Source organism: Oryzias latipes, chromosome 2 (assembly GCF_053564925.1).
Source record: "Oryzias latipes strain Hd-rR chromosome 2, Olatipes_Hd-rR_3.1".
Classification (NCBI taxonomy): domain Eukaryota; kingdom Metazoa; phylum Chordata; class Actinopteri; order Beloniformes; family Adrianichthyidae; genus Oryzias; species Oryzias latipes.
This window is the reverse complement of record NC_136238.1, coordinates 13,298,751-13,441,731: the sequence shown is the minus strand read 5'-3', so window position 1 is coordinate 13,441,731 and position 142,981 is coordinate 13,298,751. Positions and strand designations below refer to the sequence as shown.

Here is a 142,981-nt window from a genome sequence, read left to right as displayed (position 1 = left end):
CACCAGAGCTGTCACGACTACAGGAAATAATACATGATCTTTGAACTACCCTAACTTTATGACTGTTTACCCAATGACCGTCATTCCAAGGGTTCTGAATGCAGCACTTTACTATAATAAAGCTTGATGATGACCATGATATACAACACTTCACAGTGGTAGGTGTTGCATATCAGCGCAAAGCTGCTTTCTCAACCTGTGGGGATTACGTTAATTGTGGGAACGGTCAAAGAATTGCATTGACATTGGATATTAAACTCTGGCGTTAGAGGGTTTAGTCGAAACAAAAACATACCGGTAAATAGGATGGCATTTTGCAAATTTCTGGTGATTTCAGAAAACATTTTACAGATGGTTAAGATTCCTGCCAAACTAAATCCATAAAATTCCCCCCAGATTTGTTTTTTAACATTTGCCTTTTTCATCAAAAAAAATAAATAAAATCTTCAGCAACATAACTTTTAAAAAAGTAAGATTACTTATGAGCTGTTGAAGCCCATTAAAGAACAACCTTAAAGCTTAATTATGGATGCAAAGTTAATTTGGGTAAGAGGCCAGAATCTTGTTTTCGTTTGCAAAGTAGTGACTCAACAAAACTTTGGTATTGTACAGACTAATGATAAGAAAAAAAATGTTGGGATTTGCAAGAAAACAAACTGAAGCAAAACCAAAATCAGACATTTTTAGATTAAAGGGTTAAGGTGATTATCACCCCAATAAATTAAAAAAAAAAAATTAGACTTTAACATGATATAAAATTCTAAATTCATTAAAAACAAGCTAAAAAAGTGGTCCTTGTGTGTTTTTTCACACAAAGCTTTGACATTTTAATCCATATCAAATACGTTTATTCTTGTTTATCTGAGGCTTTTTACCCTATTTAAACCTGGTAAAAATCTTTGTGTGAGCCATTTATAATGAAGTTTTGTAATAAAATTTTAACTTTTTAACACGCGATAAAAGAAATGAGTTATTCTGCAGTAAAAGCATGACGGACTTCCAGTCTTCCTCTGCTGTGAGTCACATGTCATCCTGTACCAGTTTTATCCAAGAAATAAGCATGGGCTGGGAGCTGACTTTCTGATTGGTCATTTCGAGGCAGAGAAGTACGTCTGCATGCGCTGACCTCTGCCCGCTGATTCTTCATGCTCTGCTGTATAACAAGACCAGCTCACAGCTCTGATGGGAGACAGGTCTCAGCTGCTCGCGCTCTTATCAGAGCCGGCTTGGCGGAGTGAGACGCCTCCAGGAAGTATCAGTAAACAACGCTATAGGGTTCCAGTTGCTATACGCTCAAGCCCTCATGCAAAATTCAGCACTTTTGTATGTACACTGAGAGGCTGCCGAGGCAGGAGGCAGGGGTTATGTTTTAACTGGTAAGCCTTCAGAACTTCACAATTTCCTATCTAATCCTGATAGAAATGTTTGCAAACTTGACCTGAGAGTGTGAAACAGAAATATTAATTGCTGCACTTACACATGAAGACATCCAAGCAGCTGCTGCAGTTTTCTGAGCTCCAGCTCTAACCTGTTATCTCTCCCTTTTCTGTCTTCCTCCCGAGTCCTTTAATGGTGTGATCGCCCTTAACTCCACTGTAAATCTCTCCCCAATGGCTTATGGTTCAAATTAATGGTCCTGCCATAAGTGTTTGAATTTCATGAATTGTAATAATACTTACATCACAAGACACATGAAGTCATGTCTCCCTCTCTGCAGTGGAGATATGATACATTTCAGAGCGATGCACAAAGTGGTCCCCTGGTACCGTAGTGATGTATTCTAATAGACTGTGCTGGCCAACCTCCGGCTGCAGATATTCATGATTCATATTTGAAGGCTGCACAACGTTTAAATGGGACATTAAGTGGGGAAGAAGATTAAAACACCGTTGGCTTTGTGGAACAACTGGGACGTTCAGTTTTTCTCTCCCTTTATACGTCTGTCAAACTACATTTGAGTCACCCTAAAAACTGAGTTCTGCGTAAGGCGATATAAATTACTGTAATTCTATGGTGCTGGGGAAGGTTTTCTTCTGTTTCCTCAGTTGTCAACAAGCTGTCAGCTCACATGCCGAGGAAGTGAAGGATATCAGGTTGTATTGCATATAAATGTTGCTGTTAGGGTGTCAGATGTTGGTGACAGAGGTTGAGCTCATAATTTCAGAGGAGCCATCATAGTATCTAGTCTGAAACTGGCCAAAAGTAGAACTTGCCAACAGGTTTGTCAGGGTTGGTGTTCACTCTCCTTTTCTTGAAAGCTTGTGGCTATTAGGGAGCAAAATGTTGATATCTTGGTGACATGGTATTGCAAGAATGTCCAGTTGACTTCTGGAAAGTACACCTTCTGCATAATGCCAGATTATTTTTTTTCCCCTTTACTCCAAATTCTTAAATATTTGGACTCAAAAGTTAATCTGAGAAATATCTTGTAGGCACCTATGAAAAACTTTTACTACTTTGCGAGAAAACTTGAGACTCAGTGATAAAGTGGAAAAAGACAGTGAGGTATCTCTTGATTTCTGACTGTGACTAACTCGTTTATTAAGTATAGCCATATTGTTGAAATAATTTACTGTATTTTCTATACTTTAAGGCATACTCAAAAGCCTTAAAAGGCATACTTCAAAAACAACAGTGTGCCTCAAAATCTGGAGTGCTTAATATATGGATTGATTTTGGTTATGCTTATTGATATTGAAGTGATCTGGAGAGGTACATTGCACCCTGTCAAAATGTTTGGTTGGGTGTTTGTAAATAGTGTTAACTCGTAGAGGAGTGTTGGATTGTGTTTTATTTACGTCTCCCTATCAAGTCACATTAACGTGTTTTAGCTGCATTCATCTGGTTTTTTTTTTAACCTGTTGCAAACAAGGTTGGTAGTTACAGTTATTGTGAGTACGCTACTACGGCTAATGCTTCTAACGTGGCTAACACATTGCAACTTACTATCTAGTTCTTAAGTTACTGTGAACACAGTTAATAAAGTCTGACTAAGAGACTTGTATTTGAAATTTTTTGTCTCGCTTAATGCATCTTGTAGATTGGTGCGCCTTATTTGAATGGCATAAGTTCAAAAATAGACAATTCATTTATAGTGCGCCCTATAATCTGGTGCGCCCTGTAGTACAGAAAACACTCTTGGACTTTGTTCTAAAGCAACTATGGGTTTGATGGTTTAAATTAAACCAAGGTCATATTATCATCCTTTAATTGGGATCTCAAAAGGCAGTGAAAAAAAAGATGAGGGAAAAAGAGGGTAAGTCCCATTGATTTGTTTTGGGGTTAATTAAAGCAGGTTTACAGTTCCACATTGGTCATTTTAGCACAATTTTTGACATAATTTTTTTTTTCATTTGTATGTTAAAACAACGGTGAATTTAATTAAATACATATTATATGTACTTTGATACTAAAATTACCCAAAGAAGTAAAAAAAGGAATTAATACTATTTTTTTCAGTTTTGAAGTTGGGCTGTTTCACAACGAAGGGAACTGACTTGATTTATTAAGTGACAACCATGTTACATGTTACATGTTAAGTGACATTGGCTACACTTTCAGCTAAACACTATCTTGACCCTTTAACACCAGAGCTGTCAACAGAGACAGCAAAAGAAACCATTCTTTGAGCTACCGTAACTATTCGACTATTTAGGCAATTGACGTAACTCCAACGGATTCTGACACAAAGAAAAATGCTGCATAACGACGCAGAGGTGCTCTTCTCAATGACAGAATCAACTGGTTTATGTTAATTGCGTAAAGATTTCCCTATTGTACAGTGTTGCATAACACTGCAAAGCTGCTTTTCTCATCTTCAGAATCCATGGAATTATTTTAATTGCGTAAACGGTCAAACAGTTATGGTAGTTCAAAGAACATCAACACTGGAGCTAAAGCTCCGGTTCTAAAGGGCTAAGGAGTAAGTGTTGAGAAGTGTCTAAAACCAAAAGTTCAAACTAAAGCTCTGCTTCCGAATGCTTTAATAAAGCTTGTAATTCAATATCTGCATTTTTCTGTGAAGTTCTGTGAAGTTCTGTCTTTAGAAAAAAGAGAGATGAACGCTTGTCCATCACAATGAGCCCACGAGTGAATGTGGACATTATTATAGGTGCTTGTTGTGTGTTTATGCCAGCGAACGCATGAACACAGATGTGTATGTGTGTGATGGAGCGGGAGGACACACTTGATGATCCCCTGTCTCCTGGTGACTGTGTGGAGCCAGCCAGCCGTGGCGAGGCTGCCATAACTACTAGTTGAGCTCTGTCAGGGAGATGACCCACTCTCTTTTCAACAAGACCTGCCACGCTGACAGACAGACAGACTGCGAGACAGGCAGGCAGGCAGGCAGAGAGAGGCAAAAAGACAAAGCATGTGAATATTTTAACTGAATAAGAGAACTTGCCGTCTCGCTCAAAAGAGCTAAATACAGGAAAAAGCCGTAGGTGTAATTGGAGTGCTGCAGAACGGGTCAAGAGTCAATGGTCTTATTTGAGGGCTAACACCATTTAAGACTAATTTGAGACTATGTGTTATTGTGCCTTTGACTAAGTTTCTAACCTGATCTGTACAGAGGTTCATTGTGCTTTTAAAAGAGACCTGCTGCCCTGCAAAAGGCCATCTAATGGTTTTTCAAACCATCAGTATTACTTTAATGTACTGCGGATCAAAGGATAAAACATCCACTTCTGCAGATGAGCTTGAAAAAACGGAAGATTTTAGATGTTCTTTATGGGAAGTCCATTTGGGTTCCAGTTGTTAGGAATGATTACAGTCTCGCAAACTATTAAAAGGCACTTTAGCAAAAAGAAAAAAGAAAATCATTTGTGACATATCTTTGCTCTTACCGTTTCAATTAAAAACAAATTTAACAGAGAGAGAATTTTATTTTCATGCTTTTGGAAGTTAGCAGAGTATTCCAGTTTGGCAAAGGCCGTAATCAAATGCATGGGATGTACGGGGCAGTGACTTTATAAGCAATCAGCCGTGTGCAGTCATTGCTTCAGCATTTAGAGGCTGTGTGAGTTTGTCATTGGTGTTTGTGCGCGAGCACCAAGGTCAGGACCCGGGCTCCAGGCTTGTCCCCAGGGGAGCTCGCCTCCAGCGTGGCCGACTAACACTACAAACAATTAAAACCCGCGGCTGCCTTCCCCCCGGGGCGTTGGGCTTTATCCTGCTCAGGTCGGGGGGGAAACTGCTGCGTGTAAGACTCCAAACTGAAGCCGCGGTATCTGGTCTATAATGATGCTGGCCAGAGCAGAAGATGGAGAGGCAGAATCGATCCGGCTACAGCCTGTGGACCAGTGTGGAGACATGAGGGCTATTATTAGGGCGTCCTTTCTTTACCACCTGAGCCACTTACAGACTTAGGATAGTCACTCCCAGTGCAGACATTTCCTCAGTAAGGGGATGTAAGAGGCTCCATTCTGACCCAAAATCAACACTGTATCTCCTGTCTGTTGCTATGTATCCTCTCAAACGGCAAAGTTTAACCACAACATTAGTGCAGGGTCTTTCCTGACCTGGAATAGCAAGTGAAGTCTGCTTGAATTTGGATTTATAAGTGGTTAGTTTGTAACATAACCAGCCAGACAGTTATCTACCCGGACATATGCTTTGTCCACTGCTCCAGAGCCCCGCTGTCAAAGCCATTGTGAATCCTAATGATCACAGTGCATCTCGGCTCTGCAACGCTCGCACACACACACCCATGCACACAAACACACACTCCCCAGTCTTCGCTCCAGGGGTCCTGACAAAATAGGAGACGGCGGGGACTCGTCAGAAGACAGCACTGCCGGTGCGCTCCACCTGCTCACTGATTCTTACGCCTGGAGGAGCCTGAAGGCACTGCCATCACGCATCCTACCTGCTAGTGGCACGCACACACACACACACACGCACACACACACAAATCAATAGACATGCACAGATGCCCACACATTTCCTCAGACATCCACCTTGCTCACACCCCTCATCTCCAGCTTACCTCCCACCTCATTTCTTTCTAGAATTCTTTCCTTCCAGTTCAACCCTATCCTGATGTTTGTCCTCCCTCACGACCAAAAAACAACACACACACACACGCATCCTAACCTGTCAGGTGAGATCAGACAAAAGGAGAGCTGAGGAGACGTGACAGAGTGCTGAAGGAATCATGTGCCAGGAACACGGACCTCTCTCTGTGCTGTGCTGGAACACAACGAGCCTCTCACCTTTGCTAAGGATCAGACCTGTTTGCACAGAGCTGGAGAACCTCCAGCAGTCAGAGAGGGAAAGACACACTGAGCAGAGGAGGAATTAGAGGGAAAGTTGTTTAGAGGAAGTTCTGATAATCAATAGGCTCAGAGGGTGGGTCGCAGAGGAAGGAACAAAGGAAAAAAAGAAAAGTAGGATGTAGCGAGGGCCAAAACACGCTACCCAGAGGCCTTTTCACTATCCATCAAATTCAACAAGTTCGCCCAAAAGCTTGCAGCTGCCATGTGTGGTAAATCTTTTATGCCATGAAGTCCAACAAGTCTGCAACAGCCCCTGCAGACTGTTTGTGAGGTAAGGAAGTCCACGATAAAAAAAGGAAGAGATACATTTGTTCTTCACTGAGGTTATGTTATGTTCCTAGCAGCTGACATGAATTTCAAAGCAATCATAGAACAAACAAATTCTGAGTCTTTCCTGGATGTTTTTTTTTAACTTACAAAAGTTCAGTTCAAATATGTGACCAATTTTGAAACTTTTAAGATATGAATATAAAAAACTAGCAGCAACAAAGGTGTATCTGGTTTAATTCTATTTTTTGAGAGAAGCCTTTCGTGTTTTTCTTCAGTTTTCTTGAACAAATGGAGCTTTTAGTTTCGAAGCTGCTCAGATCAAATCTTTAAACCTTGTTGCTGTCTTAAAAAGGCAGACAAAAGTAATTTTCAAAAACAAAACGTTAAAACGACACAAAAAAGAAGCTGAAAAAAGGGGTTTTATGGGACATCACTGACAGGATGATGACAATTGTCCATCATTATAGTTATTTGACATAAAGCGCCTCAAACCAAAGACAATAGAGTTACAGCTGACCCAAACAAAGCTGCTACTGTCAAAGAATATTGTAGTTCAGGACATACCTGTGAAGACGTTTTGGATATACACTTTTTTTTTTACTTCAATTTCCGGTAAGTGAAGCAACTTAAAGTCCCACTCCAACTATATTTATCCATTTTTCAGCTTTCCCAGTTGTCTTTTAATTGCGATTATGCTTTTTTTCATCAAAATTTTCAAAACTGTGTCGTTTTCTTGGACATAATTTTTGCAGAGCGGCAGTAAGTCCCTCATGAAATGTTTGTTTACACTCTCTATCTATCTCTATGTAAGTTATGTTAGTACAACTGAAATACTAGAAATTGTAAGAAAATTTCAAAATAAAAGATCCAAAGATTGGAATGACATTGATATGTCTTTAATTAAAAACACAATTGAGTTCATTGTTGAACCACTAACTCATATATTTAACATGTCTTTTAGGGAGGGCATTTTTCCAAATAACATGAAAATAGCAAAAATTATTCCCATTTTTAAAAATGGAGATCGCCATATATTTACAAATTACAGACCAATTTCACTATTATCCCAATTCTCCAAGATATTAGAAAAACTTTTTGTTAAAAGAATGAATAATTTTATTGGAAAGTTTAATTTATTGCATGAGGATCACTATGGTTTTAGGGCTGGTAGATCTACTCCAATGGCGATAATGCAGCTGGTTGATCATATTTCTTCCTCGATAGAGAAGAAGAAATTTATGGTAGGCATTTTTGTTGATCTTCAAAAAGCGTTTCATACATTAAATCACACTATGTTACTTAGTAAGTTACAGAAATATGGTTTTAGAGGAAAAGCATATTCCTGGTTAGAAAGTTATCTTACTAACAGATGTCTGTTTATTTCAATAACGAAAAATCTGATATGTGTCCTGTAACATGTGGAGTACCTCATGGGTCCCTATTTGGTCCTATATTATTTATTTTATACATAAACGACCTTTGTAAAGTTTCTCATTTGTTAAATTGTGTTTTATATGCTGATGACACTACTTTGTATTTATGAGGAGATAATCTGGAAAAGCTTCTTGCAGACATAACAAAAGAATTATCCATAATCAAACAATGGTTCAATTCAAACAAACTGTCTTTAAATAAAAATAAAACCAAGTACATTATATTTGGCTATAGAAAACTGGAAAACATCTCTGAGTTAAAAATTGAGGATGTTGTTCTTGAAAGAGTAAATGAAATAAAATTTCTTGGAGTCATATTGAACCATACATTATCATGGAAACCACACATAACTTATGTTCTCTCTAAATTGTCCATATCATTAGCCATTCTACATAAAGTCAAGTATTTTTTAAACACAGATACATTGTCTATTCTATATTGTTCCCTCATAATTCCTTATTTGACCTATTGTTTAGAAATCTGGGGGCATAGTTACAAGTCAAATGCAAAACCTATTTTTATTCTGCAAAAAAAGCAATTAGAATTGTAAACCACTCTTCATACAATCAATCCACAAAACAAATATTTCCAAAATTAAGGGCAATGAAATTTTGGGATTTGGTTGATCTTAGAACTGGAATTTTTATGTTTAAAGTTAAAAAACAATGTGCACCTTCCAAAATACTGAGTTGATAATTATGATTTTTGGGGTAAAGATATGTTTAAAAAGAAAGTGGTCAGAACTAATGCATTAAGGAATTGTATTTTGTTCAGGGGGTCAACATGTGGAATTCATTATCCGACGATCTGAAATATGCAAACTCCATATTTTAGTTTAAGAAAATGTATAAATTTAAAATCTATCAAAAATACCTTCTGGACTGAGAGACTCTGGTGGTTGTGAGGTCATTTTGAGAAGTGTTTGTGTTTGTTCTGTTTTTTTTTCTCCTCTTCCCTTTTTCTTTTCTTATTTAAGGTTCTAACAATTTGTAGGTAGATGTGATGTTTGTATTCAGGGTTGGGGAAATAAGCTTTGGCTTCACCCAACACCTTTTTTGGTTAAGTTTGTTCGATGTTTATGTTTTTTTTTGTCAATGTTTATGTTGAAATTGTTCAGTGTCAATGCTTATGTTGATGTTGTTTTTTTTAAGTTTGTTTTTTTAACATAACCGAAATAAATATCTCTAAATAAGTTGATGCATCAGAATGAGGCTTTTGGTGCTAAAAACACCAAAAGCGTGAATTTCATTGGAGTGGGAGTTTAAATACCAGGTTTTTCATGTAATTAATCATAAATGGGAGAACTTTGTTGCAAAAAAAGGACTTTATGTTTACAAGTTTGTAAGTTAATCATTTTCAAGTCTGAATGCCAATATTGGCAGGGAATAAAAAGGAAAGTGACAATGGAAAAGTGCTGAGTTAAACGCAATGTGGTTGAGAAAGTGGATGTACCAAACCTTCGTGCTGGTGCAGAAAAAAGGTAGGTGCACCTGTCAATGTGCACCTATTTGATATCACCATTGTTGATATCAAATACTTTCACCCTGACAGAAAAAATATAATTGGATTATGTTACCCCAAAATGAGTGCGTTAATTACCATTTCCTCAGACATAAGTCTCTGAATCTTAAATCTTTATTCCTGATTTCTTTGACAGTTTAAACCTAAAACAAAAAATAATAACTTTTTCAAAGTGGAATGAATGACAGAGCTGATGGGTTGTAAATTATAAATTGTCCTTGTGGATTTAAGCCAGATGTAAGCGGAGCGTACGATGCTCACAGTTCATGGTGGAACGAAGCAACTGTGCAGACTTGTTAATAGTTATAAGGTCGATGGGTTCCTTCAATATTCTTCAATCAACTTATAATATATTACTGAATTAAATGAACTTTTGACCTCTTTGACAGATAGGAGACTTGTCAGGTGAAGAAACTCTGTTGGGTACTTAAGTCTTCAATTGTCCATAGTGACAGCTGTGAGTAGAACAAGAACCAAAAATCTCTTTTCTACATTGGGTTGTCTTTCCCCCTTTCTGAAGCTTTATGCTTTGAATTTGGACATCAGCACAAAAAAAAAATGCATGACTCAATGTATTCATGGATTGAAAATGAATTAGTTATGTGTCTGCGTGTGGTGGCCTTGGGAAATCCTCCCATCCTTATAATTAAGCTTGTGGAAGACGGAGGCAGGCTTTAATACAAACCTCTGGGTCTCCTCTTGATTTGCGAGAAGTGTTAAAAGCCATCGCCACTAATTGGTTCCCTTGCCTCTTGTTTGTCAAGATAACAACACTGCAATCAACAACCTCCATCAAATTCTCCAGAATTACACTAGAACAGGGTGGTTGAATAGAGACAGTCCCGGATCGACAGTTGGATCTTCTTAAAGCACAGCCTCTACAATTATGAACCCACAAATAGTCAGTGTTCATCAGTTGTTTCTGGAGATGTAGTGACTTTTCTCTCTTTGCATCAGCTTCCCTTGTTTGATGTTGCTTCAAACTTCCTTTCCCTATATAACTTGAGGGAGCACTTTAGCGTCTATATTGAAGGGAAAAAAAAAACCTCCGGGCAGAGTTGAGGGGCTATCTGCACATTGGAGAATGCCACTTAAAGAATTTCCACCCATCTCTAGTGTTAGTTATCCTCTAAATCCACAAGAGCCAATTCCACCGTTGGTGGGGGGTGGGGGTTGGGGGGATTTTGCTTCATCAAGACGAAGTGGATCTTCTAAAAACAGTCATTTTGTTTCTCACGTCTTCTCCCACCCACTTACACTTGAAGAGTCAGCGCAGGCTGATTTTCTCTGTGAAGTGGCACTCAGTGCTCTCCAAACTTACATCATGCTTTGTTTCACTGGCTGCCGCGTTTTACAGGCTCTCGGACCGTTGGGGTGCCAGGACGAGTGTGTGTAGGTTAGTGGGTGGGCAGCAGGAGTGGGTTCTCTGTGAAGGACAGCAAACGCTGGAATTCCTAATAGAAGGTAATTGAAAATTAGCACTTGGGAGCCGATGGGTGGTGTTTTTCCTCGTTTACGGTGAAAGGCTGCTGTGTTCCTTTCTTCTCGACCAAAGCTCATTAGCAAATCCCGTGTCAAACCAAACAAAATCTGTGTTCAAATAAAAAGCTTTATTTGAATTTTTGTCATTGATTCTCCTGAAACTTTTCCGTCGCTGCTAGTCAGAAAACGACATCCTTGAAAAGTTTGATTCGAATGTGACAAATTGTGATAGCTTCGCTGCTTGAAGCATTTTAAGTGGATGTTTCATGGAAAGAGGCTCCACTTCAGTGTTCCCACTCTTTCTTTTTGTCTGTATGCATCTCTTTTCTCTTGTCATACATGTCCTTGGGTCTTAAGACGAATCCTTACTTAAAGCTACTTTTGCCACAGAAAGACTCGAATAGTTGATTCAAGCTTTTAGAAAACATATACTTTTATTTATTGCAGTTGAAAAGGGCAAAACACAAGCAATTCTCAGAGAACGTCCAGCTTGAGCTTTAGTCACAACTACACAATATGATGGTCAGAGAGTTGGAGTCAGTGAGAGAACAAGGCTGCGACGTATGTATGAAAAAATAACCATGGAACGTTACCGTCCAGAAATCTGCACCTCTGACAAACAGAAGCTGGAGCAGTGCAGCTCAGCAAAAGGGTAACAGCCAGATTAAAAGCTTTGACTGGTGAGAGTTGAAGTAATGCCAGGTGATGGAAGCAATTTGCAATCAACAGTGGATAAAGAAGAGGAAAAGCACAGTTGGCCAGTGATGGCAACAGAAAGGGGTGGTTGGTGGGGGGTGGGGGGGCTGGATGGGTCCCAGAAAGCAGAAAGCAGCTGGTGATTCAACAGTTTCTATTGTTACATTCCATTACGTTGCTCCCACCCCCTTTTTGCCTTTGCCTGCCTGGTTTCTCCATCCCTTTATATCCTTCTTGTTTTTATCAAGTACTCTCGCTGACTTAAAAAACAAAAAAAAGGTCTACAAAAGACTGCAGAAGTTTGCCACTTGTTTTCAGGAAAGAAACACACCAACAAACACCAAAGCCAGTGCAGTAAAGAGAAGACAGAAACAGAGCGGAGAAAGGTTAAAAGAAAAAAAAACACCCTAGTGAGGAGAGACTAAAGTGATGTCTTTGTCAGTGAGTGGAAGACATAAGTGGGCCGGCGCGCTAATCATCGATCGGATGATTAAGGCAGATGAGGAGGGCTTTTTCCCCCAGTGAAAGATCTGATTGTCGGTCTCCTCCTGCCAGGTGTCCAGGGAGCACGCCGGCGGCAGCAGCTCCGGATCAATACGCTCAATCACTGCTGAGAGGGGCAGCGTCAGTCACGCTGTGCCAGACTATTAGAACCAAGCAGGCAGACAGTGAATAACTCCATGCTTCCTTGGTCCTACCTCACAGCACAGAGAGGGGAGTGATGAACTGGCTGGAATGAGTGTTTAGGGGATGCCACACATGCCTTTGTATAAAAAAAATGGTCAAATATTTTATCGATAAGTATTTTTGATAGCATTCATTGAGAGAATTGATTCTAGTCTTAAGCAATGAAACATATGCCATGTTCCAGTAAATGGTCAAAGCTAGGACTGAAAATCTCCTTGTTTTGCATTGGTTTGTACTGTCAGCTGTGTTGGGTTGACCATAATAGCTGCATCAGCTACTGAATAAGGACTAGATCAAGATTTCATCAATTTTCAAAAATTGTTTCCAAGTCTTGGCACTCCGGCAACTGCTTTTTTCATTTGAAATCTAGTTTAGCAGTAGTATGTTGGTCCAATCGAAGCCAAATTTGCTCCCTCAACGACCCACCCAGCTGCTAGCTAGTAATACTTGCTCATCTTCATGTTGTCTTTCTCCAAACCCCTAATACCCCATCCCCTTCTGAAACAAACAGGGTTAAATTGTTACACTGAACAAAAGGAAAACTGCCTAAACAAGACTTTCAGGAGTTAAAAAAGAACCAATCGCAGCAGTCAATAATTAAAGCGACACAAACAAAAGCGGACAAGTGTAAATGTCAGTGACATCGCAGGTCCTGACAGTAAGGGGTGATACAGAGACATAAATCAACTTCGGTTCATGCAGGCCTTTGTCTCTCTCAAATACGATTAATGCTTCTCTAAGCAAAGTGAAGTCTAGTGTTTGGCTCAGCAACTCTTAACATGACCAGGAATTGTTCTACTAACCTTCCAACTGGCTGCCAGTAACTTCAGAGCAAAGGCCTATTGATTACAGCAGATACAAGAGAAAATCTTCACAACCACAGCCTTACTTTCTGCCAAAAACACAATAAACATAATTATTAATAGATTTTTTTTTTTTTTTACTATTAAAGCACATAGGATTAATTATGTCAGCAAACTGTAGAGGCAGGCCCTAATCTTAAAAACAACCCATACTGACAGAAAAACCCTACTGTCCCTGTAACTTCATCATTTGTAGCAACTGAAAGAGTCGTTAGTGTCGTAAGAAAGGAGGAGAAGGGAGGACAACGCTTCTCAGACAGCTGTGTCCCTGACAGACAATGGATGGCCTGGGTCCATCTGGACGCAGCAGCCCTGGACCAGCATGATGTATACACCAGCCAACGGGTGCCATTAATCGCTCCCTCACCATGATGACCAGCAGTGACAGCTCACCGAGGGCCACAGCCTCTATCTATCTATTACTGGAAAAATAAAAACATAAATGCATTTCTGGATGTGAACAAACAAAAAAATGCGATTGAAAACAGTGTTGCTGTAAGCATATGTCCTTTTACATGTTTGACTTTTTATTAAAACAAGTATGAATGACATTTCCCTCAAACAGATCATGATTCAAATTTGTGGTAATAAACACAAAATTTAGAAAATAAAATTAAAACCCTGTGCAAAACAAATAATTAAGACAATATTATAACTACTTCGCCAAAAATGTTATCTCTAAGTACTTGAAAAGAGTGTTTTTGTCATCCAACTCTTATTCATAGTTTGGTGTGTTTAGTAACTCCTAAAATCGTAAAAAGAATAAAGAAAAGAACAAGCAGATATATTTGAATACAGTTGATCTAAAATCTTGGCTAACAGTGACATGTAGACAAATCAGATTATACTGCTAAAGTCTGACAAGACAATGTCAAACAATCTACACCTACCGGTTTGATCTGTTTGGTTAATAATTTTTTTCTCCAACATTTAAAAAGTATTTACCCAACATAAGTTAGTAAGTGAGAAACCAATGCTAGAATAATGCTGTAACTAGTAAGCCAATTATAACTCAGTAGCTAAATCTATAATTAAGCTACTTAACATACCCGCACCTATCCATCCATCCATCCATCCATCCATCCATCCATCCATCCATCCATCCATCCATCCATCCATCCATCCATCCATCCATCCATCTTCTAAACCCGCTTAATCCCTTCTCGGATCACAGGGTTGCTGGAGCCTAACCCAACCACTGCTGGGCGAAGGCAGAGGACACCTTGAAAGGTTCATCAGTCCAATGCAGGGCCCCACACACTCCCGAACTGACCAGCGATGCATATTTTTTGGACTGAGGGCGGGAGCCGGAATGCCTGGAGAAAACCCACGCACAAGGAAAACATGCAAACCCCAGGCAAAGTCTCAGCTGGAATTTAAACCAGGGCCTTCTGGCTGTGAGGAATAAGTGCTTACCACTACAGCGCCATGCAGCTACTAGTTACCTACACATCCATATACAATGCAATTAATCTAGAGATTGGTTGTTTTATTCTAAAATGGTATATTAATGATCTGCAGTCTGGAAAATTGCTTTTTTTTTACATTACTTCATCCAGTACTACTTAAGCTCGCTTTGTGATGAGGCTAACTTGGCTGTCATATGCTAACTATGTATCAAGATGCATAAATAATTGTTTGTGTAAAATTACTATTCTATTTTCAATCTTGTGTTATAAACGAAGAATGTTGGGGAGTGAAAATAATGATGACAACAATGAAGATACATTTCTGTAATTTTAGAGTAGGGGCCATGGTCTTTACATAGCTTAAGATCCACCAAGTCTAAATAGTAATATTGTTCAAAATTTTTATGCATGTTTTTGGTTAAGTGTTATCAAATTTGTTTTTTGTGTACTACAAAAAATTAAAAAGACAGACAACTGGTCACATGACCATGTGATTCTAAAACAGGAGTTATCGACTATTATCAATATTTCTTATCGCCATAGTGTTAACTGTAAGATCATCTTGTTTAAATTTAAGGCTTAAAATACACGCAATGCAGAATGCCAGAGTCCAGTTCCTGTTACAGTTCCGCCTAGAAGACATTAAGAATATTCTTCAATAGGAAAGGTGTACTCTCTACTTTCAACTGTGGTGTACAATTTAATTGGCGAACCATACTAACTCTGGCCTTGACCAATTGAAAGCATAACAGGCAAAATTTTACTCCAAATTGTGCAGTATTGCAGTATTGACTCCCAAACTTTTTACCAGGGGGTTCTATGTATAGATGTGTAAAAACACATTTTGTTTCTAAACACCCCATACTTTTCCACAAGATAACAGAAAAAGGGATTCATTTTACTTTATAGTGGAAAATAATACAACTAAAATCAATATATCTTAAAACTTAAATGTTACAGTTGGAACTTAATGCTATTGAATATTAACTGACGAGAATTGTAAAAATGTTACATTTTTTATGAATGCAAATTATTAAAAACAACACAGATTTTGCAGATGTAAATCAATTAAAGGTTCTTCATAAAAATAATGTTTTAATTGTACATAAAAAACAACCTTAAAAAAACACTCAAAGGGTCACTCCTTGAAAAGAATATGAAGTGTAATCACTGTGCTTTACAGTAGTGCTGAAGTTTTGAAGTGAAGTTAACATTCACACACTCTGTTTAGTTTTTGTCTCTGTCAACACATATTTAAAAATTGTGTGTGTATTTACCTTGATATTGTCTTTTTGCAGGACACCCCCTTTTCAGTTTAGTGCTTAAAGCATTCCTTTTCAATCTTCTTTGACAAAAAAAAAAAAAAAAAAGAAAAAATCATAGGCAACCTTGTCAGTCGAACAGCAGAGATGCAAAGAGGAATTGGTGGAACGGCCTTGCTTCAGCACCATTCTGAATATGTTAACAGCACCGCTTCCCTTGAACTGTCACAACTTGAAAATCCTCTGTGTTAAGAGCTTCACATCATGCAGCCGTGAATATCTGCCGGTTTCCATAGACTTAGCCTCAGAGGCTCTTAAAAAGCACTTGTTGTAATACATGACCAATTTCCCAGCAGTGGGTGCAGGGCCGTATTAACATCTCCTCTGGTTGGTTCGACTTTAATGTGATGGAGATGTTATTAGACCCATCACGGGCCCAAATGAATGGCCGGTGGAAGCGCCACAGCAGGAGAGAGAGGAGGGAAATCATCGACCTTCGCCTTGCCAAGGACAAGGACACTTGTTCTCATAAAAAGGGGTGGTCCAGTTGTTCACACCAGACATGGCTGCTGAACTGAGTCAGATTTAAACATCTGAATTAGATGGTCAGCTTAAATTTTTTTTTCAAGTTTAAGATGCTTCTGAAAAAGGGGCTAGTGTCTTTAAATTTTAATTCTATAAGACTGATATCTTGCGTTAACATCAAAACAAGTCAAAATTACGATATCTAAAATAATCTTTTTTTTTTCTAAAAACAAAAAGTTTACTTTCGGACCCTGCAAATACACGTTATGAAATATATTTATTTTAGTTGAAAGGTAAATATGTAATAAATCGCCTTTAATATCTCTGGCAAGTCTTGTGATTAATTTTGTTGTCCTGCATTGTTGTGGCAAGCAGTTCTTGCCACAAGAGGAGCCGCTCTCACCTTTGAACAGTCATCCTGCCTCGCTGCTCCTTTGAAGTATAATTATTTTACTTTAATTAGAAGCGAATCCTGCTTAGTAAACACAAAAACACGGTCTCTTCAGATTAATAAGCGTGGGTAATGCGTTGGGCACGGAGAGGAGCTTTGAATGGGGCTTTGGCTCCGCTCCAATATGGCCATGATTCTCATTGTGAAGGCAGCTTCCAACCTCAACGCCACCGGCCGGCGAGTGGCGGCAGCGGAAAAGGATGAGAGCCAGAGAGCAGCTCGGCCCGCGCTCAGCCCTGAATTCGGCTATTGTTTCAGCACAAAAACATGTTGTTCTTTGTTGTCTGCTATTAATAATACATTGCCAAAACCTGTAAGTCAGAAAAAAAAAAAAGCATGGGCAGGGACACTTTTCTTCCATCCAGTGAGACCTCCTAATTAAAATTTCCATCAGATTAAACCTGAGAATCGAGTCTTTTTTAACATTTATTTTTCATAGTTTTGCTGGCTCTGTAGTGTAAAGCTCCTGTTGCCAAATAAATCCATTAAACCCAATCAATGGTTTATTTCGTATCAAAGAATCGTTAGATTCATTTAGATTACAACAAGTTTAACAACCTTCCTGTAATGCTTTCAATTATAGTATCAAGCTGGAAAGATAAAATGCTCTTGTATTTACTTGCCAGATTCTGCTGGTATGGGTAGGGAGGGGAGAGGAAGGGTGAGAGTGGGGGGGGGGGGGGGGGGCATTCGCTCTCCCAGCAACTAATTACTTAAGCAGTTGTCAAAGGTTTGAAGCTCGCTCTTGAATTCCAATGAACACTGTCCATGGACGACGGTGGTTTTGCATATATTATGAATATTTCAGCTTCTCCCAGTAACCTTGGTGTCGTTTGGCAGATAGGGGCTGGCAGAGAGCCATTTAAGAGCTTCTCTGTTGCAGAAGGGAGGAGACAGGGTATTAAGCTTTATCTATACTTGACATTTCCAAGCATTTGTAATTAATTCATATAGAAAATCTTTCCCAGCTTTCTCTAAATGACTGGCCACGAACTGTCCATATCAGAAAGGAACTATTTGTTCTCTCTTTTCTATTGTTTCCCCCAAAAGGACACAAAGCTGGCAGGTTCAAAATCACAGCTGATAAGGCACAAATTATACAGATTTATGAACAACTTCACATGTTTCATTTGAGCTTTTAAAGACTTCTGCTTTTCACATGTTCAAAATTCCAAGCAAGAGCACATGCCAGTAGTCGGGTACTGAATTCAACTGAAGCAGTTCAAGATTCAGGATCAGAATAAAAATGCATGAGTAAAGTAATACGTGGGAGCACAGCCAGATGGACGAAACCGACGCGCCTCTGTACATCGCTGCCCGGCAGGGAGCCAAACAAGCAGGTGTGTGTTGGTGTTTCGTAGTACTTCTTATTTCATTAAAAGATGCTCCTTAATTTTACAAAAAAAATGACTGAAATTCTTCCAAAAGCATGGTCTCAAATATATATATATATTGTTTGTGTTTAGCTGTAAATTTGGAAGATAGTAGTTAGTATTATCTTATATTCTGCTCGCATCATGTAAAAAAAAAAAAAGAAAAGAAAATTGACCAGAAAATTGATCAGATGCCTTTTCTGTCTTTTCAACTAAAAGTCCACAAAGCCAAAATTTACCATTTAAAAAAATCTTAGAGACACCAAATCCTAAGCGGTAATTTACAAAATTGTTTAAAAAATGGATCCTCTTTAAAAGGCAAATTAATTTAACCCAAGGAGTTTTTTTTCATTTAGAGCAAAGAAAGTTGACCTACTGACTTTGGATAAATGATATAAAGTTTCTATCCTTCCTGAATGCATCCGGATAATGGTCTATGTACCACAACTCCTGAGTAAGCCCATATCAATATGCTTCCAGTGCCACATTTAATTTACAACTATAATTTAGGGTTTTTACCTTTACATCAAACAAGTAACAAATATCAAAACTGTTTTGTTGGTGAAAGATTTTAGTCGCATGAGGTAAGTCTTAGGGTGTAGAGGAAACCACAAGGGTTTCTGCTAGATAAATATAAAAGCTGGTCTTTTTTTGGTTAAAAACAATCCAGCTGAAGCAGATCGATCATGCTTGCAGCACTCTTCATTTTGCAACCAGTCTAACAGAAGACAATGGTTTTGTGGTTGTTTTTTTCTACTTGTTCTAGTCTACCATTTGGTAGAACCAGGGCTAAAGTCTGGTCAAAACAAATGTGACAATCAGCTCAAAGAAACATGAAAAAGCAAAGGTATGAAGAGAAACTCCAAGCTGCTGAAATATTTTAATCTGTTCACAACAACAGAGGTGGAGTTCAGTGATATTTAATCCACATGGTGTAGAAGCTTTTGACCTTACACCGCCTAGAATATTAAAGTGCACTAAATTCTTTTTTTTCTTTTCTTTTTTTTTAACCAGGATGTGTCAACACTGTTGTAATTTAAGAAGTACGAAGGTAAAAATCCTTATTTTTCTGTGGTTATGGATAATTACTTATGGCAATTATTAAACATGCAAGTTACTTTCAATGACACCGTAGGCAGGATGGTAGGTGGGTAAATTAATTACTAGACAATTAAGACGGAGATAAATTCATATAGATCCGACTGATTAAAACAAAAACCTTATTTTTCAGAATAAAAGTCACATGTTTTTTTCAGGTTGAGCTGGTATGCTATTTATATGAGATTTTTTTTTAAATGAATTGGCTCAAAGCTTTGCCATCTTCCCATTAACAACCGCTAAAGGGTGGCTATGTTACAATCTGTCAGTTTTCCTTTTAATTTTTTGTGTTGGTTGGCTCTAGGTGGCTCCTAGAAGACCCTGCCTCTCTCCTGTCTCCCTGTAATGGTCATAGCTGCTAGCATTTTAGTTAATATGGTTGTTCTTTTTAAGCTCACCTGTTTCTGTACTCTGTGTCGCAGTGTCGTTTTCTGTTCTCATGTTCTTGGTTTGGCTTGTTATGTTCTATGTGGAACCTGTGGATAAATTTGACCATTCACCTCCCTCCTCTCGCCTCGTCATTCCTGCAATTGGCTCATACAGATACCCCTGTAAAAGGGTATGTGTGTGTGTGTATTGGTATTTGCTACTGACAGCAAAAAGTGCCGCTCAGTCTAATCAGTGGGTGGAGTCAGAAGAAATGTTGAGGAGAATCTAGTCGTTCTTCTCCTGAACTTTATGATATTTTTCTTATTTGCATCGAGACAATGATAAAAAAAGATCCTCTGATTTTATGCTTATAATTTTTTTTCAGTCTTCGGACTGTTGCTAAACAGCAAGTCATCAAACTGGGTCACAGAAAGACGGAAGTACCGCTGAAAGCGCTGTCGTTCAAATGCAGCTCCTGCTGTAGATGGTGAACCTCACTGTACTGGGAGAATCTCTGAATGATCTCATGAACCCAGACATGAAGACATGATTGTCAATGCTTTGAAGAGTTCTTTAAAAATACAACCCTAATGTCTCAACATAATCCGTGTTTTCCATTCATTGTAAATGAGACATAAAGACATAAAAAGCTTCCATGTAGCATTGAAGCTAAACACTTTTGATGGTAGTTGCTCCCACAGGAACGTGTAGGAAAGTGAACCAATTTTTGGACAGAATCGGGCAGCAAGTTTGATGCGTGTTGACAGAGGGGCGGCGAACATAAAACTATGTAGTTTGTTGTTTCTCAATCGATGTAAGCATTTCACTATGCCGGACTTCGCAGAGTTGTTCAGAGTCGTTGCACTTTTCTCCCAAAAGTGCAACTTATATCGATGCAACTTATGTGATTTTATTTTTCTTCATTGTGCCTTTGTTTGGCTGATGTGATTATACTGCAGAGTGACCAATAGTGCGCAAAATATGGTATACTGGGTTGTGGTACACTGTAATGATGAAAATCCAAAAAACTGTCATTACAACTGATGACTGAATAATAAATGTTATTCTTTATTAATAAAGCGATCTTGCAAATGCAGGTCAATTTGGAAAAACCATTTAAGCCTCATTTACTGTGTTTTTGTCTGCTTATGTGCGTCTGTGTTTTATTTTTAAATGGAGTAGTTTTTTCTTGTAACTACATATTGTATGCAATTTTTTTGGTCAGAAACGACGCTCCCACTCCCCTCCCTCCATATTGTAAACCATCTACATGCTAAGCAAGGTGTGCTGACGTCACGTCACGGCTGCAACATCGGTCAACTTTAAACTATATGTGTGTATTTCTGTTGTATGTCTGATCTTGTTCGAGTTGTACTGGAACCTAAATTCCTCATTTTGGTATTAAAAAAGTATCATTCAAAACAGAGTCCAAAACATTCTTCAATTCTTTCAACAACATTTAAAAGCAAGGTAATTAAACCTTCCAAAGTCAATTGGCACTGACAGGTGTGCCCTCCAGGGGGCGCTTAATCAACTTCTGAAGTTTTATTTTTAAATTTTCATTCTAAATCTAGCATAAGGTAAAAGGAACTTCTTGAATAAAGAAGTTGGCATAAAGAGAGATTTCTCTTGTAACCCTTGTGCTATCCTGGGCACTTTAACATTGGGAGTTGGGTCATCTAGACCCACTAGACAGCTCTCATTCATTGAAATTGGTAAGACAATTCAAAAGGCTAAATAACTGCATAGACAGCACATTTTACCACATTTCATAGATAACTTGTCATTTTATGGGGAAGTTTATCTAAAGAATCTTTCAGTGGAAAATTGATTTAACGCTACTGGTTAAAATGTGTTTACTAGTACACTTTTGCCATTACTTCCTCGTGCTGGAATTTTCTTAAGGCTATTTCAAACATTAACCACAGTTCTGCCATTGACAGTTTGGTGGGAGATTCTGCTGCTACAGAAGTACCAACTAATTAGCACAGCAGGCCCCTAACTCTGCTAACAACCTGGAGACAGAATGGCAGTGTGCAGAAAACAACCCAAAATGAGGCAGAAATACTGAAGACATCCAAACAAAATGTGGTTCTTTTAACTGAAGAAACTTTGAAATATACAACAGGAGAATTTTTTATTAGCTCAAAGACGCTAACTGCCCGTTGACTGTTAGCTTGTGCGGTGTGATCAGAGCATCTGATTTCTTTGGAATGATAGTTTGACGCTGACACTGTATTAATAAAGGACTTTTGCCGTTTTTCTGGGGAGCTCAAAAATTTTTGCTGGCATTCTTTCAGGCTCTACTGTGAGCACAGATTTGAAATCCATAAAAAGTCAAATAAAAAGTCAAATATTTATATCTAATGCCAAAAACTTGGCATTAGATATAAATATTTGCAAAATGTATTAATTAGACTAAATGCTGGTGATGGTTAACAGAGACAGAAAGAAAGAAAAAGCTTTTTCTTCATGAAATGTGAGATAATACAATGTCTTTGAACCTCTTATCCTAACTTTACATCAGCTCTATACAAAAACGACTTAGATTGGTTAAAAAGGTTGTTCAAAGTAAAGGGTTCAAAACAAGTTAAAGCAGATTTATCATGTTTGGAGCACTCTTCATTTTGCAACCAGTCAAACAGCGGGGAATGGTTTTGCTGTTTTTTTGTTGTACCTGTACCATTTGGCAGAACCAGGGTTAAAGTTGTGACAAAGAGAATTGGGTAAAAGCATATTCAAATGTGAATTTCACTGGCCCTTCACAACAGGAATTTAATTGACTGCTCCAACAATTCATACTTCCTGAGAGTGGGAAGATCTTCCAGCTGCTACCTAAACATTGTGTGAAGCAACAATAATGGAAAAAAAAGACGACTAATGATGTGAATGTCCTCATAGTTTTGCGTAAACGTTTTCAGCTCCTCTACTGCAACTGATTGGTGTCCCTCAAGATAATCCGTTGTTCAAACTGAGCCACGGCGGTAGATTGGTTTCTATTTTGCAACCAAATGTTGGTGTTGATGTTGGTGCAAGATAAACGTTTTAACTGGAAGGTGAGTGAAAAAAAGAGTTGCAAGAGGTCCAGTGAGGCATTTGGTTTCTTACAAAATATGAACTATACTTATTTTAAAATAAAACAGAATTTCTTTGAATTTGTTTGTTCTTCGGGTTAAGTTGCAACAGATCCATCAAAAACACAAGAGGTCATTTCTGCCCACAGCAATAACTTTTAATAATTTTTAGTGATAATAAAGTTGAACTTTTTCTGTTCATTTCATTACACATTTATTTATTTTTTTGCACTGCAACCCTTTAATTTCCTCTTGGGGGTTAATTAAATATATTTGAACTGAACTGGAGTATTGCAACCAAAGGTATCATTAAATTAAAAAGCACTTTGAAAGTGCAAACATGTTTCCTATTTGTGAATTTCAACATGGGTGAAATGGATCCTGCTCATCGCATGATTTGCTTTACAGAAAGCTTTTTATAAAATATTTTTTTCTGGTGGACATACAAACAAGAAGCAGTGAAAACATGCTTCTTCCATGTCATGAGGGGCATGCATGTATGATTACTGTGTACAAACAATCAAAGGCCAGCAAAATAACCATATTTATATATTTTTAAATGCTTGCTTTGGGGATTAGAAAGCACATATCGTCAGTGTTTCTTGATTGAGGGTTAGCACTTCTGCAGCTCTGAAGCTTGCTGCTGCTCCGCCTCTTTCCTAAAGGGGGATGTCAATCCTGGGAGATTACTTCACAAAAGCAGAGCCTTCAATCTCCAGCTACCTCATCTTAAACCATCCACACCATTTTGTCCATTTTCTGAAAGAGTGGGTGAGTTAAGGAGGAGTGGGGGTGGCGAGTGAGTTTGCCGGCTTCTTTGTGTGCGTTTGGGGAGTGTGCCTGTCCAAGAGGTTGCCAACTGAGATTAGGGGAATGTGAGTGTGTGAGGGGACCACCGCGGTGGTATCCAGTGGTGTTGTGAGTGTCATCCCCCACCACCTTCACCCCTGTGCTCTCTTTCACATGCCTGCCCCCTTCCCCTGCACACTCCCCCATCTTTGTCCCTTGTTTCTGCCTCCAGCTTTGGTCCTTCCGAGTTTAGTTCTGCCTGAGCGCAGAGCAGTTCTCCCTCCAATTTAGAAAGAGGAAGGGAAGATGTGGACTGACACCATACTGATTTAGTGGACTGTGTGGGTGTTTGACTTGGTGGTGGGGGATCTGAAGGGGGAGAAAAAAATGTAATGGCTGGCAACAAATATTTGGCCTGAATCTGGGTCGTACTTTCAGTTTTCTTTGGCTTCCATTTGGCCTTGAATGACAATATTTGACCCAGATTTGTTTGGTATTTGGTTTAGAATGAACCCAGATCGCACCAACAAAAGTTTGGACCGAATCTCATCCACATCTGAGGTTTTCTTTTATTGATATCTTGCCTTGACTAACAGTGTAAACCCAAGCCAATTAACCCTGTAAGACCAAAGTTTAGTGTTCTTTAAATTAGTGGAACTCTTCAACCGTTTATGCAATAAACATTATTCCAACAGATTCTAAAGGTAAGAAAGTAGCTTTACGCTGACACTTTATTAGGCAACACTTTAAGCCATACGTTAATAGCGTTAGGTGTTAGCATAAAGTGTTTACGCAATTAACGTAAACCAATTGATTCTAACAAGGATTCAAGGAGTATTTAATGCCATTTTCAGTAAACAGAGCAGTTTCACAGAATAGGAATTTGCTGCGGGGCTAATGTGCGACTTAAAACACTTAAGAATAGAAGAAATAAACAGTAAGCAAAATTAAAAAATGATAATGGTCAGAAGAATAAATAGAAATAATTTGTGCAAACTGAGGATGATCAAGGTGCAGGTAGTGGACTGGTAACTGGACATCTAGGTGAAAAGGTTTAAGGGGGGAGGAGCTAAAAAGTGTTCATGAGTCGAACTGAAGAAGGGAAAGAAACTGTTCTTGTGTCATAAGGTTCAGGTCCTGATGGACCTTAGCCTCCTGCCCGAAGGGAGTAGTTCAAGTAGACCATGTCCAGGGCGAGATGGGTCGGCTACTCTGGAGACGTATAGGTCCTGGACAGATGGAAGGTTGCAGCCAATCACCTTCTCAGCTGAGCGCACAATACGCACAATAACACGGAGAAAGGCAGCTTTATGAAAACATACTACTTTTAACAGTAGTAAAGTATTTACGCAGTTATCAAAAACACTTACAATAGCAGCCTAAATATTGGCACAAAGCTGCTTATCTCAACTTCAGAATGCTTTGGAATTATGTTGATTGCGTAAACTGAGTTAAGAGTTACAGCAGTTCAAAGAGCGTTTATTTCATATCCTCAGCAAGATCTCTGTTATTAAAGGGTTAACACTAGCAATGCCTAGCAGACTCGATTATAATTGGTGGGTAATGCCTTTGGTAGTTATAAGTTGGCGCCAGTGTTCAGTAGCGGAGTCACCATCAGTGTGTGAATGTGTGTGTGACTGTAAAGCTCTTTGGGCCTTTAAGGAAGGTAGACAAGCCCTATACACGTGGACACCATTTACCATTTTAGAAACACAGTTTTAGCAACTGCTCATTTGGGGGCAGTATTGCACAAAAGAAACAACAACAACAACAAATTAACATCTAGCTAATCCTTTTTGGTTGACTACCTTTCTTCCACATGTTAAATCACAGAGCAGGTAGAGCTGTGTAAATGAGTCCATCGGAGTTGCAATGTTCCGATTTGTTCCACTGGTTAAATAGCCAGCAATTAATATATGTGCAAAATATATTAATTAGACTCAGTGCTGGTGATGGTTAATGGTTTTTTGCTCACTTGGCTTGGTTAAAAAAATGCTTGCCGTCTACTACAAAATAAAAATACTATTTATCATTAAGTTACCCAAAAAAGAAAAATTCATCTCCAACACCACTTGCCATGCTTTATGTTAAACCCTGTGCATCACCTTTTGGCCATATCTAGCTTAACGTTACTTGTCCCTGACACATCTCAGGTCAAAGAATACCCGATCCAAATCCCTCTACAACCAAATGGATGTCTTTATGTGATGAGAGGAAATACAGGGACATCAGGAGAGAAGCCAAATAAAATCCCTTAGAAACACTCAAGTCTTTTTCTTATTAGTAATCCATCCATGTGAGAGAAAAAGAGGCTTTAGAAAAAGAATAAAATCATATCTTCTACCAGAAGAGATGCCCTATCTCTAAATCCTCTCTTTTCATTGTGGAGACTGGTGTTTGCACAAGAGCAGCTTCCATGTGAAGCCTGTATGTGTAGAAAGCTATAGCTCTCTATATGACGGCCAGCTCTCAGTCTTCAGGGTGCCATCCCGTGGCAACATCAGAAGAAATGTCAAAGATTTTGAAGGCTTGGTTAAATACGACTGGATTTCTTTGCCTTAAACCTTCAATGACATTTTTGGCTGTTGGAAAGGTCAGCGTGCAGCTCCTGTGAAATGCTAGCTCTTTTGGGGTGAACTTCAATACAGGATAATAAATCCCTCTCCCTATTTGTCCATTCATACTTCAAGCTCCGGCTGTGCCACAATAACTTGTCAACAATTGACAAAACATACAGTATTTGATGGATACTTCTGCCTGCTCTGTCCTCCATGTGAAAAATATCTTAGTCCTAAAGCAAGTGGGATATATTTTGTGGAATTCCACCACCTAGGTTGATAAGAAACATGTAGTGCCTTAGAAAAGTATTATTCAAAGCAATTTCCTTTTTAATGAATAACATGTACATGTTGAATAATGAGCGGTCCCATCTGTGCGTGTAAGTGCAATGTTTATTCATCAGCCAGCACTTGGCGATGGTATAAGCTTGAACTGTGTTGACCGTTTTCTTTCAATAATTATACTAAAGAATAAAGCTTTTTCCAGTGATTGGAGGCTCAGGGCAGGTTCATTTTTGTCTGTTCATTCAACTATTACATATCAAAATATTAGTTGACTATTGTTGGGTGGTAAATTAACATTTTTGAATAATAAAGCACTAAAAAAAATAGGGCTCATCCTTGATCTCTCAAACAAGAACTTCAAATTTCTAAGAGGGTTGGATCATTATAGAGTAACAAAAATGTAAGATTAATTTAGGCATCTTTCAAAACAAATTGAGTTTTTGCATTGTTTTTTTGCAAATACATGAATTAATTGAGTTGAAAGGAGGGTACTTTTACACATTTATGCTTCGATTTTGGAGCAAAAATAATAGAACACTGAAATAGCTCTTTTAAAAGAAATAAAAAGCAACATTTCAGAGAAACTTTTAAAAAACAAAAACAAAAAACTATACTGTTCTGTCACCTATGCGCTGATTTGAAGGATAAAACGGAGATAGTTTAGGTAAAAAAAGTAAAATAAGAATTGTGGGTTCTATTAAGTTTGTGTTTTTTTTTGCATCTGGACAACTATTCCGAAGCTGGACCCAAGTGGTATTACATTTACTTTGTGGAGAATCCTGTAATAATAATGTATTGTAAAACTGGTCAAAAAATTACGGTAGTTTGACTAACACGTTATTTGTATCCCTGGCGACAGCTCCGGTATTAAAGGGTTAACATTGGCATAGCCAAGCAGACTCGATGCAAATTGTCTGAAAAAGTGCAGACCAGTTTTTTTTTTGCAGTTTTCTTCATGGGTGAAGAATGCTGGGAGGTAAAAAGGGAGAAAATCTTCAATGTAAAAATTAGATTAGCGATAACTGCTAATGCTGGGTATTAAACAGCTGTTACTCTCAGGGATACAGTAGCCATGGTTGTATATGAATAAGCTATGTACTACAGACTAAAAGAAAAAATCTATCTAATTTATTTAATGTTACTAAAGTTAAAGACCTCATAAATGAAGCAGTCTTTTGAAAGTCAGTGCAAGATTCACAACATCCTAATTTTCATAACTTCTTTTGACACTCTTGATAAAAACAGGTTAAGTCTATGTGTTCATTGCAATTAATGAATCCAAATGGCACAACTATTTGTGATTTTTCAAAATGCAAGGTGGTTTTAACCATAATAAACTGGCAGGCATGGGACAACTGTGTCTGTCGGTCCTACAGGGGATTCTGTACTTTAAATGTGACGCCACATAAAAATCAATGAAACCTCTACCAAGCTGACAAAATAAAGTTTTAGTTTGAAGGTCTGTCAGAAGTTTAAAAGGGTTGAGAAAAGCCATCCAGGGTGCAGCCTGATTAGCTGTCTTTAACCATTTGTGCTTAAATTTAATAACCAGAAAGGTTGGTGTGAACGGCATAGTGAACTGATAGACAAAGTCCTTAAACCTTTGATTTGATTTAAAATTGGTTTATTTCAAGCAATCAAGTAATCCCCCCAGTCAAGGGTTACTTGACTGACATAACTGATTGCCGTAACTCTTCAACCGTTCACGCAATTAGCGTAATTCCACTACATTCTAAAGCTGAGATAAGCAGATTTGTGCCGATATGCAATACTTCAAAGAAGTGTTCACGTAATCAATAGGGATTTCCTGATGCGATCACGTGATCGAAAATCTGGCCTAATGACTTGGTTTGGACTCAGGCTCAATCGAAATCGGATGTTGTCTCCTGATCAGGATAAAAAACCTATTTATTTTATTGTTTTGATCAGTGCTGTGTATTTCAAGCTTGTTATTTCAAACAAATGCCATATTAGAATTCTGTATTTCATAAAGAATTAAAACATTTTACTGCTGTAAAGCACAGCCGAAAACGGAAGTAGTTTGAGCAGGAGGCGCACAAAAACAGCTTGGAAAAGCCAGCAAGATGTTCTGAGTCACAACATGTTACAGTAGTAAAGAGTTTACGCAATTAAAGTACACCAACTGTTTCTGATGCAGAAGATTAGTCAATTTTATTACTGTTAAGTATTACGTATCAGCACAAAGCTGATTGAAATTACGTTAATTGCATAAATGGTCAGATTGACTGTAGTTCCAAAAGCGTGTGTTACTTCCTGTTCCTGCCGACAGCTCCGGTGTTTAAGGGGTTAATTTACGGTATAACCCAGGCAAAATTTTTAAATGAAAGCTATATAGTGATGCTACTGTTAAAAATTAGACTTGTTGTTAGCCTGTTAAAAAATGGTGAGGAATTAAATTTTAAAACTGTTTTTAAATGTGTATGGTTATTAAAAAATGTTCTGCTTTAAAACCTTGAGTCCATCCATCACCTGTTTGTCTTGAATAGGGTTGCTATGGTCTATCATTGGTATTTACAGGTGAAAACAGGGTAAAAACTGAATAGGTCCACACTCTTTTCCAGGGCCATTTACCGAGATGCGCAACTACACACACTCACACTCACTTCTGAGAGGCAATTAACCTACGGAACATGCTGGAGAAAGCCAGCACATCCAGTGGAAAAACTCAGACGTGCACACATGCAAAAGCTTTCAATCACAGAGTTACATCAACATGTTTGGTTTGGGTTTTTCTTTCTGAAATATGTTTAAACACGCCATATTGAACAGCATTCTGTAGGTAGACGGGATATCGTACATATCCTTAGTGACAATCTTTCGCTCAATGAGCCTTAAGTTGGAGATTAAAATCTGAAACAAGTGATAAAAAAATCGATAGAACGTTCATCAAAATATTTACCTTTTGGGTTTTTGGGAAGAAAATGATGAAGTCTTTTGGGTTAAAAGTAGATTATATTTAACTGAGTTGTGGCCCAAAAAAAGATACAAAGATAAAATGATGTCTAGCTGAGTTTGCTGTAAACAGTTGTAAATATTTACTCTTAGTTATTCAAGTGCAATAGGAATAGACCTAACTTTTTAGGTGACCTTTTTAAACTCACTTCAGGCTAAAGCGTTTCCATCATAATATACCACCTACTTCTGCATGAAATATTGATCCTACAGTCTGTTACTGATTAACTGTAACTTTTCATTGATTGCAGTTGTTTTCTTTGCTGTGCTTTCAACTGCTGAATCATTTGCACCAGAAAAAAACAAAAAACAAAAAAACATTCCAACATAGATAAGGGTTATTTGAAGTCTTTTGGATTTTTTTTTTCCTTACAAGGAATTTGTTAACATTTGTTTGTCATTAAGCTATGACAAAAGTTGCCCCCCCTTTTGTCTTTTCCGGTGTTTCAACTGCACGACCATAATACCAGGAGGCGCTGCACTCCACCCACAGTGATGCACAATTACTCCTTCAATATGATGCCACAGAAAGACGATTTGGAGAGATGGAGAATCTGATGAAAGGCATTGAACAGGAATTAAATCATGTTTTCCACACCATAGGTTCAGAAAATGGTGCTTGAGACACTGGAGAGCCTGGTGGCAGATTCCAATCTGCGAGCTGAAATTGGAAATGAACAGCGGCGGCGTCTCCATTCTGACAGCCTCGTGTCAATAAAAGTCAGTTTCCCTCCACTGCTTCCCATTGCTGACCACAAAGGGACTTTTGTCAGCATGCAGGCAGAGGGCCGGGCAACTGAGCCGGAGCTCGCATGCAAGAAAGAAGCTGTATTTATGAAGATTTGAGGGAACACAGTGAAGAAAATTGCCTGAACATCTTTAACGTTTTCATCTAAGAGCAAGTGACACAACAGTTTTTTTGCATTTCTGAACAACTTCCTCTGCATCGGAGGTCATATAATGTGATTTATGGTTCTGGGTGAAATTATGGAAACACTGACCCTGTAGTTACATCAGACAGATAACTGGCCAGTAAGTTGCTGTGATGATATGAAGGCAGGCTACGAACACCGTCAGCCAAGTTTGCATGTTCCCATGAATGGCAAACGACAAGAGGTCTTTATCAGATGCAGCGTCTGATAGCCCAATAGATTTTCTGTTTCACAATACCTTGCTCTTACGAAAAAAAGGAAGAAAGAAAACCAGTTTTCACAGTGCTTACTTCCATTTTTTTTTCTCTTCCAGCAGAGTGTCATGACAAACAAAATTTCTTCTTTTTAAGAGGAAAAATAATAATAAAACCTTCATCTCCCCCACCTTTGTTTGCACTCCCATTTGCATATCAAAGAAATCCCAACGGGACCTGCTTTGCATATTTACATCTGATTAGTAACTTTAAATGAACATGTCAAAAATGGTCGAGTTTTCTTTTTTGAATGCGCCAGGACTACCTAGCTTGTATAATTAGTGCCAGCACATGTAACATAAGCCACAAAACAAAACAAGCGGATTTCAAACAACACAACAGGCACCTTTTATATTGCCTTTCATTAGGCATACTCAAATATTCCTGTCTCACCTTAGACCCCTGAGGCTTGCTAAATAATAACTCCTTTCCAATAATAAAGACAAAAATATGTAGTGTATGTTTGTGGTATTATTTCTTTGCAATGACATTAGGTCTTGCGAATTCTATCAGTTTGCTTCTGATGGGAATATTTTTAGATGTACGGAGGAAAAGTTTGAAAAGAGAACAGCTGGGTTCAAGGTCATTTAGTTCTCTGACAAAAACAATCTGTCTGCTTACCGTCATATAGTTCAAAGTCACAATAGGGTAAAGTGATTTTCTGTCTTCTTACCTGACAGCAGAGTATGTCTCAATGCTGACATGTTATTCCTCTCATTCTGGAGAGCAGACCTAAACCCAAATTTAAACATTTTATTTCGTCTGTTTTGTCACATGTGGGAGGGACCGAATGGAGGGCCTGTGCTGCCTTATTGTCACCAACTTGAAAGTTGACATGTTTGACATCTTGGTGTGCAAAATAAAATAAAAAAAAAAAGTTTCAGTAGGATGCGCAATGATGTGATCGCAAAAAAAACGAAATATGGATTATTAATTGGAGTCCATTCTGATCCGCAGTGTGGTGACAGTAGGATTGGGTATAGGTGTGTGTGGAGTGAGGAGCGGGGGAGGTGGGAGTCTGGAAGGCTGCGCTGTTCGGCGCTCGCGCTACCTGCACTTCGGCATACCAATGAGTGGGGTTAAGAAGGCACGACTCCTCGTGGAGACGCCGTTGCTTCAGCAGACCCAACCCGCCAAGTCTCCGCGGGCCCATTTCCAAAAGCTGCTCCTAATGTGGGCCTGTGTCAATCACCCTACAGACAGCTCCCCCCCTTATATCCTTCTCCTGTCCATATGAAATAGTCATACATTAGGAACCAGGGGAGAGAACCGCCCTGCCTGAAGTCCTCATGTATTCTAATACGATTCAGAAGCTAAGTGGAAGACGGTCGCTGGTTGTTAAAGCCACTCGCCGGAAAGCTTCTTTTTTGGCTTTCAAAGACTCAGTCTTCGACATGTAAGAATTGGGCTGCCTTTCGTCTCGCTTGTTTGTCTTGGAAGAGTCCTACTGTGCCGGTGAGAGGAGGATTTAACGGAGGAGGTGTTGTTCTGTCAGCCAACGGACAGGGGGCTGGATCTCCCAGTGACATGTTTATGTGACAACATCATTTGACAGCTTTGACACACCATAGACAAACATCTTCAAACGAGAAGGCAGTATACCAACCCACCCAACGAAGATACCTCTTTTCTGCCAAATGTAAACCAAGTTGACGGACTCATTTTATGTTTGTTTTTTTAACAGCTTGGTGCTTTGGAGTGCATTTCAACGTGTCTCAACTTCAACTTACAGCACCGTTTGACTGACTGTGTCAGTAAAATACAATAAAAAGTTTGAAGAAAGGTGACATTCAATAAATATTTGTGAAGTTGTTTTCCCCCCACTCAGTTTGGATATTTATCTTAAAAAGGAAACAAAGTTGTCCTTGCCAAAAAAAAAAGCTTTAAAAAAAACATTCAACTTCTATTGTACAGGCTGCTGTTTCGTCCTTAGTTTGTCTTTTCCAATATTTTTCCATTCCAAAAACAAAACCAGGCATTTAAGTACATTAGACTGTACGTGCTGAACTGTATCATTGACACAGATCAATTAGATTAAAATGCTTCATACCTACACAAGGCTTTCATGTTTAAAATAATTTTTTTATTACAATTATTTTAAAAAAATTACGGTGTTAATTTTTTTACTGGAGATAAGTTAAATCAAGTGTAATTTGATTATTTTGAATGTTTATGAAAATAAAAATAAAAAGGCTCAGCCCTTATTTAGGTTAGATGATTATTATATCAACAATTAGAAGAGCATTTTTGCTAATATATTTTAAAGATTTTTGTTTTTGTTAGTTTTAACAATATAAATGCAATTTTTGTCTTCGTATGGTATTGAAAGTCTTTACACAATAACTAAATCTTTACATTTTTTTTCCCTTTTTTTATTTTTATTTTGTTTAATCCTATTAATAAAGTATTATTCAACTGATATTTAGTACAACTGGTCATTAACATCCTAAACTTTCATGGAACATTACCCTTAGGTCCATGTATCTAATCAACTGAGTGATGATAAAATAATATTGGAAATTCAGGTGTGTTTAGATTGTTACATTTTTCAATTATTTTCCTAAAAATGATTAAGTTGTACAAAAAAGATATAGGCATTGAGGTTTTTCTTGAGATTTTTTCAACCTTCGAAAACAGAAACAGAGTCTTTATATAGATTTTGATGGAATGAAAGAAAATGTTTTTAAATGCAAGGATAAAAAAAAGTTTAATGTCCTAATGTTTTTCTGCAAGGTCTACCAATTAAATTGCAGAGGGGTCCAAAAGTAACCAATGGGCAAAAAAATACATATATAGCAAAAAAACACAAACTTTTTCATTCTTAAAGTATCTTATGTTCTCAGTTTAAACTACTTTAGAGAATCTTCTTTCCATTCAGACTATTTCAAGACTTACAGTGTCTACATTAAATTTCTGCATTATTATGCAGCAGAAGCACAGTTGATATCGTCTGGAACAATAAATATTCTGTGCAGAATCTACACACAAAGCACAACAGCAATAAGTTCATTTATTATTTACACCCTTTGACTCGTGGATTCATGCAGCCAAACTGCATGCATTCAATACAGAAGAGAGCCGAACTGCTTTACTGTCCAATATAAAATTTCTGAGACAAAATAGTCACAGTCAGGACAATTCAAGTCACTCATCTGTTGAGTTTGGCAAAACCAAAGAAGTAAACTGATTTTTCTCTTGTTTGTATAAAATAATATATTTTGTTGCAGCTTTTCTTTTCGTAAACAGTGTCCTTGTTGCTCTGGATGACACTATGAACTTCATCTGTGAATACAATCCTTGTAGATGAGTACTTTCTTCCGCAACGATAAACACCTACTTTTTGAGATATTTTTTTGAATTTGTTTATTATTATTTATTGGAAAATGTACTTATCCTCCAAGGTCACTGGAGATGAACAGTAAGCAGGCTCATTGGTTAGAGTGGGCTTTTGAAAGAAAAAGAATCGACCTAGCTCGATGTCAGCTGTGAATTTTAAAGGGCACGCATTATAATAGGAATTAAAAAAAGTCATTTTGGCTTGACAATGTCCATTTAACTTTGGTTTTAGAAAACACTTTCTTTTCATTTATTCTTTCACTTTCGTATGACCTTTTAGTAACTATTTAAAAAAAAATCGAATCTTTTAAGGACACGAAATAAATCACACTCGTCAAACTACTGTAACTCTGACCATTTTCGCAAGTTCCGTAATTCTGACTGATTCTGAAGTGGAGAAAAGCAGCTTTGTGTCGATATTCAACACGGCATTATACATTATTTAAAACATTCACCAAATTAGTAAAAAGTTGCATATTAGCCCCTGTGCTATCTTAGATGACCCCACCCTTCCATTGACGTGTTCTCCCTACCATGACAAAGGTGGATAAAGGTGGAAAGATTTCATGTAATCCATGGACACCAGTGAAGATCCCAAATCATTGAAGAAAAAAGGTTCAGCGCACTGTCTAGTGGGTCTAGATGACCCCACTCCCAACGTTAAAGTGCCTAGGATAGCACAAGTGTTACAGCCAAGCTGCTAGGTCAGCTTCAAAATCTATTGGTTATTGTTAACTGCGTAAGCCCTTTACTACTCTAAAGTCTTGCATTAGTGTTGCATCTACGTTAATTCCGTAACATAAACCAACTGAAGCAGAGAAAAACTGTTTTGCATCGATTCATTACTAACGTAATGCAAATATTTGAACGTAGAGTGTTAAATCTTTTTGGCGTAAATGTTTGAAGAATGTCAGCACTGGAGATAAACCTCCAGGTTTGTACATTGTCAGGTTTTTTAATCCCAGCTCATTGGTGTTTGCACTTAAAAAAGATTTTACGTTACACTAGAGAAGTGCTGCAACCTTTTTTGAGCCAAGGTACACTTTTTCTTTGGCAAATATCCTGCTGCCCACCAGCAACCAAAGATTAAAAAAAAAAGAAAGTGAACTCTATAGTCTGTATTGATGTCCAGTCCTTCTGCAATCTTTCATGCATTTATTGAAATAATTGAGGAAGAAAAAGCTGCTGCTGTTTTGTCTAAAAATTATGTCAATAATAACTTTCAACCAGATTAGTTGAAACTTTGCCCAGGTCGTTGTTTTTGTGTCCAGTTTCCTCACATAAATCAAATCTATTAAGATGACATTCTTTCTGAACAGTGATTTATTTTTATATTTTTTTTTAAATAACACATATGGGCTAAATAGGGTGTTGATCTCAATCTAGAATAGAATAAACAACAAAAACCCATTCTATATTCTTGTCTTGTCTAATTAGCACTAGTTTAAAAAAAATACATTTCATTGATTTGAATTCATGAAGATGCAATCTCAATTTGTTCATTGAAACCATTATTCGCTTTCCTTCAATGCCATTTCTTCCACTTTGAGACAAAGCCTACTTTTCTATTTTTTTTCTGAATGTCAGCAAATAAACCTTGTTTTGATTAAATCACTAATTCTAAAAAAGAAATCTGTCAAAAACAAGGCAAAGATTGTTTTTAATGGAAATGTGGAAACAAAAAAGTCAATATAGGATTGGATTTGTTAATAACTAAAGCAAATCACAACCTTGTAAATTTGAATCACATCAGTTTGTGAGTTTCTCAGTGTTATTCAGCCTTTTGTAAGCGTATTGCTCATGTGCTTTATAGGATTTTGCCTTATTTTTTGCTTTTTATTATGCTTTTAGTTCCCTTGAGATAAATAATCAGTTTCGTTGTATGTCTGTTAAAGCTGCAAACAAAATCTTCAACAGAACAACTTGAAAAAGCAAAGAGGATCATCATATCTATTCCGAAAGTCCTCATTTATTTTACACCTCCCCATGATTACTGTATATGGAGTCGTATCGAGGTACCCATGGGTTGCTGTTCTACGTTCTGCAGTGTTTGAGCATCCAATCTTGTTTGAGGTCAAAGTACATCAAGCTTTCAGGCTTGGTCCAATAGTTCCATGCTTGGCTGAATGTGGCCCACGCTGGGCTGAGACATCACGGCAAGTCCACAGGACGCGAGGTAGGATGAGTTAACCACAGGGATCTGAGCGGATTTACTCACCTGCCAGCATCCTTTTTTGGTCAATGGTGCACCTATTGTACAGCCTCAATAATATGCTATAAGCAACACTGTGGCATAGAACAAACAAAGGCTTGGCAAAGAGTCGAACCGGTTGTTGTCTGACTTTAGGTAATGTCAAACAAACGGAGAGGAGGAAAACCAAAATGCTGCAGATCGCAGGAAAATTGTTTGATGTTCTATTTGTCGTGGTTGCAAGAATAGAAAATGTTGAAGTCTTTGAGGGTTAAGAAGAAACGCATCAAATCAGATCATCAATCCGATCTATTCCTTAATAAGCCTGTAAGGTGAAAGTATGACGGAATGTAGTTCTTTCACATTATTTGATAGAACTTATAAAGGAATTAAAAAATGACACGCTCTGAAAAGATTGACTTTACTTCGGAGCGAGGAGAAACAGAGGGAGTCCACACAGATTTTTGTTCTGCTTCTCTGCAAAGCTTCATGAAAGATTGCACCAGTCTGCATGCTTAACTTCAATTCTGTCAAAAAGGAACAAATATAACAAAAAGCGATCATACTTGGACCCTTTGGGATCAGAGCCTTAGCTCCAGTGTTGACTTACTTTAAATCCCTGTAACTTTTCAACCATTGATGCAATCAAGATAATTCCAACAAATTCTGAGATCCCCAAAAAGCAGCTTTGTGCTTAACAGTGGTTTCTATTCCACAACTGTATATGCTTTTGATGAAAACCTGCCTAAAAGTAAAAAGCTCACAGACACAATTTTTGACCTTTAACTTTGTCCTTTGAAGACAGAGAAAAAATGTTTTATTTTTATTTTTTACTTTTCAACGTCATGTTTGCATCTGATTTGCCTCTTTTTTATTTCCAGGTATGTTTGAAAACTGTTGGAAATTCACACAATTCAATGTTAGATTTTTTTTTGTTTTTTTAATTTTTTATTTCATCCAAGTCACTTAAATCATTTAAATCTACTACATTTTTGCTACTTTGTACAACAGGTGAAAGTTAAAGATTGAATCAAAGGAATCTCTTGTTTGGCAGGTCATGCATTGATGCCTTTAACTGTTTGTGAACACATAAGACGTTCAATGTGTTTAACCCCTTATGTGTTCCATCATCAAATTTAAGGTATACTATATATATATTTTTTAAAAAGGAAAAACTCTAAAGCATTAAGATAAAATGTTGTCCGACCTTGAAAAAGTCTCTTTTACACAAATAATTTTTCAAATTGCAAATTATTCTGAAATACCTTCAGCCTAATAAGACCTTGAATTCTGAAAACTGCACTCTGTTAGCATATAGGATGTAATCCACTGGAGGAATTTATCATTACTGTGCGAGGCCTGACGGTATGTGAGCTTTTAAAATTAATGACAGAAGCTCTCTGACTTTTAGTCCATCTAAAATTTTCATTAAATTTCATTATTCAGCTCTCTCTGTGGCCCTGAATTAATAAACTCCAGGTATCATACCATGAATTCATATTACATTTGAGACGCATAGAGGCAGGTATGCAGTTCTTTTTCTCTCCCATTCACAATATTCTAAAAACACAGAATTAAAAAAGTAAGTTCAAATCACTTCTGCTCGATGCAGAACTTTGGTTATTACCTTCAAAGTGGATCGCGAGGACAAAGTGGAAAACGCTGCCGCCTCCCGCACACGCACACATGCAGTGAGGTGCTATTTTAGTAGAGGTTGAAATCAATGGTTCTACCATATATCACTCAATTGGCTGGGAAAACATCTCTTTTTACTGACACTGACAAATTAAGGGCAAGATTTTTCCTTCAGAGGCTGAAAACCTTTCATCTCTGAATCGGTTTCTAGAGTCGTACACATGAGATATGTGATGCTAAATATGTTGCAACTAAGAAAAAAGGTTTCCCTTTCAGCTCAACAAAATCTTTCAGACTTGATACTGTAGATTCCGCTTTTACCAAACAGTAGATTTTCCTGTTTTCATTTTCCAGATGTATCTTCAGATTATATCGACAGTTTGGACTACAGACCATTGGACTGTGAATAGCAGATTTCTGCTGTGAGCAGGGTTCATGTTTGTTTACCCCGGGAGTGACGGCAGAGAGGTTAAAGCTCCCTTTAGGCTCTATAAAGAGCCTGAGCTGGAAGGCAGTGTGAACAACTGTTAACAGCGCTGCCCCTGATGGGTTTTCTTTAACTAAGTCTTGAAGAGCTTTTTATACTGTGACTTCTCTTTCAAGAAGAAGGCAAGCATTCAGGTCTCCTCTCTTGGGCTTTGAACCTTCAAATTGTGAGAGAGATGGAGGGAAGGTTTGAGCGCGATTGCTTGACGTGAGTATTTGTTCAGGGACGGAAAAAGATTTAGGCTAGAACATACTCCATGTATGCATCTCCATGGTTTGCATCTCCATGGTTTTAACAGGCAGTCAATAAGAGCTGACTAACTGCAACTTTACTTCCTAAATGTGCGCAGTCTTTGGTGCAATGCTGTAAATATTACAGTATCGGCTCAGTCTTTTGAAATTCCTCTGTTCATCTGTTCTTCTTTTTTCAAATAACTTCTTTCAGTGTAAGACAATTGCAAATTTCAGATTAAACTACAAATTCTGGGCACCAAAGATTATATTTTTAAAAGACTTAGAATTCTGCAAAGAAATCTAAATTTTTTAAAGAAAATAGACAAACAAAAGTGATAATTTCATACTCAAACTCTGGATGAAAAATCATGACATGACTGGTAAATTGAAAGTAAAAGAGATACGTATTTGTATATGAAAATCTACGTACACATGTACATTTTAAAACCACTGTTAGTTTTTTCTCTAATGGCCATACAGGATAATAAAAACAACAAATTCAGTTAAAAATTTGACTTTAATCTGTTAGTATTCCGACTTTAAATGCAAATTCAACAAAAGAGACAAATCAATCATTCTACATGAAAAGTTTTTCTATTGATTCTAATTTTATCATAATTTTAATCACAGGATAAAAATAATTATTTAAATTGAATTCCAGACTAAAAGTTATATTTTACTGAAACTTTAATTTGCAGAATTTTAAAACTCAAGAATGATAAATCTAAACTCAGATATTGACATTTTATTGTGATCAATGGACGTCAAAATCTAACTCAAAATATGTTTTTTACTTGGAAATTTTCTTTTTTTCTACTGTAGGAAAAAATGTTAATAATATTAATTTAGGTTTCTGCTTTTTTGTTCTAAAAAAACAGCTTTTTTTTATTTCTTAAAACAGGTTATCTTCAGAAAAGAAACAACAATCTAAATGCATTGGGAAAGCTGGATTTCCATACATATGTGTCCTTTTCCTAGGTGAAATTAAAATTTTCCCAAATTTCCAAAATCTGAATTAGAAAAGAACACTTTGAAAGTTTAACTTTAGGTATTAATGCCTCATTATTGGTAATCTTTTTTTTTTTGGTTCTATTTTATTTAATTGGGATTGCAATAAGAAAACTATAAAAATTCTGTGACTCATTAGAATTTCTAATTTAACTTAGTATTCTGTGGGGGGGGGAAAGTCAGTCACTTTTATTTTTTATGAAGATCCTAATCTTATGTAAGAGACACAGTTCATAAAGAAAGCCAAACATACTAGTGATGAATTAAATCAACTTTAAGAATCACATTCCTCCCAACTTGCTCTAACATGCGAGTTCTGGAACCTTTTTGTCAAGCTGGATGCTGATGCAATAACAAGAAAAAAAAGGCTTCATTTTTACATTATATTTATGTTTTTCAATTAAAAAGAAAATCCAAAATACAATCCAGCATGAATATTCAACTGTAAAAACTCAAATCGGGCTACAGATGCTTACGCACATCACATAGGACACGACAACCAAGAAGACATCTGAGAGACGTGTAACTAATTGTCATATAACCTCCAATCGGGGCCATGAAAGTGTCTAAATAATGGCAGCTAATTCCCCTTGTATTGTGCTTTCTTGATGGGCTTAAATTGAATGAGTCAGGATCCATTCTGGCGTAATGTGGAAGCCGGGGCGCCAGTTCACGCCGGAGATGTTCAAGGTCGACCAGATCCAAGTGAAGGGGTGACGGGGGAGATTTAACGCCAGGCGGCTGAGTCAATGGATAGGCTGGGTTTAGATTTGGCACTGCATACATGTAACCTTGAATTATTGTTGTTTTTACCCCCCTCCCCCCCATCTCTGCTTTGAAAGCTTTTCTTAAAAACCCCATCTTTGTCACCCACGTTAATGGCACAATCAGCTTGAAAAAAAATTGCTGCCACAAATTATTCACTGCAATCCTCCGTTTGAGCGCCGTAATGCTCTAATTGGGCTTTTATGACTTACAAACTGCATCTTCTGCTTTCTTTTTTTTTTCATTCTCTTCCCCTCTGGCGTTTGTTTTCCTCCCTTCCCGCCATGCTGCCGGAGTGACATTGAGCCTCTCCCTGTCGGGGTGCTCTCTTGTCTCACTCCAGTGCACATTTTCGCTGTCCCCTCTTCTCCTCCTCCACCCCCAGACATGGAGCTTTTGACTGAATACATTATCTGAGCTGTTGTTCTGTTTGTTGTTGTTTTAGTATCCAAGAAAAGCGATGAATTATTAATGCTGACAGACAAACAAAAAAGGGATTTCTAGTATTTCTTAAGAAATACTGCAGGAGAGTTGGGGTGCACAATGGGGACTGGTGTTTTAGCAAGGCTTTACGAGGATAAAACTCCTTCCTATAAGGAGCTAAGTGATGGGTGAATATCAAACACACTTTGATTTAAATTGAAAATGAAAGTAGAACCAAACTGTTTTCCTTTTCTAAATACAAACTGTAGCAAAAATCCAACTTTTCCAAAGGTCTTTCATTTTCTTTCCAACTGTCCTGAATTTTATATCCCAATTAGGTGACTCTGAAGCAGGGATTGCTGTGCCCCCTTTTGGATATCAATAAGCATTACATCTCCATCTGTGCAGGATCAGACCACCGTAGAGGGAGGAAGAATCCCTGAGATTTAAAGCTCCCGTTTGTTTCAACGGGCAGTATGTATCCTTTACAGCTCCTGTTTTGATCAAGGACGGTGGGTGACCAATGAACTGCTGCAACTGCGTCAGTTTGTCACTGCGAAGAGTCCTGGCATGTGGACCATTTATCAGAGATGGGGGCTGCATGACACCAACCCAAACCTCTTACTGTTTAAAAATAAAATAAAAAACTATAAAAGAAAGCGTCCAGTTTACAACTATCAAACTCACGTGCTGTTTTTGCCTAATTACATGTACATGGTATATTTTTCTCAACAACAACAATGGGTGTTTAATTGTGTTTTAATTTAACAAAAATACAGAATCTTTAAGCAGGTTTTTAAACGTGTTTGGCTGTAGCTGAACTCGTTTTAGGCTAGCAGTGTTAGTCTAACACTCCTCAAAGCAGTTTTTGGGGGAGTGGTGGCCAGTCAAAGTGGTTACTTTGAGTTTATCCAAAGGAGTCCAATCACTGCCTTTTTAAAAATCGCATAAATTCTTTCAAAAGAAGAAACTGTAGGTTTTTCTCTTCATTAAAGACTTTTCTATACTTACAAGTTAACCCTTTAACACCGGGATGTTAATAAACCGTAACTCTACACCCATTAACGTGATCAACGTGAATCAGCCGATTCTGATTCACCTTTTCATATTGGCTTTGCAATTTACTGGTGGCAAAAAGCCACTTTTTCTCCACGACAGGATCAGCTCATTTATGCTGATTGTGGGAATGATTGTCACCCATTGGCCATAGAAAAAACTAATAGATATCAACCCTTTTACAAAAACTATTAATTAATCCACAGTGTTCTGATGATTAAAACTTAAATAAGTTTTAAGAAATGATTTTCTTACATATTTTCAAATTGACAAATTGTTCAACATTGTGCATTGTGGTTCATATTTGCCAATCTAATGAGCATCGATGCACACACTGGATTTTGGAATTGTGGAATTGGACACCCCGATAAAATGGCAAACACCCAATACGGTGCATTAAAAGGTTAGTGGTGAGGTGAATAAGGACACAACTGTAGTGTTGTGGCAAGCATCTCTCAAAGATCTCATAGTTACATACACTGCCGTAGAGCAGTGGTAGGGCGGTCGACCTATGATCGTTAGATTGCAGGTCCGATTCCCGCCCGTGTGTGGACATGTCCTTGGGCAAGTCATTGAACCCCACCTTGCCTCTGGTGGAAGGTTGGCGTCAGTGTTCGCCAGCGGAGCCGCCATCAGTATGTGAATGTGTGGGTCTTCGATGAAGGTAGAGATGCGCTATACAAGTATACGCCATATATACGCCATACTTTACAAACAGAGAATTTTGTTTCCAGTCTGGGGGAATACTAATAGTTCCAAGAATTTCCATTACAAGAACCTAGAATTGTGGGTGGCTGGGGGTGGGGGGCAGAGCCTTTAGCAATCATACTCCTACTTTTTTTCTTTTTAAGATGTTTATGCTGACTTTGTCTTTAAAGCTACACTTAATACATTTGTTCTGATATAATACCCTTTCTTTAAGGATGATCTTGTGTAATGTTAGTTTCCTGCCCCTCTTACACATAAGGGTTGTTATCCCAGACCATGGAGGAAGTCATATTTGTTCAATATTTAGTTAGGTATGATGACAAACTCATAACTCATTTACTTTCTTTTTCTCTGCCCTTCATCTGTGAGGGAATAGGGAGGCAGTGCTTACAGCCATATCCAGTGGGAGATGGTCCTGAACCCTCTCTCTGGGCCCGGCCTCTCTGCTCTCTGGCTCCACCCCTCTGTCTCTGTGAGTGACTAAGCAATGACATGGTTATGCTGCTATAGACCTGGACCGCTGGGGTTTGTCTAAAGACCTACTAGGCATTTTCCCTACCTTTCTCACTCTTTCTTAACAACAGCTGTGTATATCATGGTTTGCAATACGGACATTTATCTTACTTGACTTATAAGAGAGGCTTCTCTTGGTATGCTTCATATCCTCTAGGTCAGGGGTGTCCATACTTTTCCGGCATTAGAGCTACTTTTAATAAAATCAGCTTCAAAACATCTGCACACGCACAAACACACACAGATCTGTGTGTGTATCTGTGTGTGTAAAAAAACACTCCGCGGGTGGTTTCTACTCCAAGCTGGGGTCCTCTACCAGAGGCCTGGGAGCTTGAGGGTCCTGTGCAGTATCTTAGCTGTTCCTAGCACTGCGCTTTTCTGGACTGAGAGGTCTGAGGTCTTTCCAGGTATCTGTTGTAGCCACTCCTCCAGCTTGGGGGTTACTGCCCCGAGTGCTCCAATTACCAAAGGCACCACTGTCACCTTCACTTTCCATGCTTTCTCCAGTTCTTCTCTGAGTCCCTGGTATTTCTCCAGTTTCTCATGTTCCTTCTTTCTGATGTTCCCATCGCTTGGCACCACCACATCCACCACAACGGCTTTCCTCTGTTCTTTATCCACCACTACGATGTCTGGTTGGTTCGCCATTACCATCCTATCAGTCTGGATCTAGAAGTCCCACAGGATCTTTGCCCTCTCATTCTCTACCACCTTCGGAGGTGTTTCCCATTTTGACCGTGGGGTTTCCAGTCCATATTCTGCACACATGTTCCTGTATAATATTCCAGCCACTTGATTGTGGCGCTCCATGTATGCTTTCCCTGCCAGCATCTTACACCCTGCAGTTATGTGCTGGATTGTTTCAGGCACCTCTTTGCACAGCCTACACCTTGGGTCTTGTCTGGTGTGGTAGATCTGAGCCTCTATCGCTCTGGTGCTCAGGGCTTGTTCCTAAGCTGCCAGGATGAGCGCTTCCGTGCTGTCCTGTGGGCCAGTCCTTTCTGACTTCTTGATATCAGCCACTTCAGTTATGGTCCGGTGGTACATCCCATGCAGGGGTTTGTCCTCCCATTAGGATCTGTCCTCCAGCACTGTATCCTCTGCTCTCCATTGCCTGAGACATTCACTGAGCACACTGTCAGTTGGGGCCTTGAGCTTGATGTACTCATGCATCTTGGATGTTTCATCCTGGATAGTGGCTTCTACACTCACTGGTCCTCGGCCTCCTTCTTTGAGGCTAGCATACAGTAGCAGGGTGCTGGATTTTGGATGGAACCCTCCATGCATGGTGAGGAGCTTTTGTGTCTTAACATCCGTGGTCTGTATCTCTTCCTTTGACCATCTTATTATTCCTGCAGGGTATCTGATAACTGGCAGTGCATAGCTGTTTATTGTCCGGATCCTATTTTTGTCATTGAGCTGACTTCTCAGGACTTGCCTTACTCGTTGGAGGTATTTAGCTGTTGCAGCTTTCCTTGTTGCCTGCTCCAGGTTGCCATTTGCTTGCGGAATTCCAAAGTACTTGTAACTGTCCTCAATGTCTGCTATTGTTCCTTCTGGGAGTGAGACCCCTCCTGTGTGGACTACCTTGCCTCTCTTTGTCACCATCCGGTTGCATTTCTCGAGCCCGAATGACATCCCAATGTCAATACAGTAGATCCTGGTGGTGTGGATCAGGGAGTCAATGTTACGCTCGCTCTTAGCATATATCTTGATGTCATACATGTAGAGGAGGTGACTGATGTTGGCCCCATTTCTGAGTCGGTATCCATAGCCAGTCTTGTTGATTAATTGGCTGAGGGGGTTCAGACCTATGCAGAACAGCAGTGGGGACAGGGCATCCCCTTGGTATATCCCAAATTTGATGGACACTTGTGCAAGTGGCTTCCCATTGGCTTCAAGGGTGGTTTTCCACAGCTTGTATGTATATATATGTATATATATAAATATATACTATATACTATATATATATATATAGAGTATAGACCGAAAGCTTGGACACACCTTCTCATTCAACAGTGATGAAAGTCAGGCAAGGAAAAAATCCCTGAACTTTTCTTTGAGCGATATGGCGGCGCAGAGAGAAATTTTTGAAAAATACATAGTCTTAGATGCATTCTGGTACATTCTGGCAGCTCGTTATTCACTTCTTAATCAAGAAACTAAGACTAATTGGAGCATCATCATTTGTCATTCAAACCCCTAGTTTGACTTAACATTAAGGACTTCCTGGTCCTAAAAAAGAATTTGGATCATTGCTCAAAGTATAACAATCCTACAATCTAAGCTTTTCCTAAAATCTGCAAAAGATACAATTGCTAAAATATAGTAACATCAAAGCCCCAAATGGCAAAAAGAACACCAGTAACTATGATATTCTATGAAAATACCTCAGTTATTTATACATTATTTCTGCTTTAGAAATGACTGATGTACAACATTCACTTGCACTGTTTTCTCAAACTATAATTACATCAAAATATGGGATCTATTTAAACTATCTTTCTATAACATAATACATCAATTCTTTAACACCAATACTAAGTAATCTGGGAAATATCAAAACAAACATACAAACTAAATTAAACATTGTAAACATTCTTTTTTAAGGGAGTCTTGGTCCAAACCATCAAATACTTATAATTAATGTCAACTATACTGAACTAAATCATGGTAATTAGGAAATACAAATAAATTAGATAGAGAAATGTATTCAAAATAAAAACTGAAACTCAAAACTAAAACTGAAATTATTTCTGAATTTGGTTTTGAGATTATTTTACACAAAAAGTATTTGACCTACACTACCTTAAAAATATTTTTTTTCCAGCCAAGACCACTTCAATTTGTTTTTTATCGTCTTCTCACAACTGAGGTCGTGACCACGCTCAATAATGACGATGCCTGCCATTATTTTAACACAAATTTGATCGCAAACTCTTCAGATTTGTTTGTGAAAGTTTAGCGTGGGTCAGCCAGTTTTGGTCTCTAGGGAAGCAAGTCACGCTGACCACGTGGTGCAGACAGAGCCAATCAGACCCGTCGACGCATCCGAAAGCAACTAAAACGTCCCGTCATTGGTCAATTAGGCCGGGAAGACGAGAGATGGCCGCGACCATAGAGGAAGCGATCCGCGGAGAAATATAGAAAATAAAGCTAAAATTCGCCGATTTCAGACCATTTTTTCATCCGGAAAGCGATTTGTCCGTAAAGATCAGGTCTTTATTTCCCGGAAAGTACGTTCGGTTTGCTCAAAAACCCGGATTTCCGGGAATTCCCGGAAGACTTTCATCACTGATTCAAATGAATGGGAAGGTGTGTCCAAACTTTTGGTCTGTTTGCGGGCCCTCTCCAGACGCTCTCCATTGATGTAGAGGTTGGATCGGTGTTCTGCCTCCTGAAGTCCACGATGATTTCCTTGGTGTTCAGAGTTAAGTTGTTGTCTAAGCACCAAGCTGCCGGCTTCAGGACCTCTTCCCTGTAGGCTGCCTCGTCTCCCTTTGAGATGAGTCCAACGACTGTGGTGTCATCAGCAAACTTCACGATGAGGATGTTCTCGTGCTGCGGACTGCAGTTGTGGGTGTAGAGGCAGTAGAGGAGTAGGTTCAGCACAAAGCCCTGTGGGGAGCCAGTGCTTAGTGTGCGTGTTGGGGAGAAGTGGGGGCCCAGTCTCACAGCCTGGGGCCGGTCAGTGAGGAAGTCCTTTATCCAAGAAACATGTGACGAGAGCAGGCCTAAAGTGTCCAATTTTCTGATCAGTATGTCTAGGATGATTGTATTGTTGGCAGAGCTATAGTCCACAAAGAGCATCCGGACATAGCTCTGCTGCTCCTCCAGGTGGCTCAGCACTGCATGCAGGGCTAAGGTGATGGCATCCTCTGTAGACCGGTTTGCAAACTGGTGGGGGTCGAGGTCTGGGGGGAGGTGATCACTGATGTGCCGGAGGACCAGTCTCTCAAAGCACTTCACTTCATGATTACTGGAGTGAGCGCCACTGGACGGTAGTCGTTGGGGCTGGAGATGGGAGATTTTTTCGGCACTGGGATGATAGTGGCAGATTTCAGACAGGGAGGTATCACTGCCTGGGCCAGGGAGAGGTTGAAGATCTCTTTGAAGATAGGTGCGAGCTGAGGAGCACACGCTGTAAGTACGCGCAGGAACTCCATCCAGCCCGGCTGCCTTTTTGGGGTTCACTGCTAGGAGCGTCTTCCTGACGGCGTCCTCAATCACCGTTGGTGGCGTGATTGGAAAAGTGGAGCTGGTGGAGCTGGATGGGATTGGGGGTGAGACTGGGGCTGGTGCGGCAGAGTTCTGTTGTTTTGGAGCGTCAAAGCGTGCAAAGAAGTTGTTCAGCTCCTCTGCTAGCGCTGGACTCAGATGGTCTGTAGTTACTTGACAGCCCCTGTAGTTGGTGATGTATGCCCTTCCACACCTCCCGCGTGTTGTTGCCGGACCGATGGGACTCTATGGTCCTCCTGTGGTCCATCTTAGCTTTTTCAAACCCCTTTCCTCAGGTCAGCACGGGCAGCTCTGTACAACAGAACAATGACCCCAAACACACCTTCAGGCTGTATTAGGGCTATCTGATCAAGAAGGAGAGTGATGGGGGCTGCCCCAGATGACCTGGCCTCCACAGTCACCAGACCTGAACCCAATCGAGGTGGTTTGGGGTGCGCTGGACCGCAGAGTGAAGGCAAAAGAGCCAACAAGTGCTAAGCATCTCTGGGAACGACTTCAAGACTGTTGGAACACCATATCAGGTGACTACCTCTTGAAGCTCATCAAGAGAATGCCAAGACTGTGGAAAGCAGTAATCAAAGCAAAAGGTGGCTACTTTGAAGAACCTGCAATGTGACATATTTTCCGTTGTTTCACACTTTTTTGTTATATATAATTCCACATGTGTTGATTTATAGATTTGATGCCTTCAGTGTGAATCTACAATTTTCATAGTCATGAAAATAAAGAAAACTCTTTGAATGAGAAGGTGTGTCCAAACTTGTGGTCTGTACTGTATATCTTGAGATCGACGCATAAGCCAACCCTACTCTAGGTGCTGCAGCCACTACCTACAAGTTTAGCTTTAAAACAGATGTTTCCAGTGGCAGAGTGTCAGTTAACTGTGTCTAAATCTACTTTTGATTTTTTTTCCTATTCTTCTATTTAGAGGGACTTTTTCTTCATTTGCTTGCTCAGTATGGGGATTGGATCGAAAACCATTTAATGTCACCTTTTCACTATGTATGATATTTAAATAATAAATACAGGACAATCTGGCCATCATAGACTGACCATTACCACTGTATTTTATTTTATTTCATTTTTTTCTCTCCATATTGTTATTTCTATCTTAACATATTATTTTTTTTATTATATTTTATTATTATTATTTCTTTTTGGTCTATTACCCCCACCCCCAAAAGAAAGTTAAAGGCATCTAAGATCAAAGGGGTCCATTCGATTGGTCAACAACGTAAAGGGGTCCACCTGATTGTCCAAATGCATAGAGGGATTTATTTGATTTGCTTAATACTTCATACTGCCATAAGGTGGTTTAAGCACATTTAAGGTGACCATTTATCGCAATCTTAACAAGACTTTGCGATATGTCTATTGCACAGCTTGATATCGCGTTTTATTTTTGCAGGCATACTCTTTAAGGTACAACACATGCTCATTACCAGATAGCTCAGTAAGGCCTCCGATTTTCTCCTCAATACATCCCAATTAGATGGTTTCCAAACTGTTAAGTGTTAAGTTAAATAAACAGTTTTCATGTCACTGTTTTTTCACCATTTCCACCCCTGCAGGATTCACTTCTGCAGAAACAATCACCTTTTGTATTGGGCAGACATTAGTTTGCATCTCTGATCTACACCAGAGTGCACGAGCTTTTGCCGAGGACCATAGTGTTTTAAGATCCACTACTGAAACATTTTACACCTTAAATGGGCTGTGATCTAGACCTGTTTGAAGACACTAAAAACTCTTTGGCTTCCATCAAAATCTGCAGCTGCGTTACACATACAATCCTCAAGCTCTACAGAGATTTTCACACATCTGATTGATTTTAGCAGCACACAGCCCAGTTGAAGACATCTCTTTTTCCCTGCTTTTTTGTATTTATAGCACCTTCTCAAGTCTTTCCCCAAACTGGAAGGGAAAAAAAACGGTCTCTCTGTTTGGAGTTTACTGGATCAAAGAAGAGGTAAATATAATTTCCATAACATTTGAACCAGTTAACCAGCAGCGCAGCACTGAGAAACACCACTGTAAGCGTCTGACAATGCCAATGAGGCAGGAACTCCGTGATTTGCCGCTCCGCCAGAGAGTCGAGAAGCAAGCAAAAACACAGGGAAGGTGAGGGGTCAACTGCGCTCTCCCTGCATCACTTTCCAAGCAGCCCCTCGAGCGCTAGCGATGTTTTAGGCAACCGTGCCTCAATTTCGGGGGGAGGCCTGATGGATGCCATTCCCAAGGTGAATGAAAAGAATAGCATTAAGCTGCAGCTCTCTGCCTGCAGAGAGCTCCACTGCTTTGGGTGATTCATCTATTGATTATTTCTACCCAAGCATAGAGGTGTCATGTAAACACACATATATTAGCCGTCTACAATACACATGAGCGCCCCTAACACACATGGTGGATGCAGTGAAGCACGCCTCGAGCCTACTCGCTGTTTTATAATCACATTCCCACTTCTAGCAGCTTTCAGGCATTTTCTAACCACCAAGCAGACATCAGTTGGAGAACTAACTAGAGATGAATGAAAAGATGAAGGAATAAATAAATGCTAAACGTGAATTACCTCCATATGAGTGGGCCAACGATTATGGATTGGATTTAAAGCAGCGGCTTTGTCAATATGGTGGGTGGGCTAAGTTTTGTGCGGATTCTTTTCAAATTCAAAATGTGTCGAAGTGGAAATAAAATAAAAAAAAATAAAAAACAAGTTGCGAGAAGTTGCGAGATCGAACTCGAGACGAAAACTCTCACCACATTATCATGAGTGACGTCCAACTTTCTTGCAGTTTCCAAAACTCCAAACTCATTCAGAGTTTCTAAACAACTAATTTATTTATTTAAGTCAATTCATGAACATATGAAGTAAAAAAAAAAAAATTTTTTTCAAAATTAAGAAGTTTATCGATTTTATAGAAGTCATGAAAAAAAGTATCAATAATGGTAAATCTTTTTAGAATAAATTTCAAAATCGAAAGGTTTAAAAAAAAAAAACTAAAAATTCTAAATTTTGACATGTTTTCTTTCTTGATCCTATTTTTTCCATACTAAAGGGCAACCAGAGGATCTTTTTTTTTTTTCCAAAATGCATTTTCCTTGCCTAAAAAGTTCATGGTAATCCAGTGGATTTCAAATGTTAAATCAAGTAATTATGTCAAGTTTTGTCTAACTAACACAGAAATCCAAATCTGTCCTCCAAGAGTTGTCAATTTAGTTTGAACAGGTCACAAAACTACTTTGTTTCATTAGAAGATAAGAAATTACAATAAAATGCTCACATTTACCCCCCCCCCCCCCATCCTTGTGCCGCTATTTGACTTATCGCCAAGATCCGGTGAGCTGTTACACTTTGTTATTTCTAAGCTATCAGATGTAATTGGTCAGAAAAAGCTACATTTTTTTGTATACATACGTTGTATATGTAGCAGCATGTATTTGGTTGTGGAGTTATTTTCACACTTGCAGTGAGTCAGACGAAGAGCCGACGTCTAACCACTGACAGTGAAGAGCAAGGAAAAAGGCCTTCTGATCCAAAGGACCAACACCGATGATCTACTGCTGTGAACTTTGAAGTAAAGCTCTGACTGGAGTTTGTAGCAGCAAAAAACGTTGTCCGTGATTCAGAATAACAGAATTATCTGTTACTTAACTCAGATTCATCTGATTTGGAAAGTGAATCATCAAGTCTTTGAAAGATCTTTATTTAGCAAATGAAACTCTCTATCACATCGATCAAGTACATTTTTTCTAGCAATTAGAAAGTTAACCAATGAAAGACCTTTTCTGCATCCACAAAGAAAGATATTTGTAATAATTCCAATTGCAAGAAAAGGCAAAGACTTGACTCAATCTGGACATTTTTATTTGGGCATACCTTTTTTTTCTTTCTTTACTCCCCCTGACAAAAGTGAGAGCCAGACGACTCTTGAATTATAAAACATTTTAGTGTCACTTCAGTTGTTTTATTAAAAGATATTGATTTCTTGTAATCAAATGATATTTCTTCAAATGGGTCATTTCTTTGAGGGTCATTCAGCATATAAAAAACGAAAAAACACTGCAATGTTTTTAACATATTTATGGGTCTTTTTGTTGTGGAGAATATGTATAAAAGACAATAAATCTTACATTTTCATTTCTGAATACCTCTTTATTCAAATACAGATAAAAAGATTGTATTATCTATGTAGAAAATACACTGGGCGGGGCCACAAGCTGCCGGCTCTGCATCCACTTGTAGACGACCAGATCCACGTGCGTCCTCGTTTTCTTGTCCGAGCCGACATCCGATACAAAACTGGATAGCTACCATATTGCTCGCCACTAAAACAGAGAACTCTCAATAACAGGAGGGGGGGGGGGGGGGTTCCTCTGCATTTCCCTGTGTGTTGGTGTGTACCAATTCCCAGCTCAATGAGTCTGGAAGGATTTATTTTGCAATGTGTGCTTTCTTTTTACTAAACAGGTTTTTACTTTTTTTTTTGTCAAAAAAGAAAAAAAAATTGGCTTAATCCAAATTTTAAGACCACTAGAAACGGTTTTGAAGTAGATCAAAAGATTAACAGAGTGACACTTTTAAACATTAAAGGCTTCATTTGATTCCTATAACATTTAGCTGCCAAACGTCTAAAAATGATGGCAGAGTGGGGTCAGGTGTGCTCAGCTACACTGTAGCCACCCCAAATGTGACTTGGAACATTCAAAGCTTTTTTATTTTATTTTTTCTGTTACTTAGTTCTGGGAGAATGTCCTAAAAGTCGGTTAAAGATGTAACTGTGTCCGACAGATCAGCATTTTGTTTTGCCGGCGTTGAGAATTCTTCTCCTCTGGACGATCAGGAACGCGGGTTTCAGGCTCAACCTTTCCAAAGCTAATGCCAAAGTTGTCACTTACACTGGAAATCATCACTATGGCCAGGAAGCGGGCCTCTCCACCGTGTGCGTTTCTCTTCTTTATAAAAATATATCTATCCAACCGTTGGACGCAGGTTTTCCGCCTCTGGGGTGGTAATGGCATTCTCCATGACAACGGCAGCGTGACACGGCGGTGCCCTTGAGGGCCGGGCGCTCCCTCTGGGGGTAGTGCGGCAGAAACACGACAGGGTCAACGGTCGCCTCCCATCATCCACCAGCAAGCCGCCGTCCTCGCTCTCCTCCTCCGTCTTTAGGTAGGTAGGGAGTGAGGGAGGAGAGGGAGGGGGGGGGGGGGGGGGGGGGGGGTCTTGAAGCAAGCCCACTCAGTCCAGGCCTGGCAAGGGAGCTTTCGCCACGGGCGGTTCTGGCTTGGTCTTCAGCTCTGAGCTCCTCACTGTTCCTCCAAAGCCAGGGCCGGATCGATACGTAAAGCACTGCGGATTCTTTTGGCACCCAAGTATAGCTGTGCAGTTTAGCCCCAAGGTGTGGGTCCGATAAAGACAAACAGCGTGTGCATGTGAGGAAAGTGGACTGAGTTTATTGAGGAGATGCTTGGCATACAACCGACTTCTCCCAAAACTTAGTTGTTGTTTTTTTATACATGGAAATGCAAGGAATTCTGATGTCTACATTCAATAATTCATGAGCTCACGATGAACAAAAAGAGAAATCCTCAGAGGCAGCACAAGGATAATCCCGCCATCTCATTCATGACTCTGAAAGAATACAAAAAAATGACCAAATATATTTCCTTTTAAAAATCCGCTGAATTAAAATTTATGTTCAAGCAGCATATCCGGCAAAATAAATACTGTTTTAAAACTTACCCTGCACTGCCACCTACTGGACAAAAACTTTACTTCAACTCAGACAGAGCCCTATATTTCAGGTTTAACAATATAAAGCAAATCCTGGCACAAAAGTATATTATTTTCTGCAGGTAATGTCTTCTGTTATTCACAAAACTGAAGAAGAGTTTGTATTGGCACACGTGCATCAATCTTTAAAAAAAAAAAAAAAGAACTCAGGTCCTGCTTGGTTTCGTTTTTTTAGAAAAGAAAACGTTTGGTTCTAGACCGAACATGAATTCTGATGACAAAACGAGAAAGAAACACTAACGAAACTTGGAACAGGAAAACAAAGACAAACAGTTCTCTTATTTAACTTTCTTGAAACTGATGCAGTTTGTAGAGAAATCCTGGATAGTGCTGAAGCCTGAATTTCCACGTTCAGGAGTGTGACAGCAGCTCAGGCACCTGTGCGGGAAAATACAAAGATGTTAAAGCACCTGGAGATCATAACTTTGGCTTTATGCTTATAAAAAATGGAAAGCTTTAATTACAGGCCAAACACAATAGTTTGATGAGAGTGAAACTTCAAACATCATCATGACATGCTGGAATAAATAGCTAAAATAAAGAGTGACAGTTCATTTCAAAAACTGCATTACAAAAGATTGTTTTCAAACTAACTAAATGAGATGTAGAATAGTATGAACTCTAGAGGAAACCCTGCGTCAAACAAGCTGCTTTCCTTGGATTTACAGATTATAATCCCACCTGTTTTGTCTTCGCTGATCCTGGTGAAAATAAAACGATGCCTCCTGCTCCCTGATCTTTCCAACTTCCTGAAATACGCACCGGCACGGAAGAGACAACCGCAACGGATGAAGCGATCACATTCAAAGGGTATCGGTAATCAAAAGAACGTAAGCACTGGAGCTGCAGTCTAATAAGGTAAGAACACTAAAACCCAATAGCACATTGGCCACAGATGTTTCTCTAAACATCTGTGATGGAAGGAGAGCATTTTTAATCAATGGTTGCAAGAGAAAAACAGTCCAAATCTTTGGTATTTCTGGCATATTGATGCCTTTCAAAGCTTCCCATGTCTTTCTTTGCATAGCACCTGCTAAGGTTATCTGCATCAACGGCAAAGGCTGTGAGCTATTAGTTGTATAGTTACAATTGCGGAGGTCCCATACCAAGCTTTCAGTGATGAAGATGTTACTTTAAAGAAAAACCTGCAGACCTCCCAAATAGAATCCACTTTCTGACAACCAATCAAGTTATTTTTCTTCATTCAAGGACAGCTCAGAGCGTCCCGGCCGTAGGCTGGAATGTATCAAAGTGACAGAAAAGCACTCGTGGCTTACCGTACTGATATGTGGACATGGCTGGTGGCTGAAGTGCACCGCGTGGATCGCCGGAAACCTCTGGAGTCTTGCTGAGGCTCTGTCGGCCGGAGCGGTGGACGGCCATGGCCACCGCCTCAGCGAACCTGGATAAAGCCGCAGGCCTCTTCTCCAGAGGCGACTCCGATGCGGCCGAGACACACGTCGGATCCTGGCCGGATTCTTCCGTGTGCTCGTTCAGGACTGAACTGTCTGCTTCTGAAGGACACAGAGCCGAAGAGAATGGGACCTCACTGTCATCTTTGAAGAAGACAGGAGGAGGAGGAGGAGGGAATGCAATGTCCTCTTCCTCTTGTACAGCATTCTGGGCAGCTTTCGCCTCCTCACATGGAATACCATGGTTGGTTGAGAGACTTTGAAGGATTTCCTTCTGATTGTCGGCATTAGTGAGGCCTTCATTGAGGTTTTCTCCGTCTTTGAGGTCTGATGGTGCTGCTGGTGTCTCCTCATCTTCATTCTCTTCCGTTTTCTTCTCATCAGCGTCAGATGACGGCTTTTCTGGGGTGTTCTGATCGTCTGAATCATTCAGAGATGGAGGAGAGGCTGGGGTGTCGTCCCCTGGAGTTGATTGACAGAACGCCTCAAGTACTTCTGAGTTCATGCTTTCTGCTCCTTCAGGAGGCGGCGGATTCCCTTTCTCCTCCTCTTCCTCACTGACACGCTCTTCATTAGCCAATAGTTTCTCAGGAACATTGTTCAGCTTCTTTGTGGGAACCACCGTAAACGTCGTCATCCCTCTCCTCTGAACATCCTCGGCCTCAGTTGGAAGGTTCAAATCCAGAACAGACTCCAGCGCCACGCGAATGTCCTTGCTCTCTTGTCGGTCAGAAGTCACGGAAATGCAGGAGGAGACGTTGAATTTCGGGAAGGAGGCAGAACTCCTTAAACGTTTGGCAAGCGTGCCTTTAGACACGGAGGACGTCAGGACTTTGGCGAGAGCCAAGCGAGCGTCCGATAAGTCTTTCCCCAAAAACGTAGGCGGGTGGAGTTTAGAGCCTTCAGGGGACAGAGGCGGAGACAGCGGACGACCAGGAGGGGACGAAGAGCCTGGTGCGGAGTTTGCAGACTGGGACCCCTCGCCATCTTTCTGCTCCTCTAAAGGGTGGAGGGATTCTGTAGGCCAAACATCCAAGACAACAGTTTTTTCTTTAAACAAAGGCTTGTTTAAAAGAAATTCTGCAGAATTATTATTATTATTCTATAGAGAAGTATATAAAATCATGTACTGATAAAAACTTCTAAAGAACACCCTGACATAAGGATCTGAAACAAAAAAAAATAAAGCTAAAAAGTTAAAAGTTAAAATCCATTTGGGTTTGGGTCAATAAAATTAGAAAAGCCAGCCTCGTTGGGTTTTATATCTAAAATTTTTCTTCAAAAAGAAAAGTGCATTCCAAAAGATTATCGTGTTTTCACCGTATTTGTAGAAGGGAATATCACTGAAGTTTTAAACGCCTTCTTTTGCTCATCCTTTGCTGCAGAGAGGCACGGTGGTGGTTGCATTATAATGTGGGCCTACTTCTCAGATGTTTATTGAAAAATAAACATCTGAGAACCACCATTAGCCTCAAGTCTCCATGAAATCTTCAAAGGAAGCTCTAGGAATCAAACCATCAGTGGTAACTGAGCTTTACTTACTAGAAAAATCGACAAGAATCATTCGAGTCAAATGGAGATGTTCTAAATTTACCAGCCTTTGTCCTCGATTATAGATAAACCGATAAATTCCTCACAGAGGAACCAGTAGAAGAGGTTTGAACTTCTGGCAAACAAACAAACACAACGCCTGAACAACCAGGAGGGAGAATTCCCCTCCCTCAGGAGCTCTGAAGAGAACATTGGGATGATGGATTTTCTTTGAAAGAATGGACAAACTGACAAATAGATTATTTATTTTCAAGTAAATGTATGGATTATTTTATTCCTGATCTGGTTTTCGAGCCGTTTTTCCATGTTGATTGCTGAATGTAAATCAATAATGAAACCTGTTGTGACATGCTGTGACAGATTTTTATACAAAAGGCAAAAAAAAAGTGATTTGGAAACTTACCAAAACAAAAAGTACAAAAACAGAAAAAGTATGCAAAAGTAGTAGAAAAATCAGCGCCTAAATATAAAAAAATCCCTTCATAAGTCACTGAGGGGGCGGAGCCAGAGGAAGAAGACGCCAAGAGAATGATGGACGGAGGACAAGAGAAGAAAACAGGAATCGGTCAGAAAAGCTCGGCTTCATCTGCCGGACAACAAAGAACAGATGCTCACAGCAGAAAGCTGGCTGCTATCTGAAGTGTGTTTCCTCAGCCCAGAGTCCAGGCTGGGACTCGTTTTGTTTCCTCATTCAGCAGTTTGGACTCTATTGTTTCTAAAGGGAAAACAGCGGAGGAGTGACAAAAAGGAGGTGCTCATTAACTTAACTGCTGACAGAATACACAAAATGTTTCTCTAAGCTGCAGAAAAATCCAACATCGCCTGAACAGAATGTCCAGTGACCTAAATAAAGGCAGGTCATAGGTCACAGGTCACTGTGATTGTTCTGGTCGGGTTCAATGTAAATCTTAAAAGGAAGCTCTATTAAAATACTAGTTAAAAGCAATACGACTTTCCAGGTTGATTGCTGGAAAGCTAAAGCTGCTTCATTTAACTGATCAATTAGGCCTGGGCGAAAAATCGATTGAATGAATTAATTCAAATTTTTTGTTACGGGCGATGTCAAAAATAACTAAATGGAGTTTTTGTGTAATGGCTCATTTTTGGCTCCCCAGAGCTTCCGTAGCGTCATAGTACACTCGAAACAGCAAGCGACAGCATGGTTACCGGTGAGAGTGGGAAGTTTGTTCCCAAGAAAGGAATAAACTCATCTGTTGTTTGGAACTGGTATGGGTTTACTGCCACAGACGTGGAGGAAGAGACCCCCCCCACACTGCAACATTGGCCTAAAGCCCATCGCAGTCAAAGGCTCTCACTCGCTGTAGCGTGGTACGCACTACATCCTCCTACACACGTAGCGCCCCGACACACATACTCATTCTACAACGCCTATATAGTTAGTTCAGTAGTTAGTTGTTACTATTATTTGTTAATAAAGAATACTGCGTTGTAATTATTACTAGTACCGGTATTTATTTGCAACGCGGCCGCCGGAGGATTTTTTTTTTTTTCAGAGGCGGCAGCGGGTGGGTGGGTGGGGGGGGGGGGGGGGGGGCATTCCTGCTGCTTCCTCATCTTCGTTTCTTGATTGAATTAAAACCTTAGACCCCAGATATTGTTAATCCTTTAGAAAATGGTGCTACTCTCATGGTGAATGTTTGCCTCCTTTTAGTCTAGACTACAAAGTGGGACTTAAAACACAGCTGGGACTTTAAGGAAGTAAGTAACCTTTTTATTTTTGGACAAGTGAAAACAAGTGTAGAATAACAAAATAAGACAAAAACAAGAGAAAAATGATATAAAACAAGACAATTATATAAAACAAAATTATTAAAACAACACAAATCCAAAAGGGAGTCAGAAGGAGAAAAATCTTGTACTTAACTTTTATTCCAAGAGTGTGTTAGTTTATTTATTATTTTCATCCCAGAAATGGGGGTTACATTTTGTCCTCCGTTTGATTAAATAAAAGCAACATTTGCTTTAAGTTGTCTGCCGTTTGTGCTTATTGCTTTCCTTAAGTGGGGGGGGGGGGGGGGGGGGGTCGGGAAAAAGTCGGAAATCGAGTTTAAAAAAATAAAATCTGAGATTTTAATAAAATCGAAGTTTTTATTTTTAAGGCATATTGCCCAGCCCTATGATCAATCCATTTATTGCGACATTTTCATCTCGGTTTAACTCCACTCTCGCCGGACCTCCTGAGGGGAATCGAGTCGACTTAAATCCCGTCGATTTGCTCTACAACACTGTAAAAGGTCTACTGGGATTACCGTGGCATATTTAATCTCCTGCTGGTCAAGACAGTGACTAACCTGACAAACGGGGCAGATCAGGCAAAACCGACAGAGAGGACAAAATTAACATCATTTGAATCAAAAACCAAATCCAGAGATTTTGTCAAAATTGATCAGAAGTCCAAAGCGGTCATTTTACCTTCGACATCTGCGTCTGCAGTCGACTCCGGAGCGGCGTTCACACATGGGGGAGGAAGGGGGGCCTTCCTTTTGGAACTAATTAAGTTAAATTCTACAGACATCTGCATCAAAAAAATGAAAAAACAAAAAAATAGTTAGTTTATTAAATAAAGTTTTTGAGCGTTTGGAGACGAGGAAGCAGAAACCTGCGCCGCTCGCTCGCCGCAGCTGCTGAGGCTGCCTGAGACGCTCTGAGAGGCCAGCATTGGCGGCGGGGGCGCTCGCCTCTTCTTGGACGCGTTTGCAGGCAGGGAATTGCACTCTGAACCCCGCTCCACATTTCTGCTGAGTCTGGGAGACGCCGGAGCGCTCGCCGTTCCGTTCTACAGGGGAATAACGTCAATGTGGATCACTTTGACGGAAACCTATTGTAAAATGCGGCGGAGCAGGACACGTACCGACTGATGTTTCTTCTTCTTCCTTCGGAAAAGGCTGAAGAATCCTCTTTTCTTCTGTTTATTTTCCTTCTTCAGGAGGTCTAGGAGACAATTATCAGCAAAGCGTGTACAGACAAGCGGATAGCGGAGGAGGTGAGGTGACCTCTGCAGGTTCGACAGCCGCACCAACTACAAAAAACGTTCAGAAACTGGTCCGACTTTGCTCTAAAATGGATTTAAACCAATCAGAGCTGCTGTTAACATGATATTAACAGCAGCTCTGATTGCTGCAGGGTGTTAACACAAAACCCACCGACTCAAAGATGCATGTAGGGAGGAAAGATCCCAGAGGTCTCATTAAAGCAACTTTTTAAGAGTTCAGTTGATGGACTGGTGGTAAAATCTAATAGATTTCCGTGTAATGAAGAACGTTTTAGAGCCAAATGAATTCTGGGTTAGAAGTATTTCAGGAAGATCTACGTTTGTTTTTCTCAGAAAGAGGTCAAACTGCAGATTCAGGGGGTGTCTGTACGGTAAATGCAGCAATTTGCTGCAGAGAGAAAGGTGGAAATTTGTGTTCTGACGATAAACAATAAAGCAGCTGAAACAAGCTCTCCTCTCTGTAAACACGGGGATGAAATCTTAGGGTGCATTCAGACGGGAAAAATCCTTTGGTCCGGACAGAGTCCTGAACCTTGCATTTGGTCTGCATGCAGACTGCCGTCAAGCTTGCGGCTCCGCCCGCCGTGTTTTCTACGTCACAAGTACAATCTTTTCTCAAATGGCACCTTTTTTTCTGCTCCTGATTCACACTGATTTGAATATATGCAATTTTAAGCCTCATTTTATTCATACAAGTCCATCATGAGAAAAAGGCCACAAGAACATGTTAAAAATACCAAAAAAACTTCATTTCCATCAGAGTGGGTCTCAGATAATCCTCAAGAGAGACTTTATGTTCCCACTTTCACAATCAATTTTGTGTTTGCACAAAAAAAAAAGATTGTAAAGGAGGGAAAAAAAAGTGATTACAGAAGATAGATTTGTAGCACTCTCGCGTTTTGATTTCTCCCCTTTTTTTTTTTTGACCGGCTAAAAAACAAAAACTTCTGAGTTTGTAAGCGAGCAGAAGTGCCCTCTCTAGAAGGAATCTCAGAGCTAAGCGAAGCTGAGTCCGATTGGAAACTAACAGAGACCACCTCCAAGCGGCCACACGGATTATTGGGGGAAACGAACTCTGGTTCATTTAAAGCGAAGCACACGTGTCCAGTCAGAAGACACCCATACGGGTGCTGTAGGTTTTTGGGTGGACCGGGCCCATGGAGGCTCGTGGTGGAGAAAAAGAAAAGGTTGGAGGTCTGTTATAGTAAAGAAAAAAAAATGTTATAAAGCCGCTTTTTAGTTGTATTTCTATCTTTTTTTTCGTCACAATGTCACTCATTTAACTGAAAACACCTCAAAATAAGGCTTTTCACAGCAATTATTAGGTTAAAATAGATTATTCATTCACAGGTCATAGTTAATCCCTAGAAAAATGAATCGCATGTCAGCACTAATTACAGCAGCTCCTTGACTATCGATCGGTTGGAAAAAGATTTAAAAAATGTCCAGTTTTTTGTCGCGTTTTCCTTTTTTCATAATTTTTTCCTGGTTTACAACCAAACTGAATTTTTCTAAAGGCATCAGACCAAATGTGACATTCACAGAGAACTGAAAGCAGATCAAAGGATTAAAAGTGAACCCCTTGTGTGTCTCTTATGACATACCAGCCTCAGACGGTATGGGACGGTGGGGTCCTTTAAGGCCGTGTCCTTAGCGAACAGCTCCCTCAGGCCGTGATCGTTTAAGCTCCGCCTCAGGTCCAGTGTCTCGTTGGACTGAGAGTCTCTGAGCAGGACGGTCGTTTCCACGTGAAACTCGCACTTGTCACACACAGCTGGAAGCAGCGTCTCCAGAGGCAGGTTGGGGTTGACTCGCACCACCGTCTTGTGGGACTTCTTGTAGTTGATCAACAGACGGACTGTTGCCTGCAAGGAAACATTCCACTCTCTGAAGTCAAGCTATTGCTTTAGATTTTATTTGTTTGATTGTTTGTTTTACCTCAGGCACGTACGGTCTCTTGGTTTTCTCCTCTGTCGCTTTGGGCTTCAGCACCATCTTCTCGGCCTCCAGCAGACCAATGGGGGAATTCGGCTTGAAGCTGATGCTGTTCTTGTTGGTGGACAGAAACTCCACCGTGTAGTCAGAGGGATTGAGGTGGTAACCAGCACACAGAGTCACCAACAGGTCCATCACAGGTTTACTAAAAACAGAGGAGAACATTGGAGGAGGGGAAACAGAACCACATAATGGTTTTAAAATCCCACTACAATCATATATTTTTTTGTCAAATTATTCCCATTAATCTTTAATTCTGATTGTTCAGTTTTTAGCCAAAATCAAACAGATTTTGCCGTTTAAATTCTGGGTTGTGGGTGGGACAGTTGGAGGAACCCCACCCCCCTCCCCGTCGCTAAGAGCTCTCTTTGAGTGCGCCCTTATAGTCTGAAGATAGCATTAGCGGCGCAAAAATAATGGCGAGCAATATTGGATTAATCCAATACAGTTTTGAGCCAAAGGCTAGCTCAGACGAGCACATGAGGGTTGAAAGCGGGCCAGGGTGGCCAGGTGAACCTTTGCCACGCCCATTTCAGAAACTATGTGAATTATTAGAGCTTTTTCTAGCATCCGGTTTTTCTTATCCAACGCTACTTGAATTAAGAAAAACTCAGAAACGCATTTTTGATCATTAATAATTTTATATAGGCCCTCTGCTATGACAAAACACTACAAGAACATGTTAAAAACACACACACAAAAACAGACTATTTTCACTGGAGTGGGTCTTGAAACAACTGTGGAAAAGAAAGTACCTTCCATGAACAGTGGCGTTCTTCTCCACCCCCCCTGGGAGAACCACAAACAGAGAGTGATTTCTTTCCAAAGGATTCACTCGATCATCCATTTCTGCGGACATGAAGGAGACTCTGTTCAAGTTCCACTTTGATCATCTTTTGATCTATTGTAAAAGTGCGGAGTAAGCTAGTAGTGGGGAGCTAATGGCCCGCCCACCATGTTTTCTACGTCACAAATACTTTGTCCACCGCTCCTGATTCACAACGATTTGAATAAAGAAATACCCAGATATATGTCCTCCATCAGGAAAAGAAAAAATGCCACAAGGTTGTTAGAATCACCAATAATTTTCATCAGTGGGTCTTTCAGCTGCTGGTTGGAGAATCAACCATCTTTATGTTCCCGCTTTGCACAAAAATGAGATTGTAAAGAAGAAGAAAAAAAGTTTAAAGATTGTAAAGATCTGTGTTGCACTTTGTCACATTGATTTCTTTTTACCATCAAAAAAACCTTTTCTAATTTGTAAACAAGCAGAATTCCCATCCCCAAAATTTAGCCAAATAGTTCAATAATTAAAAAAGTGGACATAGTTTACTGAATATTTACAGATTATTTTGTTATTTTAAATTTTTTTTGAAAAATAGCTTGATTTTTAAATTGAAAAAAAAAAAGAAAATCACAAAAGGAAACAAAAACGTATTTTTCCCCTGAATTTGCACACACACACGAAAAACCGTTAGCTTTCCTCGGATGGGAAACAGGATCGTCCAAAGCTGTAAATAATTTGCATTAAGTAGCTATAATCATCATTTTGAATCTCATTTTACTATCAAGACTTTAACTTTTGTCTTTAAACATAAAAAGATTACCTAAAACGACAAAACTTAGCTATAACTTAAAATAATTCCGGCTTTGCCAATTTACAGCAGGCAAGTCAAAAAAGAAATGTGTGACGTCAGAATTTTTTTTATTTGTGGGGGTAAAAAAAACTTACCGAAAAACGTTGGTGTGAATTTAAAGCCACTAGTGACTCCTTCCAGGGTGGAAAAGGCTGAAGTTTTCCCCAAGCCTTCGAGTCAGTCTCATAAACTTTAAAGCCTCGGTCCGTTAAAATCAAATTCTTAGAAGTGCTAGCTAACTGCCCAGCGGCGCGTGCCGGACCAACAGCTGTGTGCGTGTATTTGCTTATCAACACGCACGTGCTTGTCACCGCGCGCACTCATGCGGCTATGGAAAGCAAAAGGGGCCACTCCCACTCCGCCTCCACACATGTCCGTCCTTTTAGTCGAATATTCTTCGTTTTCAACAACTTTTCTCCTCATTTTAAATCAGGAGATTTAACAAAAGTCAGCAACACATTAGGAGTCATTTTAGTTATATTTATAATGAGGTGTAGTTTCTTGATAGAAAATGAAGAGGACTTCTGCAGTACTTTCTAAAACAAATAAATCATCTATTAAATAATCCATATATCAGCAATCAGTTGTGCTGCATACAGTGTTAATAAGAGCCATGGTTTTGTCTGAACCGTAATATTCCTTGTAAAAGAAACATGTGAAATTGGTGTCAATTTAAATCAAATCTATGAAATGATTACATGAGTATTTGGTCAGGAAAGCTTATAATTATGCTTTTAAAAAGAAGTATTATTCTACAAGAGTCTACTCTAAAAATATACATATTTATTTAGACAATTGTTTTAATTTTCATATTATTTAGTCGCTTTAGCATTTAAAAATACTTGAAATATCTAAAAAAAATTAGGTGAAATTATTCTATCGTCCATCCCACCCGGGACGGTGCCGCTCTTCTTTCTAGAAACATTTCTGCTAGCCTTAGTCTGTTAACCTGACAATCCAGAGACGAGACCCGGGCGCAGAGCAGCAGTGTAAAACGCTCCTCTGAGCCTCCCTTAGGGTTAGTGCCGGTGCAAAACCCATGCAGGGAAAGTCAAGCAGGTCCTAGCTTTAGCTTATGTGCTGAAAGACAAATGAAAGGAGCGCGTCTTAGAAACCTTAAAGTGACAGACAGCAGTACTCACAAGCAGAATTATGATGTCATTAAATGCGGTTTATTAAACATTCGATCCATTTCCTCCAAGTCCCTCTTAGTCAATGAGTTAATTACTGATAACAATCTTAGTCTTTTAGCCTTAACAGAAACTTGGCTCCAACAGGATGACTATGTTAGATTGAATGAAGCAACCCCCCCCACTTATGCTAACTATCAGAAATCCAGGATTTCAGGGAAAGGAGGTGGTTTGGCAGTAATATCACAGTCTAGCTTACTTCTCAGTCCTAAAGTTAAAAATGCTTATAATTCATTTGAAAGCATCATATTGTCTTTAAGTCACCCAAACAGGAAAACTCGAAAACCTGTTTTACTCATAATTATTTATCGCCCCCCCGGCCCATATTCAGAATTTTTAACTGAGTTTTCCGACTTCCTATCGACTATTGTCTTAGATTCTGATCAAACTATAATATTAGGGGATTTCAATATTCATGTTGATGACCCCAGTGACTGCCTAGGAACGGCTTTTGCAGCTTTATTAGTTGATGTTGGTTTCACCCAAAGTGTAAATGAACCCACTCACTGTCATAAGCACACTCTGGATCTTGTTCTAACCCATGGTATAGAGATCAGCCAGCTGAGTGTCCTTCCTCTTAACCCCATCATTTCTGATCACTTTATGATTACCTTCCAGCTTACACTGGAACATCCTTCTGTCCCAGTGAATAAGAAACAACTTAGAAGAACCTTAACTGACCGTTCTGTGTCTGAGTTTAAACACACAGTTCAGCCAGTACTTAGTGATATTCTGAGAAAATACTCTGAGACCAGCTCCCATAGTATCAGTCCTAGTATAAATGACCACTCTGTTAATGATGCCTTACAAGCCCTCAGGAGTACACTCGATGTTGTTGCCCCCTTGAAACCTAAGTTCGTCAGACAAAACCGAGTAGCACCGTGGTTTAACGCTGAAACTCGTTCTCTTAAACGAGAAACCCGTAAGTTGGAAAGGGAATGGCGCCGCTCCGGTTCAGAGCAGTCTCTGGATATCTGGAAACATAGCCTATTAAATTATAAAAAAGCTCTGCGTAGAGCTAGAAGCCAGTACTATTCAACCTTAATATCAGAGAATGGAAACAATCCAAGATTTCTTTTTAGCACTATAGCTAAATTAACTCGCAGTCAGAGCTCAGTAGAACCACATGTTCCTGTTTCTCTCAGCTCTGATGATTTTCTTACATTTTTCGATAGTAAAATCTCAAATATTAGACATAAGTTAAATCAAGTTATTCCTACTATCAGCCCAGAACAGGCTGAAGCGGTAGAAATGGAGGCATCCATAGAAACCTCTGTAACATTAGACTGCTTCACTGCTGTGGATCAAGCGGAAATAACATCAATTATTACGTCCTCCAAATCCTCAACGTGTCTGTTAGACCCAATTCCCACTAGACTTTTTAAAGAAACTTTTCCCCTAATTAATGATCCCATATTAACAATGATAAATGCCTCTCTGGAAACGGGTTACGTGCCACAGTCTTTTAAATATGCAGTTGTTAAACCTCTTCTGAAAAAGCCCAGTTTGGATCCTAGCATCTTGGCCAACTATAGACCGATATCAAACCTGCCCTTTATTTCTAAAATCCTAGAAAGAGTTGTAGTTAAGCAGCTTTACTGCCACCTACAGGACAACAGCCACTTTGAAGACTTTCAGTCGGGGTTTAGACCTCACCACAGTACGGAAACTGCACTAGTTAGAGTCTCTAATGACTTGTTATTGGCCTCAGAAAAGGGACTACTTTCTATTCTGGTCCTGTTGGACCTCAGTGCAGCCTTTGACACTATCGACCACGGTATTTTACTCCATAGATTAGAGCAGGACATAGGGATCAGAGGATCTGCTCTCCAGTGGTTTAAATCCTATCTGTCTGATAGGTATCAGTTCGTTAATGTAAATGGCCATTCCTCTCAGTGCACTCGAGTCAACTATGGAGTCCCACAGGGCTCAGTCTTGGGACCGATCCTGTTTACGCTTTATATGTTACCCCTAAGAAACATAATCAGGAAACACAGCATTAATTTTCATTGTTATGCCGACGATACGCAGTTGTATTTATCCATGAAGCCTGACCAGAATGACCAGATAGAGAAACTGAACGCCTGCATCAGTGACATCAAGACCTGGATGACAATTAATTACCTCCTCTTGAACCCAGAAAAAACTGAGGTCATTATACTTGGTCCTAAAAACCTCAGAGATGCTCTGTCTGCTCAGATAGTCTCCCTGGATGGTATAAGTATAGCCCCCAATTCCACAGTTAGAAACCTTGGGGTTTTACTTGACCAGGACTTATCATTCAAGACTCACATATCTCAGACGTGTAGAACTGCCTTTTTTCACCTGCGGAATATTGCTAAGATCAGAAATATACTTTCTAAGAGTGATGCTGAAAAACTCATCCATGCATTTGTTACGTCGAGGCTGGATTACTGTAACTCCTTGTTAGCAGCGTGTCCTAAGAGTTCCTTAAGAAGTCTCCAGCTTGTTCAGAACGCAGCTGCTAGATTGTTAGCTGGAACCAGCAGAAGAGATCACATCACTCCTGTGTTAGTTTCGCTCCATTGGCTCCCAGTTGATTCTAGAATCAAGTTCAAGATCCTCCTGTTAACCTATAAGGCCTTACATGGAATGGCCCCGTCCTATATTAAGGACCTCATAGTCCCTTACCAACCAATCAGAACACTTCGCTCGCAAAATGCAGGACTGCTTGTGGTTCCTAGAATTAGTAAAAGTACGGTTGGAGGTAGAGCGTTTAGCCACCAAGCCCCTGTCTTATGGAATAAACTCCCAGCTCATATAAGAGAGGCCGACTCAGTTTCTACATTCAAAGCTAGACTGAAAACATTCCTCTTTGGACAGGCTTATTGTCAGACTAGTTAGTATTCAGAGATTATTTAACTTAATGTTAGTTTGTTTAAATTAAACTTAATAATAACTATTTCTTTTAAAAGGCTGCTAGAAGTTGAAGCTGGGGTAACTATGGTACACTGGGGTTCTGTCCTCTTTCCTTTTTTACTTCTACCCTTCCTCTCCTCTATTCTTGATCATAATTTATCATTTAGTTCTCCATGCCTCTGTTTGGTGCAGTGCGATTCATGTATTGTCCCTCTTTTCCTCTCCCCTCCTGGGGAGTGGGAGTGCTTCCAGACTCCAGTTGGCTCATCCGTGCTCCAGTTCCTGACCGTTTACCTCGCCTTTGCTCCTGCTCCTACACCTGGCTGTGGATCCTGCCTCTGGCTCATCTCTGGCTCGTCTCTGCTCTGTACCTGACCGAGTACCTCGTTTCTGCTCCTGCTCCTACACCTGGCTGTGGTTCCTGTCTCCGGCTCGACTCGCGCCTTTGACTGTCCCCACAACCACGGCTGGATGAAGCTCGTCTGCTGGACTTTTATATATGTAGTTGTAGATTTAGATAAGTTAATTCTTCTCTAAGAGTTCTGGTAAATCGCCTGTCCGTCCTGGGGGAGGATCCCTCCTTCATGTGGGCACCCCTGAGGTTTCTTCGTTTTTTCCGGAATCCGGTTTTTTGGGAGTTTTTCCTTACGGCGAAGGGGGGTCTAAGGGCAGGGATGCCAGTATAGCTTAGTCAGTTTGTTAGTTCATTTTAGTATTTTTCTATTGAACTCTTTGTATTCGTGATCCTTTTGATTTCATGTTTTACTTCGAAGCCCATCGAGACGACTGTTGTTGTAATTTTGGGCTATACAAATAAATAAAATTGAATTGAAATAAAATTGAATTATAATTTGACTTAGGAGTTTCAGAAATGTGGAATCTAAACTACGTGGAAACAATGAAGGAAAACCATTCATATAGCCTAAATAGTAGTAGATAGTGGTAAAAGGCAGTACAATGTCCAAAGTGCACTGAGATGTAAACCATCTTTTAATAATAATTTAAAACCAAGAAGTCATATTTTCTAACAGAGACCCAGCCTGTGATTTGTAAAATTACTTTGTATAAGTCTTTATAGTAATTTAATTTAAAAGTACCGAGGCCCACATCTTCATAAATTCGAAAATCATATATCAATTCTAAAACAGGGAAATAAATCCTCTGTTCTAGTGTGTACTTCGAGAACTTCTTCAGCCTGCTTACAGAAAACAATAAAAAAAGATCAATGTCTCTACAATAAATGACAAAACTATCATTGAAATCACAGGCAAACACATTGTAACATCCAGACCTTCTTCGGCCATGTTGTTCCTGCTCTAATGCTCTGCTCCAAATGAGCTTACTCCATTTCTAAAGTCAGGGAGATTACTGGTCCTGCCTCTCCACCGCACACTTCCCCTTTGAAAAAGTCATGCATGCATGCACAAACACAACAAGCCCTACCTGTGTCCACACCGCCGTCCCATTCTGCTTCAGCTGTCTTCTCTGGATTCAAGGGGCAGGAGGAGACAGACAGAGGAGGAGGAAAGACGGGAAGGCAGCGCTGTAATCTGTTTAGCTTGCCACACCTATAAGGCCCTGCCCTGTCACATGACCGTCCCCCTACATGTCTGCATGTCTGCATTTCTGCGTCTTGTTGGTGTGTCATGTGAGGTGGGTGTATGGGCATGAAGTTGTCAGCCAGCGTAGCGAGAGCTCCAACTGCAACTCATAATGCAAAAACCACATAAAGCAAAGTGTGCATGGAGCTTTAAATCCACATAATCCACTCAATGGGATTGGGTTAAACTGTTGCTGATCTGGCTGTAGTCTGTCGTATGGCTTTATCTGAAAGCAGTTAGTCTGCGCTCAAAGGATTGTGTTGCAGCCTTCATTCCTTCATGCCAATTCTCAAGAAAAAAACTCTTAAGAACAAGAGAACTTCTAGTGGGATATGAACGTCGGTGTCATGGCTAAACTGCAGGAGATGGTGGTAAAAGATTTTCAGTTAACTTTCAGACATGGGAATTCTATTCGATTTTTCTTTATCATGTTCTTCACTATGTGCAAACTCTTAGTAGTTGACAAAAAGACTGAGCAGTCACTATTTTTCCATATTGGGAGGAGCCACCAGCAGTGGTGGTTTGAAAATGGTGGGCCAGGAATGCCCCTGTGTCTCCTTGAAAGAGCTGGAAGATTCAATCTCAGAAAAGTGGACAGATGGATGGATAGATGGCTGGACGGACGGACGGTCGAACTGATGGATACATGGATGGATACATGGATGGATACATGGATGGATACATTAATGGTTGCATAGATGGATATGTCGATGGATGGATATGTGGATGGATAGATACATGGATGGATTGACGGACAGCTCTATGCTGGAGCAACAAAAAGCTCTTTATTCATCTGCATACAGTAGGCGAACAGTTAAGTGGGAGTTCAATCAAAGCAAGCGAGGGGAACACATGTCCACACCTTCTGTAATCTTGTAATCTCATTGTGAAGTCTGTCAGTGGAGACTCAGTAGGTTTCAGAGGGAACTGGCTGCAGTAAACAGATCACTGTGTGACTGTCCGCCTTAATGAACCCTTTTGATGACTAAGAGATGAACGCAGAGACTCTTTAGTCATCCCGTCCAGGCTGTTGGTCTGTATTGTCACAGAGCATGTTGTGAAATGGGCATCGATGATGCCCATTTGAGCTCCGAAGAGGAGAGGACTGTTTCCACATGCCTGCACTTTGATCATTAGTGAAATCAAGATGATTCTCAGACAGAGATATTGATTTTTTTCTTGTTGAAAAGAAAGAGCTCCAAGATTAGATCATTTTCTTTCTTCCACCACTCATCTGAGGTAGTGTGACCTCAGGAAGTCCTGCTTTTTTCGCAGTGATGGGCACACAGTTTTGTGTGAAGTGTCAGTGTTGGTACAGATTCACGGCAGCATCGGCATCTCGCAGACGCCAGCCAGGGAACCTGCCTCATGTGGGGCGTCAACTCAAATCGACCAATGCAGCTTAGCCCCTCCTCCGACCTACAACCACTCTGTCTGTACGAGGAGTCAGAATCCACCACCCAGCCTCTAATGAAGCCCACAGCAAAGTCACGAAGGGGTGACGAAACTGAACTGTGAACAGAGCTGCTTTATGTGGATCTGTTAGAAATGATGTAGAAACTCTCCTGCTCATCAGAAATCCTATGATGAATGTTACTCCCAGTTGTTGTTTCATGCTTTTTTTAGGAAAAACAAGCTTTTTAAACAATTTTAGATCGTAATAAACTCAAGTGATGTAAAGTTTTTCGTCCAGGTTGCAGGTTTTTTGGTTTTTCATATCTCAAACCGGTACTTTGCTTACGTCCACTTCCCTCTGATAATTTGGCATTTTATTGCTATTGGTTGATTGTCTGATTATTAATTCCATTCATTGTTTCAGTGTGTATGTCAGTGGTGTGAGTGAGGTAAGATTTATCTTTCTTGTTTATATATTGGGTTGTTGGTGTTAACTCAAATTGAGTTTTGATGGTTGGATAATTTGCAGAATCTTTTTTTTATTTTTTACTGTTTGGTGTTTTTTTGTAAATTAAAGTATATATTTTGGTTTATTAAACATTCTTGTTTGGTTGGTCCATTGCGTTGGTGGCCCTGAAGGTAAGTAATTGTATTTGTTTCCTTTGCGGTTGACCGATTGGCCAGTAGGTTTGAATAATAGGCAGAAAGATGATTCCAGGCCCCAAGGGGACAGCGAGTCTCCTCAACCAATTCACTACGACATACCTGGATCGAGAGATTCTATTCAATTTTTTTTTTTTTTTTTTATTGAAGCAAATATTCAACAACCAAACACTGCATTTCTGTCATTGACAACAATATTAATGCCGTGATAAAGGTAGACAGAAAAAAAAATAATGAAAACAAATAAACCTTAAAAAATAATCAATAAAAATAAGGGTCTATTTCAAAGGTTTAAATAGATCAAATAAATTACACAATGTCTGGGAATTCTTATGATTCATGTAATGTAAAGATTTAGAGAATAGGTTGAGAAGGTTGAGTAATCCATCAATGTGAGGTTTCACCTTTAAGTCTATTCAATCAGATGTTGCTAAATCAGCAATGTGGCCTTCAGAGTCTACCCCTGCAACTATTCACAGATGGTAGAAATATCGGACATTACATACTGGAGTCTGCATTAGAAAGGAAAGCCACCTTAACAATGTTAATAAATGGGTGTTTGGGAGGTACAAAGTTTTCTTTGATCCAACAAAGTGACCACACCCAACAGAAAACACATTTGAAAATGGGTGTCATTGAGAAAAATGAGAACCTGATTCTTTCATAAAGGTTGTTTAAATGGATTGGAAATATTTAAAAATTTTTCAGTCATCAAAAAGTGCAAGACTCCTGACAAATAAAGTGCAGAAAAATCTTAATGTTTCACTGATAAAAGTCCAACTGTGTGCCTTTATCGCCTCTTTTCACTCAGCCTGCGTCGCCCCTTTAGAGAGAAATAACTGTCAGACAGGTGTAGAAAACAAGTAATAACATCTAGTGACGCCGAACTGCCTTTGTAAGTGCGTTACTTTCCATTTGACACTCTGCCAAGTACTGTAACTATGTTTTGGGCCGGCTGGTCAACATGTTCAGAGGAGTTGTCAGTTCGATGATGAAGTGAAACTCCTTGCAGCCATGTGAGACCAACGCGCTCCACCGAGCACGAGGGTGTGTCAGCCAGAGCTGACAGCAAGAGATGGGTTTCATATTTGCCAGAAAGTGTTTGCCTTCCTTTTCATATGACACAGGGCTGAGCTGAATGTCCTCATCAGCGCTATGACTGTCTGTTCTGGCAATAATTGTTCACATAAAGGCAGTTATTGTCCCATAGAAATAACCGCTTCTCTTGAGTCAACACTGTGGTTTCACATATCAGATCATAAAAAGTGTCCTCGTTTGGTCGGAAAATAAAGTGAACACGACATCTGAAATGTTATACCACCCCTATTTGCCCAAGAAAAGTGAATACATGGAAGCATTATAGGGGAAAAGACCCAGTCCCATCACCTATGGATCTTTTGTCAAAGCGTCCTCGGTGGTCTTTCAATTTGAATCCCGCCGTTTTTAGCCGTTATAAAAAAATACCTCTGTCATTTTCTGACAGTTTCTGCAGAGCAGCATGGGTTCATTAGAAATTTGCCTCTGAGTTGTGGCAGTTGGAGCTATCCTGATGTACAGTTTTGAGTGAGATTCCAGCACGGATGAGGAAAATGAAGACGTACATGGTTCTAGTCATCTACAAGTGGATGCATCAGAAAGGAGCGGAGCAAAGAGCTTGTGATGTATTTTCTGTTACAAATATGCTCTTTTTAAACATATTTTTTTCCGTCTCATCCTGATTCACACTGATTTGAAAAAAGAAAAACTCAGAAATGCAATTTTAATCTTAAATTTCTTTCTATATGTCATCCATCCTCAGAAAAATGCCACAGGAACACATTAAAAACACAAAAACATTACTTTAATCTGTGTGTCTCTAAGGTAAATTGTCTAGTACAAAGTATGGCGGTGGCAGTGTCATGGTTGTAGCTTGCAACACGTTTTTTTTTAAAACAAACTTTAGTCTAGTATCATATCTATGACCACTTCGACAACGTTCATCTCCAACTTTCCAGAATAAACTTCCATTACGTAACAAAATCTGGCTGCAGTTCGGCTTCTTGTCCAGCAGGTGGTAGAAATTCCCAGCAAGAGCACAGGAGGTGTCGCCTCCATGGAACATTTGGGTGTCAACGTGGGCAAGCACGTGCCGGAAAACTGTTCATTCACCCCCTTTTTTGGAAAAAGATGGACGAATAAAAATATTCTATTAAAGAAAAAATAAATAAAAGGATTAAATAAATGATTATACATAAAAAAAACTGAGCGGAACATGTTAAAATAATTGATATTTTGATGATAAACCAATCAAAAATGAAGATTAGACGTTTGTAAAGACTTTAAAGACTATAATAAACAAAAACTAAATGTAGACGGATGGAGAATGAAGGGGTTGGCTGAAAACAGCCGGAAGGAGGGTGAAGGGAGGGGGTATCAGGTGAAGTCCAGGTGTTTCAGTGACGAACAACAGGTTGCTCTTTTGATGCTTCCTGGTTATTCGGGCCATTTTGTGACGCCGTTTGTCTCCCAGACCAAAGCTCATCCAACGTGCGGCGCGCGGACGGATTTCTCCGCGTCAGGCGCGCGCAGAAAAAAAAAAAAAAAAATCAAAGCAGCGCCCATTAGAAGCCCGTCCATTCAGCCTGGGGAGGGATTTCTCAAAGAAGGGGTGGGGGGGAAGCAAGTCGTTGCTAAGTGGAACTGGTCGTTGCTTTTTTCCAGAATTCTAAAGGAATTATTGTTATTTTTGGACATGGGATCTACCTTCAGGGTCCACACCTGCTGGGCACCGTAACGGTGGTAAGAAGCCTTTTATTTCTAATAATTGAGCCCAATGTAGAAATAATTGAAAAAAAAATGCGTTGATATTTGCTTTCAGACAGACATTCGTCGTTATCGTAATGTTAAAATGTGTTTTTGCTGCGTGACAAACACTATACAGATCCTTTCCATTTCTGTGCGCTGTCAAATCAAATACGCGCGTTTTTAGTCTCATCTGGATCATGCTTTGCCGTCTGGTTTGGAGAAATACACGTCGAGACTATTCAAAACACGATTGGAACAATTTGGTCTCCATCAACAAGACACCGTGTTTTTGGAACGGAATTGCGCTTTTTTCCGGTTCAGGACCCTTTTGAAGTGCGTAAGTGTGTTATTCCAAGGGAATTGAATATTTGAATCACCTACAAAACCGAGATTTAATGAGGGTTTTGCGCCGACTGACAAGCTCTAGGTGTATTTTTGGCGCACCAGCAGCAGGAAGGCGTCGGAAGAGGGCACGCCCAGACCCGTTCGGACCCGTTTTGTCGCGCAAAAGGGATAATCCAGATCGTTCAATGTTTGGACTTGATTGTTAAATATCAGAATTGGGGTATTTAAGTCGCTACCAGGAGGGGGGTGAGGGTGTTTGTGCGTCTGGACCCAAACACAGACAGCCATCATTGATCCTGGCTCCTGGGACGGTTCTGGTGTCGGTTCTGGGGCTTCTTCTCGTCGCCTACACCAACATGGCGACAGCAAGAGCTGCGCCTCAGTCTCCTAAAGCGCCACCTTCAATGTTTAGGTTGATTTTCTGACGTGGGGGGAAAAACAAGACGCTCCTGGTGGGTTTCATCCCCTGTGTGTTTTTAGCCCCAGCAGAGGTGGAAAACGCCCTCAAAGCACTTTGAGGTCACCCTGAAGGCACTGGAGGAGGATTGGGGGGAGGGGGGGTATAATTGATGCTCAGCAGCTTTTATATTTGAAGCTGCGTTTTTTCAAAATGTCTGATACATGGGAGGCTTCCACTTGTTTGCTTTTGGAGGCAGCTGCGCCCCCTTTCAGCACCACGGACAGCGGCGCTCAGGCTTCTCCAAGCCTCGGCATTCCTGAGGTGGTGGAGGATGGAGGCGCCTCTGGCTCTGGCCGCTTCTGCTTTTGCAGATGAGGTTGTGTCGTGTTACATGCGACTGCAGGGATGGCAACAGATGTGGATGAGGGTCCAGGCCGTCAGATCTTCCCCCAGCAGCCACATTATTTTCTCTTTTTTTGAAATACAAGAAAGCTTCTCCTTAGGTTTTTTTTGTTTGTAATATTTCAAGATGTTTTGACATTGAGCAGTTTGGTTCACGTCAGTTCGTTTCTTCACATTCCCCTGCTTCCTTTTTTGTGAAGTGTGAAGACTTGGTTTTAAGTCAATCAAGCAAACTCTGGTCTATGTGAACTCTGGCCCGCTTTACCTACGGTGTGAATGCAAATGGACTCTTCTGCAGGGCAAAACAGGAAGTGAATAAAAATACTAAAGAACTCAATGTGACACTGTTGCGACAAAAGAAGTACAGATAGATTATCTCCTAACTTTTATTTATTTATATTAATATACTCGTTTCGACCCCCAAACAGGCAGCCGCTTTAGCTTGCTGACATTTGCAGGCGGTTTAGTCTGCTTTCCTTGTTTGCTGTGTGAAATTATGCCAGCTCAAATGAGGGCAAATGGGTCTTTTTGACTCAACTTCAAAAATGCTATGAAATTGGTCTTTCCCAGCTTTTATTTGACCTTTAGCTGCTTTTCCACTCATTTTAAGTGCAGCTTTTATTCTTTCTCTCTTTTACTTTTTTGTCATGTTTTCCAGTTTGTCTATCAGTGTGGCCACAGTGACGCAGGTAGAACATTTTATAACGGGGATGGCAGTTTGGAAGAAGATTTTGGAAGGGAGGCAAATTAGAACAGCAAAGCAAAAGGCCATTGCAAATGAATGTTATTAATGTTATTAATACTGAAATATTATTTTAGCTGTGCACTTAGAGAACCTTGTATTGATGATTTCTTAATCTCCATCAATAATGATACGAATCTTTACATGCTTTTTGGTGGAGGGGTAACTGCCACCCTTGGCCCCATGTAGCTCCGCCCCTGAGCGTCAGTTTTCCTTATTTAAGTTGGTTTATTTTTAAGGTACCCATTCACAACTAAGTTTGTTCATTACATTCTAATTTATTTAGTGCAAAATATCATTAAAACAAATCATATAACGTCAAACCACTGAATTATATATGTTCTGCTTAGCCTGCAAATATACATTAAAATAGAAACAGGCCTGCACAATAAATCGCAAATTTTTTCTTTATCGCGACAATGTGCTAAAACAATCTAATGGCTGCTTAAAGTATTTAACGAACCAAATAAATCCATGTATGCATTTGACCAATCAGATGTAGCTTTTCACGTTGTTGACCAATCAGATGGAGACTTTTATGTTAGATGTTTGCCTCCTATCTAGACGAGGGTCATTTGGAGTATAATTTAAGTTATGTTGACGCTTATTTAAATTAAACTGTTGCAGTGAAATGAAAAGGATGTATTTAAGTGTTTTGCTATTTCTTAATGTATCGCAAGTTGTATCGCAATATTGATCACTAAAATGGCAAATCGTGCGCTTTTCTCATATCGTGTAGCCCTACATAGAAAAAAACGTTTTCAATTAAATTTGAATAAAAACGTAAAAAAAGAGATAAATGCTTTGGAATGAATATTTATGTTCCATCTGCTGTTTGGTTGCTCCCAAAAAGTCAAGAAACAAAAAATATATGTATTTTCGTAGTTATCATTTTTAAATTCAGTTATATTTCCAAGATAACTGTGCAGTATGTTTCAGGATTTAAAAATAAAACAGTCTTCTTAAGTATTAAAATCAGATTGTGCTCAAAACCACAAATGTACTTTTTTCTGGGTATTTTTTTAGTGGCCTTACTGCTTTATGTTAGTCTATGATACAAGAATTCATCATTTTATGTGTACCTTATATCAGAAGTTCGAACAAAAGTGGGTTTTCATAACCAAGCAGATCTGGTTTTGAGAGGAAACGTAAGCAAAGCAAAAGTCTATCAATTTGTATTGATTTGGGATCAAATCATATCAAATCATATCATGATCACGTGCACTAAAATCAAATCAAATTAGTATTTTGGACATGATGCCTATCCCTTTTAATTTTTTAAGATCCAAAAAGATATAAATTACATGAAATTTGGTTTAGACATGAAGCCCCGAACCAATTTATTTGTATCTTTGTCTCGATTATGTCCTCCAGCTTTCCAGCGTTGGCTAAATGTCAGCCGGCTTCAAAGTCTTTGCTGCTTTTCTTCTGCCTTTTAAACAGACAATTCCCGATAATCTCATTCATATGTAAAGAAAAATCTATAAAAATCAAAGTGACATGGCTTTTGGAAGCCAGCTGAAGGAGAGGCTTCTGTTTGCAGCGTCCCACCGGGGACAGGACCCCACCTGTGAGGTGGTTGAACACCAGGGAGATGTAGCTAATGGCTCACTAGAGGCTTTTTTAGGGAGTCCTTGTTTGTGCGCCCTCTAGCCTTTCCTGCGGGACGGCTGGGATGCTAGAAACCTGCTGCTGAATGAGGCAGGAGCTGATGCCAATCGCTGCCTGCTGCACCTGTTCACGTCTTTGTAATTTGAGTCAGTTAAAACGATTAAACCCTGAAAAGACAGCAGTTCCTATGACTCTGCAGGAGCTAATTTCGGCGGTAAACAGATTAGGAAAAATCTGCTACGAGGTCATATGTTGCTTTTTGAAACCTACAATCTTAATTTTGTCTCCAAGTATTGATGAAAAATGCTCATTTTTCATGTTATGATTCTCCTTTGAGTCCTACTGGTCATCAGTTATAAAACTGCAGCCGTCACTCTATTGTGTTACACAGAAAGCCACTCAAATTGGTATTAGTCACTGAGCCATTAGCATGCAAACATGCACTCTAGCCACCGTTTTCATCTTTCTTGCTGTGCTTTAGACACATCCACATATACTCTAGGAGTTTTAACGTGACGTAATCGCAAGTTATCACGCAAAATAAAACACTTTTCACGGATCTGTGACGGCCATACATTGCAGGGTCTGGCCTGCGACATTTTTTTCTTTCCCCATCAGCCACAACACTGTAGAGAAGCTGGCATTTGAAACAAAAGAATGGGATCATGCATCATTGATGAAACCTCCAAAGACTTATGTCTGCTCAGCCGTTCCAGAGAGTTGTTCTCTGGCGATTGGCGCCTTTGATACACCCCTGCCGCCCCTCCCATCCTGCCCTATAAAGCATGCACGAATGTGTGAAAATGTAAATGAACCCTGCCTCTCTGAGCCACTTTGCATGCAACCCTCCCCCCAAACTGCTTCAGCATATGCCGGCAGCCTTTGCCCCGCATGCACACCTTTCCATGCTCCACGGACATACGGGCAGAGAGAGCAGTACATCAAGTCACGTTATTTTGACTAAACAAGCGTGACATTTGACAGCAAATATTTGTCACTTTAAAAATATTTTCATTTTCAGCCTTTGTTTGTATTCAAATCTATCCATTTCTTATTGCCAACTACACCAGAAGATCCATACATTTACCTTTGAGTACTGAGCAGCAACACCTGAGAAACTAGGGTCAAGGGGCTTGCTCAAGGGCACGTCAAAAGGGTAAAAAGGATGGGGCAGACCCGGCTCTTTCAGTACCCTGTACCTGGCGGTTACTCTTGCTTTGTTTGGTGAGGCTTAGCTGTAAAGCTACTTTCATATTGAAGGGGTGTCCAGTTTTAAGTCAATGTACCCTGCGGCAGGATGGTCTAGCGTCAGGCGTCAGCGTGTTATGGGCATTGCGTCGCGATGCTTCCAGAGTTTAAAATGTGAACTTTTGGCAAAGAATTCGCATCGCATCAACCAATCAAGAACTCTGATTAGGTAGTGTCGCATTAATGATGTGAACAATGGGTGGAGTCTAAAACAAATATGGAGAATCTGATAGTTCTTTTCCTGAACTTTACAAAAATGTTTTCTTCTTTGCATCAAGACAATAATAAAAAGATCATATTTTTTCCCGTTGGACTAAAAGTGTCTAGTTTATAAATCCATTTTTGGACTATCATTGAGAAGCGAATTTGACGTGCCTTAAAAGAAATGATGCAGGCACAGCATAATAGTTACAATTGCGTCCATTGATTCAGGTTCAGCAAATGGAAAATCTAATGAGGGAAAATTGGGGATGAAAGATGCTCAGATCCTCTAAGTTGATGTACTATTTGAAGACAAACCTTGACCAATAAGTAGGAACTACTGACAGTAACCCAAGTATGAGACTGTAAATGCAAACAGCTGAGAGTACCTACTCCCATCTGGTGAAAGTATGTGAGATAATCCACTAAGGACTGGCTGGAAAAAGACTGTCTTTTATCCTCTTTCAAATGGTCTTGGTGCTCCTGGAAGAGCTGATGAAAGTGGTTAAGACTGATGTCTACGCAGACTGTTGACCCTTAAGCTAGTGTGATCCTGGGCATGTGACGTGAATTCAAGGTCGCGCTAAACTCAAGTTCTTGAACCCGGGGTGTTCACACTGGACAAGCAGGGAGGGGATAGTTCTTTCCTTCTTGTCCTGCTGTGATGTGCGCCACCTAAAGGTGGAAGAGACTTGGTTGAAAACGTCAAAGCGGTGCAAACCTTGTGAATCTTGCTCCAGGCTTTTTCTTTCACAGTTTTATTACGATATATGAAAGATTTGTGCTAACAGAATTTTGGCTGGGCACAAACTGCAATTTACTAACTTCTGTAAATTGACGATGAGGTCATCCATACATCACTACCAAATCCGAGCCCCTCATTGAGCAAAATTTGACCTGGTTTAAATTTGAATGCGCGTTCAATGGCCATGCGTTATAGAGGCTATCATAGAGCCTGAAAATGCTAGTAAAAACTTGCCATGCGACACGTGAATTCAAGAGTTGTGGACACGGAAGCTTGAAATGCGCACGTACACGCTTTTTTATATACCGTTCATTCGAAGTGGCCGCTTGATTGAGCATTTGCGAGGCCAGGGTTAATGTAGCTTCAGAGTCAGTTTCCGTTGGCGTCACTTAGTGAGATCAAGAGGTTTTGACAAATTCCAACTCTCAAAACTGTCCCTAATACAGCCACAATGGATTTTTTTAAGTCTACGTTTGCATCAATAAATCCAGAGAAGCTAGTTACACATGCCTCTTCCATTAGGATTGTAGGGAAATCAAACAATCTACAGAGATCTTATTGTCCTCTGGGGAAAGGCTATTTTCAGGCCCAGAGTTCTGATTTCCATCTTTTTATCCTCTTGCTGCAGCTCCCCTCCCCAGCTGAGCCCCTCGCTGCCCTCTGACGGAGCAGGATGACAAGATGGCACAGCTGCTTGTACCGCCCGGACCTGACAGCTTCCGTCCCTTCGTCCCCGAGTCGCTGGCCGCCATCGAGAGGCGCATCGCCGAGGAGAAGGCCAAGAGACCACGGACGGAGCGCGACAGCGACGATGAAAACGGGCCCAGGCCCAACAGCGACCTGGAGGCGGGGAAATCCCTGCCCTTCATCTACGGGGACATCCCTCCGCACATGGTGTCAACCCCGCTGGAGGACATTGACCCCTTTTACAGCAATCAGAAGGTGTGTGTGGAATTCACCTTTTATTAAGCCGGGATGAGGCCCCGATGGTGCTGGCATTTCACCATCACTACCCATCACTACTATCTATTTCTAAATCTATCTGTAAATTCAATCACAGAGCTGCACTTTCATGTACCATTTCAAAAGCTAATTTAATTACCTGAAAAAGCTTTTAAGGAGAGCGCATGAAACCTTACCTGGAACACCGACACCATGGGTTTAAAAAAAACCTGATTTCATTATAATCTCATGTATGTAAGAACAACAAAGGGCTTTAACCACAAATGAAAGCAGAACCATCAGTTTATGCTGTAACAAAACCAAGTAGAGTTCATTTTTGAGGACCCACTCCAATGAAAATGGGGTTTCTAACATGTTCTTGTGGCATTTTCTTATAATAAAGAAATTTAAGCTATGTCATAGAAAACAACACAGGAACAGCATCATAATTATTGAAAGACCACTGGGAATATTTAGAATTTAGATCAAACGATGATCGAAGAGGAACTTAAGTTATATCCAAAATACAAGTCTAGGTTCTGAACCTAAAGGTTTTGTGTGGCTGCAGTGCTAGAAGGAGAAAGAAAAAGACCAATCTGCAATCAACACTATTGATCTGAAGAACAGTAGGAGCACCAAGGAGCTATCAACGCTTGTATAACACTAGACGACAAGAACAATGAATGTCCACCAATTCAAAGAGAAAAATTGCCCTTTAAAGAATAAATATTGGCCTGCGTTAGTGTTGGTTCCTGTATTCCTGTTTGTGTTTTGAAAATGTCCCAACAAAATCAAAGGCCACACACAAAAGTGGATGGATTATACCTGCCTTAAAATGTGTCAGAAACTTCTTTACACTTGCTTTGATTGCTGGAAATAAACCATTTCAAATCAAAACACTAAATTCCATGAAAGCTATTCCGACTGATTTGATCAACCCCGTTTAAGTTGGCGTGTGTCACCTATTGCTAGTTTTTTGTTTTGTTTTAAAAGATGTTAGTTCTGAGTGTAACAAGGCTCCAATCTGATAATTTAGTGACTTTGTTTCAATTTTTATCAGATTGACAGTGCTTGTCTTTTAAGAAAGCAACTAGCCAACCCGCTTTAGCATGAATCACGTTATTCTTAATCTCCCTAACTAGCAGCGTCTGCTGCTAGTCCCTCGCACATCCCAAAGCTCCCACAGCACAGACACCTGAATGGACCATGGGTTTTAGGGGGCCAGTCACAGACCATCTGTCCCAAACCTCTATTATCACACATCTTCTCTGCTCCATTTGGTCCAATATTTACAGAAGATGTCATTGAAACCAACAAACGGAGTCATTTTTTTCTTTTTTTTCTGGCATTTAATAAACAAAGATCCCATGTGGTTTAATAGGCCAATGCTCAAAAGATTTATGAGAATGAGCATTTCTATAAGAAGTTGAAAAGTATGTTTGGAGTATTTTAGTAGTTAAAATAATCCCATTCTTTATTATTGTATATAGCATGAAAAAAAACCCAGCTGTTTTATATGTAAACATTGATTCATGCCTTACCAACGCCTTCAAAAGATGCAACAAAGCCGGTTCAGCTTTGGTGCAGGAAGACTACTTAAAGTGCAGGTCAACAGAGGTGCTAAATGCTAATTTGAGCTGCTGTGCCAGCTGAACAGAGGTGTCAAAGACGTGCTGCCTTGAGCTCAACGGGCGTCATTGCTATAACAACCACAGACCTGGACTCAGACAAGCTCTGACCTTGTGGTCGCTGCTGCAGAGCACCGATGCTCTAAAAATAGTGTAACGGATTTGTGGGAAATGTTTGATTGTTCTTTTTGAGAATGAAGCATTTTGATTCGGTCTCTGTGTGTTTCTTTCAGACCTTCATAGTGTTGAATCGTGGGAAGGCGATCTTCCGTTTCAATGCCACTTCTGCCTTGTACATCCTAACTCCCTTCAACCCTCTGCGAAGGATAGCTATTAGAGTTTTGGTGCACTCATATCCTTTCAGAGTTTGAATGCATTTAGCCTGAATTATAGACCACAGAGGGTATAAGACACGCTTTATAAACAAGAATAGATTTCAAAGGGTTTCACTGCTTTCCTTGACTTGTTGTTTCTACGATGTTCAGCATATTGATCATGTTCACCATCTTGACCAACTGTGCTTTTATGACGCTAAGTTCTCCCCCGGACTGGGCCAAGAATGTAGAGTGAGTATGCAGATTTGTTTTTTTTCTGTCAAATAATCCTTAACAGTTTAACATCTGAGCTGTTGCCGGTGATGGCAAAATGACACTCGCGCTTTGACCTACCGTAGTACTTCAAACATCTACGCAATAAATGTAATTTCAACAGATTCTGGTGCGGAAAAAAAGTGACTTTGCGGTGTTATGCAACACTTTTCGTTAGTAAAGTGAAGCTTTAGTAGCGTTAATAGTAATAGTAGCACCTTGTAGCGTTTACCGTTAGTAGCATTAGTAGCGTTTAGCATTGATAAAGTATCCACGAAAAGCTGCTTTTCTTAACGTCAGCTGGTTTATGTTGACTGATAAACACTTTTCTACAGTAATGTGTTACATATCAGCACAAAGCTGCGTTTCTTCTCTTCAGAATCTGTTGAAATTGCGTTGTGCAACGATTGAGGAGTTACGGTAATTCAAAGGGCGTGTTAAGCTACCGTGTTGAAGGGTTAAAGCGAAGGAAGGACTTTTTCAAACATGAAGTCATGAGGGTTTGGTCAGAAAAAGTGACTGGAAAATCTATACACTAAAGGTGTGGTCATGTGATCGGTTGGTTCCCATAAAGCCAAAATGAAACCAGTTCTTATGTTTTATTGTTGCTGCTACTATGTCCAGATGTGACCTCAGTAAACACTAGTCTTTAGAAGAAAAGCAATTTTGTAGATTTGTTGAAAAATGCAGAACAACAAGTCCTCTTGCTGTTTGAGGCTCCTCTAATACCAAGAGTTTGCAGAGCCAATGCACTTCCCAGTGTAACCACTAGGGGTGTTGTTGGAAAATCCATCACTTTAATGTGAAATAAACCGACCTTCTTTCTTCCAATCTTCCTCAGGTCATGTGGGTAGGTAGAGTAGGCCTGTGCAGAGTTACTTCTACAAACGTTATGGTTTTATTTTATGTTTAAGATTGTGTTACAAGCCTCCTAGTGGTTACTTTGGGAATTGACCTATTTCATTCCCTTTTTACAAATGCACTTCAACTCAGACGTTAGAGGGCTTAAAACAATAAAGAGAGTTTGAGCTTCGGTTATGTTTTGAATCCCTCTAACTGTTTTCTGGTTGACTTCTAGCCTCATTAAACCCTTCGTCATCATACTTTAATGTTAGTGCAAAAGTCACGTTTCAGATGTTTCCGATATGTTGAAAGCAACAACATTAAAACTCGGGTTTTGGCTACAAAATTTACTTTTATTGTTTGATCTAAATATTGAACAGCTCTGTTGCTGGGCAGCCTGCGGAGGTGGAGTCATGGTATGGGGTTAATCAGGGTTTCATAGATTTTCTACAAAAGCACAATCAATTTTGAAGTAGCACAGATGTTTTCTTGTTGAGCATGGATGATACAGGATTTCCACATATAAAGTAAACAATAAGACAAAAAACAAACTATGCAACAAAACCTGGTAGTACCAGATGGCTGAAATAGGACGTGTGTATCTCATTCAGAAAACTGAACATAAAAGATAGAGTGTATTGTTTTAACAGTTGTGGCTTCTCCTTGTCATAAGGAGAAGTTAAATTTAACTTTTTACGTGTCCTAAAACTACGGATAATAAGCATGAGGGATTAGATGTGAGTGTTGATGCCTCAGAAATGTAATATCATTCCATGAGCTCTCACTACTCAGCAATAAAAGCAGGCACTGGTAAAATGAACCCTGCCTGGGTTTCTTCAAACCCAGAAGGAGAAAAAAGTTTAACAAATATTTGGAAATAAAGGAACAATCCAGTCAAGCAAAGGAGATTTCTGGTGTTGCCATCAAGGCAGAGATTCGGATAAAAGAGATGCTGTGATTGCATCATTGCAAAGTCGATATTTCGCCCAGCAGGTCCTCTCATTTCCTGTGTCTCTAACCTTGTTTGCAGGTACACATTCACAGGGATTTACACCTTCGAGTCCCTTATAAAGATCCTTGCCAGGGGCTTTTGTCTGGGGAAGTTCACGTTCCTGCAGGACCCTTGGAACTGGCTGGATTTCAGTGTTATTCTCATGGCGTAAGTATCCTGCAAAGCGCGCTGCACTGAACCACAGATAAAGCATTAATCGCAACCGCCCTTACGGGTGGATACGGGCTGTAGGCAGACAAACAAATGGGCAAACCCGTTTGATGGCCTGCATTTTAGGAAATCCCACTGCAAGTCGGAGGAGGAAGGGAAGGGAGTATTCTGAAGTATGTTTTAAGAGCATTTCTGGAAGTTTGAACTGTTTTCTACTGTAATGGAAGTTTAACCCTCCCTCCAAAGCACTGAGTACCTTAACCTATTTTTGCTTTACGCCTCAAAGACTTAACGTCACCTGCAGCGTCTGCGGGTTTTTCTGTAACAATGACTTCATATTCTTGTGTAAGAGCCTCCTCTCCGTTCTGATGGCTGTGTGAGAGGCGGATGTCCAATGCTTTGTAGTAACTGTGCATTTAATCCTGCAGGTATATAACAGAGTTTGTAAACCTAGGCAATGTTTCAGCTCTGCGCACATTCAGAGTATTGCGAGCTTTGAAAACTATCTCAGTAATTCCAGGTAAGGCCACCGCGCCTGCTGCACTCCTGCCATCTGTCCTCTGTGCGTGACTGTTTGCCGTTCCCTCCTTCCCTTCCCGTCCCATGACCCTCCTCTTCGTCTCGTCACGTGTGTGCGTGCCTGGTTCGTGTGTGCGTGCGCGTGTCCTCCCCCTCTTTCCCGCCTCCCCCTCACTCCTTTCCCTTACAGATATGTCACAGAGTTTGTGGACCTGGGCAATGTCTCAGCACTGCGAACCTTCAGGGTTCTGCGAGCTCTGAAAACAATATCAGTCATCCCAGGTGAGAGATCCATCAGGGCCTGTAGGAGAATTGGAATGCTAACAGCTAACTGGCATTTCACTAATGCTACGTTCACTGGGCTAGGAAAACGCGCATTCGAGGGACCATTTCCAATGAAAAGTCTATGTATAAATGCACATATACGCATTTCAGGCTTCTCTCGCTTTCACACGCAAGTTTTGAAGTCCATTTTCGGCCTCTACATACAAAACGCATGGCCATTGAATGCAAGGATGAACCAGTTGGACGTTGACCAATCAGGGACTTGGGTTTGGTAGGGATCTATGCGTAGCGTCCTTTTCAAAATATGGAAGTTCTAACCGTTTCAAAATTGATCACGAAGAAGAAATTAATCAGAAAGGATTTGACGCCAAGTCTTTCATATATCGGGATAGGCTGCAAAAGATTTGCAAGATTTGCACCAAGCCTCTTCCAACTAAGTACATGTGCTAGTATCGGGTAGTAACAGTCCAGGGTGAACACAAAGTGTTGAAAGTGCGTTCAAGAATGCCCGTTTGGCACATTCTTGAATGTGTATCACATGCCCGATGTGTACGTAGCATAACATTCAAATGCTCCCCACGCTGCCGCCTGCCCCCTTTACAGCCCATCTCACTGTAGCTTAGCCTGACGACGCTTGTCGCTGCCCCCTCATGCTGCCTTCGCCCCGAAGGCCAGTAAAAGCTGGAATCTGGCTCCAATCTGCAGAGATTGACAGAATTCTGGGCTTTTAGATGCTATCCTCTAAGGCAGAATTCTTTTTTGGCTGAAACCTATTCTTGCCTTGCGAACCTCACGGGTAGATTTTGTGCACTATTCGCTTTGTTTTTATTTCCTTTTTTTGCATGAGAAATTGCAAAAGCCGTCTTGTGGCGAGCTCTTTGGTGTGTGAGACTCCTCCCTGCCTTGTGGTTTTGTGCATGTTGTGTTCAATGTTGTGTGTCTCCTATGGGAATATGTACAGGGCGGTGGGTTCAGATGATATGAAAATTCACAGCAACCATTCACACCAGCTAGAAGTGATTGAAAACTAGCAAAATTTGAATGTTCAGACACTGTGTTAAATGTCAGATGCTAATCTCACAAGTAAAAAAAAAACATTCATTTTACAAAATGCATCACAGATTGTTATGTTTACATGAAAAGGTTATAAAAAGTTATGTGAATTTTTCATATTTTGTTAAAAACATGTTTTTTTCACTAGCTTTGGATTTAAAACTCAGAAGTTATCACCTGGTAGACGTTGTTTGTGATACTTAGCCATGAAATCATCATAACACAAACTGCAACTTTTAGTTAAAAAAGAAAAATCGAACTAATTGAACTGTATGTTTACCATAATTGGAAAAAAAATTACAAATATAAAAAGTGCCTTTAAACTGTTATGTTTCCAACTGGCCATATTAGTTTTGTCATCTCTTGATGTTAGTCTGACTGTCAAAGCTACAGTGACCCTGACGTGTAAATTACATCAACAAATCGCAATGCAAAAAAATATTCAAGCTCACAATGACAATTACAAAAGAAAAACAATTAAAAATAAAAAAAGATTTAATTTTAAAAATCCCAAAAAAATTCCCAAAAATTAAAATTAAAAAAAAGAAATGTTTTGGAAAAATTTGGTAAAATTAAAATGTTAAAAAAGGCATAAAATAAGAAGATATTTTTCATTGTAATTTGTTTATGTACCGGTAATTTGCACTTTAGGACCACCGAAAAAGCTAAAAGCCTAAAAGAGCTTTTTTAAAAAAAAAATTATTTTGCAATCTGATTCAAACTTAATGTCAGAATCAAAATACCTATAAAAGATTTTAAGATTTTGAGGAAATCCCTGTATGTCAGGACACAACTTTAAATCAGAGGTAAGTTGTGAGAGACCAAATGTAAAAATGATTTAAGAAAGATGCTTAGGCTTGACAGAATAAAGGAAATCTTTAAAACAGTCCTGGATTGAATAAATTACATGTGAAATTGAGCAAAAATACTGGATTGCTCCGCCCACCTAAAATGAACTTCCTCCTGAAAGGTTTGCACACATCTTCCATTTTTCTCTTACTGTAAAAAAATAGAAGTTTCAGAGTTTTGCAAATCAAATCAATCCTTATCTATATCAAATTTTTCTTAAGTGGTACACCAAAACCAAAAAATAAATAAATGTGTAAAATGAATGACATTTTCCAGGTATCCAAAGGCTAAATGATTGACAGTCAGGAAAAATGACATGTTTTCTGCAGAATCCATGTCTAGTAGTGGTTGTATCAGTTTGGTTCCCGTATGATGAGAGAGTCTGATCATCATACAGCAACATGACTACCTGCTACTGTGAACTTTTATTGGCACAGGCTGTACTTAACAGACAGTAAGCACTACCCAATGTTCCACTCCCCCCCCCCCCCCCCCCCACTCACCCTTTGATAGGGTTGAAGACCATCGTTGGAGCTCTGATCCAGTCTGTGAAGAAGCTGTCAGACGTGATGATTCTCACCGTGTTCTGCCTCAGCGTCTTCGCCCTGATCGGCCTGCAGCTCTTTATGGGCAACCTGAGGCAGAAGTGTGTGCGCAGGCCCACTAACGCCACCAACAGCAGCGCCAACTTAAACGACACCATGTACTACAACGGCAGCTTCAACATGGAGAACTCCACCTTCAACTGGACGGAGTACATCAACGATGAAAGTAAGAGGCGTGAAATCATAGTCGGGGTAAACCTGGGTCAAGTTACTCATATGTTAACTATTCCACGCAGACAGGATATGGGTTGTTGCATTCGAGTGAAGTCAGATGTTATTTCTGTTGATACTCAGAGAGGGAAATGCCTCCGAACAGAGGCTGCCTGCTGGGAAAATGGGGCAAATGTGTCGCGTAATCGCTTCAGCAACAAAGCGTTCTTCTTTTAACCCTTAGCTCAACCTCATCATTCCCTTGCAGCCCATCTGTAGGGCATAAGCACCCTCAAGTGTGAGAGAAGCATGAGTCACTGAACGCCAAGAGCATAAACACTGGCAACAAGATGGGGGGAGAAAAGCCTAGAAAAGCGTCACTGTTATCCTGAAGCTCTGAGAGTCTAGCTGCCCTTGCTGGTGCCAATGCGTCATAAATGACCTTGTCCAAGACTAGGACTCGCCATTCACAGTTATTGAAAACTTTAAGCTCAAGAGACAGATGGTAGGTATGGTTACCTATTGGTGTAGGTAACCATACCTACACTACCCTGGTGGCGATTTTTTGTTATCATCATTTATGATGACGACAACATATCACCAAACCTTGGCTTTTGTTAAGAAAATAGTAATAAATTAACTGTTTAGACCATTGTTGTAAAACAACCGCTGATGACATTCTATGTAAGCTAAATGTATGAGGGTCATTTATTCCTCAAAAGCCAATCAGTTACCACGTCTAAATACATTTTCCAAACCAACCTATCCCCGATTGGAATCAAGGGGACGCTGGAGCCTACCCAGCCACTGTTGGGCAAAAGGGAGGTAAACTCTGGATAGTCTGCCAGTTTACTGCATTGTTCAGGGAGGTTCTATGACACGGAACATTTATTTCAATTGTTTCAAACTGTTTTAAAAACTAAAACATGAAAACTTACAACAGCTCAAAATGCTTCACCATTGCTTCCTGTTGATACTATGAATAGTTTTTTTTTATTTTTTACAAAGTTTTTATATGCATTAATAAAGCTTAGTTGGAGACAACATTACATTTTTCAAACCCTTACTCTTCGAATTCTTGTAGAGATCACTACTATAAAGGAGATTAGATTAGCCTTTAACACATACTCATTCTGTGCACCAATTTGTATTCTGATAGGCAGAGACATTAACTTTGCCAATCTCTAACAAATAAGAAGCATCAACAAGATCCAAATCATTCCTGTCCTGAATGTTTATCCATCTATCTCTCCTCCTTTCAGGTAATTACTATTACCTCCCTGGCCGAAGGGATGCTTTACTCTGTGGAAATGGCAGTGGTGCAGGGTAAGGCCTGACATGCTTTATTTATATGTCCAATTAAAAGAACTGCAACGCTGAGCATACGCAATTAGTGTCGGGACGCATCACCAAGCTAAGGCACAATAGAAACCATGTGGACTGTCTTTTCTATAGCTGTAATTTGATGTGATTTTCCTTTCAAATAGGCTTTCCCCACTGAATTCGTGTGGGAGAAATTTGATTTTGTCGATAATTAAAACCTAATTTGAAAGATTCCACTTCCATTTAGGCACCTTTCTTGGGCTTACGCAACTATGCACAAGGTGTAGTACTGCTAATTACAAAATGTGAAAGAAAAATGTGACCTTAACGGTGGAAAACACTTCTAAAGGACATATTTATTCACTGAAGCATCTTATTCTGTCTTCTTCAGACATCCTGAAGTGGCTCTTTCACTGCACTTCAGATTATTGTTCTGTTAAAGGATCATTTTTTGTTGGGGTTTTTCATATCTTTTAAAATGTTCTTGAAATGGTTTTGAAATTAGAGGATTTTAGGGATAGATCTCTTATTTGTAGCCAAAAATAATAGCCCCTCCACTACTTTCCTTTATAGCTTCTCTGAGATGTGTAATATGACTCCATGTGGGCCAACATCCATGTGGGAAACAGACAAAGCTTGTGGTTATGTTGGTTTGTGTAGACTTTAACTTCATTGCTGTCAATATATTTCTCTGATGTAACTTCCTTTAACTCCTACCTTTCCAAAAACTTGTGAGCCAAAATTGGGAGAAGCTCATTCAGGTCATTTTGGTGCACTTTGGTTAAAAATATCTCAAAAAACATTCACAAGATATTGCCCTTCTTAAGTTATCTTGGTAATGAAATTGTAACTTTTTTCTTCTACAAAGTTGGGCATTTTTACAATAAAATAATTTGTGATTGTCTCGATTTTGTAATAAGCCACCAGGTGGTTACATGGGAAATTTCACTGGCTCCACTAACTTCCCAAAATTCTACAAGTAGCCCTTCCACATGATCCATACTTTCTTAGTTTTTTACAATGCCAGTGCCTGCAACTGCCTGAAGCTGGTCAAGTCTGAGATGATGTTGTACTTTGATGTCTGTGTGTTTTTGTGTCATTGTCAAGCCCTAAGTGTTATTTTTTGTTTTATTTAAAGACTTTGTCCAGAAGGCTTTGACTGCATCAAAGGGGGTCGTAATCCAGACTATGGCTACACGAGTTTCGACACCTTCAGCTGGGCTTTTCTCTCCCTTTTCCGGCTAATGACCCAAGACTTCTGGGAAAACCTCTACCAACAGGTTGGTACACCACTGCGCAGACTTTATTTTACCATCGCCTTGACCTAAACCTAAAAACCTTCTCCTGGTTGGCTTTGGACAGACTTTACGAGCAGCGGGGAAGCCCTACATGATTTTCTTTGTACTGGTGATATTCCTGGGCTCTTTCTACCTTGTCAACCTGATTCTGGCTGTGGTAGCCATGGCTTACGACGAACAAAACCAGGCGACCATTGAGGAGGCTCAGCAGAAGGAGGAGGAGTTTCAGGCCATGCTGGAGCAGCTGAAGAGGCAGCAGGAAGAGGCGCAGGCAAGACATTTGTCTTTGTTTATATTTGGTGCTGAACCTCAAGGGATTTTATGGCAGACAATATCCCCCCTTCCCATTATCCATCTGTTTACACTCTGTCCTGCTAGTTTACAAATCCTCACTACCCCAACCTAACATTGGCAGTTCAGCAAAGGTAGCGAGCAATATCAGAGCTATCCAGCCGCACAGTTTTGAGCTAGATGCCAACTCAGATGAGAAAAAAAAAAGTCCAAGGATATATTTGTCTGAATGTAGTGGGGCAGGTGGCTTGTGGATTGCTATATTAGTTTTTACATCCCAAATACCATCTCTTTCCAACTGCATTTTTTTTTCAAATGTTCCTGATTCACAACTATTATAGTACAGACATACTCAGAAATGCAGTTTTGAGCTTATTTTTATCTATATGCACTCACTGGCCACTTTATTAGGTCTACCTTGCTAGTGCCGAGTTGGACACATTTTGCCTTCAGAACTGCCTTAGTTCTTGGTAGCATCGATTCAATAAGTTACTGGAAATATTGACATGATAGCATCACGCAGTTGGCTACAGATTTGTTGACTGAACATCCATGATGTCAATCTCCCGTTCCACCATATCCCAAAGGTTTTCTATTGGGTTGAGATCTGGTGACTGTGGAGGCCATTTGAGGAAATGTTGAAGAAACTCTGAGACGAGTCTGAGATGATTTCACCTTCATGACATGCCAGGTTATACTGTTGGGAGTAGCCATCAAAAGATGGGTATACTGTGGTCATAAAGTAATGGACATGGTCAGCATGGTCAGCAACAACTCTCAGGTAGACTGTGGCATTGCAACCATGCTGAACTGGTATTAAGGGACCTTAAAGCCTCGTTTCCACTGAGCGTTATGGAGTCCAGTCCGGTATTTTGAGCGTTTCCATTATAAAATGGACCCATAAAGCCAGACCGAACTGTACTCTTTTTGGATGACCGTTAGTTGTAGGTCCATAGAAAAACTGAACGGACCAGTTAGGGCGGAGCTACTGTTGAAACCCGTTGATTGGCTGAACCTCAGTATGACAAAAGAAAGCTCCAAGAAAGTGGCTGTATTTCACTTTGCCGCCTGCAATCTTATCTCAAACAACATTAAATAATTTGTATATACAGAGTAACAAAAGCTAAGCAGAAATAAATGAGCTGCTGGATAACCTCCATTTTTGCTGGTTGCGCCAGATTGTCTTGCCTAAATGCAATGAGTTGCTGCCATGTGATTGGCTGATTAAAAATTTGCGTTAACGAGCAGTTGGACAGGTGTGCCTAATAAAATGGCTGGAGTGGGTCTTTAGAGAACTATTTTAGTCCAAAACATTTTTTTAAATCTAAATTGAACTTCACCTCACAACTTATCTTTATCCCTGAAGCTATATTTCTTTCTTTGTGGGGTTCCTGTGTTATATTTTTGTAGAAAATGTAACTTTTTAAACTGCTAAAACCTTTTTCTGTGTGTGTTGTATGTGTTGCTATGGTGGTGAATAATACCAAATGCAAAAATGGCACAAAATTAAAAACAAAAAAGGCTAGATTGAGGCCAATGTTTGTTTGTGTTTAAAGGTATTTGCTATAGCAAAAATTGCAGAAAGAAACTGCTTTTGAAACTGACATTTTCCTTTTATTCGCTCTTGCTCTTCTGCTGCTTTATTCCATTGCTTTATCAGTCTTATTAGGATTATGCACATTCAGATATGCATGAGAGACTCCTAAATCTTTAGATCGACATGCTATATAGTGTGTACCTTTAGATAGGGAAAAAAATAACTGATTTTTCATAATGTAAAATGTGTTTCGTGGTTACATTTTTAGCTCGATCTGCTGATTTGCAGTTGTATTATGTTTACATCATCCTCACAGAGAGCTATAAAAGCTTCAAAAGTGCTTTGTTTTGGATGAACACACTCAGGGGTTCATTTTTAGGTGTCTGAGGCTGATTTGGCTGCCAAGGCTCTTTCTCTTTCCCTCTGTCCTCCACGTCGTTCGGTGAGAAAGCCCTCTGAGACAGGCAACGAGGTCGCCATGACAACCGTGTCTGTTCTCCAATTGGCTGGCAGGTTGCCGCGGCAGCAGCCACCGAGAGCGGCGAGTACAGCGGTAGAGGGGACCCCACCTCCGAGTCCTCCTCGGGGACGTCAAAGCTGAGCTCCAAGAGTGCCAAGGAGCGCCGCAACAGGCGGAAGAAGAGGAAGCAGAGGGAGGAGGAGGAGGAGAGGGAGGGCCGCGACAAGTTCCACAAGTCAAAGTCTGAGGACAGCATCAAGAGGTCCACCTTCCGCTTCTCCATTGATGCCAACAGGCTGTCTTATGAGAAAAGATGCTCATCCCCAAACCAGGTACATTAGTGTAAACACCAAGTTTGCTTTGGAATCAAGCAGGTCACATAAATAACTCAAACCTAGCAAAAGAAAAAACTCATTTTCGTGGGTTTGTTTACAAGCTTTCCCACATGTAAAAATCTCTGTTGTTTAGCAAAACAGTCATGACATTAGCAGGTCCTCACCCTGGTTTATTAAAAGAAACAGGCATAGATGCCCAATCATAAGTTATTACAGAAATATAAATACATGAATTATTATCAAGCAGAGTTTTATAAAAACAACAGCCTTTTCTGGGATAATATGGCTCTCCAATCATTTTTTATATCTTTTAAAAGTGTTTCCTGTGGTCTTTTAATCAGGATTATTTTGTTTTTTGCCAAAAATCATGACCTTGTGTGGTTTTCTAGGATATAGTTTCAGCAGAGTGACAGTAATTTATTAGAAATTCACTTCTGAGGTGTGGGTACAGTAATCCTGCCCCCATTTCCCATCATTCGTCTGTTTACACTCTCTCCTGCTAGCTTGCAGTCCGTCACAACCCCAAACTAACATTATCAGTGCAACTAAAATGGTGAGCAATATTGGAGCTATCTAGCTATACAGTTCTGAGTCAGATCATGGCTCAAATGAGGAAAACAAAGATGTGCATGGATGCATGAATGCATGTTTAATTTTCTCAAACACCAAAAACAAATTTTTGTTGTCATTAATTACTCACTGTAGACACAGAAAATCAAAAAAATGTTATTGTCAGTAAGTGACTAAATTTTGTTTTACACCTGAAAAATTGATGATCTTTGTATCTGAAGTCATGAAAATGAATCAGAGGTCATTGCTCAAAACCTCAATGTGGTTGAATCAGTGAACAAAGTAAAATATGGAACGCCCATAAAACATTTTAATTTACCCAATGCTGAAAAACCTGGCTCTCAGATTCTTAAATGGTTGATGTGAGGAATGTTACCTTGATTCTCACTGGTTCTTCATAAACACAAGGGTGCCGAAAAATGACCAACACAAACCAGCCTTGTGGCTAACAGTCAAATTGTGGTTGCCAGTGGGCAGCAGCACTGAGCGTGTGCAAACACTGGACTTCCTGGAAAAAGCCTGCACAGGACATGCAAAACTACATGCGGCATTGCAAATAAAACCAAACCAAATACTGCTGCAGAAAAGCTCATCAGAAGCTTTGCAGATCACAGCATCTTCATTCTCTTTAGATCCATTATAAAATCATAAATGTGTGTTTTTAATTAGCAGCATTTGTGGAAATTTGATTTTATTAACTAACTGTTTTTTATAGTGAATTTATGTTGCCAGATTTAAAAGTGATAATGCCAAAACTTCAGTTTTATCATTAAATGCATTTATCTTTTAATATTCCTAGATGCTAGACATTAGAATTGCTTCTAATCTAGATCCCTGCTAGGGATCAATGAAGTTTTTATTCTAACTTCTAACAGATTATTCAAAAAATGCTTGACTGATATGGAAGACCTAGAGTTACCCTACTAGTTGTGGAAGTATTTTTTACAAATATTCACTAATTCCAACAAGGTTCCTAATATAGATCCTTGTGGTACCCATCAAGTCAGTTGGTAGTAATCTATTAAGGTTGAAAAAAACAGTTTAGTTTTCACAGGTCATCTGTTGAATATATAGAGAAATACTAAAAATAGTTGATATGAACGTCTCATAGTTAACCTACAATTTGTGGAAGTATTTTACAAATATTTACTAATTCCAACAACAAAGTTCCTAATATGGATCCTTGTGGTACCCCACAAGTCAGTTGGTAGAACGAGTTATTATAGTTCTAGAATCTATGGTCCCAGTAGTTTAAGTATATCTTTGCTTCAGTTTTTGATGTGAATTCTTCACTAATAGTTTACACAAACGGCCTGTTTGGCCCCTAATTTTTAACTCTGTTTTTCAGTCACTACTAAGTGTCCGTGGCTCCATCTTCTCACCTCGGAGGAACAGTCGGGCCAGCCTCTTCAGCTTCCGTGGAAGAGCGCGGGATATGGGCTCAGAGAACGACTTCGCAGACGACGAGCACAGCACGTTCGAGGAAGGCGACAGTCGTCGGGGCTCCTTGTTCTTGCCACGCCGCACCGAACGCCGTTGCAGTGTTGTCAGCCAGACCAGCCTCGGGGCACCGCGGATCATGTTACCTGCCAACGGCAAGATGCACTGCACCGTAGACTGCAACGGGGTGGTGTCACTGGTCGGCGGAACGTCTGTCACAACTTCTCCTGTAGGTCTTCTGCAACCTGAGGTGACATAACTGTTTTGTGCTTTGTATTTTTATTTTTTTATTTCTATGGTAACAAAAAACTAAAAAATTGTATCTGATAATTCTTTAATTTGCTACTTTCAGAGGTTTAAGGGGATTTTTTAAAACTATTTTCATTCTCAACAAGTAAATTCCTTTATTTCCTAGAGGTCTCCAGTAAAATAAAACAGTCTATATTAGGTAAACATTAGACAACAGCTTCTGTAATTTATTTTAAATTCTTTTTCCCTAGGGGACAACAACAGATACAGAATTGAAAAAGCGAAGATCAGGTTTTCATCAGCCGTCTATGGACTATTTAAACGAACCTGGAGCCCGACAGAGAGCCTTGAGCGTGGCTAGCATCCTTACTAACACCATGGAAGGTGTGGTGACCTCGGAATACAATTTTTTTTCATTTCCTTATTATTGTTATGCTTTTAACCTTTTAAAGTTTCATAAAGCCATTATAAAAAGGAGTACTGGGATTGTAAAACTGGATTTAAAGGAGCTGTATCTTCTCTTTCAGAGCTGGAGGAGTCGAGACAGAAATGCCCACCTTGCTGGTATAGATTTGCAAACAAGTGTCTGATCTGGGATTGCTGTCCTGCATGGTTAAAGATCAAGGAGGTGGTCAGCACGGTGGTCATGGACCCATTTGTGGATCTGACCATCACAATTTGCATTGTCCTCAACACCCTGTTCATGGCGATGGAGCATTACCCCATGACCAATGAGTTTGACAATGTGCTGTCAGTCGGAAACCTGGCAAGTGCTCACAGTGCCCTGCTAAACATTAGAATGCAGCTCTTACAGTATTTTTGGCTACAGTTGTGCTCTTCCTCTTCCACAGGTGTTCACTGGCATCTTCACAGCAGAGATGTGCCTCAAAATTATTGCTCTGGATCCTTACTACTACTTCCAGCAGGGCTGGAACATCTTCGATGGCATTATTGTCAGCCTCAGTCTTATGGAATTGGGCTTGGCAAATGTAGAAGGCCTGTCAGTGCTCAGGTCCTTTCGATTGGTAAATATCTACCTTAAAAAGCTCGTAATTTTTCTCATCTTTAGCAACGACTACTCAAAATACAAGCACTTCAGTAATTTTATCATGGTAGTTTTCTCTGTACATATGACATGAAGGTAAGCAATAGAAATGTTATCACCATGTTGACATTTAACTGGGTAAACATGGCTTTTTTTTAGTAAAACAGACAGATTGTTTTTTTTAGTCAAATACACTAGTATTACTAGCAATAGCTGGACCACACAAGAGGTCCAGGTATTACTATTAAGACTATTGTCCCCCCAACCCAAACCACCGGATAAGCAGTAGATGATAGATAGATGGATACTCAAATTCCAGCAACTCAGTAGCAATTCACAAATGTAAATTACAAACGTAGTTGATCTTTTTGAGATTTTGGAGACAACCGATTTTCAAGAGCTTTCATAGATCAATGAGACACAATCTTTTGGTTTGGAAAAATGCTTTTGGGAACCCCCAAAAAATGTTGAACTACGTTTTTTGTAAGGACATACATAAAAAGCAGTAACTCTTTGCTTGTTGTCAAACATCAAGAATGGAAGGTGATGGTTAAGACTTCCATCATCATTTATGGCAAAACCAAAGGTGATAATTTAATTTTGTTGTAAGTCACCCACTTTCAAACAATGAGTTGACAAAGAAGGTATATGCATACCAAAATATTCTAGAGTCAAAGGAGAAAGCACCTGTTTTCTCTGACCATTACCATCAAATTCTTCCTCACACTAAATCAATTGATCATGTTATAGTACTTTTTGTGTTTTATGGTTTGGTTAAATGACCCTTTGACCTGGTTTTGTTTTTCTCTAAACAGCTAAGGGTTTTCAAGCTGGCCAAGTCATGGCCCACTCTGAACATGCTCATCAAGATCATCGGAAACTCTGTTGGCGCTCTGGGCAACCTGACTCTCGTCTTGGCTATAATTGTGTTCATCTTTGCTGTGGTGGGCATGCAACTGTTTGGCAAGAGCTACAAAGAGTTCAAATGCAAAATATCCCAAGACTGCGAGCTTCCGCGCTGGCACATGCACGACTTCTTCCACTCCTTTCTCATTGTGTTCCGGGTGCTGTGTGGAGAGTGGATAGAGACAATGTGGGACTGCATGGAGGTGGCTGGACAGACGATGTGTCTGATCGTCTTCATGATGGTCATGGTCATTGGAAACCTTGTGGTAGGATATTAATCTTGTTTCTTCATGTATAAACTATCCACTGAAACAATGTGTAAGGGGGCTCTATTGCTTGATATCCTTATCTAAAAAACAAGAGAACTCAGGAATTATCCCTAAAAAAGCAATGACTTATATAATGTTTTCCATGCAACAAGAATTTTAGGTCTAGAGGTTCACTTTGGTGTTGAGCCATTACACGTTTTTCACATCATTACAAGTCTTTACTTGGCAGCATGTTGTTGTGTATTTTTAGATGAGGTGCCAAATACAGTTTTCTTTGTTTGAAAAGATGGTAAAGATTTTGCAGCTGCCAAAAGCAGACAAAAGAATTAGACAGTGTATCTATCAGATGAAACAAGCCACCAGTTATTCACCGTAACTAGTTCTAAATTAAATAGGTTGTAGTCTCAAAAATGAACTATTAAGATAATGGCAACTACTTGGGATGATGTTTCTTTTTGTAAGGGAATTGAATTATTCATCAAGTTTTCACAAAAATCAAGTTCCAAAGGTTCTGAAGTTTCCTGCTTAATGTGTTGTTCTCTTAGGTTCTGAACCTGTTCTTGGCTCTCCTCCTGAGCTCATTCAGTGCTGATAACCTGGCTGCAACAGACGAGGACAGTGAGATGAACAACCTGCAGATCGCTGTAGGCCGCATTCAGAGGGGAATTGCGTTTGTCAAAAAAAAGGTGCGGCAGTTGCTGCGGAGCCTGTGTTTTTGTGGCGGTGGTAAAGGCTCGGGCTTGGTGGAGGAGAGCAAACCTCTGGATGAGCTGCACAGCAACGGCAAAGGCAACTGCATTTCTAACCACACCTCACTAGAGATCACCAAAGACGGGACTGGAGTGTACATGATGGAAGGGAATGGGAGGCCAGGAGGAGGCCTGGTGGTTAGTGTTGGTGGGGACACTCCTGGGAAGTACCCAGTGGAGGAATGTGACTACATGTCCTTCATTCACAACCCAAGCCTCACGGTCACTGTGCCGATCGCAGTGGGCGAGTCAGACTTTGAGAACTTAAATACAGAGGATTTCAGCAGCGACTCATCTGATGTGGAGGGCAGCAAAGAGGTAAGATGAATTGCGATTTATGTACACTTGGTTATCCTTCTCATATGCGTTTTTGATCAACACCCAACACAAATCGGTGTGTATGTAACGAGGCTCGCAAAGATTGGCCTTTTCAGACAGTCGATCAGATTGAAAAGAACCTTCCTGCTGAGTCATTTGTACTTGAATCACGCTGTGCTTTTGAAGGAATATTCTTTTTTTTTTTCTTTTTCTCAGCTCTAAAGCTGTTGGCAGGAGAAAAAAAGCCATGATGCATTGTGACTCAGATCTGCTTTTGTCTCCAACAGGTTTATATTCTGTGTTTCCATTAGTATATATTGTTAAGTCTGCTAGATCATGTACACCTAAGCAGTTGACTTGTCGGAAATATCCATTATTTAATATAAAAGATTAGCAGATTTACTGAAAATGGTTTTGTAGTGAAAGTTTTAAATTCCCCCTTCCTATTTAAAGTAACATTCATGATAATTTAAGGAACTTGGTGTGTTTTCAGAGTTTCAAATACCAGTTTACAATCAAATTTGGAACATTAAGCTGTTTTTTGTTTTAAAAAATTATTTGTGTTACAAACTCCCACATGTTCTTATTTGACCCAATCAAGGCCATCCATTCCCAAATAATAATGTGATGTGTAGCTTCACTGTTATGCTATACAGTATTCCCCTCCTATTTGCGGGAGTTAAGGACCAAAGACACCTGCAAATATGCCGGATACAGGAATTCAGAGAATCTTAACATAAAGAGTTTTTTTTTTTGTTCAAAGCAATTGACTGTACCGTAGCGTACTTTACAACGCACATTACGAGTGTCTCTCTGTCTCTTAAAGCCAGGAGCCCATGCTTCATCCTTCATCAGTTAAGTGCGAGAGGGCATCTTCTTCCAGTAGAGGCCTGTTACAGCCATCATTCATTGATCAGGATAGTAATCTCTGCGATTATCTTTCTCGGCGTATCACAATATTTTCCGGCCACTTCTAAGTCATTTCTCCATGGAGGAGCACAAACTTTGGTTATAGCGATTCAGGAACTGGTGATAATAGCTGGGAAAATCCCTTAGCAGCCAGCAAGAACGTCAACAGGCCAGCGTGCTCTTCGTCTCCGCTCCCCTCCTCTCCCGGATGCAAAAATCTTATTCAAGAGTCTTGAGCTGAGTTTTTGTGTTTGACCAGAGGACCAATACGTGAAACCGGAAATAGTGAAACGCGAATACGCTGGGAAACACTGTAGTGCTTTAGCCACGGTTAGCTAGTTCACAAGACGGAAACTATTAGTGATGTTTCAACATTCTAAGCAAAGGCACTTAAAACTACAATAATGAACTCCACATGCTAGTATTACCATGCTACATCAAGAGACAACAACAACAAAATACTCAAATCCTCCAAAAATCCTCAAAATTGGAGTGGGTCTTTAAATAAAAACACTGTCAAACCCTCATTTGCATATATTACTGTATGCTGCCTCAGCAAATGCTTGGTGTGCAGTTTGGTGTTGTCAGTCTAACAGAGCATTCCATGGTGACATCAACCTGCCACCGTGGGTGTGGTGCCAATTCCCTCTGATTCAAAACAACCCAGGAGACTATTTCTGGCCCTAACACCACATTCTCTATATATGGATAATGCTCTGCTCCTCTCTCGTCACTGCTGATCTTTACTCTTAAAAAACCAGGGGTTGGTGAATAAGACTTTTGTCATGTAGTTTGATGTCATAAAATGTTAGAATAAATGTTTGTTGTATGTTGTTTGCCATTTTTAGGGTTTATTCATTTTTCTTTTCAAAAATAATCTAAGAGTTAAGTCGTTCTGTGAGGCTAACTAGTCTCCCCGATTGTGACGTGAATTTAGGTCAGGTTGCCTTTGTAGTGTGTGACTTACTTTGTTTAACCCCCCCATTTGTATTGCAGCTGTTTCACAGGCGCTCTCAAGGTTTTCAGTAAGAATTGTAAGATCACTTTATTGAACCATAGCACTAAACATGAGGACTGCCTTTGCCATTTACAGATTACAACATATTTTTTCCTCATACCTCCAACGGATTGCCCATTTTTCGTTTTTTGCCTGGTCTGTCCACCCTCTTTGCTTTATACCATTCCCTTTACCCTATGCAGTACCACAGTCCAATGCTGTAACCCAATAGTTTTTCCTTAATTCCTTTTTTCCCTTTCATAATTTACCCCCAAGCATCAGGCTGTATTGCAGATACAAACCATTAGGAATGACCAACACCATTGTTTTTTTCCCCCATTGAAAGACAAACTCATCCAACATGGTCTTTCCTTTTGAATCCATTGCTTGGTTTTTGAATGGTTTTGATTTACATCAAACATTCCCCAAAGCTTGAGAGTAAAAAAAGATAAAGATCGAGGAGGTGAAGGAAAATACAAAAACAAAAGAAGGAATGGAGGAATGAATTTTGCTACAGTTTGCCAAAATTCATTTGTCTTGTTCATAGCCCATGCACATGAAAAACTTGGTCATATTTTTTGTGTTACTAGTGGAATGATGAAAGATTTTTTTGCATTGAATCTAAGGTGATTACTTTAACGCATGAATGGATAAATGTTGATTTTTGCAGGGTTGCAAAACAGATAACACGTATTAAATTAGCAAAGTGAAAATCATTAACAAGTAATTGTTTTACTTTGACCCTGTTGAAGCGTTACAGATGTATTATCTGTATTATTCAAAAATGACTTTGTTTGCTTTCATTCTTGTGTTATCCACTTTTGTTCCACTGCAACTATCATCTACAGTTCAAATGAGACTGAAGTTGTCACTAGAATCTCAGTTGCCATATAAAAAACAAAATGTTAGGCTAAGATTCAGGCCTAATGTCCCAGACCCAGAAAAAGTCAAATATAACTGCCTCTGTTGAAGAAGACTAAGATTCGAAGGATAATGAGCTTCCATAAGACGATGAACTTGTAAGCAGCATGCTTCCATCATTCCCATGCCGTATTAGCTGGGTCCCACGGCAATCAGGGCTGCTGCACTGTCTAGGATGACATGTTCCAATGATGCTTCACACACTAGACGGATGAATCAAATACCCTGTTTGCGTGCCCCTTCTAAAAAAAAAAAATCCAAATATCAAGCAAACCATTACCAAATCGTCTCACAATATGCAGATGACTTTATAATATCTATTTAAAAGGCAATGTTAGGCTTTTAAAAGTGTTGGAGTTGAAAAATTCAACACAAACACCAATGAACTAAACATCAATAACAACCTTTGTACCTTTAAAGTCCTATTTTTAGACCTGTATGTTCTTTGGGTGTGCATGGGTGCAAATTGAGGTATGAATGGGTCAAAACAATGCCAGACCACATGCTGTCTTATAAACAGTGCGCAGTACTGGTTTTTGCTGGTAAGCTAATGTGGTTATCAATATACCTCAACGCAAACAGAGGGAGCTTGTACACTGCTTTCAAGGAATGGAAATGATGTGTTTTCATGACACTGAGAAAAAAAGGAATGGGGTGGAAGTTTTGAAGGTTGGGAAAGAGTTTATGGAAAAAGAGATATATTTTTAGAAATGGATTAAATGACAATTTGGACTTGCTTCTCAGTGAACATGAAAACACCACAGCACACGTTCTGCTTGGAACTATTTCAGGCTTGAATTGATGATGCACTGGAATACTGCATGCACTCTTCCTCAAACTGAGGTCACATCAAATGTATCCACAGTGCATTTCAACCAAACTCTGTAATTTGATTGGAGCCATCAGTTAACACTAATAGCAAAGCCTGTAGGTACATTTGATCGATGCTGCATGTGATGATGTCATGACTTTAAGAGCCCAACTCTGTGAGCTATTTTTCTGCCAAATCCCCACTATAAGGGTTGCAGTTGTGGCATACATGCGAATGGGGACTTACAGTGATAACCAGCTCAGAAGGTTGGCTTCATCAAGTCACTGTCCCATCATGTATTGCCATGTAACTGTGTTTTTTTTTCCATCTTCCTTTTTGCAAATGCAGAAGCTTGATGTGGAACCCCAGCCTCTGAGTTCTTCAGAGGGGAGCACAGTTGATATCAGACCCCCAGGAGATGGGGTTGATTCAGTGGAGTTGGAGCCAGAGGAGTCGTTGGACCCAGAGGCCTGCTTTACAGAAGGTAAGGGTTATTGGATGTTGAAAAAAGTAGATGGAATAATGAAGGTAGAAGTGTTTGAAAGACCTGATGTAAAGTAAGATGCTCCCAGATGTTGTTTTTGCTACATTTTGCAACGTTCTGAATCCCCTGGACAAACTTATTATCGTAATAGCAATTAAAGACAAATCTGGAAACTCCTTCTGGAGTCACTGGAAACTTTTTTGGTGTTAAAACAGAAATGTGAGAACATATTACTTAGCTATTTCTGTTATCGCAGAACAGGAAAAGGTAGTGCTGTGAGGCTTCGCACACCCCCCCAAAGTAGTCTCGAACGGTCAGTCTGACAGTCAACTGCCCCAGCAGCTGCAGTGGGCGAACTGTGATCTACACATCACATGAATCATGGATTCAAATCCTTCATCAGATGGTTCTGTACTTAACTTGACACCCATATGGTTTTTTTCACCTTTGCGGCCAGCTACATTTCCAAATTATGGGGACATACACCTTACACCAAAGTCATAGTGTGCAACTGAAATGGATTATTCTTGGCAGGAGTGACGAAGAAGATAGTGTTTTTTTTGGAAATCAACCATTTTTTTCTGTAGAACTAAATATTGTTAAAAGGTTCTTACTTATTTTAATGTGTCTTATATAATGGTATACTATATTCCGCAAAAAACTTAATCCAAATAATATGCCAATTAAGTGATGGCACCAATGACCAATTTTGTGTGAGCTGATACTTTTCTCACTAAGGAGTTGACAACATTGTCAAAAATCCATCTTAAGCTGTTCTCAGTTCAGTTCATAATAATCACAACATGGAATAAATATCTCATCCTCCTTACTAAAGTAAAACACTACTGCGAGATATTGCCAGGCCATTTATATTAATAATTTAAAATGATCTGGCAGACCAGATATAATTATTCGACGGGCCAGATGCGCCTCTCAGCTTTGACACGTGTGGTACATAAATAGATGGTCAAAGAGAGATGCAGTGTCATTTCAAAATAATAATAATGCATTGGATTTATCTGTGCTTTTCCAGCTGCTCAAAGTGCTTACAGTGTAAATTATTCTTTCACTCCTTACTTATACTTGGTGACGGTAAGCTACTGTTGTACCCACAACAGACTGTGGCAGACTGACAGCAGACAGTTGCTGCCAGTTCGCGACTGCGGCCCCTCTGACCATGACCGAGATCATTCATGCACATTCATGCTAGTAGGCAGTTGCGTTAAGGGTTGCCCAAGGAATGATGTTAATTGCATTGATTGTTGCCATTGTTCATTCCCCTCTGGGAATCAAACCCTGGATTCCTGGATGGTAGCCTTTCACCTTACCACTCAAGGTACCAGGCAACTGATGCCCATTCAAGAACGCGCTGAACGCTGGTTCTTAAATGCGCTTTTAGCATACTGTGTTCAAACTAGACTGTCGCTAGTCAATACTAGCAGATCTATTCACAGTTGGAATAGGCTTGGTGTGAAATGTTGAAGCAGTGCAAATCTTGCGAATCTTGCTCCAGTCTTTTTCTTTAACAGCTCTATTCTGATATATGAAATACTTGGTGTTATTCAATTTCGGCCAGACACAAACGACACAACCCATATCAAAGTCAAGTCCCTGATTAGTCAGAGTTCAACTGGTTTAATTTTCAACATACAATCAATGGCTGCGTTTTCTGTATATAGAGCCTGAAAATGAACCTAAAATACTGCGTAGCATTGCATGAACGCAAGAGTTTTGAACCCCTAAGCCCAAAACACGCATTTATGCACATTTACATAGACTTTGCTTGAACACACATTGCTGAGGCTGGTGTGAACGTGGCATTAGTGTCCAAGACTTGTTTTCAGTAGAAAAATAGGTGACTGCAAAAATGTGTCAAGAAATAATAAATTTGTCTCAGAGTTATGTTTCTTCATTTTAAGGGGGGCGTTGCTCATTCCTGTTTTGTTCATGTGTACAGGCTGTGTAAGCCGATTTCAGTGCTGCCAGATCGATGAGGAAGCAAACAATTTTAAGAGCTGGTGGACACTCAGGAAAACCTGCTTCATCATAGTGGAGCACAACTGGTTCGAATCTTTCATTATCTTCATGATTCTGCTTAGTAGTGGAGCTCTGGTAAGTAGGTGCTAGAGACCTTACTGTGTGCTGTTTTTGACAATTTCTCTAGCAAATTGTTGAATTTTTTTACTTGTTTTGTTTTTGCATCCTTTGCAGGCATTTGAGGATGTCTATATTGAGCAAAGACGAACCATAAAAACAGTGCTGGAGTATGCAGACAAAGTCTTCACATATGTCTTCATATTGGAAATGCTGTTGAAGTGGGTGGCGTATGGATTTGTTAAGTACTTTACCAATGCTTGGTGTTGGCTGGACTTCCTCATTGTAGATGTGAGTGTTCAAAGAAAAACAGTCTTATTGATATTTCTGTTTTAAAGTTGTTAGAATAAAAAACTTTTTAGAGAATATACTTTTTTTTTGCTATTTATTTAACTTTTTGTGAAACTGTTTGGCTAATAGTAAACATACATGATTTTGTTTCACTCCTTCTATGATATAAATACCTTTCAGGTGTCCTTGGTCAGCCTTGTGGCAAATGCCCTGGGTTACTCTGAGCTCAGCGCCATCAAATCTCTGCGGACACTACGAGCTCTCCGGCCCCTCAGGGCCCTGTCTCGGTTTGAGGGCATGAGGGTAAGAACATCAGGGTTGTGAACTGCAAATATCTGTGGACAGGCTAAAACCTCAACTAAGAAAGAAGGAGGAAATATTCTGTTTACTAACAATAAATATTAAGCGAAGCTAAAAAAGTTAAGAAAAATGTATTGTTGTTTTAAAGACCCACACCGATGAAAATTGTGTTTTGGGTGATTTTAACATGTTGTCATGGCATTTTTCTGATGACGGAAGACATTTGTAAAGAAGATTAAGCAGGTCTTAAGAGTATTTCTTTATTCACATCGTTGTGAATAAGGAGAAGAGAGAAAACACAGTTTGATTAAAGATTGTATTTGGGACAAAGGAAATATGCTGGGTGGGGCACAAACAATGCAGAGGGGTAGGGGGGCGGTCCCGCCCACAACTAATTTTGGCTAAAAGTGGCACAATCATAGTTATAGATGACTGGGAACACTTTTAAAATAGATTAGAGTGGCTCTTTAGAGGCTTTTATCTTATCCCTACGCATAGGTTAAGTCCTAAAGCTAAATACATGAAGAGCTAAAGCAGTGGCAGCCTTCTATTCAAACTAGGGGTTCTCAAAGTTTTTTTTAGCGGAGGGCCAAATCAAGAACTCGATTTTAGACTGGGGGCCAATTTTGGTGAAAAAAATGCATAAACAGAAAAAGTTGTTTTTGATAACTTTAATGACCAAGTGTCATTTGTGCAGTTAACCAGATGCTGTCGGAGGTTGCTGCCCAGATCTTCTACTCGTCTAGTAATTGTATCATTTGATAGACTTAATTCTTCAAAGTTTTTTTTTTGCTGTAGACAAACAATGTCAGCAACTTTCAGCCTACATTCTTTTTACAAACTCCCCGTCACTTAAGGGCTTGCTACGCCGGGCAATTTACAAAGCCTCAACGTAGCTAGCTTCTGTCACAGCTTCACTGGATTAAGCCATTTTTTGTAAACATCTGCTGTGCAGCATAGCCTCGTTGTAGTTCTTGGATCTTATTGTTCCGCTCCTCGCCGGTAATTTTTTTTGTAGTTTTTATGATTTGTAACATAGTGATGATTTATATTAAATTATTTGTGCATTTCAAATTATTCCAATAAGGATAAAGTTTTTTATTTATTGTTAGCTTATCAGTGACAAACATGTTATATCTAAGGGTAGTCCTCTGCACTGAGGAAACAATGTGTGACTGTTGAGAGAAAAATTCATTGAAAACAAAAAGAAAAATGTCAGTGCTTCCTTACTCTGCTTACTTTTTAAAAATCCTACTTTAACGCATAACTTCATGAAAGTCAGCATTGAATTGTTTAATTTGCCTATAGTTATTTGAAATGAATCTAGGTCTGCTAGTTGACTTTCTGTAATGCTATCTTCTCCTTGTAATTCAACTCTGCTTTTCTCTCTGCATGACTTTCTTCATATTGTGCCAATGCATTACTGTTTATAGATGTTATCAAGCTTTGTTTTCTGATGTTGCTTGTGTTGTTCCTTTGATCTGTAATTTTTTTCTTTTATGTGTCTTTTTTTCCATTTGCAGTCAAACAAAATATTGTGACTTCATCCCGCCTCTCTAAGGTTTTTTTCTGTTTTGCTTTTTTTACCTATCGAATCTGAACCTTTTCACCTATCCACCTTCTTCCCAACTGTCATGTTAAATGATCTCTGTAGACATGTATGTCATGAAGGCCTCCTATAATTCTTGATTAAGGCATGGGCGAAGTGATAAAACAGATATCCTAAAAGCATCAGGATTTTAGAAATACATGTAAACGTTTTAGAGTTAAATAATGTAACGGTATTAAGCATGCTGACATGCACAGTCCTGTTGAATTCCTCTTTGTTGAACCTGTCCAGGTGGTGGTGAATGCCCTACTGGGAGCCATCCCCTCCATCATGAACGTGCTCCTGGTCTGCCTCATTTTCTGGCTCATCTTCAGCATCATGGGTGTAAATTTGTTTGCCGGAAAATACTACCACTGTATCAACACCACTACAGAGGAAATGTTCCCCATCGACATCGTCAACAACAAGTCACAGTGCCTGCTGCTGGTCAACGATAGTGCTCGCTGGAAAAATGTTAAAATCAACTTTGACAATGTGGGAGCCGGTTATCTCGCTTTGTTGCAAGTGGTGAGTTGCAGTAACACATGGTACCACGAATGTGATATTAATCCATGGCTTTAGAGAATCATTGACAAATTAAATTGTAATAATACTGAAATCTGACAGAAGGATAAAAACTTCTGGCCAATTATTCAATCAAGAGACACTGAAAACAAGCAACTACTAAACTAGCAAAAAACAAGTGCACCAGGACAAGAAACAGAGTGACATTGATGTTTCAATCCCACTGGGATGTGGTCAGAATGCCTTCCAGTGGAGTTGAAAGGATATGGGTGCTGGAAAGTGGGAGGTTGCAACATTTTCTGCTACAAATGCTCTACCTTTGTCTGTTTTTTTTTTTTTTTAAAGAATCAAATAAGCTGCCATCTTGCAACTCCATTAAGAGAGTGCTAATTAAATGTAATTGCATTTATGGTCAAGTTTTTTGTTGTTTTTGCACAAAAAATTGTATTAGTTGACTGTCAGTAAAGGAAAATAGGAAGAAGGCTTTTCTAAAAATTGCTTGAAGATCAAAATTATTTTTTTCTGCTTCCAGGCAACATTTAAGGGATGGATGGACATCATGTATGCAGCTGTTGACTCTAGAGATGTAAGTCACTTCTCCAGAGTCATTTGTGACAATGTAAGATAAAATATTTTTTGTTAGCAGTTGGAAGATTTATAACTAATTTCCATTGAAAAAACGTTCTTGAAAATTGGACTGAGAGATTAACAAAACAGCTTAAGGAACTACTACTACTACTAGTCATAATTAAGAATTAGATGTCTGCTAACCTTAGACTGTTCTTATGTGTTAATAAGTTATGTAAACTGGTGTGTCTTGTCCATTCTTCTCTGCATCTAGTTGGAGGATCAGCCTCAGTATGAAGTGAACCTGTACATGTACCTCTACTTCGTCATTTTCATCATCTTTGGCTCCTTCTTTACCCTCAACCTCTTCATTGGTGTCATCATCGACAACTTTAACCAGCAAAAGAAGAAGATGAGTTTCTTTTATTTGCACTTTTGCTCATATATTGTTAACTTTGAGGTACTTCTTTTTACCTCAAAGGATTTTTCATGATCCCACCCCAATGTTGATGAAAGCATCTGACATCTGTTAAAAAATGTATGTAAAACAAGATTATTGTTTAACGCATAACTTCATGGAAGTTAATGTTGAATTGTTTCAAATTCATGTGCCTTATTTTGCAACACCACAGTCACTGACACATTTTCTCAGACCAGTGGGAAAGGGAAACAGATGGTATATTTTGGTATTCTTGGGCAGAGTCTTGGTAACATGAGACCTTCATGCCTCAAAAGTGTTTAAGCTGCATCAAAAACTTTAACACTCATCGTCGCAACCTTCCATCTTTAATGTTCGGCTGTCTCCTAACACTAAAATATGCGTGCTCGGTAGAATCTCAGATTACTCTAGAACAGGGTTGTCCAAATCAAGGCCTCAAGGGCCAGTGTCCTAAATGTTTTCCACCCAACCTGCCATTGAAGCTCCTTATTGACTAAACACACCTGATCCAGGTAATCAACAGCAGATTAGGTAGGGTTTCTAGAAAACTAGAAGGAGGCCGGCCCTCTAGGCCTGGATTTTGGCACCCCTGGAATAGAAACTGCTAAAATAGAATGGCAAGACAGTCACTTTGTTATAGTGTTTAAATAGATTATTAGAGTGGGTAATTTTTTAGACAACTGGGAAACTTGATTTGTGAAACAATGTCAAAGGAGCTTACCTATAGTTTGACCTTAAAGCAGTGTTTTTCAACCAGTGTGCCGCGGCACACTAGTGTGCCGTGGGAGATGGTCAAGTGTGCCGTGGAAAATTGCCCTCATTAACTGATCTAAAAGCATTTCCCATCTCCAGGAAATCAGCTCTTTGTTCATCCAAACAGGTCCTGATAAAACACTGAGTAGTTAGGAATATAAACGATCATAAAATACTTTTTTCTTTGTGTTTATTTGATTCTATTAAAGACATTTTGATAAGAATGACGGTAACGCGAAATAGCTGCAGCTATAACTGTGTAGGAAAAGTCCCGCAGCTTTTACTGTCTCCACGACTCCACTAATCATTCTTGAAGGCTTAATCACATGTCATCAGTCTGACCAATCAGAAGTGGTTAAAGTCTCCACTTCCTTGTTCCAAATTAGCTCATAACTAAGTCAGTTCCGACAAAAACACCAGCTAAAGCTCGTCTTTAGCGGTGTAGCTTTCCACAGAATCCGGTATCAGACCGTGGAACAAGTGAACAAAACCATGAAGCTCAGAGACGCGAGTCTTTCTGCCGTTTTCTCGCAGTTTTCACACTACATCTCCCATGATGCATTGGCTTAAAGGGACAGCGTCTTGAAAACACAACAAACATACAGCTTGTATGTAACTTAACTTTTATTACATCTTTTAGAAAAACATCTGCAACTTCCTGCTTTTTCTGCCACAATTATCACAAAAATGCAAGTCAGATTGCCGGGGGGGGGGGGGGGGGGGGGCTGTAGATCAAAACAGACTATGAGTTTCTGCTTTTTTATTTTTTTTTGGGATACTGGTGTGCCGCGGGATTTTTGTCAAGGTTAAAGTGTGCCGTGGCTCAAAAAAGGTTGAAAAACACTGCCTTAAAGAGACATGCTAGGTGGAAACTGAACAGTAGGGGTGCAAGGGTTAATTTTAACGAGGATTCGACTCATTATTATTTGTGGTTGCTGATACAATTCATAGCAGCAATCCAATTCACTGTCCTAAAACTGACGGGCCGGCGTGCTATTCATCCCTGTTTAACTAAGCCCCACAACAACTTCTTTGGGCACAATAGTCCTATACAAGGATTTTGAACTACATTTTTTTGATGAATTGGAGGAGAGTAACATGCAAATACGTGAAACGAAAATAGTGAAACGCAAATACACGTCGGAACGCTGTACTGCTGTTAGCTTTGCTCATCTCCTGATTTAGCAAGGATTTTGTCATGCCGAGCCAAATAAACGCAGAACCAAGCTAAAATGTGCCCCTCTCAGCCAGAGCCCCAGGATTAAAAGAGATGCTCAACAGAGTAATGATCAGCTGCTGCTTGGTGAGGGCCTGTTGCTGCCCAGGATTGCTACTGGAGCATGAGTCACAGAGAACACCCCGCCTGCCTCACACATGCACCAGCGTTGCAGCAGATGTCGTCTGGGAACACTCCCTCCACTCCGCTAAGAGCAAACAACTGGGAACGCCCAGAAGATGGGGGAGGGTGACATAAAGAACGAAGTGGAGGGGGTGTCAAATCTGTTTCCCTCCTCCACTATTACAGTTGACTGATACAGTTTCTCCGTCAACTGGTCTGAGTTGTCTTAGAAACTGTATCAATGACTGTGGTGCTGTCCTGCAGCCAGAGCAGCACACAGATGGTAGTTCAGTGTTGACACCAGTACTTCTTCCAGATACACATTACATGCTCACTGAACAGCTCTGAGGCTGTGACTGGTGCCTCCCGTACGAATCTGTGAGGGCCATTAAAGACAGCAAAGTGACCATGGTGGTTTCAAAATAAAAGACAAATACAGGAAATGCACAAATACTTGTATTAATGTGTAGCAGTAAGATTATAAACCAGGTGTTTGTGTAAAAAAATAAAAAGTTTAAAGGATTGATTTGTTATTTTTTAAGGATATTACGGTGGCCGAGAGGTGCAAGACACATTTACATTTAAGATTCAACAACAACAAATCCCAGTAAAAAAATAGTACAGTTGGTGGCTCCGCTGCATATCACTGGGGCCAACCTACAACCACCAGAGGTAATGTGGGCTCACTGTCTTGCCCAAGGACACTTTGACGCATAGGAGGGCAGTCCGGTAACCAATTTTGCAATCATCCGATCAGAGGTCGACTGCTCTAACACTACTCCATGGCCTCCCCATGTAAATAAAGCTTAAACAATTTGTCACAACACATGTGCAACAGAATCATTATTGATCAAAGCAACCTCTTCACCTGTTATACCACTCCTTGATGTTCACAAAGTTGATCTCCGCAAAATAGGGCTAAAAACTAAACCATTTATAGAAAATAAGCTGCATCAACTGCCTAATGGTATCAGTTTTTCAGGAGACAAGAAATGTTTATTCTTTTCTTGACAAACAAATAACCATCTTATGCAATTTAGTTATTCAGCTTATTTTGACTTATATCTATCTATATATTCTTTCTTTTGAGATAATGAAAATTCATGAAATTGGTTGTAACCAGTTTTTTGTATTTCCTTCACTTGGGAGGTCAGGACATCTTTATGACAGAAGAACAGAAGAAATATTACAACGCTATGAAGAAGCTGGGTTCCAAGAAACCACAAAAACCTATTCCTCGTCCAGCAGTAAGTCTGCACCCTGCCCTGGGTCTAACTGATAAGCAACTGAGGCGTAGAGCAACCTAAATGTTTCTGTTCTCTGTCCTGCTTTCAGAACGCATTCCAAGGCTGTGTGTTTGACTGCATCACAAAACAGGCCTTTGACATTGTGATTATGATACTTATTTGCCTTAATATGGTGACTATGATGGTTGAGACAGATGACCAGACGAAGGAGATGGACAAGATCCTCTACTGGATCAACCTGGTTTTCATTGTGCTCTTTACTGGGGAATGTGTTCTCAAAATAATCTCTCTGCGGCACTATTACTTTACCATTGGCTGGAACATCTTTGATTTTGTGGTGGTGATTCTTTCGATTGTAGGTAAGGGGGTCTTCTAAATTCCTCTAAGTCTTGAAACGGTTTGCTAAGTTGATCACATGACTAAATGTGACTTCTTTGGTATTTTTCAGGTATGTTTTTATCCGAAGTCATCGAGAAGTACTTTGTGTCCCCAACCCTGTTTCGAGTGATCCGACTAGCACGGATTGGTCGGATCCTCCGCTTGATTAAAGGCGCCAAGGGCATTCGGACGCTTCTCTTTGCCTTGATGATGTCCCTTCCTGCCCTGTTTAACATAGGCCTTCTTCTTTTCCTGGTCATGTTCATCTATGCCATCTTTGGGATGTCCAACTTTGCATACGTGAAAAAAGAATCAGGAATCGACGACATGTTCAATTTTGAGACCTTCGGGAACAGTATGATCTGCTTGTTTCAGATCACCACCTCTGCTGGTTGGGATGGCCTTCTTGCTCCAATACTGAACAAAAGGGAACCTGACTGTGACAGCCAACTGGAGCACCCAGGCAACAACTACAAAGGCAACTGTGGGAACCCATCAGTCGGCATATTTTTTTTTGTCAGCTACATCATCATTTGCTTTCTCATAGTGGTCAACATGTACATTGCTGTTATCCTGGAGAACTTCAGTGTGGCCACAGAGGAGAGCGCAGAGCCTCTAAGTGAGGATGATTTCGAAATGTTTTATGAGGTGTGGGAACGCTTTGATCCAGACGCCACACAGTTTGTGGAGTACTGTAAGCTCTCTGACTTTGCAGATGCTCTAGACCCACCACTGCGGATACCCAAGCCTAACATGATTCAGCTGGTTTCAATGGATCTGCCAATGGTAAGTGGTGAACGGATCCACTGCCTCGACATCCTTTTTGCTTTCACCAAGAGAGTTTTGGGTGAAGGGGGTGAGATGGACGTGTTACGAGGGCAGATGGAAGATCGCTTCATGGCTTCCAACCCATCGAAGGTGTCTTACGAACCCATCACCACCACGCTGCGTCGCAAGCAAGAGGAAATGTCGGCCATAATCATCCAGAGAGCCTTCCGCCACTACCTGATCCGCCAGGCCATGAAAAAGGCCTCTGCCATGTACAAGGAGAAGCTGAAGAACAGCATGCGAGATCCAGACAAAGACGTGATGGTCATAAGCAAGTTTAACGAGACCTCCACATCTGATAAAACAGACATGACGCCTTCTACGGCTTCCCCGCCCTCCTACAACAGCGTGACCAAGTCTGACAAGGACAAATATGAAAAAGAAAATAGAGAAAAAGAAAACAAAGGAAAAGACTTGACAGACAAAAAGTAATAGACTTCTTAAAAAAAGACAAAGAAAACACATCCGAGCTATGAGGGAAATTTGTTTACAGCTTCTAGAGTGGGTATAGGAGAAATGTGCTTGCCTGTTGACTGTTGAGAGATGAAGAATGCTCTGCCTGGGAGGCCTGAAACAGGGCTGCCGTTATGGGGACGTACAAAAACGTGGGAATCTTCCCAAGGGGAGTAAGGAGGAAAGTTATCCAGCAGACACTGCCAGAGAACATGTGGAACATAGAGCAGCCTCTCTCCAAAACGCTTGTGATTTTCTTTTTGGTCGTTGTTAACTATCTGACACACTTGAGTGTACTGTTAAGTTGTTTGTAGCTAGTGCTGCTGCTACTCTAAATCCAGTGTCTTGAATTTAACAATGGCTGTATCACAAAAAGAAGTTATCTTTTTATTTTTCCTTTTTGGGGGCGGGCCTTCTTTTTTATGAGAAATATAATTTTATTCTTTATAATTTGACGGTTTGTCTACTGCTTTTACTGTTTCACGGTTGTTCAACCATCAAGGGCAGACAGAATCGATGCTGGAAACTGCAAACCACCAGATGCTTGTACCGTGCCAGGTCGGTGTTAGAACCCCGCTGGTTCTTGCAGTATCCTGAAACATTTCCGCATAAGTGCATCCGACAGATAATCTGCACCCACTGATATCTCATCAGTGCATTGTGCTTCTATCTGGACTGCTATGCGTCTGTTTCAGTAAAACACCTGTCTTAAAAATAAAGAAAAAGCTGAATGTAAGCAAGCAAGAGAAATGAGACCAATTCAAATCGTTCTGAAACGACATCACGGAAAATGTTTCCTAGATGCTTTTTGCCAAGATTTTGATGACAAGGTTGAAACCACTCTTGTTTCCATTAGAGTCCATGCTAACCTAAAGAGCGCTGGTCTGATAAGAGTGTCTCTTTTAAAGATAATGGAAAAACACAATACTCTCCAGTTTATAGAAAGTTGACATTAAAAATCCAAACATCAGCAGCCTATTTTTAGGTAACTAAAAAATGTAGCTATGATGTTTGGACATAAATCTGTACAAGCTAACTAGCTCTTTGATGACTTCTGCAGCTAATGCTAATATTCGCTAAGTAAGTCTGCAAACATTGACAGCTTCTTATCACCAAGCACGTCATGCCACTATTTATCTAGTGTATCCAGTGTTATCTTGTGTCTTTCAGTGGCAGACTGCTGTTATTAGAGATGAAAATTCATCTTTTGCAATCCTTATGACCTTCATAAGCTGCTGCACAGTTTACCAGAAAAAAGAAATTGTCTAGTCCTAAAGGAAATTAATTTCAGTAATGTTTACCAGGGCCATCTTCAGAGGTCTTGTAAAAAAACCATTTTCTTTTATGAAAGCCTGTAGTTCTTGTAGTAGCTGCTATAGCTTAGATGTGCTTCGTTGCTGAGATATTGCCCCACACAATTATTTTTTAGAGTAATGCAAAGGACAGGCCAGAAAGTGTTTTTGCAACAACAAAACTACAATATTAGTGGAAAGGTCCTTGAATTTTGAATGTTCAAATCGACAAAAAAAAAAATATTTTTACAAGTCGACCAATTGCTTTGACTGTTTTTCATCAGTTTAGAAAAAGGTACATTGCACTACACAACCTAATATTAAAGTAAGTAAAACCCGAAAAAAAATAAGAAGAAAAAAACTTCATGATCCTATTTGGATCATGTACCAAAACGTTTTTTGTGAAGTCTGTAAATTTAGCAATATGATTTAAGATAGTTGACCCCATATTGGCATAAGGTTTTGAATTATATTAAAGTAAGAAACCAGACACCTTTTGGTACAGTTTACATTTGTGTACAACCACTAGATTATATTATTGTTAAGGAAAATCTAATCATCTCATTTTTTAATGTCCAGTTCCAACAGTTTACTTCTAAAAAGGGCATTTTATTATTGCGAATCTCTACATCGTCTCACACTTATGGGTTCTAACACTGCAAAAAGTTTGGAGTTCGTTCAAGAGTGCCTTGGGTCCAGTTGGGTCATATCCTGTTGAGACCCCAACATCATCCGGGTGTTAGCTTGACTACAGGAAGCTGGATTTAGAGGTATTTCAGTCAGACATTGGTGTGCTTGTGGCCATCTTGTTAAAAACAAATAGTTTATTTAAAAGCTACTGGACAACAAGGTTTACATCAACATTTTCCTCAGACTCTTTTAGAGGGATTTTGATTTTGTCATCCAACTCTTGGTCGGAAAGTCAAGCAGCAAATATCTCTATGGGTTCTGCTGTCATCGGCCGCTGTATTGCGGCGTACACGACGTTCGTCCCACCTCCCCTCCACATCTCCCACGGCTCTTGTAAGAAACACGTCAGTCTTTCTAACTGCTTTGAAGCTGGAAAATAATATATCACATATAAAAAGTTATAATATCACAGATGTTTGTATGCCATTCATGTTGTTAAAATTGAGACGCGAGTGGTTTAATGTAGTGGTTTGGTTTGTGAATAATATAGTTATTTGGGCCCACAGTATGCATCACACTTACATTTGATGTAAGAGCACTTTTTATCCCCACTGCTGTGTCAAAACCACATGTGGCAGTCGTCCATGTCAGCGTGTGTGTGTTTTTGAGGGAGTGTGTTTGGCTCTTTATCTTTGCAGTCATTTGGAAAAGGAAGGGGGAGAAAAGTGCATTCTCTTTCAATGATAGGGGGTTCAGGAAAATGTTTTGATAAGTTCAACCTCAGATGAACAAACCATGAAATGTTACTCAGTTGAAATAAAGAAAAACTAGATGGCAGAAGTATGGGATTCAGTGGCCTGTAGAGCAGTTACTTAAAGCCATTCCCTTTTTTAGGTCTTGGGAAGAACTTTTGCGTTTATTTTTTATTTTTTTTATTTTTTTAGCTAAGCTCTGATGTTTCATTTTTTTAATGTTTTTAACCATTAATTGTCTTCTATGGTATAGTTTGTTACATAGTAAGTTTAGAGTCAACACTAGTTTGCGTCACTCTGTAACAAGCCCATGTCATGGCTCTTCCACTGCCATGCTTGACAGGTTATTCTGTCCATATGCTGAATCAGTTAGGCAAATTTGTCTTTCCTCATGCAAGACAAATACCTTTTGCTATATAAAAAAAAAAGAAAGAAACAAATAGTCCTTTATGTTTTTATTTTATGTTATGTACAGTTTTGCATCATTGGCATAAGAACCGATACATAGAACATAATTGAATGCAACGAAATAAAATAAACAACACTCACATTTATCTATTTAATACAGCAGAGTTTTTTAAGCTTCATTTTGAAATTTAGATCATTTTTTTCCATTTAAATATGATAATTTATCAATAAGTTGGGTAAACACAATGAAATGTGCTAAAAAAATTGCTGTAACTTAGGACAGATTAAGTGTAAGAATGATTGTTCTGGTCAAACATTTATGTTTTACTCTTTTAAGTAGCGAAAATATTTTAGAAAAAGCTTAATATTATATTACCTTAGAAAAAACTCATAGAGGCAATGACTTAACAATGTGAGAAAAAGTTTACTGTGTCCATAATAATATTTTCTTTATTTTAATTTAATGATATGATTCAAAATTTCTATTAATATATGTAATTTTTTTTTCAATTTCACTGGTATTACAAGCCAATGGCATGACAGAAAGGACAGTTTTCTCACTGCTAATTTTTCCACAGGTGTCCAGGCTATCATGAAGCTAACAGGAAGTAGCTTTGCATAATTTTAAAAACGTCCCCAAAACTCTTTTATTTATAAGTACATTTTTTTATGTTTTTACAAAAAAATAATCATCAAAAAGTCACACAACTGCATTGTTTTTTCACTTTTACAAAGCTAAAATAATCTTACCAATTAGGTGCTGAGAAAGAGTCTTGACAGCAGTTGAACTTTGACCCAGGAAGTAACTTCTGACATCTGTTTAAACACCCAAAATAAGGGCATCTGTTGAAAATAATGCAGAAAGCACAAAAATCGTAGGGTAGGACGTCTTCCTAATCTAAAATCTTTTTTTTTCTCATTTATTTATTTTTATTTAAATAACTGAAAGAAAATCAAATAAAAATGTATGTACTTAAAAAAAAAAACCTAACTAACATATTAAATTATCTTCCATAGTTAAAACATGGTAGAACATTTTAGAATGGACTTTTCCGAGTTGATTTTTGAATTAATTTTACGTATTTTCATTCCTATAAAATGGAAGGACCTTTTTTGTTTTTAATGACCTAGTGAGGTCTTGTCTTTCTGTCATTAGCATCTTAACTGAGGCCCGTAGACATCGAAATGTGATCTTTTTTGTGTCTTTCACTCTTAAGATTGTCAGCTGTGTTGAATGTTTTTCCACTTTTGAATGATTTTCTCACTGCAGCATGATAAACTGCATGTTGCTTGGCCTTATAACATAACTACCAAACTTGAATTGATAGTCCAGTCAGACTAAAGTTCATCTGAGGTTGCTTTTAAGTCATTTTTAGATGTGTAGTTTTTTTTTAATGATCATTTCCTAAAAGAAAAATCTTGAATTTTCTATTGAATTGAATAGAAGATACCACTTTTTCCCCCTTTGCTAGAACAAAAAACTGCGAGAATGTCATCCTTCCATCCTCATGTGAGCGAGTGTTTCAGTGCAACTGGGCTCAGCGGGTTGCTTGTAGTTAAACCGATAATAAATAACATTTTTACTGTAGATACGAGTGTTTTTTTCTTTCTTTTTTCTGCATTGTAACACAGGAAACACAAGTACGGTCCCCATTTTTGTAGATACAAACCATGAAACAACCAGTAGCCATCTCATTGCGCTTGTAGTGTTTCAGTGAACTGCATGCAAGACGTGACTACTGTCTGCTCATTTGGTCATTTGATTTTCAAGCCAAAAGAATAAAGGACATATTTTTTTGTGAATGTTTCTTTATTTTCTATTTTTCCTTTTTTCTTTGGTTTTTTGTTACTCGAAGGTGCAAGAGATTTCTCTTATTTTTGTAACTACTGGTATAACATGTGACTGCTTTACAGTTGGAACCGGATCATCAATGTGATTCAAGCTCATGTTACGCCTCACTATGTATCGGTTTGCAAAATGTGACAAGTGACTTTTTTTTTTCTTCTCTTTTTTGTTATAACCAAAGATGTGGCAGGAAAGAAAACAAAAAACCCACAAAAATCTAGAATTTCCAAAATAAAAGTTCTTTTTGGAAGCATATTTTGCATGCAGGCTGAATTTATTCGCAGGTGAGTGAGTGATGTACATCGACAACATTACACACACACACACACACACACACACACACACACACACATATATATATATATATATATATATATATAGTCCTTTTTTTAAATCTGAGAATACATGAAAGCTAACGAAGGCACTGGGTGGAAAATGAATTGAAAAAAAAACAGTTGTGGGGGAAATAGAATCAACATTTTAGGATTTTTAGGGAGTCTTAAGAGAAGACACAAAAATTCAAATGGTAGCTTTTGCTTATTCCATTAATGACTGAAAAGGTAGCTTGTAAAATATATGAAAACATCAAACTAGAAGACTATAAACTTAATGTAATTGGCCCCAATTAACCTATTTTTTTAAAGATTGCCTGCTATAAAACCTTTTAGTTGCTTTGTTTTTTAGTTTTCTTTTTTTCCCCTCAGCTGAGCAAACAGATAGGAGCTGAAGGCCTCTTGTGTTGGACAGATGTTAATGTCACAAAAGGGGGTTATAAATCTTTAGACATGCGATTTGTACAAACCCCTTTGGTTTTGGAGGCTGAACATCATATATTTGCAGACATTTCTTTCGAGTTCGGACTGAAGAGAAAACAGAGGGATAAAGGGATATTTGAGATGGGGGGAATAGGGTACAAAAAAGGGTTGAAAGAGGATTCAAGAATAAGAGAGGGGGAAATTACAAAAAGAAGGAAGCAAGTCATTTGAGTTCTATGTCCTAAAAGCGCGCTCTTGGTGTTTAACATGTGGTGTTCACACTAAACAAGCAGGAAGGGGCTTCTTTTTCTACTGGTTAAAAGCGCATGACCACCACCTACAGTTGGATTGGTTGGAAGGGCCTTGGAGCCAAATCTCACTCATTTTTCTCCAGCCTTTTTTTTTTTCTCACAGCTGTATTCCGACTTGGTGTCACAGAATTCCGGCCGGGCACAAACTGCAATTATTCATTTTCCCCCCTGTGATCTATTTTTAAATGGTTGGCACTTCAGTGGATTGAAAGGGAAGCCTTCCATACGTCACTATCAAATCCAAGTCCCTGATTGGTCAAAGTTCAGCCTAGTTTATCTTTAAATGTGTGTACATTGGGCACGCATTTTGTACATAGAGCTTGAAAACTTGTGTAGGTATTTGTGAATGTGAGAGTTTTAAACATGGAAGCCTGAAATGTGCATTTACATAGACTTTTCATTAGAAGTGGCAGCATGAACGTGTGTTGCTGAAGGCAGTGTAAACGTATAACCACGAGAAGCTATGTGGGTTTCAATGTCTTGTGCTAAGACACTTCAACGCAAAAGCCGATAGGTCGGGAATTGAACCTACGATCAGGCGCTTTCATCCAGATATTACACACACATACACATGTCTACAAGTATACTTTACAGACCAGCTTACATGGACATAAATGCATACAAACAAACATATGTCAAGCATATAGTATTCCTGCACACAAATGATCTTGTTAATGCAAAAGTGAGCAGCACTTATCATTAAATATCATCAAGAACAAGTTTTAAAAAAATAAGCAAGAATGATTTTTCTGACGTCTTTGGGATTTGGGGGATTTGGAGCCACTTCCTGTTTGGAAGGTGGTAGGGGTCACTCTGTGCGGTTCTCATTTATACAGTGGCCCAACATCAGCCGTTCAGACCTAAGCTGCCAAAACCAAGGGGGGCCCCACCTGCAGGGGCTGCTCATTTAACAGCCTGATTTCCATAGAAATATTTTTTTTAGATCAATTAAACTCATTTTAAAAATATGACTTTTCAGAGCTGCAGAATTTTGGGGAGAAAAAAGGTTTGATTAGTCAGTTTGTTTAGCCTTTACTTTGATGGAAACAAAGATTAAATCATTTTTAGCGTATATTATTTGTGAAATTTGAGTGAAATTTAAAGAGGGTAAGTATTTTTTTTAGCATTTTTATTTGCCACTTAATTCGCATCAAAACTAAAAACAAGTGAAAGTAGTGGTAGAATTGCCATTTAAATCCAAGATTCTGTTCCTTAAAATGCTTTTTTTCTGCAACATTATCTATTACAGATGTTGGGCACAACATCCGCTGACACATTTGATCTTGAAACTTGATCTCCTGCATCTATCATGTGACATATTTCCCACATCTCCATAAGCTACCCCCCACGACTGCCACAGATGCGTAAACGCAAAAAAGACGACAGACAGACAGAAAAAGGTGAAAAGCTGAGACAACCCACACTCTGAAACCCCCCCCCCATCCAAACACTTTGCTTCTCTCTTCCTGTTGCCTAGCAACCTCCACATCACAGCTCCACCGCCTGTGATTGATCAGCAGTGTTCCTCAGTTTGCCTACCCACAATGCCTTGCAGGCAGAAAAGTAAAAAAATAAAAAAAATAAACAACCCCCCCTCCTCCTCCTCCTTCCCCCACCACACCTTGTTCTGTAGATTATATAAGGGATGGGGAGGGGATGAAGGGATGGCCTTGTGTTCCTGATTAGCAGAACAGACTGTACTGGACGTGTTGGATGCTGGAGTTCACTCCTTTCTCTCTGGTGGCGCGTTTATGTCACTCACCATGGATGCAAACATGAGCAGTACAGACTGGAGGGTCTCCTCCTGAACCATCTGCCCCTGCTCAGCCCGCTGCTGCCCTCTAGAGGCTGCACGCTGCAACAGCATCCCATCAGGACCAGAGGATTGACTAAAAATGCCGTGTTTTTAAAGATAAAAACATACTTACATATCTATCAACCAATAGATATTTCAAAGCAAATTTTTCTAAAAGTGGAAAAAGGCTCTAAAAAATATCTACAGATAAAAAAATAACATAAAAAAAGGCTTATAGAGCCTGTCAGAATCCATGATTTGGGGGAAATGATTTGCCATGCTGGTGGAAAAATTTAACTTTTTGGGAACTTTTTTCAAGTTTATGCATATTATTTCAAAATTGAATTAAAATCTTTATTTATGAAGTGATAATAGCAAAATGATGTTTGATCTGTTAAAGTTGCTCTCATCAACATTTTTAGTTTTTTAATACAAAACTGAGGGGAAAAAACTGATACAAACAGAACAAAAACCTAAAAACTGTGTACAATATAATAATGTCACCTGATCAAACAGAGGGAATAGCATTAAAAAGATTATTTTATCTACAGCAGATAGAGAATTTAACATTCAAGCTCATCAAAGGATGACTATAAAACAAAACTTGAATATTTGGCTTAATAAAACACACTAAAATATTAAATATGAAACAAAACTATAAATGAAAAAATGTTCAAGGTCCTGGTATAAGTTGCTATTAACTTAGTTTTTACTGGTATCATTGTGTCGATTAACTTCTCAAACAGGAAGTAATGACTTGTGTGCTTTCAGTTGTTTGCATTTTGTTTTAATCGTGAACTTAAAGTGGTAGCTAGGTCATGTAAAAGTCCCAACTCAAGTTCGATTATCTAACTATAAAGAGTTTTTTTTTTGTTTATTTTTTAACCCATAAATCAGGATTATATATGGTTAAAATCTTATTTAAGGTATTTTAACATTAATGTCTTTGAAGTACAATGGATTTTGGCTCTTTTGCAACTACACTGTTTAGTCATTCCATAACCCTTGTGCTATCCTATGGGGTCAAGATAACCATTGACATGTTCTCCCTACCATGACACAGGTGGATAAAGGTGGAGAGGATTTCATGTAATCCATGGACATCAGTGAAGATCACAAATAATTGAAGAAAAAAGGTTCAGCGCACTGTCTAATGGGGTCTAGATCAGTGTTTTTCAACCTTTTCTGAGCCGCGGCACACTTTAAGCTTAAAAAAAATCCCGCGGCACACCAGCATCCAAAAATGAAAAAAAAGGAGAAACTCATAGTCTGTATTGATCTACAGCCCCTCCACAATCTCACATGCATTTTTGTGATAATTATTGCAGAAAAAGCTGGAAGCTGCAGCTGTTTTTCTAAAAGATGCAATAAAAGTTAAGTTAGAAGATTTAAAAAAAAGTTTGAAGTGTGTTCGTTGTTTCAAGACGTTTAACAACAGAACTCCTTTTACGCTGTCACTCTCACAACCCAATGCATCATGGGAGATGTAGTGCCTAAAAACGGCCGGCGGAGATCGCTTTTCGGAGCTTCATGGTTTTGTTCACTTGTTCCACGGTCTGATACCGGATTCTGTGGAAAGCTACACCGCTAAAGACGAGCTTTAGCTGGTATTTTTGTTAGAACTGAGCGACTTTACGAGCTAAATCGAGACAAGGAAGTGAAGACTTTAACCACTTCTGATTGGGCAGACTGATGACATGTGATTAAGCCTTCAAGAATGATTGGTGGAGACAGGTAAAGGGGCGGGACTTTTCCTAAATACAGCCGGAGCTGCAGCTGAAGCGTGGTAACGTCATTCTTATCAAAATGTCTTTAATAAAATAAAATAAACGCAAAGAAAAAGTATTTTACGATCTTTTATATTCCTAACTCCTCAGTGTTTTATCAGGGCCTGTTTGGATGAACACAGAGCTGAAATCCGGGAGATGGGAAATGTTTTTAGATCAGTTAATGAGGACAATTTCCCACGGCACACTTGACCATCTCCCACGGCACACTAGTGTGCCGCGGCACACTGGTTGAAAAACACTGGTCTAGATGACCCCACTCCCAATGTTTAAGTGCCTCGGATAGCACAAGGGTTAAAGGAAATCATTTGGATCTATTTTTTTTCCTGTTAGCCAAAGTAGGCTTTGGTCACATGCACCAATACAGTGGGTTGACCTGAAAAGGTGCCGCAGGTTTTCGGGCCAATAGAGGGTCATAGAGGGGTCATAGCGCACAGGATACATAAATGCCTGTATGACATCAACACAAACTACGCTTTGACTGTCCAATTTCCTGTTTCTGTTCTCCATAATCTGTCGCTCCCAGCATGCCTGACAGACAGCCACGATCCACCCCTAAGGCCAGTTGTGACTAAGGCTTAAGATAGCAATGCTAGGTTTGCTCTTAATTTCTGGGTTCCAACAGCTCACAAAAAAACTCAATTGTGGAAATAAAAGCAAAAATATTTTTACTCAAAATCCCAATGTTTTGTTTTTTATTATTATTATTATTATTTACCAAGGCTGTGTCCCACCAAGGTGGGGTAGCCTAGACAAGGCACACAATTTTAGCTCCCTCTGTCTCTTCCCCAAACCCTCCTCCTTCAGTGCGTGAGTGCGTGTGTGCGTATGTGCGTGCGACTGGTCTGAGATCTGGTCTAAGCCACACCACACTGCACCAGGGTCAGCTGCACAGCCCAGTGTGGGCACCTCCACTGCAGGGCCTCAGCCAAGGCTGGTTTCCCCTTGCCGCTTCATCCCAAGACCAGACCTCTACCACACCCATCCATTCATCCATACACAAACTCTCTCCACCCATCCCTGTCCTGAGCAGCCTCTCTCCCCTGCACCACAGTCATCCCTCTTGCATTCAGCGCTCTTTTTACACCCTCTGTCCATCCCATTCGCGGTCTTCCTCTCATTCTCACTCCACTCACATCAGATTCATATACCTTTTTCACCAATCGCTCCCTTTCCATTCTTTCAACATGTCCAAACCATCCCAGTGCCTTTTGCTCTGCTCTTTCAGCCAACTCTCGCGTCACACCAGTTCTCTCTCGGATAACTTCATTTCTCATACGATCCATACGCGTCACACCACACATACTCCTCAAACATCTCATCTCAACTACATTCAGCTTCCTCTTTTCCGCCACTTTCAGACTCCATGTTTCAGCCCCATATAACGCTGCAGGCACCACCACACCCTCATACAATCTCCTTTTTGCATCCTTTCCCAGTGATCTACATTCAAACACTCTCTTCATTCCCCCCCATATCTTTCGTACTTCATTCATTCTAAACTCTACCTCTCCCCCCATTCCACCATCCACACAGACACACGACCCTAAATACTGAAAACACTCTACCTCTTCCAACAACTCCCCATTTAATGCCACATTCAATCTGCGTTCACCCTTTAACCTCGTACACCTCATCACCTTACTCTTTTCCACATTCACTCTCAACTTCCTTCTGTCGCACACCCTTCCAAACTCCTCAACCAGACGTCCCAAGTTCTCTTCTGAGTCAGCCACTAGTGCAGTATCATCTGCAAACAGCAGCTGATTCACACTCCATTCGCTGCCGTCAGTATTTATCATGCTCACACCCGTACCCGACACCCTTTCATTCACCTCTTTTACCACACCATCCATATACACGTTAAACAACCACGGAGACATCACGCATCCCTGACGCAGACCAACCCTCACAGGAAACCACTCACTCATGCTATTTCCCACTCTCACACACGCTCTACTGTGTCTATAGAAACTCTTCACACCTTCCAACAATCTACCATCAATACCATACACACTCAACACCACCCACAACGCCTCTCTATCAATCCTATCATACGCCTTCTCTAAATCCATGAATGCCCAAAACACCTCCCTCCCCTTAGCCAAAAACTTTTCACACACCTGTCTCACAACAAACACCTGATCCACACACCCTCTACCTCTCCTGAAACCACACTGCTCTTCACCAATCATACACTCAGTTCCCTCCACTACCCTATTTATCAGCACTCTCCCATATACTTTGCCTACAACACTCAACAGACTAATACCCCTAAAACTACCACATTCATACTTATCACCCTTACCCTTGTACAGGGGAACCACACACGCACTCATCCAATCAAGCGGCACCTGCCCATTTGCAAAACACACATTCAACAATCTCACTAACCACTCAATCACGATCGCTCCACCACACTTCAGGCATTCCCCAGCACACCCATCCACACCTGCAGCCTTTCCTACTTTCAACTTTCCCACAGCTTGCTCAACTTCCTCTCCTGTAATCAACGTTTCATTCAACTCTCCCAATACATTCAGTCTACTTTCCCTTCCATCCATCCCAATCACAGCATCCCGATCTTCCTCCACATTCAGCAGCCTCTCGAAATACTCTGCCCATCTTTTCCTTACTGCATTCCCCTCATTCAACATCCTTCCATCCTCTGTTTTCACTTTCTCCTCCCTCCCCGACACTCCCTTTCGCACCCTCTTCACCTCCTTCCAAAACATTTTCTTGTTCTCTCGAAAATTATCAGTCAACTGTCTGCCCCACCTTTCGTCCGCAGCCACTCTTGTCTCACGCACAGCTCTCTTAGCATCCCTTTTCTTCTCCTTATAACACTCATATGACTCCCTGTCCTTTCACTGCAGCCATACTTCGTACGCACATCTCTTCTCAGCTACAGCCAACCTTACATCCTCGCACCACCATTCACTTCCCTTTCTTAGACCACCCCCAACACGTCTCACACCACACACTTCCTCTGCACTTCCAACCACTGCACTTTTGAACTGTTGCCATTCTTCCTCCACTCCAACAACCATTTGCTCCTTCACCATATTCCACTTGCCACCTAATTCCTTCTGATACTCACACATTTTCTCTCTGTTCTTCAAAACACTCACTCTCAGAACTTTTCTTGCCTCCCCACTCTTTCTCGATCTCACCCATGGCATACCCACACGCAACCTTCCTTCCACCAAATAGTGATCAGACATACCTCCACACTCTCCCCTCCTCACATTTACATCTAGCAATCTACTACATGCAACCTTTGAAACCACCACATAATCCATCAGTGCTTTGTCAATCACTCTTCCACCACTCTGCCTCACCCACGTATACTTATGGATCTCTTTCTTTCTGAACCATGTATTCCCAATCACCATCTCTCTTTCAGTGCACATTCCTATCAGTCTCTCACCATTATCATTCTTTCCAGGAACACCATGCCCGCCAACAACACCCTCAATTTTCTCATCACCCACTCTAGCATTCAGATCTCCCATCAGCACTACATTCACATTTGCTCCAAATCCTTGCAAGCACTCATCCAAGTCGTTCCAGAAGGTCACTCTCTCCTCTTCATTCCTCTCACTGCCAGGACCATATGCACTCACGAACACCCACAGCTCCTTCCGAAATTTCGCTTTCACCCATATCAGTCTTGGTGAAACCTCCTTCCATTCAACCACACATCGTCTCACCTCACAGCTCACCAGCAAAGCCACACCTTCTCTTGCTCTCCCGCTCTCTACACCAGACATTCTCCCACTCACACTTCCAAACACACACTCACCCTTCCCTTTCATCTTTGTCTCACTCAGTGCTAACACGCTCATTCCCCTCCTTTCAAACATCCTTCCAATCAGATCTCTTTTGCTTCCGTCTGTACTACACCCCCGCACATTCAACGACCCAATCTTAAGGGTTTGGGGAGGTAATCTCCCCTTCCCAACTCTACCCTGTCCGTAATTAGGAATGTAGTTACAGGGGAGAGGATTCCCAGTCCTCTCGCTCCGTCCCTTTTAGTCGCCTTTTACGACACGCAGGGAATACGTTGGTAGTATTCTTTACGACCCCCCCTAACCACAGGGTTTTGTTTTTGTTTTGATGAAAAAACAATTGGACAAATCTATTAACTCATTGAGATTGGATTAAGAAAGGATTGAGACAGGTTTTAGAAATGCACCTGTATGCAATCTTCACATTGGACATTGCACAATCTTGAAAGCTAATTTAGCCCATGGTGGTCTCACTGGAAGGAATGGAGGGGCCTCTTCTTCTTCTTCTTCTTCTTCTTTTTCTACTGTTAACTAGTGCATGTCTGCCACCTACAGTTGGAAGAAGCTTGGTGACGGGTGAAGCGGTGCAAATCTCACGAATCTTGCTCCAGGCTTTTTCTTTCACACCTCCATGTTGTTTAATAATTCCAGCCGGGCGCAAATTATAATTAATAATTTCTCCTTCATGATCAATTTTCAAAATGCTTGGCACTTCCCTGAATTAAAGAGGACGTCATCCGAACGTCATAACCAAATCCCCTATTTTTTCAAATTTTCTAAGTTTGACCTGGTTTAACTTTTAACGTGCATTCAATGACCATGTGTTAAAGCCTGGAAACAGTCATAAAAATGTACATTGCTACGTGTGAACATGGGAGTTTTGAAACTTGCATTTACATTGACTCTCCTTAGAAGTGTCCACTTGCACGCGTGCTGCCGAGGGCGGTGTGAGCATAGCTTTAGACACCTATAAGAATGTTGACAGCATAGCCCTGCAGCTCACAGCTGAAATACCTCCCGTTTAGCACAAGTACGGAGAAGAGTTCGTATTATGAGCTTCACATAGGATTGTTTAATTATAGTTGTTCCAAAGAAAGGTATCAAACAAACTGAACCAATATATATTATATAATATACAGTAAAGACTAAAAGTTTGGACACACCTTCCCATTCAAATGAATGGTAAGGTGTGTCCAAACTGTTGGTCTGTACTGCTTATTCATATATACTGATAGGGGGGCAGTATACTTTAGGGGCATAGAGAAAAATCACTTTATCATTTGCCGATGAAACGTGCTGTCAAGGCGATATTGATTCAATTATTTATGAGCATCTTTCAGTGTCTGACTCTAGTTGGCAGCACAGCACAATGAGCCTCCATGAGCAGCTATATATAGCACCATGACAGCAAGAACTTGCGAGAATCAGCTTGTGTTGAATGCAAAATGTTCAGTCAACCTCGCAGTTTTTGTTGATATGAGACATGTCCAACTTAGTTTTTGCTTGGGATGGGTACGGAACTGAAACTTTGTGCCGCGTTGTTGGCAGCACCATATAAAAATGCAGATTGTAGTGCTTTATAGTGGGCTCCACATGAGGAGGTGTAACAGTTGAGATTAATCGCGATGTATTGCATCGCACATTGCAATAGGTATCGCCAGACTCTTGCCAATACAAACCCCTAGTATGCTTTAGGTTTACTTTTATGTACAATCTATATAAACTTACAAGGTTCCATTTTAATCTGAAGAAGTATTTAGTCAGTATACTTCCTGTGCTATATGGTCTATATTATACTTGCGATACACTCAATAAAATAAACTTCAAGTGTTAGACTTTGGTTAAAATCAAGAAAAAAACAGAAAGAAAGAGGCAACAATCCCTGGTTGTAGGAATTATAATTAACACGTGTATTGATAGTCATTAGTATCAATGACCTTTTTTGATAGTTTTACAGACTGTGCAGGCCATGAGACATCCTCAGCTAGCTGAGCGCATGCAGTACAGGTTAGCGTTTAGCAGCAACAGCGGAGCGGCGGCACACCGGGAACACAAAGCAACCACGCGAGCACCTCGAAATCGCACTCGGATTCGTCACAGATGCCGGCTGTAATCAGAAAGCATGCGGGAGACGTCACAACATTCACGGCCTTCTTTGTGCAGCTTGACTCAGAAAAACATTTATTGTTTATTGATGTAACTGAAAAGTCTTAATCATCTCAGAAAATGATCTTTTGATTGGTGTTTGGAGCCTTTTTTCTTCTGTCTTTGGAAGGGCACTTATCAAAAATGTATCATCCTCCAGATTTCCCTGCCACAGTCATCAGACGTTCTCTGACGGTGCTACTTGCTGCAGGGCCTCCCTGGTTTTCTCGGTCTGCTCCCCAGCTTCAGTTTGTGAGTCTGGAGGGTCTGGATTGTTCTGGACCCTCCTGAACAATCCAGACCCTGTGGAGCCGGGCAGTTGGCCGGTCTTTCCAGCGGGGGCAGTGTTCGCCTCGCGTGAAGCTGGGTTTGCGTGGAGGAGTCCCGTTTTGATGTCAGACTCAAATGCAGACTCTACGGATGGAAGGACGGGGGTGCTTTCGGCGGGGAACGGCGGGCCGTCGCCCGCGCGGTACTGCTGTAGAGGGGGGGCGCCGTGGAAGGAGCTGCCGAGGCCCACCAGTGTGCTGTTGGAGTAGCTGAGCACAGATGGGAGGGGGACGGGGTAAGGGGGTGGGCCCGTGCTATCTAACAAACAATCCCAGTCCTCCTCCTCTTCCTCCTCTTCATCATCATCATTATCATCATCATCCTCTTCGTCCTCCTCATCCTCTTCTCCCTCATCAGGGTTGAAGGTTTCCAGACTGTGTGTGCTACAGTCCGACAGCACGCTGCACACGCTGCTGCCATCATCGTCGTACGCCTCATCCTCCTCTTCATCATAGTCATCCTCCTCCTCCTCTTCCTCCTCCTCCTCCTCCTCCTCAAGCTGCAAATTGGTGTCGCCTGCGTTGGGCAGCTGCACGATGGGATTGGGCATCATCAGCGAGGACTGCATGTTCGGCTGCTGCTGAACCAAGGCGGGGTCGCCGTGGTAACCGTTGCCGTTGGTTACGAGCTGCTGCCGCTCCGGCTGATGCTGATACTGCTCCTCGCGGCTGTTCTCCAGCTCCAGCTTCATGATGGTGTGCAGGAAGTGGGTGCGCACGCGGACCGGGTTGAACTCCAGGCGGCCGGCGCCGTTGCTGCAGCCGTCTTTGGTGCAGCCGCAGGGGAAGGACATGCGGTCCACCTGAGGGGCCAGACAACCAGAGTTACAAGTACGGCAGGCAGAGCTGCTCGAGGAAAAAAACGCAGAATCAACAGTGGGTGTTGATAATGTAATCACACTACCAAAACTCTGGAGACCAACAGAACCTCCATCAGAAAATCAATTCTGAAACAAACCGTTAAGCCTAAAAATATCTGAAATAGCAGATTTAGCTATTAACAGAATGAACGGTGATGACTGGAACACAATCACTCCCCTCTGGCTGATAGAAATCTAACATTTTCCACCAAAAAAACCTTAAAAAAAGATCATTAGCTCAATCCCTGCATGGAGATTCTGCGGCTGGAGAACATTTACATACCTTTAAATATGAAACTCATCATTTTTGTCATTAAAAAACCTGATGAGTCACAGACAGCTCCCACATGAGGTTTTTAGAATAGAAAGAAAAGCATAATTATAGATTCACAGTCATAGTAGGCCTAGATTTTAGTTTTGTTTAGAGAGTTTTAAAGGTTTTGGCTCTTCAGAACCATAAAACTCACAGTTAAAAAACATGTTTACGTATTTCTCAATGTTATCCATTTCTTTCCATGTATTCAATTTTTGCATTTGAATACTTTTACAATACTCTACAAAGATGAAAAAAATATAGAAAATATGAGCAAACACGATGAAAGATGTACCCCAAAATTCAGCTAAAACTGAAGTTGAATCAAATGGCAGACATCAGATTTAAGGTAATGTAATAAAATACTTAAAAGTTTAAGTCTTTACAACATAAATTATAGAATAAATAGAACAAAAAAATAATGCACTTAAAAATATTTTATTTAAGTGAAAAATGTGAAATGTGATATTGGCAATTAAGACAATCAAATTGATAAAAGGTGAGATCACATGACCTCGTGGGATTGTATTGAGCTGATTTGAAGCCAATTCATTGGTTTTACTGTCATTGTCTTCTTGCCAGGGTGCAACATCATCAAACCTTGACCTTTCTAAAAAAAAAGATTAGGGAGGTAATATTCCAGTTACTGGTAGAGCATGGCAGTTTGACGTGTAAACCAAAAACAACAACAATTGCTACTTTTGTTTTAAAGTTGGATTTTGTTCCATTGCAGTGAATGACCTTTTTTGTGTAAAAAGCCCCTAGTGGTTACTTGTAGAACTGACGTGTCTCATGTTAATTTAGTTTTTAACTCAGCTTCAATCCGGAAGCTAAAGGGATGCCACTTGTTCGAAAAAGAAAAGAAAAAAATCACATTCACCGACTATCCGTCATGGAGGTGGAGGCTTCGTTATCTGGGCTATTTCTTAAAAACACAAACTCAAATTTGAGAGCTTCTGTCTGACGGATGTTTGGCTAAATCTGGACTGTCAAAAGGCACAGCAAGAAGTGATGACATCAATGACTTGCAGCAGGTTGGTTGAAACTCAGTCCCTGAACTGAAATCAAGTCTCTTTCAGCTGCACAAACAGACATAAAGAAGACTTTAGTATTATAGATGGACCTCACCCCTGTTCCATTTACCTGGCACTTAATGCCGGCCAGGCTGCAAGCGCACGTCTCCGGGTCACAGATCCCCTGACAGCGACACCCACACTCCTCCCTGGACATCCGTAGGGCCTGCAGCTCGTGCTTCTCATCTACGTCGATGCGGCGCACCCCGGAGGCGCGCAGAAGAGCGCGGCGCCTCCTGGTGGTCAGGGGTTGGAGGAAGAAGTAGTCGTCCACCTCTGTGTTGTCCACGTCCAGATCGTCCTCTGAGATGTCGTCGAGCGTGAGAGTGTCCGCCTCGGTCGAAGACACCGTGCCGTTCTTTGTCAACTGGAAACAACAAAAACAACACGGATTTTGTCTGCGTATTCCTTGTTGTTGCAAAGTCAACTGATTGTCCCGCTGACCTTGAGCTTGATGGCGTTGAGTTTTTCCTTCTTGAGATGGTCCCTCAGCATGTCCCGGTGGCTCCGATTCTGCTCCAGAGCAAACTCTCTGAGAGTAAAGCGCCTCACCCCACTGTGACGCGGGGACATGCCCAGGGTGCTGCCCCCCTGCGTGGGCACACTGATGAAGCCCTGCCGCCGGCTGAAATAGTAAACCGTCACGCTCTCAAAGTGCACATTGCGCCCCCGGATTCGCTTTGACTGCCGCTGGAGGTTAGCTAAGATCAAAACACAGAGGTGAAGAAGATTACGTTGTTAAACTTACATTTTTATTGATAAAATATTAACCCAATTAAGCCTGAAACACCGGAGATGTCGCCGGCGACACCTAGACAAGACAGCACCCGCTCTTTGACCACTTATGCACTAAAAGTTGAATCAGTAGATTCTGTTGGAAAGAAAAGCAGCTTTTCAAATCAGCTTTGCACCGATATGCAACACATTACTAACATAAAGCTGCAAGGCCACTGTGCTGAGGCAGAATCCACATGAATGACGTCAATTTGGTAAACGGTTAAAGGGTTGTGGTTTTTTTAAAGAGTTTCAACACTGGAGCTAAAGCGTTAAGAACAATACTGATGAATAACAGAACTGAAAATGATGTTTGAAAGTCTTTTGTAGCCAAATATCTCTCGTTCTTCCATGTTTGTCGCGTTAAGAGATGCCAGGGCTCCAGCATCTTTATGAGATGTTTGTCTTAGGTCACTTTTCATCTAAAAGACCTGTAAACTAACCCACAAATGGACGGGTAATATATCTTTATATCATTTCCCAAAATGTCAGGAAATTTTTTGTCACTATTAGCTTATTGATTAACTCCTCTTCCCACACCATCATGCTCCCACCACCATGTTTCCCATGTTATAGTGCCAAGCAAATGGATGTCACTGGATGCCATGCTTATCCAGGAACTAACCCTTAAACACTAGATTACCCTTTAACACTCTAACACTTAAATAACCCTTTGATGTACTGTCACTCTGTGACGCGATCAACGTGAATCAGCTGATTCTGACGCAGAGAAAAGCAGGTTTTTTGCCAATTGATTTTGGTTGTTTAACCCCTTCACTACTGCAAAGAGCTGCTGCAATTTTAGTTTTCCGATGCTTTTCTACACTTTTCGAATCTGCTGGAATTAGGTTGAATAGTTACAGTAGTCAAAAGAATGTCAACACTGGAACTAAAACTCTGGTTCAAAGGAACATGTTATTAGTATTGGTGTTCTGACTGGTTAATTTTAAAGTTACAATTTTTCTTTTGAAGTCTTTTCTACTGGTTTTATGTTAGCCTTGACAGAATATTGTGGGCCTTAGTTTTGTTCCCTGAGGACCACCAGATGTGATTGTAGCTTTGGTTGAGTTTTTCTTTTTAATCCCTATTAAACTCTTAGTCACAGCGTTTATGCAAAGTTTTAACCACTGGGGATCATAGAAGTGATAGATTTTAGGCAACACTTGTTAAAAAAATTAATATAAATTTACCAAATATTTTCTGCTGCTACTACCAAACTACAAAATGTTGATGAAAGGTTGAGAAGTGCTGCATAAATAAATTGTTTGATTGCTTTATTGATTGATTGAATCCCCCCATATAAAGTTTTTAACATTGAGTACTGCATTTTCCTAACGAAAGTGGTGTAAAATTGAGTTCTTACAGTCCGGAATCCCAGAAGGGACTGAATTGTTGAGACTATCGCTGCTATTTCCACTGTCGCTGCAAGAAACCTCGTCATCTTCGGATCCCTGCAGGGAAAGATACGGCTGTGGTCCTTCATCAAACTTCCTCTTCAGGATCCCACTCATCTTTGGATTTTCTCCACAGGCAACACCTAATCAATTAAAAAAATAAAGATAAAAAACAGGGCTGTGTTTACACATGCTTTTTGCATCACAATAACAACAAAAAAACAGCCAAATTGCAGTGAGATATCCCCCCCCCCCCCAACGAACCAGACCCTTGGTTTTCTGAAGTCACTTCTGACTGAACTGTGACTGGAATAAACTGAACAGAGTGACTCACAGACGGACTCTGCAGCACAAATAAAAGCTGGTTCTTCGTGAGTGATTCTGCGAGACTCAGTGATGAATCAGACGCAAAACATTTTTACCAAAGCAAACGTCAAATCTACTGAAGAAGTTCTGTGAGTCCCAAAATGGAGGTTCTATTTTAAAAAAATAGAATTTGACATTTAAAAATATCTGACTTTTTAGACTGGGGGGTTATGGAGCCTAATAATTTCCCTAAAGCGAGCAAAATATTGTGACATTTTTTTTGTCTACTTAACAGACTTTATACTTAATCATAAGTAATGACTAATGTCCATTTGGATGAGAAGATGATTAGTAAATAGTATTGGCACAGTTTTAAGTGAAAAATAAAAATGCAAGTGTATTCATTCATCGAAGTAACAACTTATTATGATATTTTATAGAAATGAGCACATTAATGTGACGTTCACTAGTTCATAACTGTTTGCTGTTAAATCGTTTTTTTCAAATTAACAATAAGAACATCGGGTTATGCTTGATAACTGCCATAATTTGTTGGAATTAAAGGAAGTCTGTTGTGATATAAATTTGTTTAAAAGTCTGAATGGAGGTAAAATAGAAATCTCTTTATTATACTCATATTTTTTGTTTAGTAAAAAACTATAACCGGATTTCTCTGCATAACTGCAGGACTACTTCTTTACATTTCAAATCCCTGGAACATGCATTTAAAGGGACCAGACACTAATCCTTGTGTACTGTTTCTATCTCATTGAGGTACTTCAGCACATACTAGGTGGCAGTGTAGGTCCCTTTAATGTAGCTGAAGCTGGAACATGCTTGCTTTTGTTTTCATCTTTCAAACGAGGTTGAGCGCATACATATATTTGACGGGTGTCTGACTTGGGTCAAATCTGTTAGCATCTGTTTTGACTTGTCACAAAATGTAGACATTTTTGAATACATCCACAACAGGATCTGAAAGTAGGTTTATGTGACTTACAGTATAAATATTGGAACGAATTGAGTAAAATTCCTGTAAGGCAAAAGTGGAATACACCCTGTATGGTTCGCAGGGCAACACAAGTATACCAACCCTATGTAACCACTCATGTCATATTTGATACATTCCTGAGACCTTTATCTCATAAGAATGATTAAAATTCCCCTTGAAAAGGACATTTTTCTTTCAAATTTAAATGTTTTCTGCCCTGTAATTCATCATGATTCCACTAGGGGCAGTGGAAGGGCTTTTCTATTTCCTTTTTAAAATACCTGCCTCCGTCATCTCAAAAACACTTTTGGCAGGAAAAAGGTTTAACTTGCTTTCAGAAACATTATGGAGAGAATAACTCATTTATTGGTTAATTGTTTATGTAAAATGACTACTTGCTGTATTAAAATTGTATGATAGCTGTTTTTTCATTATACAGTTACACCAATCTAAAGATGTGTGGATAAAATTTTAGACACTGTGAAAATAGGGTGCTGCTTTTCCGGAACACTCGTGTCAATATTTTTGCATCTTAAAATAACTTATTTGAGCAAAAAAACTCTAATATATAATAATATATTTAAAAAAAAATTATATTGCAAAATTAATGTGTGGATTTCGTCAAAAGGTTTGAAATACATGTTAAACTCAAATAACTTCAATTTATTTGCTAGTTTTATGCTAACTTTGACAATATATATATATATATATATATATATATATATATATATATATATATATATATATATATATATATATATATATATATATATATGTATATTTCAATTTAACTTTGCATTGTTTAATTTAGCAAGTTAAATAGCAGACTTCTTTTAATGTTTGTTTATAACCCCCTGTTTATTTTTATTCTCAGTGTTATATTTGTATGTTTTTGGTTGAACTTGATTCATTTCACTTTGCTTAACAAACCATTGTTTTATTTTATAAGTTTTGTCTTTTCCATATTTTTATCCAGTTTTTTTCACTATGGTTAATGTGGCATTGAGACACTTAAATGAGCATATCTGTGGTTAATAGACGAAAAAAGAAAATACAGGACAAAAATCTTGACCAAAATTTAAAATATGCCTAAATATACTGTGTAAAGTGGTTAAAGAAAGCAGAAGACAAACTCTCACATTCTCCTTTTGCCTTTGCAAGCCCTTTAAAAAAGAAAAAAGTATTATAATGTGTTCTAAAGGCAGCCCTGTGCTTTTGGAGTCCTCCATTCAACACGAGACATTAGTAAATAGCGCAACACTGAGAAGTAGCGACTTGTGCACAAAGTGAGATGTTTCTGCCGGTCCTCTGATCCGTCATGATATTTCAGTTTGAAAGTAGAAGAATCTATTCTACTGGCTGGTCGAGGATTACATCATATGCAGCAGAGCTGGATGCTGGGCCAAGCTTTCCCTCTCTGACAGTCTTTGTCTTATAAAAGCTTCTTGCTGTACTCTTTCCCCTCTATTTTCATGCTGTACCTTTCAATCCTCCGGACTGATTCGAACTCCTGCCTTTCTTACATTCAGGCTGCAGTTGTCGGTCTTTTATGTGTGACGATCCATTCATCTGTGGGTAGGGGGAACACTGAAAACCTTGGATCCTCTGAAGCATCCCTCAGATCCAGCGTGCCTTCCTGTGCTGCATGCCTCTTTCACATAAACATTCCCTTGGGAGGCACTAATAGGGCACCATATAGGGTGAAGCAGTCCCACACAACCACATGCAGAAGGCAGCTCACATGCCTGCAAGTATGCGCAACTTCCCACTTCCCATAAATGTCCACATAGTGGGGACAGACATGTGTATTCCTGTTGACAAATGTAAGTCAGTTCTGTCCTGTGACGTAATTAAAGCCCTCCAAGCCTTGACGGTTCTCTGGGATGGTCACTGACCTGTTTCTTCAGCCTGTTTTCGGTTTCCAGGAGGTCCTCCTGACTGTCTCTGCTTTACCCGTGTTCAGCAGCAGCTGCTCGCCGCCATGTGTCGTGATGCTGCAGTCAGTTCTGCCATGATGCTCGTCTCAGCAGCGGCTGGCAGCACTGTGCAGCACCTCAGCCTCCGTCCCCGATTCACGTCTTCTCCCCTCTGCACCCTCGTTCTCTGCTCACATTGTCAGCTCTCTCACTGTCTGATGCTCTGCAACCCCCTCACTTTGCCCCCACCCCTCTCTCCTCTCTCACAAAGACTTGTTAGCTGCTGCTGCTGCTGCTGCTGGAAGCACCAGAGCTTGTCTGAGGTGAATCAAACCTCTGCGAGATTGTGAGAGGGCGCGTGATGGTATGAGGGAGTTGGAGGCAGAGACTGTACAGTCTGCTACCCCACAGCCATTTACACACCAACAAATTAGTATTAAGGAATGTTTTTGTTTTAAATAATCCTACTTTGTTGATTATTTTTCAGAAACCAATACTAAAGGTAGTAATAAACTTCAGAAAATTCCAGATATTATCTCTTCTCAATGATTCCCACACAACCGCCATTAAAATGGTTCAAAACATTAGACTCATCCATATCAAGCTTTCTATGGAACAACAAACCTGCAAGAATTAGTCTAAAAACTTTAAAATCTGCAAAAAGCTGTGGAGGATTAGAATTACCTAACTTCCACAAATACTTTCTTGCAAATAGATTACAATACATATTAAAATGGTTAAAAAATAACCCAGAAACCAACTCATGGTTAGACTTGGAACAGGCGTTACGTGGAAAGATCAACCTGTCACAGCTACCATTTATTAGCCAAACAGTTAAAAAACAGGATTGTTTCAAAAGCATTAATATAAATGCCACTTTAACAGCCTGGTGGGAATTTCTCAAAATATCAAAATCATCAATTCAACCGTGCAAAATGACACCCATCTGGAACAACCCGGACATCCTTATTAACAAAAAAATGATTCACTTCCCAGCTTGGCAAGCAGGGGGCATAAAACAACTAGAGCACGTAATTATTGATAGAAGATTCATAACTCCCCAGGAACTTCAAGACAAACATGGAATAAATAACTTCTTGGAATATCAGCAACTTAAATCAAGTATTACTAAAAAGTATAAATTTAAAGACGACGATTTAAAGCTACCAGATGTAGTTACCACTCTGATTAATTTTTCAATGAATAGAACTCTCTCCAAAATATACAAACTTTTATGTAATTTAGATAACAATATTGCCCTTCCAACAAAAAAATGGGATGCAGATTTGAGCATCAGCACAGATGAAAGCTTCTGGTCAGAACTCTGTCTAAACACCTTTAAACTGACAAAAAGTCCAAATCTGCAGCTAATCCATCTCAAAACTCTTCACAGAATTTACTACACTGGACAGAGGATGTTCAAGATGGGTCTCAGTAACTCAGACATTTGTCAGCACTGTGACGGTAATCTACCCGACAATTACATGCATGCACTATGGTTCTGCACTCCTGTCCAGGCTCTCTGGCAGCAGGTATGTGCCGATTTATCAGTCTGGCTTAAGGTTTCAATCACGGCCTCACCGTCACTTTGTGTGCTTGGTGACATGAGTGCCATCGATATAGAAGAAGGATTAGCATCTATCATTTTCAAAACTCTTTGTATTGCCAAAAAACTATTTTAATAAATTGGAAAAACAAGAAAAATATAAACATAGGTCAACACAGAAATCTGCTGTTTGATCATATCAGCTTGGAAAAAATGTCAGCTCAAAGCTCAAGTAACTTTGAAAGAATTCAGTCTGTATGGTCTCCTGTGGTTGACTCCATGACTTAGGGGGTGGGGGGCTTGGTCGTCGCTGCTCCTTGCCCTTCTGCCGTGGTTTGGGGTGGGGGTCGGGGCCTCCGGTGCCTGGCGGGGGCGGTGGGGGCTCCGTTGGTCGGGGGTTCGGGTCCGGTGCCTAGGTGGGGCCGGCTGGGCCGCTGCGTGGTCCTCTGGGCTTGGGTGTGGGGGTGCGTGGTGGGGGGGTGGGGTGGTAGTCTGGCTTGGCTTGGGGGGGTGGTCCCTTTGCCTGCGCTGCGGGGGGGCCCTGCTCGGGGGGGGGGGGGGGGGGATGCAGCGGCGCCGGATGGGCTGTCCATCTGCACCTGGGGCTGGGATCGGCCCTTCCCTGGCTCTGGGGCGGGACGGGACAACCCTCTTGGGGCCCCCGGTCGCTCTGGGTGTCATCCGCTTCGGCTGCGGGGTCTGGGGTGGGGTGGGGGGCTTGTTGGCCCTGTCCTGTGGGGGGGCGTTCTGGGGGGGCCCATTATTGGTACGGGTCGGGGGGGCTAGCGGGTCGGGGTCTCCGCTGAGGCAATCAGTGGTTGCCTCGGCCGGTTGGCCTCCTCGGTCCCGTCAAGGCCTGACCAGAGCTCCTCTAAGGCCGGCGTCTGGGGGTGGGGGCCTGGGCTTGCTCCGGGGGGGGGGGGCGACGCTTTCTGGCTCCTCTCTCTCTGTGTGGGGTGGGTGGTGCCGGGCCTGGGGTGTCGGCGCCTCCGGGGGTGGGGCCCCTGGGCTGGGTGGCCCTGGCCCCTTTGCTGGGGGGGGGGCTGGGGGACAGCTGTTTTACCACCGGGGGACAGTCTACCAGCTGTCCCCAACTTACCCCCTTATATAACCTCATATTAGGGTGAGGGGGTGGGGGGGTCTAGCCTGCGATGCGCCTTGGGGGGGGGGGGGGGGGGGGCTACTTGGCAGTGGCCCCCGTCCTATGGTTGCCGTATGGAGTGGGCCCCCCCTCTTTCGGTTTTATTTGCACCTTAGACATCTAGGGTCCTTGGTAGGGGGGGTGCTTGGACATCACTGCAAGCAAGCAGCAGATGTCCTCCTGGCAACCTACCCGCCAATTTTAACCGCACTTTAGACATTTAGGGCCCCTTGGTGGGGAGGGTGAGGGGACATAACTGTGAGTAATCAGGAGATGTCCCCTTAGTGCCCTACTCGCCAATTTTAACTGCACCCCCCTTAGTACACACACCCCTCCCCCTTCAATATATACATTCCAACATAAACACACACACATGCACACACATTTTGCAAGGAAGGTGGGACCTGGGTCCATCTGTCCCCTACCCCTTCTGTGGTGGGGGGTGCGGGCCCCTTGGCGATGGCGGCCGTGTCCCTTGGGTGCCGGCTCCCTGGGCCCGGCGGTGCTCTCTCCGCACCTGAGCCGGGGGTGTTCGTGTCCCTGGGGGCTGGGTCCTGGTCCTTGCCCCTGAGCGCTGGGCCCCGCCAAACTTCCAACATGGCCGAGCCTGGTCGGGCCATATTTATAATACCCCTTGTGGGGCACCCTTTTTTCCCCGGGGTTCCCCCCTCCTGGGCGGGGGCGGCGGGCCCCTGCCTTGCTCCTCCCTGGACCAACCGTGGGCCGGGTGGGTGGCTGCCTGGAGTACGGAGCGGGTCTCCCTTGGGGGGTCCTGGCTCGTACCTGGGGTTGGGGCGGGGGATGCCCGGAACTCCTGGGTGGTGGTGGGGTGCTCGTCTGGGGCTGTGGGCGTCCTTCTCCGGTGGGGCCCTGCGTTGGGCTCTTCCGGCGCGGCGGGGGGGCTGCTTTTTTCCTGTCTGGGCTGGGGCGGCGCTCTCTTTCCCTCCGCGCCTCCCTGCTCTCTGGCTCTGGGGGCCTCGCGGCGGTCTTGCTGGCCCTGGCCTGGGTGGCGGTCTTGGTCGCCCGGGGGGCGGTTGTTCCCTGCCTGTTCCCGTGTGGCATTGGGGGAATTCCGGCTGCCGCTGCTGCTGCGGCGGGGGTCTGGGTGTGGGGGTGGCTGGGCGCTCCTCCTCCTTCTTTTCACATTCCACCATCCATTTTAGAAGAACATAAACACTCACCTGAGCACAGGTGTTAGCTCACCTTTGCACTTATAGTTTGCATGATTGAATGAATGAAAGATTTCACACTAGTTGGTTTAAAGGCATAGGTATGCGTTCGTGAACACTATCTGTTTTGTGTACATGTTGACATGTGAACATTTTTTGCAGCTAGCAGGTGTGTTGATAATATTTGAGTGTGTGTGAACAGGCCCCGCCCTTTTTGTACTACATTTGAACTGTACCGTAACGATAAACAACCAGTAAACCTGTCTGCTCTATGCTGCTTCATGGTCTTACCCCCCCCTCTCACTATCACCCCCCCCCCCCCCCCTGACATCCCTCCCTCTTCTTCCCTTCTTTCCTTTTCCGTCCGGTCCAACACCAAAGATTTTCAATCATGGTTGAAATGAATAAAGTTTGGTCTCAATTACAAAAGGGGTTTGTTCAGTCACACCTTTGGTTTGTCTGAAGATTAATAACCCCTCTTGTTAAAGTAAAATATGTCCAACACGAGAGGCCCTCAGCTCTCATCTGCCTGCCTAGCTGTTGGACAGGACAAGCATAAAAAAATAAATAAATAAAAATAAAATTCCAGATACTACAGTAATTGTTGCTTAAAACTATTGAAACAGTATTTTCCTAGGATTTAATTTTAACATTAAAAAAATTAATGAAAAGATACTTAGCTCTAAATACGTTTTTGAAAAAGAGTTTGATTTGATACTACTCATACTTGTGTCTAGGTTAATCGTATACTTCTTTCTACATTGGTGTTTATACATATGTCTACCTTACCATCTATCCTTTTATCTACATTAGCAGTTGAACTTGTGTCTAGTTTACTATTTATCCTTTTGTCTACATTAGTGTTTATACTTATGTCTACATTACAATCTATACTTTTGTCTAGATGTAATTATAGATTGTAACATCAACATAATTATGAACGCTAATGTAAACAAAAGGATAAATGGTAGTGTAGACATATAAACACTAATGTAGACAGAAATATAGATGATTATGTAGACACAACTATGAATGCTAATGTAGAAAAAAGTATAGATGGTAATGTAGACATATAAACACAAATGTAGACAAATGTATAGATGGTAACGTCACCACAAGTATAAACACTAATGTAGACAAAAGTATAGATGGCAATGTAGACATATAAAACTAATGTAACCAAAAGTATAGATGGTAATGTAGACATAAGTATATACACTGATGTAAACAAAAGTATAGATTTTTATATAGACATAAGTATAAACATTACTGTAGACAAAAGAATAGATGGTAAGGTCAACACAAGTATAGATGTTAATGTAGACAAAATTATGGATGGTAATGTAGACATAAGTATGAATGCTAATGTAGACAAAAGTATAGATAGTAACTTCAACAGAAGTATAAACACCAATGTAGAAAAAAGGATAGATGGTAAAGTCAACAGAAGTATGAACGCTAATGTTGACAAAATTATAGATGGTAACGTCAACATAAGTATAAACACTAACGTATAAAAAAGTATAGATGGGAATGTAGACATATAAACACTAATGTAGACATAAGTATAGATGGTAACGTCAACATAAGTACAAACACTAATGTGGACAAAAGTACAGATAGTAACTTCAACATAAGTATGAATATACTTTTGTCCACATCAGTGTTCATACTTATGTCTACATTACCATCTAATTCTTTTTTTCCACATTGGCGTTCATACTTATGTTGACGTCACCTTCCATACTTTTGTCTACATTAGTGTTTATACTTACGTCTATATTACCATCTATAATTTTGTCTACATTAGTGTTTATACTAATGTTGACGTTACCATCTATTCTTTTGTTTACATTAATGATTATACTTATGTTGATGTTACAATCGATACTTTTGTCTACATCAGCATTCATACTTATGTCTACATTACCATCTATACTTTTGTCTACATTAGTGTTTATACTTATGTTTACATTACCATCCATAATTTTGTCTACATTAGCATCTATACTTACGTTGACGTTACCATCTAAACTTTTGTCTACATCAGTGTATATACTTATATTTACATTGCCATCTATCCTTTTTTGTGTTTATTAGCATTTATACTTATGTCTACATTACCATCTATCCTTTTGTCTACAGTAGTGTTTATACTTGTGTTGACTTTGCCATCTATACTTTTGTCTTTTTTATTGTTTATATGTATACATAATCATCTATACTTTTGTTTACATTCGCGTTTATACTTATGTTGACGTCACCATCTACACTTTTGTTTACATTAGCGTTCATATGTACTTATGTCTACATTACCCTCGATCCTTTTGTCTACATTAGCATTTAAAACTTGTGTCTATGTTGACATTTATACTTGAATCTACGTTGGTGTTTATACTCATGTCTCTGTTAATATTTTTACTTTTGTTTCTGTTAGCATTTACATCCTACTAGTGTCTGCATTTATATTTAGTATTGTGCCTACATTAGTGTTTTTACTTGTGTTTACGTTGGCAATTGATCTTTTGTCAACT

The 142,981-nt window shown here is 40.1% G+C and overlaps 4 protein-coding genes and 1 long non-coding RNA gene across 11 annotated transcripts; 2 read left to right on the top strand and 3 right to left on the bottom strand.

Annotated features, from left to right (window-relative positions):
* Window positions 1-53,540: 53,540 nt before the first annotated feature.
* LOC111946304 (uncharacterized) lies at window positions 53,541-59,143 on the bottom strand. Its single transcript, XM_023949807.2, has 6 exons — window positions 59,099-59,143; window positions 58,807-58,974; window positions 58,555-58,731; window positions 58,368-58,470; window positions 54,249-55,400; window positions 53,541-53,720 (listed from the first exon to the last, which is right to left on the bottom strand). The coding sequence occupies exons 1-6, from the start codon at window positions 59,141-59,143 to the stop codon at window positions 53,641-53,643; spliced, it is 1,725 nt and encodes a 574-aa protein (XP_023805575.1). The 3' UTR covers window positions 53,541-53,640.
* Window positions 59,144-60,421: 1,278 nt separating this feature from the next.
* cobll1a (cordon-bleu WH2 repeat protein-like 1a) lies at window positions 60,422-62,755 on the bottom strand. The gene is made up of 4 exons (XM_023965307.2): window positions 62,675-62,755; window positions 61,698-61,791; window positions 60,886-61,087; window positions 60,422-60,812 (listed from the first exon to the last, which is right to left on the bottom strand). Exons 2-4 carry the CDS (start codon window positions 61,787-61,789, stop codon window positions 60,507-60,509), a joined length of 600 nt encoding a protein of 199 aa, XP_023821075.1. The 5' UTR covers window positions 61,790-61,791; window positions 62,675-62,755; the 3' UTR covers window positions 60,422-60,506.
* A 3,738-nt stretch (window positions 62,756-66,493) lies between these two features.
* On the top strand, window positions 66,494-66,956 carry LOC144990162 (uncharacterized). The gene is made up of 2 exons (XR_013654142.1): window positions 66,494-66,629; window positions 66,706-66,956. It is a non-coding gene; the product is annotated as an uncharacterized LOC144990162 (long non-coding RNA).
* Window positions 66,957-72,792: 5,836 nt separating this feature from the next.
* On the top strand, window positions 72,793-118,306 carry scn1lab (sodium channel, voltage-gated, type I like, alpha b). 6 transcript variants are annotated; one of them, XM_078942992.1, is made up of 27 exons: window positions 72,793-73,086; window positions 79,415-79,728; window positions 81,590-81,708; window positions 81,833-81,922; window positions 83,817-83,945; window positions 84,377-84,468; window positions 87,168-87,425; window positions 88,672-88,735; window positions 89,871-90,012; window positions 90,095-90,301; window positions 92,372-92,650; window positions 94,572-94,892; window positions 95,164-95,296; window positions 95,440-95,678; window positions 95,764-95,937; window positions 96,773-97,129; window positions 97,678-98,199; window positions 102,186-102,321; window positions 104,279-104,433; window positions 104,533-104,706; window positions 104,887-105,009; window positions 106,847-107,122; window positions 107,652-107,705; window positions 107,961-108,098; window positions 111,360-111,464; window positions 111,553-111,823; window positions 111,913-118,306. In XM_078942992.1, exons 2-27 carry the CDS (start codon window positions 79,468-79,470, stop codon window positions 113,100-113,102), a joined length of 6,009 nt encoding a protein of 2,002 aa, XP_078799118.1. In that variant the 5' UTR covers window positions 72,793-73,086; window positions 79,415-79,467; the 3' UTR covers window positions 113,103-118,306. The 6 variants fall into 6 exon arrangements, with proteins under 6 accessions (XP_078799118.1, XP_004066709.1, XP_011482498.1 ...); XM_004066661.5 differs by lacking the exon at window positions 84,377-84,468 and adding an exon at window positions 84,658-84,749 and having other exon boundaries at window positions 72,804-73,086; window positions 94,572-94,913; XM_011484196.4 differs by lacking the exon at window positions 84,377-84,468 and adding an exon at window positions 84,658-84,749 and having other exon boundaries at window positions 72,806-73,086.
* A 10,063-nt stretch (window positions 118,307-128,369) lies between these two features.
* Window positions 128,370-136,804, bottom strand: LOC101170078 (cysteine/serine-rich nuclear protein 3). 2 transcript variants are annotated; one of them, XM_020710341.3, is made up of 5 exons: window positions 136,571-136,804; window positions 133,348-133,521; window positions 131,655-131,911; window positions 131,266-131,577; window positions 128,370-129,767 (listed from the first exon to the last, which is right to left on the bottom strand). In XM_020710341.3, the coding sequence occupies exons 2-5, from the start codon at window positions 133,493-133,495 to the stop codon at window positions 128,814-128,816; spliced, it is 1,671 nt and encodes a 556-aa protein (XP_020566000.1). In that variant the 5' UTR covers window positions 133,496-133,521; window positions 136,571-136,804; the 3' UTR covers window positions 128,370-128,813. The 2 variants fall into 2 exon arrangements, with proteins under 2 accessions (XP_020566000.1, XP_011482506.1); XM_011484204.4 differs by having other exon boundaries at window positions 131,281-131,577; window positions 136,571-136,785.
* Between the last annotated feature and the right edge of the window lie 6,177 nt (window positions 136,805-142,981).

Excerpts from the sequence above, each read along its gene's own strand:
- cobll1a (XM_023965307.2), bottom strand. The coding sequence starts at position 61,789 with ATGGATGATCGAGTGAATCCTTTGGAAAGAAATCACTCTCTGTTTGTG. Across the intron at positions 61,088-61,697 it reads AACGCCACTGTTCATGGAAG|TAAACCTGTGATGGACCTGT; the intron begins GTACTTTCTTTT and ends CTCTGTTTTTAG. Across the intron at positions 60,813-60,885 it reads AGAGACCGTACGTGCCTGAG|GCAACAGTCCGTCTGTTGAT; the intron begins GTAAAACAAACA and ends GTTTCCTTGCAG.
- scn1lab (XM_004066661.5), top strand. The coding sequence starts at position 79,468 with ATGGCACAGCTGCTTGTACCGCCCGGACCTGACAGCTTCCGTCCCTTC. Across the intron at positions 98,200-102,185 it reads ATGTGGAGGGCAGCAAAGAG|AAGCTTGATGTGGAACCCCA; the intron begins GTAAGATGAATT and ends TTGCAAATGCAG. Across the intron at positions 104,434-104,532 it reads TGCTTAGTAGTGGAGCTCTG|GCATTTGAGGATGTCTATAT; the intron begins GTAAGTAGGTGC and ends CATCCTTTGCAG.
- LOC101170078 (XM_020710341.3), bottom strand. The coding sequence starts at position 133,495 with ATGAGTGGGATCCTGAAGAGGAAGTTTGATGAAGGACCACAGCCGTAT. Across the intron at positions 131,912-133,347 it reads CCCTTCTGGGATTCCGGACT|CTAACCTCCAGCGGCAGTCA; the intron begins GTAAGAACTCAA and ends TTTTGATCTTAG. Across the intron at positions 129,768-131,265 it reads GCCAGGTAAATGGAACAGGG|GTGGACCGCATGTCCTTCCC; the intron begins GTGAGGTCCATC and ends CTGGCCCCTCAG.
- LOC111946304 (XM_023949807.2), bottom strand. The coding sequence starts at position 59,143 with ATGAGACCTCTGGGATCTTTCCTCCCTACATGCATCTTTGAGTCG. Across the intron at positions 58,471-58,554 it reads GCGGCGAGCGAGCGGCGCAG|ATGTCTGTAGAATTTAACTT; the intron begins GTTTCTGCTTCC and ends TTTTTGATGCAG. Across the intron at positions 53,721-54,248 it reads CATGTCCACATATCAGTACG|GAAGTTGGAAAGATCAGGGA; the intron begins GTAAGCCACGAG and ends TGCGTATTTCAG.